The following is a 144179-nucleotide window of genomic DNA, read 5'->3' as shown; positions in this document are numbered from 1 at the left end:
AAGGGTGTGGAAGGGGTATTTTGGTCATTTCACATATAAAATGATGAGGTGTCAATGGCATATCTTGTAAATAGGCCGAACTTGGAGGGCATTTTGGTCTTTTGCAACCGAATCTAAACACTATAAATAGGGGTGGAGGGGTAGAGAGAGAAAGATATATTCACATATATACATATGCACATTCACATGTATCTTTTCGTGCAGAAAGGAATCGGTATTTTCTTTCTTTCTCGGTTTCTCTCCCAAATAGTGTTTCGGTTGAGAAAAGAAAGTTATACGTAGTTGACGTATAATCTTGCGGGTTGTTGTGGAGAATATTTACGGGATCGATGAATAGTGTTTTACCGAATTTAGCGGTATGTCAGTTTTGCATATTGATGAAACTGAGCAACCGAAAATTCGTGTTTACGGGTTTTCGTCTTTTCCCCGTGAATAGTGTTTTTGCAGAATTCCGCGGTTTACGGTATTTCTGGCAGAAGAAATAAACCGCTCTCCGGTTAGTCCTGGTGGATAACCGATAGAGGTATCACACGTGTGATACTCCGAGTCGATTCCTTCCCTGGTGAGGCTCTACTCGCTCGGTCTGCATTCCAACTGTGATTTGGAAACAAGGTATAAATATGTTATATTAATCTATTTAATTTGTAAGTAGATTAAAGTTTTAGAAATCAATCATGGAGTAGATCTGTAAAAGGATTAAATTGGGTTTTGATGCCAAAGGAATACTGAAGGTGGACCGCCTTGGAAAGTTTCCTGACATACCCCGTTTAATCCTGAGCTTAAGTTGGCCGTAGAAATTTTTGTTCTACGGTCATTCCGCAACTTAAGCCTAAACGGGTTTGGTTATAGCACCGCGCGCAAACCCCAACAGTGGTATCAGAGCACAAGGCTCTCCCGCTGATTGATTTTCTAAAAGTTATAACTTATGCAAATTAGATGCATATACCGCATATCAGTTTAATTCTTACATTTGCAGCTTAAATCCAAAACCGATTAGAAATGAGATTTTCTTGGATTGGTTCTACCGACTAAGAAAGTTAAATTAGATTTAAGCTTTCTTTATGCTTTCTTATGAAATGTAAACTTTTACATTTCTTGGATCGGTTTTCCGACCGAGAAAGATAAAATAGGATTTTATGCTTTCTTTATGTTTTCGTTTTCAAAACTTTCAACTGCGTTTGAGTATATCTAAGAATGTGATGAAGCAATAAAGTACCCAAGTAAGAACTGCTAATCTCCACCCGTAAACGACAAGGTTAATGACAAGAAAAGTCTCGACTTTTCGTCTAACCCTCGTTTACGTGTCCTGATAGCTGGCCCAAAGGGGACTTTGTCACGTTACCAAATTACTCTATGCTTTTGAAATGGCAAAATTTAGTGTAAGTTTTTGCCTTTTCGAAAACCTTCGGATAAGTAAAGTTCATCGAAGAATGTGATGAAGCAATAAAGTACCTGAGTAAGAGCTGTCATTTCCACACAAGAAAGAGATGGTTCTGTCTAGGAAAGATTGAGTCTAAGCGGTCCTCGTGACCCCAATCTTTCCTGGGAGCCCCTTTCACGTGTCCTAATGGCTGGCCCAAAAGGAACTTTGTCACGTTACCAAATTGCTTTATGGACCGAAAAGAATATCTGATTTTAAAACATATAAATTGTTTATGTGCTTTAAATGGTATAAATAAGAACTGAGCATAGCTGCAAAATAAAGAATTGGTAACTGATAGATTATATACCCGACTTGGTCCTGTATATAAGTAAATTAGATTTACAGCTTAGAGTAAATTAGATTTACTGCTTTAAAATGAAAATGGGTAAAACTAGATTTACCGTCTTTCCAAGGAACCGTGAAAGAAAACTTTCTTTGAAGAAAAAAATATGAATGTGAGATCACATTTGACATTGTTTCTTTCTGACTTCCTTTCCACGACTGCTTGCTGAAGCATATGAAAGAGGTCTTTTAGGAAAATGTAAATGGGATCATATTCACTATTCTTTCTGTCTGACTTCCTTTCCACGACTGCTTACTGAAGCATATGAAAGAGGTCTCTCAGGAAGATAGGAATTGAATCACAATCGGTATTTTTCTGACAAGCAACTTTCACGTGTCCGTAACGCTGACCAAGGTCAACATTACGAACTGAAAGAAATATATGTGACTCGGTCACATATATAGGTAAATCAGATTTACTGCTATCATATAAAAACGTATAGATTAGATTTACCGTTTTTATAAGAAACCATAAAAACTACCTCTACAAGATAGACGGTAGCTAAAGTCAGTTACAAGAACTGACTGCTTAACAAAGCTAAGCGTATCAAAGAGGTACTGATAAGAACATAAACTAATGGAGATCACATTTCGTATTCAAGACTTCCTTTCCACGACTGCTTAATGAAGCATATGAAAGAGGTCGTTATAAAGATACGAATAGAATCACATTTAGTCATTCTTACATATGCTAAGAAAAGCAAGTAATGGGGATCGCATTCGATATTTTAGACTTCCTTTCCACGACTGCTTAATGAAGCATATGAAAGAGGTCGCTATAAAGATACGAATAGAATCACATTAATCGTTCTTTCTAACATAAGATAAGAAAAGAAATGGAGATCACATTCAGTATTCAAGACTTCTTTTTCATAATTGCTTAATGAAGCATATGAAAGAAGTCGCTATAAAGATACGAATAGAATCACATTAGTCGTTCTTTCTCACATACCCCTTTGGAGATTGCTGGCACTGTTAAGCATAAACACCAACCCATTAAATACTAAGTAGTATGCCCTTCCCACTCTATCCTCCTCAAACCATTGTTCATTGGTTGATGGGTAAACTACTCAGTAGACATCGCCTTTTACCTTTGGTGGTCGAGGGTTATGTCCGACATATCAAACCAAATAGAGTGAGGTTACTTACCGATGATTTCCAAAATAGTTTTGGGCTCGGGGCAAAGTCTTCGTTAAATACACGTGATGTTTTAACGAAACTAAGAATCACAAAGAGTTGTGATTAGCATGTTTGCTTACCTAAGATAACTGATAGCCATGATATGCATACACTGCCTTGGTTATTGGTGAAAACATGGATCTTGGTCCTACTGCAAACGGGAATAGAACAAATTTGCAGTGGGAGTTTTATTATTGGAATAAAACATTACATGAACAAAGCTAAAATCTTTACATTAAACGTTGTAGAAATATGGCTAAAGAAACGTCTTTCTCTTTACACTCTCTATTCGAAAGGTAGACATACGTGAGAAAAAAGAATATATCCTAAATACACCGGTCCCTGCTGAAATAGTAGAGAGCGGCTTTGTCAGTACTCACACGCTTCGTATGACAAGCGATGATGAGAAACTGTAAAAGCTTAACTGTCTGTGGAGCCACGAGTTGGCCACAGAAGTTATCCTGAACTTATTTTCTCCCAGCTATTCGGAGTTCATTGTGAACTCCCATAAGCAAGAGTTGGATAAGAGCTTGCAGGAGCTCCAAGGGATGCTGAGGATCACTGATAAAGACATTGAGAATAGCTCTCATGTCCTCATGATCCAAGAAGGTGGGAGGAAGATCAAGAAAGCAAAAGGGAAAAACGGCGATTAAGTACAAAGGCAAAGGGAAGTTGGTTCCAGGAACGAACTCTCCCAAGATAAATGTTTCTGCTAACTCTGACTGCTATTTTAGCAATAGCAAAGGTCACTGGAAGAGAAACTGCCCGGAGTATCTTGGAGATATGAAGTTTGAGAATGTCTCAAAAGTCTCAGTCTCAAGTATTTATGTTATTGAAATTAATGTTGCGACCTCTTTTAATGATTGGGTACTGGATACTGGATCATGTGCTCATATTTGCATGAATATGCACGCACTAAAAGGAAGTTACGCAATAAGGAAGTACAACTCCGAGTTGGAAACGGAGCATAAGTTGCAGCCGTTACAGTCGGTAGGATAGAATTGTACTTGCCTAGCGGGTTTATTCTGGAACTAGAAAATGTCTATTTTGTTCCTACCATTTCTAGAAATATCATATCAATCTCGTGTTTAGAGATGAATGGTTTCTCGTTTGTTATAAAGGACAATAGATGTTCTATTTATAAAAATGAGACATATTATGGATCATCTTACTTGTTAAATGATCTTTATATGCTAGAAATGGAAAACCACGTGTTTAACATCAATAACAAAAGACTCAAAACGTTTCATGAAAGTATTGACTTACATGAGACATAAGTCTGAATCCTTTGACGAGTTCAAGGAATTTAAGACTAAAGTAGAAAATCAACTGAACAAAAGTATTAAGGCATTACGGTAGGACCGTGATAGCAAATACTTGAGTTATGGTTTTCAAAACGTACTTAAAGGAATGTGAGATAGTCTCACAACTCACACCTCTAGGAACACCGCAATGTTACAGTGTTGCCAAGAAAATGAAACAAACCATGCTGGACATGATTCGTTCCATGATGAGTAACGCCACCCTTCCCAAAATCATTTTGGGGACACGCACTAGATACTGCCGCACTAACGATAAATATGGTTCCATCCAAGTCAGTTGAAAAGACTCCATACGAGTTATGGTTTGGGAAATCCCAAATATGTCTTATCTTAAAAATGGGGTTGCAAAGTATTTGTCAAACGCCAGACGTCTGACAAACTTGGTCCCAAATCTGACAAGTGCTTTTTCGTAGAATATCCTAAGGAAACGAAAGGATATTACTTCTATTACCAGTCCGAGAACAAATTAGTTGTTGCTCGTCATGGTATACTTTTGGAGAACGAGTTTCTTGCAAAAGGAAGTAGTGGGAGTAATGTAATACTTGAAGAAATTCAAGATACATCACACAATACAATATCTGAACTAGATCAGATTAACCCACCTCTTGATTTTTGGGCTGATGAGCATCTGGAAGTACCAAGTCCACAAGTAGCTGTGGATGCGGTTCTAGTCCCGAGCTCAAGTACTTCGATGCAAGTTGAAGTAAAACTGGATCCGCAGACAGTTGTGGATCAAGTTCGACAGCCCGAAGAACAAGTGCTACGTAGGTCAACGAGAACAGTCCATGCACCCGAGAGGTACTTGGGACTTCACGAGGTCTCAGTTTTTGACACTGAAGATCCTTTGACCTATGCGGAAGCAATGGATAGACCCGACTCTGATAAATGGCTGAAGGCCATGAGATCCGAAATACAGTCCATGTATGACAACACGGTCTGGAACCTAGTTGTACCACTTGATGGGGTGAAACCCATAGCTAACAAGTGGGTTTTCAAAGGAAAACAGACATGGATGACAATATGACTATTTACAAAGCACGGCTAGTAGCGAAAAGGTTTCAAACAAATTATGGGAATTGATGAAACTTTTTCACCCGTGACTATGTTTAAGTCAATTCGGATACTCCTAGCAATTGCCGCATTTCATGATGATGAAATATGGCAAATGGATGTCAAAACCGCCTTCTTAAATGAAAAATTTAAGAAGAGGATGTGTACATGACACAGCCTACGGGTTTTGAAGATCCAGAGAATGCTGGGAATGTATGCAAGCTTCTTGAATCCATTTATGGATTGAAGCATGCATCACGGAGTTGGAATCTTCGATTTGGCGAAGAAGTCAAAAAGCTTGACTTCGTCAGATGCGAAGAAGAATATTATGTGTACAGAAAAACTAGTGGGAGTGCCATCGCCTTTCTTAATCTTATATGTAGATGACATACTCTTAATAGGAAACGATATTCCTCTATTGCAATTAGCCAAGTCTTCATGAAAGAAGAGTTTTCTCGATGAAGGACTTGGGCGAGGATGTCTATATACTAGGCATAAAGATCTACCGAGGTAGATCAAAGAGACTTATAGGATTAAGTCAAAGCACGTACATTGACAAAGTGCTGAATCGGTTCAGCATGCAGGATTCTAAGAGAGAATTCCTGCCAATGAATCATGGTGCACTGCTTAGCAAGACTCAGTGTCCTTCGACAACTGATGAGCAAAGCACTATGAGTAGAGTACCATATGCTTCGGCTATTGGCTCTATCATATGCGCCATGTTGTGCACTCGCCCTGATGTCTCGTATGCTTTGAGTATGACGAGTAGATATCAGGCTAATCCAGGCATAAAGCACTGGAATGCTGTAAAGAATATCCTTAAGTTCTTGAGGAGAACTAAGGATATGTTTCTCGTCTACAACGTTATCACCTAATACGAGAGATCGTAAACATCATAAGATGCTTATAATTAATTATAAAAGATATAATTAATATAAAGGTGATGTAAAGATAAGTAGAGTTGACACAGTCAGCAACACAGCTGATCCACTCACAAAATCTCTTCCTCAAGCCAAGCACGAGATGCTTAATGCTTCTATGGGTCTGGAACACATAGAAGATTGGCTGTGTGATTTTCTCAGGATCTACGAGATCTTAGAGAATAAAGAATTTTGTATATAGGTAGGGCCTACGATGATTGGCTCCTAGCTTAAGTGGGAGATTGTTAGTTTGTAATAATCTAGAAGTCAATAATACGATAGTTTATCATAAAGCTTTGTTCATGAATTGAATGTTTATTTATATAGCATTTTGTTGCCTTGAGTATTATTGAATTTATGGATCATTTCGAGTTCATGACTGAAATTGTGAAACTCCATAATATAGATGATATATACTCTTAAAAGGTCACTGACCAAGGTAATTAGCAGGAACACTAATTACCGCGATAAGGTTAGTATGTGGATTAAAAGATGGTTAAGTTTTACAAACCACCTGACACGAGATGTCATTTTAATCACATAGATACATGTTTTAGAAACATGGTATTTGACAGACCCCGAATGAAACATTAAATAGAATTGTGTTCGTGTCATTTATGTTTTCATTCAGTGTCACGTTCTACAGTATGAGGTATTTATCGTTCCCACTGAGAAATATGTATGTGTGATTGTTATCCACCGCTGTCCGTAAAAAGCAGTCATAACGGTAGCTTTTCCATATGTATAGCTTAGCTGAGGAAGTGATAGTTTACCAAGAATACTATTTGTCCCTCGTATCTCTATACGAGCTATAGCATCACTGGGCCCCTTGATAGAGTTAGATTATCTGCTAGCGGTATAATTACAAGAGTAATTATATTTGATAATCTGCTCAAGATCAAGAAAAGATTCAGTTAGCAAGGATGACACACATCTATCTTGAAACTAATCTGATAGCTATGAGACAGAAGAACAGACACAAGTAAATTGTTTACTGGATCGTGATATTGTACAGTACAGCATCATCTGTGTAATTGGATGGTCATGATGTGTTGCCAGATGCCACCCATGACTAACAGAAGTTAAAACAGTTTTAACTCTGTTTACCAACATAACACAGATCCTATTGGGTCACACCATATAGGAGCTACTCGGAGAATCTTACTGATTAATTATAAATTGATTATAATTAATATTAAGATGGTTATAATTAATTATACGTGTTATAATTAAATTATAAATGTTATGTAAAAATAACAAGCAAAAACATTGGTTAATTTATAAACGTGTATGACACGTTGTATAAAAGTTAACCGGTTAATTTATAAATGTGCAGGACACATTGTATAAATTATCGAAACAACAAATAACCGCAAGAAAAATATATATAATTATTCAGAATAATTATACGAATATTATTTGTGTTCGGGCCGAGGGCATTCGAGTCTTTTCAGATTCGTCCTTATCCGCATGACACGTCATCGATCCTATCCAGATGACACGTCATCGATACCGAAACAAATAACCGAAAGAAAAATATATATATAATTGTTCAGAATAATTATACGAATATTATTTGTGTTCGGGCCGAGGGCATTCGGGTCTTTTCAGATTCGTGCTTATCCGCATGACACGTCATTGATCCTATCCAGATGACATGTCATCAATCCTATCCACAAGGGCAAAATGGTCATTTCACACCTATGCCACCTTGCATGTGTAGAAGCATGGAGAAGAATGTGGAAGGGTGTGGAAGGGGTATTTTGGTCATTTCACATATAAAATGATGAGGTGTCAATGGCATATCTTGTAAATAGGCCGAACTTGGAGGGCATTTTGGTCTTTTGCAACCGAATCTAAACACTATAAATAGGGGTGGAGGGGTAGAGAGAGAAAGATATATTCACATATATACATATGCACATTCACATGTATCTTTTCGTGCAGAAAGGAATCGGTATTTTCTTTCTTTCTCGGTTTCTCTCCCAAATAGTGTTTCGGTTGAGAAAAGAAAGTTATACGTAGTTGACGTATAATCTTGCGGGTTGTTGTGGAGAATATTTACGGGATCGATGAATAGTGTTTTACCGAATTTAGCGGTATGTCAGTTTTGCATATTGATGAAACTGAGCAACCGAAAATTCGTGTTTACGGGTTTTCGTCTTTTCCCCGTGAATAGTGTTTTTGCAGAATTCCGCGGTTTACGGTATTTCTGGCAGAAGAAATAAACCGCTCTCCGGTTAGTCCTGGTGGATAACCGATAGAGGTATCACACGTGTGATACTCCGAGTCGATTCCTTCCCTGGTGAGGCTCTACTCGCTCGGTCTGCATTCCAACTGTGATTTGGAAACAAGGTATAAATATGTTATATTAATCTATTTAATTTGTAAGTAGATTAAAGTTTTAGAAATCAATCATGGAGTAGATCTGTAAAAGGATTAAATTGGGTTTTGATGCCAAAGGAATACTGAAGGTGGACCGCCTTGGAAAGTTTCCTGACATACCCCGTTTAATCCTGAGCTTAAGTTGGCCGTAGAAATTTTTGTTCTACGGTCATTCCGCAACTTAAGCCTAAACGGGTTTGGTTATAGCACCGCGCGCAAACCCCAACAGTGGTATCAGAGCACAAGGCTCTCCCGCTGATTGATTTTCTAAAAGTTATAACTTATGCAAATTAGATGCATATACCGCATATCAGTTTAATTCTTACATTTGCAGCTTAAATCCAAAACCGATTAGAAATGAGATTTTCTTGGATTGGTTCTACCGACTAAGAAAGTTAAATTAGATTTAAGCTTTCTTTATGCTTTCTTATGAAATGTAAACTTTTACATTTCTTGGATCGGTTTTCCGACCGAGAAAGATAAAATAGGATTTTATGCTTTCTTTATGTTTTCGTTTTCAAAACTTTCAACTGCGTTTGAGTATATCTAAGAATGTGATGAAGCAATAAAGTACCCAAGTAAGAACTGCTAATCTCCACCCGTAAACGACAAGGTTAATGACAAGAAAAGTCTCGACTTTTCGTCTAACCCTCGTTTACGTGTCCTGATAGCTGGCCCAAAGGGGACTTTGTCACGTTACCAAATTACTCTATGCTTTTGAAATGGCAAAATTTAGTGTAAGTTTTTGCCTTTTCGAAAACCTTCGGATAAGTAAAGTTCATCGAAGAATGTGATGAAGCAATAAAGTACCTGAGTAAGAGCTGTCATTTCCACACAAGAAAGAGATGGTTCTGTCTAGGAAAGATTGAGTCTAAGCGGTCCTCGTGACCCCAATCTTTCCTGGGAGCCCCTTTCACGTGTCCTAATGGCTGGCCCAAAAGGAACTTTGTCACGTTACCAAATTGCTTTATGGACCGAAAAGAATATCTGATTTTAAAACATATAAATTGTTTATGTGCTTTAAATGGTATAAATAAGAACTGAGCATAGCTGCAAAATAAAGAATTGGTAACTGATAGATTATATACCCGACTTGGTCCTGTATATAAGTAAATTAGATTTACAGCTTAGAGTAAATTAGATTTACTGCTTTAAAATGAAAATGGGTAAAACTAGATTTACCGTCTTTCCAAGGAACCGTGAAAGAAAACTTTCTTTGAAGAAAAAAATATGAATGTGAGATCACATTTGACATTGTTTCTTTCTGACTTCCTTTCCACGACTGCTTGCTGAAGCATATGAAAGAGGTCTTTTAGGAAAATGTAAATGGGATCATATTCACTATTCTTTCTGTCTGACTTCCTTTCCACGACTGCTTACTGAAGCATATGAAAGAGGTCTCTCAGGAAGATAGGAATTGAATCACAATCGGTATTTTTCTGACAAGCAACTTTCACGTGTCCGTAACGCTGACCAAGGTCAACATTACGAACTGAAAGAAATATATGTGACTCGGTCACATATATAGGTAAATCAGATTTACTGCTATCATATAAAAACGTATAGATTAGATTTACCGTTTTTATAAGAAACCATAAAAACTACCTCTACAAGATAGACGGTAGCTAAAGTCAGTTACAAGAACTGACTGCTTAACAAAGCTAAGCGTATCAAAGAGGTACTGATAAGAACATAAACTAATGGAGATCACATTTCGTATTCAAGACTTCCTTTCCACGACTGCTTAATGAAGCATATGAAAGAGGTCGTTATAAAGATACGAATAGAATCACATTTAGTCATTCTTACATATGCTAAGAAAAGCAAGTAATGGGGATCGCATTCGATATTTTAGACTTCCTTTCCACGACTGCTTAATGAAGCATATGAAAGAGGTCGCTATAAAGATACGAATAGAATCACATTAATCGTTCTTTCTAACATAAGATAAGAAAAGAAATGGAGATCACATTCAGTATTCAAGACTTCTTTTTCATAATTGCTTAATGAAGCATATGAAAGAAGTCGCTATAAAGATACGAATAGAATCACATTAGTCGTTCTTTCTCACATACCCCTTTGGAGATTGCTGGCACTGTTAAGCATAAACACCAACCCATTAAATACTAAGTAGTATGCCCTTCCCACTCTATCCTCCTCAAACCATTGTTCATTGGTTGATGGGTAAACTACTCAGTAGACATCGCCTTTTACCTTTGGTGGTCGAGGGTTATGTCCGACATATCAAACCAAATAGAGTGAGGTTACTTACCGATGATTTCCAAAATAGTTTTGGGCTCGGGGCAAAGTCTTCGTTAAATACACGTGATGTTTTAACGAAACTAAGAATCACAAAGAGTTGTGATTAGCATGTTTGCTTACCTAAGATAACTGATAGCCATGATATGCATACACTGCCTTGGTTATTGGTGAAAACATGGATCTTGGTCCTACTGCAAACGGGAATAGAACAAATTTGCAGTGGGAGTTTTATTATTGGAATAAAACATTACATGAACAAAGCTAAAATCTTTACATTAAACGTTGTAGAAATATGGCTAAAGAAACGTCTTTCTCTTTACACTCTCTATTCGAAAGGTAGACATACGTGAGAAAAAAGAATATATCCTAAATACACCGGTCCCTGCTGAAATAGTAGAGAGCGGCTTTGTCAGTACTCACACGCTTCGTATGACAAGCGATGATGAGAAACTGTAAAAGCTTAACTGTCTGTGGAGCCACGAGTTGGCCACAGAAGTTATCCTGAACTTATTTTCTCCCAGCTATTCGGAGTTCATTGTGAACTCCCATAAGCAAGAGTTGGATAAGAGCTTGCAGGAGCTCCAAGGGATGCTGAGGATCACTGATAAAGACATTGAGAATAGCTCTCATGTCCTCATGATCCAAGAAGGTGGGAGGAAGATCAAGAAAGCAAAAGGGAAAAACGGCGATTAAGTACAAAGGCAAAGGGAAGTTGGTTCCAGGAACGAACTCTCCCAAGATAAATGTTTCTGCTAACTCTGACTGCTATTTTAGCAATAGCAAAGGTCACTGGAAGAGAAACTGCCCGGAGTATCTTGGAGATATGAAGTTTGAGAATGTCTCAAAAGTCTCAGTCTCAAGTATTTATGTTATTGAAATTAATGTTGCGACCTCTTTTAATGATTGGGTACTGGATACTGGATCATGTGCTCATATTTGCATGAATATGCACGCACTAAAAGGAAGTTACGCAATAAGGAAGTACAACTCCGAGTTGGAAACGGAGCATAAGTTGCAGCCGTTACAGTCGGTAGGATAGAATTGTACTTGCCTAGCGGGTTTATTCTGGAACTAGAAAATGTCTATTTTGTTCCTACCATTTCTAGAAATATCATATCAATCTCGTGTTTAGAGATGAATGGTTTCTCGTTTGTTATAAAGGACAATAGATGTTCTATTTATAAAAATGAGACATATTATGGATCATCTTACTTGTTAAATGATCTTTATATGCTAGAAATGGAAAACCACGTGTTTAACATCAATAACAAAAGACTCAAAACGTTTCATGAAAGTATTGACTTACATGAGACATAAGTCTGAATCCTTTGACGAGTTCAAGGAATTTAAGACTAAAGTAGAAAATCAACTGAACAAAAGTATTAAGGCATTACGGTAGGACCGTGATAGCAAATACTTGAGTTATGGTTTTCAAAACGTACTTAAAGGAATGTGAGATAGTCTCACAACTCACACCTCTAGGAACACCGCAATGTTACAGTGTTGCCAAGAAAATGAAACAAACCATGCTGGACATGATTCGTTCCATGATGAGTAACGCCACCCTTCCCAAAATCATTTTGGGGACACGCACTAGATACTGCCGCACTAACGATAAATATGGTTCCATCCAAGTCAGTTGAAAAGACTCCATACGAGTTATGGTTTGGGAAATCCCAAATATGTCTTATCTTAAAAATGGGGTTGCAAAGTATTTGTCAAACGCCAGACGTCTGACAAACTTGGTCCCAAATCTGACAAGTGCTTTTTCGTAGAATATCCTAAGGAAACGAAAGGATATTACTTCTATTACCAGTCCGAGAACAAATTAGTTGTTGCTCGTCATGGTATACTTTTGGAGAACGAGTTTCTTGCAAAAGGAAGTAGTGGGAGTAATGTAATACTTGAAGAAATTCAAGATACATCACACAATACAATATCTGAACTAGATCAGATTAACCCACCTCTTGATTTTTGGGCTGATGAGCATCTGGAAGTACCAAGTCCACAAGTAGCTGTGGATGCGGTTCTAGTCCCGAGCTCAAGTACTTCGATGCAAGTTGAAGTAAAACTGGATCCGCAGACAGTTGTGGATCAAGTTCGACAGCCCGAAGAACAAGTGCTACGTAGGTCAACGAGAACAGTCCATGCACCCGAGAGGTACTTGGGACTTCACGAGGTCTCAGTTTTTGACACTGAAGATCCTTTGACCTATGCGGAAGCAATGGATAGACCCGACTCTGATAAATGGCTGAAGGCCATGAGATCCGAAATACAGTCCATGTATGACAACACGGTCTGGAACCTAGTTGTACCACTTGATGGGGTGAAACCCATAGCTAACAAGTGGGTTTTCAAAGGAAAACAGACATGGATGACAATATGACTATTTACAAAGCACGGCTAGTAGCGAAAAGGTTTCAAACAAATTATGGGAATTGATGAAACTTTTTCACCCGTGACTATGTTTAAGTCAATTCGGATACTCCTAGCAATTGCCGCATTTCATGATGATGAAATATGGCAAATGGATGTCAAAACCGCCTTCTTAAATGAAAAATTTAAGAAGAGGATGTGTACATGACACAGCCTACGGGTTTTGAAGATCCAGAGAATGCTGGGAATGTATGCAAGCTTCTTGAATCCATTTATGGATTGAAGCATGCATCACGGAGTTGGAATCTTCGATTTGGCGAAGAAGTCAAAAAGCTTGACTTCGTCAGATGCGAAGAAGAATATTATGTGTACAGAAAAACTAGTGGGAGTGCCATCGCCTTTCTTAATCTTATATGTAGATGACATACTCTTAATAGGAAACGATATTCCTCTATTGCAATTAGCCAAGTCTTCATGAAAGAAGAGTTTTCTCGATGAAGGACTTGGGCGAGGATGTCTATATACTAGGCATAAAGATCTACCGAGGTAGATCAAAGAGACTTATAGGATTAAGTCAAAGCACGTACATTGACAAAGTGCTGAATCGGTTCAGCATGCAGGATTCTAAGAGAGAATTCCTGCCAATGAATCATGGTGCACTGCTTAGCAAGACTCAGTGTCCTTCGACAACTGATGAGCAAAGCACTATGAGTAGAGTACCATATGCTTCGGCTATTGGCTCTATCATATGCGCCATGTTGTGCACTCGCCCTGATGTCTCGTATGCTTTGAGTATGACGAGTAGATATCAGGCTAATCCAGGCATAAAGCACTGGAATGCTGTAAAGAATATCCTTAAGTTCTTGAGGAGAACTAAGGATATGTTTCTCGTCTACAACGTTATCACCTAATACGAGAGATCGTAAACATCATAAGATGCTTATAATTAATTATAAAAGATATAATTAATATAAAGGTGATGTAAAGATAAGTAGAGTTGACACAGTCAGCAACACAGCTGATCCACTCACAAAATCTCTTCCTCAAGCCAAGCACGAGATGCTTAATGCTTCTATGGGTCTGGAACACATAGAAGATTGGCTGTGTGATTTTCTCAGGATCTACGAGATCTTAGAGAATAAAGAATTTTGTATATAGGTAGGGCCTACGATGATTGGCTCCTAGCTTAAGTGGGAGATTGTTAGTTTGTAATAATCTAGAAGTCAATAATACGATAGTTTATCATAAAGCTTTGTTCATGAATTGAATGTTTATTTATATAGCATTTTGTTGCCTTGAGTATTATTGAATTTATGGATCATTTCGAGTTCATGACTGAAATTGTGAAACTCCATAATATAGATGATATATACTCTTAAAAGGTCACTGACCAAGGTAATTAGCAGGAACACTAATTACCGCGATAAGGTTAGTATGTGGATTAAAAGATGGTTAAGTTTTACAAACCACCTGACACGAGATGTCATTTTAATCACATAGATACATGTTTTAGAAACATGGTATTTGACAGACCCCGAATGAAACATTAAATAGAATTGTGTTCGTGTCATTTATGTTTTCATTCAGTGTCACGTTCTACAGTATGAGGTATTTATCGTTCCCACTGAGAAATATGTATGTGTGATTGTTATCCACCGCTGTCCGTAAAAAGCAGTCATAACGGTAGCTTTTCCATATGTATAGCTTAGCTGAGGAAGTGATAGTTTACCAAGAATAATATTTGTCCCTCGTATCTCTATACGAGCTATAGCATCACTGGGCCCCTTGATAGAGTTAGATTATCTGCTAGCGGTATAATTACAAGAGTAATTATATTTGATAATCTGCTCAAGATCAAGAAAAGATTCAGTTAGCAAGGATGACACACATCTATCTTGAAACTAATCTGATAGCTATGAGACAGAAGAACAGACACAAGTAAATTGTTTACTGGATCGTGATATTGTACAGTACAGCATCATCTGTGTAATTGGATGGTCATGATGTGTTGCCAGATGCCACCCATGACTAACAGAAGTTAAAACAGTTTTAACTCTGTTTACCAACATAACACAGATCCTATTGGGTCACACCATATAGGAGCTACTCGGAGAATCTTACTGATTAATTATAAATTGATTATAATTAATATTAAGATGGTTATAATTAATTATACGTGTTATAATTAAATTATAAATGTTATGTAAAAATAACAAGCAAAAACATTGGTTAATTTATAAACGTGTATGACACGTTGTATAAAAGTTAACCGGTTAATTTATAAATGTGCAGGACACATTGTATAAATTATCGAAACAACAAATAACCGCAAGAAAAATATATATAATTATTCAGAATAATTATACGAATATTATTTGTGTTCGGGCCGAGGGCATTCGAGTCTTTTCAGATTCGTCCTTATCCGCATGACACGTCATCGATCCTATCCAGATGACACGTCATCGATACCGAAACAAATAACCGAAAGAAAAATATATATATAATTGTTCAGAATAATTATACGAATATTATTTGTGTTCGGGCCGAGGGCATTCGGGTCTTTTCAGATTCGTGCTTATCCGCATGACACGTCATTGATCCTATCCAGATGACATGTCATCAATCCTATCCACAAGGGCAAAATGGTCATTTCACACCTATGCCACCTTGCATGTGTAGAAGCATGGAGAAGAATGTGGAAGGGTGTGGAAGGGGTATTTTGGTCATTTCACATATAAAATGATGAGGTGTCAATGGCATATCTTGTAAATAGGCCGAACTTGGAGGGCATTTTGGTCTTTTGCAACCGAATCTAAACACTATAAATAGGGGTGGAGGGGTAGAGAGAGAAAGATATATTCACATATATACATATGCACATTCACATGTATCTTTTCGTGCAGAAAGGAATCGGTATTTTCTTTCTTTCTCGGTTTCTCTCCCAAATAGTGTTTCGGTTGAGAAAAGAAAGTTATACGTAGTTGACGTATAATCTTGCGGGTTGTTGTGGAGAATATTTACGGGATCGATGAATAGTGTTTTACCGAATTTAGCGGTATGTCAGTTTTGCATATTGATGAAACTGAGCAACCGAAAATTCGTGTTTACGGGTTTTCGTCTTTTCCCCGTGAATAGTGTTTTTGCAGAATTCCGCGGTTTACGGTATTTCTGGCAGAAGAAATAAACCGCTCTCCGGTTAGTCCTGGTGGATAACCGATAGAGGTATCACACGTGTGATACTCCGAGTCGATTCCTTCCCTGGTGAGGCTCTACTCGCTCGGTCTGCATTCCAACTGTGATTTGGAAACAAGGTATAAATATGTTATATTAATCTATTTAATTTGTAAGTAGATTAAAGTTTTAGAAATCAATCATGGAGTAGATCTGTAAAAGGATTAAATTGGGTTTTGATGCCAAAGGAATACTGAAGGTGGACCGCCTTGGAAAGTTTCCTGACATACCCCGTTTAATCCTGAGCTTAAGTTGGCCGTAGAAATTTTTGTTCTACGGTCATTCCGCAACTTAAGCCTAAACGGGTTTGGTTATAGCACCGCGCGCAAACCCCAACAGTGGTATCAGAGCACAAGGCTCTCCCGCTGATTGATTTTCTAAAAGTTATAACTTATGCAAATTAGATGCATATACCGCATATCAGTTTAATTCTTACATTTGCAGCTTAAATCCAAAACCGATTAGAAATGAGATTTTCTTGGATTGGTTCTACCGACTAAGAAAGTTAAATTAGATTTAAGCTTTCTTTATGCTTTCTTATGAAATGTAAACTTTTACATTTCTTGGATCGGTTTTCCGACCGAGAAAGATAAAATAGGATTTTATGCTTTCTTTATGTTTTCGTTTTCAAAACTTTCAACTGCGTTTGAGTATATCTAAGAATGTGATGAAGCAATAAAGTACCCAAGTAAGAACTGCTAATCTCCACCCGTAAACGACAAGGTTAATGACAAGAAAAGTCTCGACTTTTCGTCTAACCCTCGTTTACGTGTCCTGATAGCTGGCCCAAAGGGGACTTTGTCACGTTACCAAATTACTCTATGCTTTTGAAATGGCAAAATTTAGTGTAAGTTTTTGCCTTTTCGAAAACCTTCGGATAAGTAAAGTTCATCGAAGAATGTGATGAAGCAATAAAGTACCTGAGTAAGAGCTGTCATTTCCACACAAGAAAGAGATGGTTCTGTCTAGGAAAGATTGAGTCTAAGCGGTCCTCGTGACCCCAATCTTTCCTGGGAGCCCCTTTCACGTGTCCTAATGGCTGGCCCAAAAGGAACTTTGTCACGTTACCAAATTGCTTTATGGACCGAAAAGAATATCTGATTTTAAAACATATAAATTGTTTATGTGCTTTAAATGGTATAAATAAGAACTGAGCATAGCTGCAAAATAAAGAATTGGTAACTGATAGATTATATACCCGACTTGGTCCTGTATATAAGTAAATTAGATTTACAGCTTAGAGTAAATTAGATTTACTGCTTTAAAATGAAAATGGGTAAAACTAGATTTACCGTCTTTCCAAGGAACCGTGAAAGAAAACTTTCTTTGAAGAAAAAAATATGAATGTGAGATCACATTTGACATTGTTTCTTTCTGACTTCCTTTCCACGACTGCTTGCTGAAGCATATGAAAGAGGTCTTTTAGGAAAATGTAAATGGGATCATATTCACTATTCTTTCTGTCTGACTTCCTTTCCACGACTGCTTACTGAAGCATATGAAAGAGGTCTCTCAGGAAGATAGGAATTGAATCACAATCGGTATTTTTCTGACAAGCAACTTTCACGTGTCCGTAACGCTGACCAAGGTCAACATTACGAACTGAAAGAAATATACGTGACTCGGTCACATATATAGGTAAATCAGATTTACTGCTATCATATAAAAACGTATAGATTAGATTTACCGTTTTTATAAGAAACCATAAAAACTACCTCTACAAGATAGACGGTAGCTAAAGTCAGTTACAAGAACTGACTGCTTAACAAAGCTAAGCGTATCAAAGAGGTACTGATAAGAACATAAACTAATGGAGATCACATTTCGTATTCAAGACTTCCTTTCCACGACTGCTTAATGAAGCATATGAAAGAGGTCGTTATAAAGATACGAATAGAATCACATTTAGTCATTCTTACATATGCTAAGAAAAGCAAGTAATGGGGATCACATTCGATATTTTAGACTTCCTTTCCACGACTGCTTAATGAAGCATATGAAAGAGGTCGCTATAAAGATACGAATAGAATCACATTAATCGTTCTTTCTAACATAAGATAAGAAAAGAAATGGAGATCACATTCAGTATTCAAGACTTCTTTTTCATAATTGCTTAATGAAGCATATGAAAGAAGTCGCTATAAAGATACGAATAGAATCACATTAGTCGTTCTTTCTCACATACCCCTTTGGAGATTGCTGGCACTGTTAAGCATAAACACCAACCCATTAAATACTAAGTAGTATGCCCTTCCCACTCTATCCTCCTCAAACCATTGTTCATTGGTTGATGGGTAAACTACTCAGTAGACATCGCCTTTTACCTTTGGTGGTCGAGGGTTATGTCCGACATATCAAACCAAATAGAGTGAGGTTACTTACCGATGATTTCCAAAACAGTTTTGGGCTCGGGGCAAAGTCTTCGTTAAATACACGTGATGTTTTAACGAAACTAAGAATCACAAAGAGTTGTGATTAGCATGTTTGCTTACCTAAGATAACTGATAGCCATGATATGCATACACTGCCTTGGTTATTGGTGAAAACATGGATCTTGGTCCTACTGCAAACGGGAATAGAACAAATTTGCAGTGGGAGTTTTATTATTGGAATAAAACATTACATGAACAAAGCTAAAATCTTTACATTAAACGTTGTAGAAATATGGCTAAAGAAACGTCTTTCTCTTTACACTCTCTATTCGAAAGGTAGACATACGTGAGAAAAAAGAATATATCCTAAATACACCGGTCCCTGCTGAAATAGTAGAGAGCGGCTTTGTCAGTACTCACACGCTTCGTATGACAAGCGATGATGAGAAACTGTAAAAGCTTAACTGTCTGTGGAGCCACGAGTTGGCCACAGAAGTTATCCTGAACTTATTTTCTCCCAGCTATTCGGAGTTCATTGTGAACTCCCATAAGCAAGAGTTGGATAAGAGCTTGCAGGAGCTCCAAGGGATGCTGAGGATCACTGATAAAGACATTGAGAATAGCTCTCATGTCCTCATGATCCAAGAAGGTGGGAGGAAGATCAAGAAAGCAAAAGGGAAAAACGGCGATTAAGTACAAAGGCAAAGGGAAGTTGGTTCCAGGAACGAACTCTCCCAAGATAAATGTTTCTGCTAACTCTGACTGCTATTTTAGCAATAGCAAAGGTCACTGGAAGAGAAACTGCCCGGAGTATCTTGGAGATATGAAGTTTGAGAATGTCTCAAAAGTCTCAGTCTCAAGTATTTATGTTATTGAAATTAATGTTGCGACCTCTTTTAATGATTGGGTACTGGATACTGGATCATGTGCTCATATTTGCATGAATATGCACGCACTAAAAGGAAGTTACGCAATAAGGAAGTACAACTCCGAGTTGGAAACGGAGCATAAGTTGCAGCCGTTACAGTCGGTAGGATAGAATTGTACTTGCCTAGCGGGTTTATTCTGGAACTAGAAAATGTCTATTTTGTTCCTACCATTTCTAGAAATATCATATCAATCTCGTGTTTAGAGATGAATGGTTTCTCGTTTGTTATAAAGGACAATAGATGTTCTATTTATAAAAATGAGACATATTATGGATCATCTTACTTGTTAAATGATCTTTATATGCTAGAAATGGAAAACCACGTGTTTAACATCAATAACAAAAGACTCAAAACGTTTCATGAAAGTATTGACTTACATGAGACATAAGTCTGAATCCTTTGACGAGTTCAAGGAATTTAAGACTAAAGTAGAAAATCAACTGAACAAAAGTATTAAGGCATTACGGTAGGACCGTGATAGCAAATACTTGAGTTATGGTTTTCAAAACGTACTTAAAGGAATGTGAGATAGTCTCACAACTCACACCTCTAGGAACACCGCAATGTTACAGTGTTGCCAAGAAAATGAAACAAACCATGCTGGACATGATTCGTTCCATGATGAGTAACGCCACCCTTCCCAAAATCATTTTGGGGACACGCACTAGATACTGCCGCACTAACGATAAATATGGTTCCATCCAAGTCAGTTGAAAAGACTCCATACGAGTTATGGTTTGGGAAATCCCAAATATGTCTTATCTTAAAAATGGGGTTGCAAAGTATTTGTCAAACGCCAGACGTCTGACAAACTTGGTCCCAAATCTGACAAGTGCTTTTTCGTAGAATATCCTAAGGAAACGAAAGGATATTACTTCTATTACCAGTCCGAGAACAAATTAGTTGTTGCTCGTCATGGTATACTTTTGGAGAACGAGTTTCTTGCAAAAGGAAGTAGTGGGAGTAATGTAATACTTGAAGAAATTCAAGATACATCACACAATACAATATCTGAACTAGATCAGATTAACCCACCTCTTGATTTTTGGGCTGATGAGCATCTGGAAGTACCAAGTCCACAAGTAGCTGTGGATGCGGTTCTAGTCCCGAGCTCAAGTACTTCGATGCAAGTTGAAGTAAAACTGGATCCGCAGACAGTTGTGGATCAAGTTCGACAGCCCGAAGAACAAGTGCTACGTAGGTCAACGAGAACAGTCCATGCACCCGAGAGGTACTTGGGACTTCACGAGGTCTCAGTTTTTGACACTGAAGATCCTTTGACCTATGCGGAAGCAATGGATAGACCCGACTCTGATAAATGGCTGAAGGCCATGAGATCCGAAATACAGTCCATGTATGACAACACGGTCTGGAACCTAGTTGTACCACTTGATGGGGTGAAACCCATAGCTAACAAGTGGGTTTTCAAAGGAAAACAGACATGGATGACAATATGACTATTTACAAAGCACGGCTAGTAGCGAAAAGGTTTCAAACAAATTATGGGAATTGATGAAACTTTTTCACCCGTGACTATGTTTAAGTCAATTCGGATACTCCTAGCAATTGCCGCATTTCATGATGATGAAATATGGCAAATGGATGTCAAAACCGCCTTCTTAAATGAAAAATTTAAGAAGAGGATGTGTACATGACACAGCCTACGGGTTTTGAAGATCCAGAGAATGCTGGGAATGTATGCAAGCTTCTTGAATCCATTTATGGATTGAAGCATGCATCACGGAGTTGGAATCTTCGATTTGGCGAAGAAGTCAAAAAGCTTGACTTCGTCAGATGCGAAGAAGAATATTATGTGTACAGAAAAACTAGTGGGAGTGCCATCGCCTTTCTTAATCTTATATGTAGATGACATACTCTTAATAGGAAACGATATTCCTCTATTGCAATTAGCCAAGTCTTCATGAAAGAAGAGTTTTCTCGATGAAGGACTTGGGCGAGGATGTCTATATACTAGGCATAAAGATCTACCGAGGTAGATCAAAGAGACTTATAGGATTAAGTCAAAGCACGTACATTGACAAAGTGCTGAATCGGTTCAGCATGCAGGATTCTAAGAGAGAATTCCTGCCAATGAATCATGGTGCACTGCTTAGCAAGACTCAGTGTCCTTCGACAACTGATGAGCAAAGCACTATGAGTAGAGTACCATATGCTTCGGCTATTGGCTCTATCATATGCGCCATGTTGTGCACTCGCCCTGATGTCTCGTATGCTTTGAGTATGACGAGTAGATATCAGGCTAATCCAGGCATAAAGCACTGGAATGCTGTAAAGAATATCCTTAAGTTCTTGAGGAGAACTAAGGATATGTTTCTCGTCTACAACGTTATCACCTAATACGAGAGATCGTAAACATCATAAGATGCTTATAATTAATTATAAAAGATATAATTAATATAAAGGTGATGTAAAGATAAGTAGAGTTGACACAGTCAGCAACACAGCTGATCCACTCACAAAATCTCTTCCTCAAGCCAAGCACGAGATGCTTAATGCTTCTATGGGTCTGGAACACATAGAAGATTGGCTGTGTGATTTTCTCAGGATCTACGAGATCTTAGAGAATAAAGAATTTTGTATATAGGTAGGGCCTACGATGATTGGCTCCTAGCTTAAGTGGGAGATTGTTAGTTTGTAATAATCTAGAAGTCAATAATACGATAGTTTATCATAAAGCTTTGTTCATGAATTGAATGTTTATTTATATAGCATTTTGTTGCCTTGAGTATTATTGAATTTATGGATCATTTCGAGTTCATGACTGAAATTGTGAAACTCCATAATATAGATGATATATACTCTTAAAAGGTCACTGACCAAGGTAATTAGCAGGAACACTAATTACCGCGATAAGGTTAGTATGTGGATTAAAAGATGGTTAAGTTTTACAAACCACCTGACACGAGATGTCATTTTAATCACATAGATACATGTTTTAGAAACATGGTATTTGACAGACCCCGAATGAAACATTAAATAGAATTGTGTTCGTGTCATTTATGTTTTCATTCAGTGTCACGTTCTACAGTATGAGGTATTTATCGTTCCCACTGAGAAATATGTATGTGTGATTGTTATCCACCGCTGTCCGTAAAAAGCAGTCATAACGGTAGCTTTTCCATATGTATAGCTTAGCTGAGGAAGTGATAGTTTACCAAGAATACTATTTGTCCCTCGTATCTCTATACGAGCTATAGCATCACTGGGCCCCTTGATAGAGTTAGATTATCTGCTAGCGGTATAATTACAAGAGTAATTATATTTGATAATCTGCTCAAGATCAAGAAAAGATTCAGTTAGCAAGGATGACACACATCTATCTTGAAACTAATCTGATAGCTATGAGACAGAAGAACAGACACAAGTAAATTGTTTACTGGATCATGATATTGTACAGTACAGCATCATCTGTGTAATTGGATGGTCATGATGTGTTGCCAGATGCCACCCATGACTAACAGAAGTTAAAACAGTTTTAACTCTGTTTACCAACATAACACAGATCCTATTGGGTCACACCATATAGGAGCTACTCGGAGAATCTTACTGATTAATTATAAATTGATTATAATTAATATTAAGATGGTTATAATTAATTATACGTGTTATAATTAAATTATAAATGTTATGTAAAAATAACAAGCAAAAACATTGGTTAATTTATAAACGTGTATGACACGTTGTATAAAAGTTAACCGGTTAATTTATAAATGTGCAGGACACATTGTATAAATTATCGAAACAACAAATAACCGCAAGAAAAATATATATAATTATTCAGAATAATTATACGAATATTATTTGTGTTCGGGCCGAGGGCATTCGAGTCTTTTCAGATTCGTCCTTATCCGCATGACACGTCATCGATCCTATCCAGATGACACGTCATCGATACCGAAACAAATAACCGAAAGAAAAATATATATATAATTGTTCAGAATAATTATACGAATATTATTTGTGTTCGGGCCGAGGGCATTCGGGTCTTTTCAGATTCGTGCTTATCCGCATGACACGTCATTGATCCTATCCAGATGACATGTCATCAATCCTATCCACAAGGGCAAAATGGTCATTTCACACCTATGCCACCTTGCATGTGTAGAAGCATGGAGAAGAATGTGGAAGGGTGTGGAAGGGGTATTTTGGTCATTTCACATATAAAATGATGAGGTGTCAATGGCATATCTTGTAAATAGGCCGAACTTGGAGGGCATTTTGGTCTTTTGCAACCGAATCTAAACACTATAAATAGGGGTGGAGGGGTAGAGAGAGAAAGATATATTCACATATATACATATGCACATTCACATGTATCTTTTCGTGCAGAAAGGAATCGGTATTTTCTTTCTTTCTCGGTTTCTCTCCCAAATAGTGTTTCGGTTGAGAAAAGAAAGTTATACGTAGTTGACGTATAATCTTGCGGGTTGTTGTGGAGAATATTTACGGGATTGATGAATAGTGTTTTACCGAATTTAGCGGTATGTCAGTTTTGCATATTGATGAAACTGAGCAACCGAAAATTCGTGTTTACGGGTTTTCGTCTTTTCCCCGTGAATAGTGTTTTTGCAGAATTCCGCGGTTTACGGTATTTCTGGCAGAAGAAATAAACCGCTCTCCGGTTAGTCCTGGTGGATAACCGATAGAGGTATCACACGTGTGATACTCCGAGTCGATTCCTTCCCTGGTGAGGCTCTACTCGCTCGGTCTGCATTCCAACTGTGATTTGGAAACAAGGTATAAATATGTTATATTAATCTATTTAATTTGTAAGTAGATTAAAGTTTTAGAAATCAATCATGGAGTAGATCTGTAAAAGGATTAAATTGGGTTTTGATGCCAAAGGAATACTGAAGGTGGACCGCCTTGGAAAGTTTCCTGACATACCCCGTTTAATCCTGAGCTTAAGTTGGCCGTAGAAATTTTTGTTCTACGGTCATTCCGCAACTTAAGCCTAAACGGGTTTGGTTATAGCACCGCGCGCAAACCCCAACAATCCAGTCATACAATCCATTACATATCTCGTGTCATACCTCGATATAGGCCGTATCACACTTGTTAACCGAAGATTCGGTTCCTTAATAAAACAAAAAACGCACAGGGGTATGTGCATCCTGTGGATACAAATTGATCAGTCCTGCTTGATTAGAGTGATAATAGCCTAGCGATAGTTCCCTCTGTACGCATATCACAGCCGAGAAGGCACTGAATCCAAACCATACCGGGAACTGAATCGACCGGACCAGGACAGTCACCCATTAGCTGAGAAGGCACTGAATCAAACCAGACTGGGAACTAAATCAACCAGTCTAGGACAACCACCTTGAAACAGACAGAGAAGAAGAAAAAAACCAAAAATAGCACAAAACAACACATAACATCATCATAACAAAAACTGAACATTTATTCCACTATATAGTACGTAACGATGTGTACCACTCGTTCCACCCATTCTTCCATTGCCAAATAGGAGAAGAAGAGCTCAAAAAACATAAGAAAAAGCAAACCGCCTAGAGATGAGCAGCGACCAAATCCATTAGGCGAAAGCACCGAAATCGGTAACCAGATCCACCAGACAGAAGCACTAGCTCAGATGGATAAAAAGATGGATATAGAGAGGTGGAGGAGGAGAGAGGGAGGGGGCGGCTGAGGGGGTTTCGCCGATGGCAATTTTTTGTTAGCTATTTAACTCTCTTAATTGCATCTCGCGTTAAATTAAATAGATTTTTTAAGGGTAAAATAGTCATTTTGTATATTTATTTTCTTACACTCCGTCTACGTCCTGCCCTCTCCCTTCGCTTCTCTCTCATCCTTGCCGCCTCCGCCTCCTTCACCATTGTCGAGCGCCCAAGATGAGACCCCACGACGTCTCTCTCCCTCTCTTGAGCACCCAAACGCGATTTCTTCCCACTCCTAGCAAGCCTCCAGCGCGATTTCTGGCACCTCTCCTCCCTCCATGGTTCCGCGCCTCTGTTGGCTGTGCACGTCGCTGGAAGCCGACTATCGTTGACAAAGCAGGAAAAGCATGATTTTCCAGCGAGGTTTGCGAATCACAGTATTCCTTCTCTCTTATTTTGTTTCTAAATCAAATTTCATTAGACAAAGTTTTCATCTTTCCATCACCCAATTTCAGTACATCCTTGAGAAACAATAATTATTTGGTGTGCTCCTAAATTTCAGCATCAGTTCAACTAATCCTGGAATATTTTCTTCAAAAAACATTCAAATTACCCCCTTGTTCCCTAACAGTTTATTTGGTCTGGATTGAATCAACCTGGAGATGCGAAATTGGATGCATAGCACAGTGTAGGCTGTGCTATGAGTTCGAGTTTTTTCCCTTTTTGCCAATTCTCTAAATCTTTTCATAGATCATGATGGTTTTATGCATATATATTCTAAAATGAGTTTACTACAGGTTTCATATTTTTCCATGACTTTATGCATATTTTTAAGGCTGTTTTGGATTGAAATTAGTTCACTTGTTCTATAGCATATTTTATTGTCATTCTATTTTGTCATTTTTTCTACAATTAAATGATGCAACTTATTCGAGATATTTTTCGACAGATTTGGACTTTGATGTCAACAATCCCAATTGGCCAAGTATCAAAATTTTGCATGATGTCTAGCTTTAGTAAACAGTGATGCAAAGCAAAGGAGCAGTAAAGTAAATATGTAGTACAAAATACAGTTTTTATAATTTTAAAAGTCCAACTTTAAAAATAGCTAATAAATAGCTCCAAAATCCCATAAATGTAAAATTTAGGTTCATTTTGTTTGTTTTCATTTCCTTATTGAACTGTGTAATTGGATTTTTCATTTGGACTTCTGATCAGTCTGTATTGGCTGATCTGTTACAGGGGTCAATTTGATGATTTTGGGTACCAGTAGGTACCACAATTGGTTTTGTTTGGTTTCCATGTAACAGTAGAGAGGAGTGATGACTGGTACGGTGTTATGATTCTACTAGTACGCAACTAGGATGACTGGTACGAGTTTGGCAGTTTGTTGTTTGCTATTTTATTTCTTTCTCATTGAGACTACGTTGTATGTGATCTAATTTGAAGCCTTGTATATTTGCTGTTTTTTCTACATTTCATATGTTGTAATGGATGTTTCTATATTTTTAATATATTATTTGTCTATCATTTTTACTCCCGACATGTATTGCAAATTGCTTATTAATTGCACAGGTGGAGATTCTCTTAGTAACAATATCTCAAGACTTTCTTTCTTTTTAGAAAAATAAAATAAAAAATCAATCAACTTAAGAAAAAAGAATAGAGTCATACTTATGTCGTCATTTTACAAGTGAACATTTTGAAAGAGACCAAACAAAAATTAATGCTATATAAATTTCTCCGAATGGTAAGAACTTGAAAAAAAAAAATGATACATGCAATGTTATTACTATATGAAGGATTTATTTAAAAGAAGGAGAAGCGAACAATCAACATGTGACACATAATATAACAGATATCATTACTATACAAGCATGGTTGCCTTTGATAATTTACAAGTGTTTATTCAATTCAACTTTATTTTATTTTTCTACAAAACTAAAAACTCAGTTCTGCGTCTCTCCTCTCCATTATACAATCACACCCTTCAAATGGCGAATTAAAATTTAAATAACAATACAAGCAACAACGCATTGCAGAATACTCTTCCCCCACCAGCGGCACCTTACCTCACACCAATATGCAAATATGCTATGGAAGCTGCTATCGCAACTCCTGCAGTGGCTTCTCCATAATTGCACCTATACCAGTACATGTACCTGCACTGGTTACCAGTACTCTCAATCAACTTTTGTCTCTCTCTTAAAGCAAATTCCAACCCTAGTTTCTCCAACTCACGTACATTGAACACTTTGTCTCTTGTCTTGACCACCTTATACATGGCCTCGTATTCATCTTTGCCTCCGCCTTCCAAAAACGCCCCTATAATACAGCCTTCATTAACCCAGTACACACCAAACCGGCCATTAGGGAAATCCCCCAAATGAACTACTTCTCCAACATTTTCCCCATAAAATTGCCATGATAAGGTAAAAACCCTTTAATAGAAGAACGGTAAGTAGTCCAGGTCACTAGTTTCATCAGGTGCCATTATTGCTGAGACAGCATGCCTATTAAATTGACAACAATACAATGTGTAAAATATTAGATGAAACAAAAATAAATAAATATATTCTCTGCCTCTGAGCCCCGCACTCCCAGTTCTTCCAACTTCAGGGCGTACATGAAAGAAGATAAGATATCTGATATTATGGTAAAATAAGAAACCACCAACAAATTTGTCTTAAAGAGAAGTTATCCCAATCATGTACTATCGTGCTGAAAAAACTTTTAGCTGTATCAGCTACTTTGTACAGGTTTAGGTCCGTGGCAGCAAAACAAAGAAAGAGAACCCAAAAAAAAAAAGAATTAAGTTGATACGACCTCATCACGAGAGCCAAATTACAAGCCATGTAGAATTATACAATATAAGTAAACAAACTTGCTGCATGGAGAACTGCGACAAATTTTGTAAAATTAAGTTAAGAAGAGTACGTGAGCACCTGTTGCAATTATGAGATAATTGTACGTGATTGTTTCTCCAGCCGCTATTAGTAATTCGTTCTTTTTAGATCTGCTCATTTTACTCTTGTTCCAAGAATCAGTTCAATACCTCAATGCATGAAATGAAGTTTTACCTCAATTTAATATTTGTACCTTTTTCTCAGGTACCATTTGTTAGCCTCTCCTCATTGGTGTCAACACAAGTGTGAACTTGGGTAAGTCTTGAGGGATCTATAATTCAAAGTAAAATAGAATTATCGTTAAAGCAATTGAATTGTCAAAAAAAAAAAAAAAATAGAAGAAACATTTCTTAATCTATTTTATTATAATGATCACATAAACAGAAAGTAAGATGATTACTTTCCGGTAAAGTTGGACTAAATGTTATTAGATATTAAACAGTAAAATATATGAGAAGTCTAGTCAGATTCATATCAGAGTTGTAAGAATTTCCTCTCTTTTTTGTGAAACATGTTAAATTTTCAAGTATGGTGTATGCCCTTGAGAGTCAATTATATCCTTTATTTCAAATAAGGATCTCATATTATAAAGTATGACAGTGAACTAAGGTGAAGTAGGCAAAAGGTGGTGAGATTTAGCTTGCAATATCCAACTAGCTAGATTGCTCTTCGAAAATTTGTTCGTCTGAGAACAAAAAACAAATGCACAGCTAAGAATAGAATGATGTCCAATTGCTTAAATTACAAATTAGAATTAATGAAAAATTATATGCAAATTGACCAGAAAACATCTGACAACTAGTTAGACCAAAGTTAAAAATTCATACAACCAAATCCTAAGGCAGACCAAAATGAAATAAGACCAATTGAAATAAATTATTTAAATAAGCATACAAAATAAATAGTGAAAAAAACTTTCTGACGGATAATGACTGGAATTGCATCCAGTTCAGACCAGTAAAAATACAAGAGAACTGTATAAATCAGTTTTGTAATTGCCAGGTTAAATTATTATCTCATCAGAATAAAATATTATCTTAAATGTAGAGATGCGCATAGTATTATTATTACCAGTATGAGATAATAATTTAGAGAAAATGTATTGTCCCCCGGCCTTCAGTCCCCCGATAATTCCCGCCCACTATTTTTACGCCCCGATAATTCCCGCCCACTATTTTTACGCGGTTTCAACTGACGTTAACGGCAACGGTTTTTCTCACGCGTTTCATCTCCCACACTACCTTAAATAAAAACTTCCTTTACCGCAGCACGATTTTGATTTTACAAATTTCGAATCTCTCTCCCATATTCCCGTTTTCTCTTTTGATCTCTCCCCGTACAAATTTCCTATCGATATACCCCGCCTCCGCTGATCTCAATCGAGCATGGGCACCTTCGATCGGAGCTAGTCGGGCGCTTGGAGGACGATCAGCAGTGCGAGCAAACCTCTCTCAGTTGAGATTCTCCTCTCGCTATCTCTACCTATCTATCTCTTGCCATGGAGGATTATCAGCAGTGCGAGCGAACCCAGAGGAGAAAGGGTCTGAAGCGAAAGCTAGACGAAGAAGATTCTCCTTCTTCCTCCTTTGGTGGAGCCGCCTGCGGATCTGGCAGTAGCGATGGAGGTGGAGGAAGAACAGGGAGAGGAGGAGGAGGAGGAGGAAGAGGAAGAAGGGGAAGAAAAAGAGGAAGACGAGGAAATGGCAGGACAGGAAAGGGAGATCCATTGTGGCCGCTCCCATCAGGCGATCTTGCGTGAGCTCAGAGCTCAAGTCGAGGTGCTTGAGCGGAGTTTCTCCTGTCATGGCGCTGATCGGGCCGCCACTAAGACTGCTAGTCATATACTCGCTGAACTAGCGAAAAATGGTATGACAGTGATTTTCAGCACAATTACACTGAGTTGCAATTTGCAAATTTAGAAAATTTATGAGGTAATTATTTTATATGCTGCTGCTACCACTCGGCCTGTAAGTTTCAGAATTCTTCGCTTCTTGTAGTTCCAATAATTTTATACTCATAAATTCTATTAATGTATTTGTTCTGATGTCATAGTTGAGGGTAATTTGAGGCTAATTATGTGTTTTAAGGTTTAACAGAACCTTCGTTGACAACATATTCACAATTTAAGGTTAAGTAGGGGTGGATATTACACAGCTAGTTGAGGGATAGCATTGTGATTCTATGACAGGATAGTAGGAAGAGGAGCAAGATCTCTCTCGCAGAGCTGAAACTGGGATCACCACTAGACTAGCCGAGAAGGGGCATCATGCCATCACCTTCGACATGCGAGGCAGCTGAGCTTCAGAGATGCATGGTCCCACTCTTCAAGCAGATTGCTCGGTGTCTCAATAGCTTTCATTTTCAGGTTTGTACTTTTGTTAATTTAACTTTTTTTAATACAGTAATTGATGAATGGATTCATACACTGTTAATGGTTGATGTTAGTATGGTATAGTCATGCTTTTTGATTGGTATAGTAGGTGCAGGTATATGTTGATAAGATTTCCTATAGAAATTGAGGAATTGGATGAAAAGCCGACAAATACAAAATATTTACAGAATTTTTTACTTAGGCTTATAGAATTCATACATTAGATTTACAGAATTCTTGACATGTTATTTTAGATGAGATTATCATAAATGCTATCATCACTTGAAAACATGTCAAGAAACATAATCCAAGTACCGACTCATCAGCATTTGTTTCTTCATCTCTCATTTTCTCATCAGTCCAAGAACTTGTGATAATCCAATAGATTTTCGTTTTTGAATGCTATTATTTTTCAATGCGTATTGTCAGGTATTATTTTTCAATGCTTCAGATTGGAAATACCTTTTGCAAACTTCCTGGTGGAAGGTTGAAACCCGGAGAGAATGGTAAAATTACCCATAAGCCCTTCTTTTTAATTCGCTTGTAAATATTTTTTTTAACTAATTAAAAATCATTCTACTGGACAGAAATTGAGGGCTTGAAAAGAAAGCTTTGTAGCAAACTTGCTGTTAACTCTCCTTCTGTTCCTCAAAACTGGCAGGTAATTTCATTTATCAAAATAGTTTAAATTTTTTAAAATTTAGAAAAATTTGAAGGAGTCATGTGTATTTTGTTACAGATTGGAGAGTGTGTTGCTATCTGGTGGAGGCCAAACTTTGACACCATCATTATCACCTCGCCGGCTATGCTTATTTAACACCGCAACTGGAGCTAATCTAAGAGAGCTTAGCTTTCTTACATCCATCGTAGCTGTTCGTTTTAATAAAAAAAAGATATATTTCTAAAAGATTACCACTAGGTACCAGCCTTGTACCAGTACTTACCTGGTGTTGCAGATATTTTTTTCTTCTTAATCTTTGAACCTTTTATTTTCTTTTTCTTAACTGTTATGGGTCAAAAATGGTTGTGCCGACCCAAAACACCAAACCCAATTACTATCAGACATCAATTAAGTGTACATTGACCTCTGGACATACCTACAAACAAGATTGAGTGCTTGTACCTGTAGTTGACACAAGTATGGTATAATGAGTACCCAACTGGAACAAGAGCTACCCTAAATGACCAGCAAATGAAACCAGAACAGAAATGATAGTTGGACTGGCCACCTGAGAATACAAAATTAGACTCAAATTTTACATTTATGGTCTTGGTATTCTCAAATTTTACAAATAAATTAGACTCAAATTTTACATTTATAGCATTTTCTAGCTCTTTATTAGCTATTTTGGAAATTCACATCTTAAGAATACAAATTACTATTTTTCAGCACTTTACCAGTCTGCCCCTGTATTCCAAACACTGTTAGAACTGAGGTGCAATGCCTTCGTCGCTGGCAAGAGGTTCACAATTCCGAGCTTATTAAAGGCTCTTAGAATCGTGAGGTTTGTTTCTTATTTAAAGAGCTCCCTCAAGTCAATTACTCAAAGAATATGGTTTTACTCATTTCATATTATAGATGATTGACCATGATGAACACGTTTAAACAAAAAGACAAATCAAATAATTAGATTAAAATTTTAGGGTTGGAATCGAAAGTGTGACTTGGATACTCTATTTTCTTGTAGCAACAAAATTTTTTCGGTAAGAAAAATTTGTTTGGTGTTCAATATAGTCTATTATGCTTGATGAGAGAAAGCTAAGTAACTAATTACTTTATTGGCAGGTGATTAGAGAATCAGGTGCTAACCAGGCAGGGAAGAAGCGACACTTTGAGTAATATTTGTTGTTTCTTTTGTTTTTTTCTTTATGTAAAATTTTTTGTTCAAGGACCTGACATGATCATCCTTCATTGTATCCTTAATTTCTGCCTTATTTGGCAATGCAGAGTTGTCAAATGTACTGGGCCTGATCATTATGCTATACTTTTACAAGTAGTGTTATGTTAGATTTTTTTCATGTTTGCTTTGATTTGTATATAGTAAGTTAGTAAATGTTATTTATGAAGGTGAATTATATCTACATGATTCTTTAATTGTTAATTAGTTTACATGATTTAGTATTAAAGTTTACCAAATTTGCTCCATTAGTTTACAGGAGCAATGCAATGGTAATTATTTATTATTTTTTTGTTTCTGGAGCAGAGTTTTGTATTCAGTTGATTTATCCATTTAAAAGGTTTGAATGTCACTTGTTTCTGGATGGAATTGTACATGGGATCATCATATTATTATATAATTTTCTTAGATAGATTGTACTTGAATTCATGTATTAGATGCTTGTACTTGAATTTATCCATTACATGCTTGTACTTGAATTCATGTATTAGATTTGCAGTGTTCAAATAAACAGTTTACATTGTTATATAATAAGGTTTATAAAATTTAAAATAATTGGAAGTAGCATCTAGATCTAGAATTAAAAAAAAATGAATTTTTTCTAGTGGTTTACAGTATTCAATGAAACTATCTACAGAGTCATATGATAAGATTTATAGAATTAAAAAAAAATTATAATTGAATTTTTTTTACTAGTTTACAATATTCAATGAAACTGTCTACAGAGTTATGTGATAAGATTTATAGAATTTAAAATAATTGAAAGTAGCGTCTAGATGCAAATTTAAACAAAAAAAATTTGAAATTTTTTTATTGGTTTACAGTATTCAACGAAATTGTCTACAGAGTTATGTGATTATATTTACAGAATTCAGAACAATTGAAAGTATCATTTAGATGTAAATATAAAAAAAAAAAATTGAAAAAAAATTGAAATTTGAATTTTTTTTATCAGTTTATAGGATTCAATGAAACTCTCTACAGAGTTATGTGATAATGTTTACAGGATAATATGTGTATGTTTATAGGATACTATGTGTATGTTCACAAGATAATATGTGTATGTTCACAGGATACTATGTATATGTTCACAGGATAATATATGTATATTCACAGGATAATATGTGTATGTTCACAGGATAATATGTGTATGTTTACAGGATACTATGTGTATCTAGAAGGAGATTTGAAAAAAAAATTTGAAAAAAAAATCGAATTCTTTTCTACATTTTAAAAAAATAAAATAAAATATTGAAAAAATTTAAAAATTGAATTTTTTTTTTTACCGGTTTATAGGATTAAACGAAACTATTTACAGAATTATGTAGTAAGATTTACAAAATTCAAAATAATTAAAAGTAGTATCTAGAAGGAGACAAAAAAATTTTGAAGAAAAAATTCAAAAAAGAATTTTGAAAAAAGTTTTGAAATTCCGAATAAAAATTTTGAAAATAAATTTTGGAAAATAAAAATTACGAATAAAAAGTTCGAATATAAAGTTTTGAAAAAAAATTTTGAAAAAAAAAATTGAAAAAAAAACTCAAATATTTTTTACATATTTTTGTTTACAAAGTTTTAATGTAGTCATGGTTAGTTTTAGTTTTGAAAAGCTGTTAGATCTTCTAGATGTGGTCCTGGTTAAAGGTCTAAAAGTGGTCCCAATCAAAATAGTTAAAGTGGTTAAAGTGGTGGTTAAAGTGGTAGTTAAAGTGGAAGTTATTGGGGACCACACATAATTGAAAGTTTTATGTTGACAGGATTTATTGAATTAGTTTACAGAATTTAGTATTGATGTTTACAGGATTTAGTATTGATGTTTACAGAATTAGTCCGGGGATTTTTGGGGGACTGGAGTTGGGGGACTGTTAGCTGCTTCCAATAATTTATTCTGATGAGATAATCAGTTTTCACTGTCAATTATTCATTCTTAATATATTCATGATTTCTTAATTTGTTAATTGCTTCTATCTTATTGTACACTATTCTGATTGATTACTTGTGTCTACAATCTATTAAATTTTGCATTTCAGACTTTATATATTTCTTACTGTTTTAGAATTTCTAATTAATAACGAATCGTTATATCAATCAAATATAATATTAAATTACCAATTTCACAATAATTCTCGTCAAATTAACTTAGACATCCATATTAATCAGTTCTAAATAATGATATTTGATTTATAAATGTAACTTAGTGAGAAATATATTCAGACAATTCGTATATTATTTTCAATTATAATTCTATATACATATTTTGCATAGTGTCACATTCTCCAGTTTTATTAACCCAATGACCTAATACTGCTATAGTTCTTCTGAAAAGAAAGTGTCCTAAATAGAATGGACAATCGAAAGAATTCACTTCATCCATCTTAACGCACCGTTTGAGTTTAAGTCATATCATTTTGTTATGTAATAGTATGAATAGTGTTTAGCACACCTCCTTAGTGCTCCTTAAGAGACTAAAAGTCTTAAGTTTGTCAAACAGTTTTATTTGAAAAAAATTAAAATTACATAAGTCTTTTTTTATCCACTTTCTTAAGTTTATCTCAATTTTTAAGTCACCATTTTACATGACTTACGCTTTAAGAAAGATAAATACTCAATTTTTTAAATTTCTTTTTCCAAATACCTCTTTTTTAGTGGAGCTTAAAACTTCAGCCTACTCAACTTGTCGAACATCCTTATAAATCTTAAAGAACCATACATTACAGATGTGAGTCAGATTGGTTTGGATTCTAATTCGACGATATGAATTCAAACTCTAAGTCTAAGATATGAATTCAAACTCTAAAATATGCATTATTGCATAGAATGTGGACTCCAATCAGAACAGGAGAAATGAAGAACATGGTCACACATGTTTGTGTTACACGGGTTGGCTTATGTTGAACGCCACAAAAGACCAGAACTCGTATTTTCGAATTTTGTATCCATTGAGGCGGTCAAATGACTTGAAAGTCTTCAATGAACTGGGACCAGCTCTTTTCTTGAAAGAAAACTGAGACGAGCTCTTATTTGATATATTTTTTTGACGATATTTTCTTCCCTTATTAGCAGAACCGAATCACCTGCCTCCTTATTGGCAGAAAAATCCTGTCCTCATATGGATTTAGCTGTCAGATCTGTTTTTAGATCCGCGTTGTGATGAAGCGCTTGATGGAACAGAGAAACTAAAAACTCCTCCGTTGACTCTTTTGTTCCTCTCGAGTCTCGACTCTCTCTCGTGAGTCTCGTCCTCTCCTTCCTCTCCTCTCCATCTCGCTCTTCCTGCCATCACGCTTCGTTCTCTCATTCCTCTCCATCTCGCTCTCCCAGCCAAGTCGCTTCTCGCTCAGACGCACTGCATTCTCCCAGTCGCGATAAGCTTACCTCGCCTTGGCACAGCGCAATCGCTCTCTCCTCGCTCTTCGCTTGATCTCTCAGCTCCTCTCGCTCAGGTGCACGCTCTCTCTCTCTCTCTCTCCCCTCTCTCTCTCTCTGAGTTGTGATGTTGTTTTATTTTGTGTAAATTGGTACTTGTTTATCACTGGGACAATACCAGTTAGAAAATAAGTGGTACTATTTTTATTTTATGATAAAATTTTCATATAATTGTCATGTAATGCAGTTTAGTTTTGTGTTTAGTTCTCTATGTTGAGGTACAATACAATTTAATTTTGATATAATTGTCTTACAATACACTTGAATTAAAAGCTTGTGTAGTGAAACAGCACATTCAATTTGAAATGAAGGAATGGTTGCTGGTAGATATGCAGAAAAAAAAAGACTGGTGGACCAAGGTTCTATGTGCTTGCTGGTGGATACAGCGGCAACGAAACGAATTTGTATTCCAGGGTAAGAGATTGAGGTCAGATGTATTTAGGGAAATTTTTTTGCAGGAGGGAACATTATGGTTTAAATTTTGTTGAGAGGGGCCTGGATGTAAAAACTTTCTATTTCTATGAACCTTGATAGCCATGGTAAAGACATTAAAAAAAAAAAAATTTAAGAGGGAAAAAATATGAACCCGATTTTGAGCTAAAAATCTTTCAGTTTAGTGATCTGACATGGGACGATTTTGGCTAGGATCCTATTTCTTCTGTGATGATAGATGCTCCAAATAATCAGCTTATTAAACCTAAATCAGAAGAAACATATTCCACAGCTTGACATTGGGCGTGAGAAGTTGGTCGGTTCTCATTCATGGGTACTTTTAATTCACAACAAGGTGGATGTTAATTTTTATGTTATATTTAATCAACTTCTGACTTTATTTTTTAATTTCCCATAGGCTATATTTGTCACAGATGCCAGACTCCATGTATGAATGCATTATCTTATTGGTTCAGCCATGTAATAGTACTTAATATTTGATGAATTAGTTATGGTGTTGAACATGTAAATCTGACATAAACCAGCCACTAGGTCTGTCCTCAAGAATATTCCCCTTTAGCTACACTTGAATAATATCTGGATTGACTTAAAAAGTAGTGTTTCTTTACATATACTTCAGACCTAAACTCACATAATTCTTTTTTATGTCAGATCATTTTATTCAGCATTACCACACAAATTTGGACTGAGATTATGATAATAAAAGACTAAGAAGACCCGATTATAACCCTGCCAGCAGATTACTCTCTTCAACATAGGAGGAATAAAAGTACCGAATTTTTTATTAATAGAAATAAAATAAAAAAAATATCGAAAAACGGGATTACTTTTGATTATTTTCGAAATATAGGTATAACGGGCTGTGTAAACCCGTCCCACCGGACGGGTCTAAATATCCCGTCCGGGTTACATCCCTGCTTAATCCGTTAATCCACTTCGCCGTAAAAAAAACAAAAAAACAAAAGAGAAACCCGGACGGGTTTAGAGGGCCCGTCCCGAAAAAAAAAAGAAAAAAGGCGGACAGATTTAGGCGTCCTGTCCAGACGCAAAAAAAAAATAAAATAAAATAACCTGGACGGGTTAAGACATCCCGTCCAGCCACTAATGGGAACTTTCCTTTTAAATCACTCCCTTGCGGTAATTTCTTTTATTTATAATTTTCTGTTGTTATTTCTGTTATCATCACTTGGTATTACGATTTATGTCTGGTTGTTTTTTTTTTTTTGTGGCTGCCTTTTATAGGTGCTTATGAGTTATTGCCATACTACAAAGGAGAGAACACAATTTTTGATGTCTCACCTTCTTATTTAGTTGTTTCTGTCGTGCATCAGCACCTGACAATTCTTCAAAAGTTTGAGGTGCAGGCTCCTCTCGCTCTCATCTCCTTCCTCAATCTTACACTCCTTGCATTTATTCAAAGGACTATATTGAAGAATTAATTAGTTAACAACATAGTATGATTTACGTAACTATTATCTGTTTTTACTTTTTATAAATATCTTTAGCATTGTTGTATGCATGTATTTTACAGAGATGAGCTTACTATACAAATAACCTTGTTGATTTAACTCATGTTCTTGATTGCAGGTGACAGGCTTCTCTGTTTCGGGACGTGTTGTCGACAGTAGTGGTGCTGGTATTGAGAATGCTAAAGTGATATTGGATGGCCAACTAAAAGCTGTAACTGATAGTCGTGGATACTACAAGCTTGATCAGGTATTTTCTGGGCAATGACTAAGAAATTCAAGGAATTGGTTGGCTGGAAACAATAAAACAGAATTAATGGTTAAATTGTTGCTTTCATGTTCTTTTTTGTTTAGCTTGGAATAACCATATAATGACAAGTCATTTTGTACGAACCATCACTTCAAACCATTTTAATAATATGAAGTTCTTATTTCTCGTGAATTTTTGTAAGTTCTCTTTGTCAACTTTATGCAATACATTACATTTATGGACTGGCACCATTTAATTTGCCTTGTTAGAATTTCATGGTACCGCATTACATTAGTACTTCAAGCTCAGTTAAGGCTTAGCAGTCATGTATATAAATCCGGACGGGTTTTATTTTCCCGTCCGGCCTTTGCTTTCCAAGTGATGATAACAGAAATAACAATAGAAAATTATAAATAAAAGAAATTACCGCAAGGGAGTGATTTAAAAGCAAAGTTCCCGGCTGGACGGGATGTCTTAACCTGTCCAGGTTATTATTTTTTTTTTTTTCCGGAACGGGCCCTCTAAACCCGTCCGGGTTTCTCTTTTGTTTTTTGTTTTTTTTACGGCGAAGTGGATTAACGGATCAAGCAGGGATGTAACCCGGACGGGATATTTAGACCCGTCCGGTGGGACGGGATATTTAGACCCGTCCGGTGGGACGGGTTTACACAGCCCGTTATACTTATATTTCGAAAATAATCAAAAGTAATCCCGTTTCTCGATATTTTTTTTATTTTATTTCTATTAATAAAAAATTCGGAATAAAAGTATGAATAAAGCAATGCTACATAGATATTGTATCGGATGCTGCAACTAATGGAGGCACGGGGTCTAATTGAACATATCTAAAGCATGAATTACATATGTATGAATTTGTGTGTTGTTTGTGTACTTGGATGTATGAAGGGACAGTGCACATAGGTGGAAAAAAAAAAAATAATAATACGATTTTTATATTGTAATTAGAGGGGTAATTGTTTAACTCGTTGCATTTTTTTTTGTAATTAATTTGATTAACCAAAGTAACAAGATGAACTATTTGAACTTTTTTTTTTTTTTTTTGTAAATTAAACCTTCAAATCTCTTTGTTCTTCTTTATATGAAATTCTAACCAAACCCTAATCAGGGTTTGAATTCTGAACCTTCAACCAGACTCAAAACTTGGTACTAGAGTTCTGTACCAATATATATATATTTTTTAACTTTATACTCTTGCTGATTTTACAAAGGAAAAAAAAATGAAAAAAAAAAAGAAACTAGCTAAATCTAGAACGCATCCTGCTTTAAACCTCCCATCATATAATTAATTATTGGACTTCTCAAAAATAATAATGGGTCCACTAAAACTTCAATTTTGATAATGATAAGCAAGTTTGCAGCCTTTTCAAATGCTACCTAGTCTGCTTAAGGGTTTACATCGTTAGTGAATTAATTTTAGCATTTATATTTGTACACAACCCGATTTGTACGAGTCACATGCCGTGTGTTGTTAAATGTGCATATCAAAAGATGAAGGGGGGGAGGTGATCAGAATTCCGATTCAGTGCAATATCTAAGTCTGTAGAATGATCAGATACGAAGTCCTACAAGTGTAATGTGATAGCTTAAGCTAGTATAGTGTCATATATGGTTGGTATCATGTTTGCACATTTTATCATTCTAGTTTTTGGTCGTATCATATAATCTTTTGTTTGTTATCTTCTTGCCAAGTGTTCAAATGGGGTAAACATGTTCATACTCATAGCGCCACAGTTGAAAGATAACACCTATATATCTACAATTAATATATCTGATCAACACAGATCAAGCCAATAAATTGGTTCACTAGCTACCCGTTATGTTACTAACAACATCAATATTAAAGATGGCCTTAAAGAAAACATTAATAATGTAACAAGTAATTTTCAGGGACCCAATTTATATCCTTTTGCAAATAAAAGTAGAATACAGGTTTAAAAAAAAAAACAAGGAATTACATCTAGTCTTGACTTGTGCATAGCTTGTCCTCGTCAGAATTTGTAACTACCAAGCTGTGCTTATGTTCATGCATATTGGACATGTTTGAAATTTGCATGTACATAATGAGAATCTAACTAGAAAGATATGTGCCACCAAGACATGAACTATGACCATGGGTACTAAAATAGCAAATAGGGATCCAATGAAGTACTGTATATATGATAAATTATACCAAACAATATAAATGACAAAGAGAATCTTTTCAAAGCACATTCCAATCGACAACCACATGACATAATTTAAATATAATATGTTTCTTCAAATGCAAAAAAAATTGGTTAATTTGCCAATTGCATGGAGTCTGTGTTTGAGGCTAATTTGCCATAATAGAGAACAACTAAAACTCAATTCAGGCTTCATTGCACTATTTTTATTGAAAGCTACCCGCGATCAAAATTTGCTTAATTTAGCCAAAAGTGAAAGTGTTATACTCAGTCACAAAGTTGGATAGTTATCTAGTATGCTACATAATTACGTATATCAAACCCACAAACAGAGAAAATGAAACACAAGCATTTCTACCAGGAGCAAACACCCACAAGCATAGAAAACAAAACACAAGCATTTCTACCAGGAGCAAACACGAGCAATAACAAATCAAAATAGTTCATATATCACACACTAGTTCACATATCACATTAGGAAAAAGCACTAGCACAAACACAGACTTACAATAGGAAGATAACAAAATGTAGAAAATATATAATATCTATTTAGAAGTCGGGAAAAAAGTCATCACCAGTTATCCCAAGATCCAAGAGAGTAGAGTGAGAGAGGCAGCCTAGGTCAACCCATGCATCCTGGTTGTTAAAAACCGAGTCGGTGGTGAGCCTGCAGTGGGCACCTGTAGTCAAATTTAAGCAATGTATTGCAACAACACCACCTATTCCATTACCTGCAAACCAGCAAAAAATTTGTCTCGAGCCTGCGACTTTGACAGAAAAAGATTGAAGTTGGTCGATAAACCAAAGGTGCCCCTCGTCCAACTCTGTTATCTCTACCCAATAAAATCTGTCTCCAATTATCTCCATCCTATAGAGAGGTATTGATATTAAGCCCCCCACCACCAACCCCGTCAGAGGATCGGTGAAATGCTGTGGATGGCCGACCATCACAAGTTTTCCTTCAACCTCAAGAGGCTCGTAGAGGGTGGAATGCTTGAGGCTCTCACCTGTTAAAATATGCCAGCTAAGATCGGTAAGCTTGAAAACGAGACACTGCCGTAACAGGGGTCCACCTAAAACTGAAACTGATGTGTAAAAAAAGTACACAGAGCTGCCACATAATAACATCTTCATACTTAGTCTGCCAATTAGCTGCCCTGCTTTAAAGACATAAGGATGCTCCTCCCAGTATGTGTATGCACCACCAGGTCCGGGTCGGGCCATGTATACCCTCACAATGGTCTCCGTGAAACTACCACAAATAACAACTCCAGGAGTGCAAGTGCCCTCGGTTGTACTTGTGGTGCAGAATGCAGCACACATGTCTAGATCATAAAGGCCCGGCAAATCTATGCGGGCCCCAGTAATGGGATTCAATAAAAACATTGAATATTTCGGGTATCCCCTTCCCCTGCCAGATAACAACAGGTCTCGCCCACACAAGAGCAACCATCCATCTTTGGAGTACAATAAACGGTTGCTAGATTGTAGACCTGAATTGGCTATCAAAAAGCTCTGCCGTGCTGCAATGTTCCCGAAAAGGTGATTACCTTGGCTTGTCCCAGGGTCAGCCATGTAAAACCAAGGAAGATCATTGTGGAGAGAAGGTACAAGGGGGAGCACCGGAAAGGCGGGAGTGCTCAATTTCCATTCCACAAAGACAGCTGCCATGGCACAACCCTCATCATATTCCCTCGCCCATTTCATCTTCTGCTCAATTGACGGAAGAGGCTGATCTAGATCTAGATCTGGACGACGTTTGTGGGGGCGCGAAGATCTTGAAACTTTTTTTATCTGTTAATTATGAGGAAACCAACCAGTCTCACAATCAGGCTAACACATAAAAATTGCTACATAATTCACAGATAGTTCAGTTCAGTACTGAGAGGAGAGTAGAATGCTTACAACTATGAGGCTAGAATAATTGATGGTGCTAGGCAGTTTTACTTTTACATCACATGAACAACCCTGACTTTGTAGCAGTTGTTGCTTCCTCTTTAGAATAGTCCGGGTAAATGCTTCGGAAAATATCCCATTAGTACGTCGACACTGAGTAATCACTGCCATGATGGTCCGTACCACATCTTGTGTTGGTCTCCTGAAGCCAGCTGTGCTAAATTGAAAGGTACAAAAGACGAAATCTTATTTACCAGAACCTAAATAGATATTGTCAGGTTTACCAGAACTGAGAAATGAAATGAAAATTACTTTTTTCCTTGTTGCACGAAGAGCATATGACAATTGGGGTCAACATCAGCGAATATATCTGAATCATCAACGAATAATCCAATTGGCGCCTTGGAATTGGATCCATTGAACAGCATAGGGCGGGAGTGGGACCCAGAGTACACCAAGACTTGGGATCCCTCCTCTCCAAGTGCTTTCAGAGCTTCGGCTGTAAGGTCATGCAGATGCGGGGTTGGAGCGGCCGCCGCCTGAGCCGACGAAGCCTCGCCGCAAGAGAAGCCATGCATGGGCGAATCCACATCCATCGTCGAGATTGAAATAAGGTGCAACCCTAACCCTATAAACTATTGGCCCCGTTCGGCAACATAAATTCGGCAACATGAATTAAGGAGCGAAGGATTAGGAACTGCGCTGAGGAGTTCGCGTTCGGCAAAATATAAAGATTAAGATTGTAACATATATTTGAATAAAAAGTACATCAGAAATATAAGGACCGAAGGAGCAGCAGGAATTAAGATAAGGTTCTGGAACTGAAAATGAAAGAGATAAAACCAGTATTGGGCTTCGGCCTACGAGGCTCTGGAAGAAAGGGCCCAGCATAACAGAAATATTTCTTTACATGTTTAAAGACTAGATAGAGAGTGCTCATCTAACTTCGTATTTTTTACGAAAGGTACATGCAGTGGCCTCAGTTAACAAAATTAAAGTTTAGGTGCTTTGTTTAAAAACTAGTTGAAGGACCTATATATCTTGAATTTGTTGTAATTGCTGAAAATTCTCAAATTATTTTAATATATATATAGAGAGAGAGTTGGGTTACGGTGCTTCGTGAAGTAAAGCGAGTATTTTACTTCACATCTATATCTTTAATTTTAAAGTTCAAAACTTTGATCCGAACCGTTCAAGTTGATTTCTATATTAACTTGTGCTTGGAGACCAAATTTTACATTTTTTGAAAAATTTGTACTATTTCTTTAAAAATTTTGAAAATCGCTATTTTTGACCATCAAAAGCAATGATTTCAAAAATTCAAAGCAAATAGTAGAAAATTTCAAAAAATGTAAAATTTGGTCTCCAATCACAATTTAGTATGGAGATCAACTTGAACGGTTTGGATTGACATTTTGAACTTTAAATTCACAAAATATGAGTGTGAAGCAAAATAATCGCTTTACTTCGTGAAGCACCGTAGCCCAACTCTCTCTCTCTCTATATATATACAACAAGTTACCACAACCATTTTCTATATTTTCAAAGTCCAAATCATCGATCCAAAACGTTCAACATGATCTCCACAATAAAATGTGCTTCCATATCAAATTTTACATTTTTTGGAATTTTTTTACTATTTATTAAGAAGGGTACAAAATTCAATGGTCTGAATTTGACTAGTTTTTGTATCCATCTTAATAAATAGTAAAAAAATTCCAAAAAATGTAAAATTTGGTCTCCAAGCACATTTTATTGTGAAGATCACATCTAACGGTTTGGATCGACGATTTGGACTCTGAAAATGTAGAAAATAGTTGTGGTAACTTGTTGTAACTCAAAAATTGTTGTAACTTGATCCCTCCTCTCTCTCTCTCTCTCTCTCTCTATATATATATATATATTAAGCCACTTTGAAAATCGCTGATCCAACGGTGACTTAACTAAACAGTAAAATCAGAAGGCACCGTTAGATCAGCGATTTTCAAAGTGGCTTAACAAATAGTAAAAAAAATTCAAAAAATGTAAAATTTGGTCCCCCAAACACATTTTAATATAGAGATCACATCTAACAGTTTGGATCGATCATTTAGACTTTAAAAATCCAAAAACAACTTGGTTGCATGGGAGCTGTGGTACAACTTTTTGATATTAGCAAGCTACATTTATGCCTACTATTTAACTAGCACTTAGTAGGAAAAAAAAAAGGTTACTACTGTATAATACATTATACAAAACAAAAACAAAAAAAAAGCTTCGATGTAATTAGGATGCAATTAGGGCATAAAGGTAATTTTTCATTTAGTTGCGCGTTATACATACTATCATTGAATTGCTTGAAATAGTAGGCAGAAAGAAGAGTCTGGATTTCTTGGCATAACCTCACCGTTTGAGTTTTAATTCATATTGTTCGATCATAATTCAGATCAATCCATCTCAAAATTGTAATGCATGATATTCCTTTAGGATCTGTTATTTGTTACGGAATTACTCGGATGAGATTTGACGATGTTGAAAACCCACGCATACAGATACACACAAAATTAATTATAAAAATGTATTGAAATGAGTGTTCGTGTGTACCGTGAAATTAGTTGTGAAAAATCTTGATATATTTTAAAAATACGTATTTCTATTTAAATTTCACACCTATTTAAAATAAGAAAAAAGTATGTAAAATAATTAAATCTACAATGTATTGTAAATCTTCTCATATGTTTAGATTTAAATTATTTTAAATAAAATGAGATGTAAGTAATTATCTCATCATACATTTAAAACTTTGTATGGTAGGTCAGGAGTTTCTTGTCATATCGCGCATAGGGGTGGTAACGAGCTGGCTCGGTCTGAGCTAGGTTCTAGCTCAGCTTGTTAATTATGGATCAAGCTACAGCTGAGCAAGCTGGATCTAGCTAGGGCATCCGAGCTAAAACCTAAGATTGAAATCGTGACAAGCCAACCCAAGTTGGCTCGTTGGGTCTAGCTGGATTTTGTTTTAAAAAGAAAATAAATTATACAAACGTTTTGAATCGAGCTGAACCGAACTAGACCAAGCTAGACAGTATAAAATGCACACAAAGTCATACAGATTCATAAATTGATGCCTTCGCGAGCTAGCGAGCAAGCTAGGCCCCAGCTTGAACTCGTTAATTCTTGACCGAACTAGTGGCGAGCTGGCTCGTTAACAGTCGATCCAATAATGAGCGAGCGAGTCAGATGCGAGTCACGATTGAGCCATGAGCTACGAGTTTTTTTGCCACCCCTAATCGTGCATAAGTTTTTTTTATGATAGGTCAAGTTTTTGTTACTCCAAAATAACACAGGTTTGAAAACTTTCTGAAAAGAAAGATGAAAAATAGTAGCGATAAAATAGGCCATCCGAAATTCCGAACGGTTTCGGAAAAAATACTGTACTTACTACTGTTGACAGACTTCTTGCTTCAACTAACTATTGATTTGGCAACAAGAGTGTAGACGAGACCATCTCTTAACTAACACTTTTGTCTCTTTAGAAAGGAACTTACATCATTGTTAAAAATCAAGAATTTGTGCTGCCCGACAACCAGATCGGTTTATTTTTTTCGGTTTATTTTTTATTTTTTTGGTTGAAAGATCGGTTTATTTATTGTTTTGTGAGTAATAGAAGCATCATGTGTTGTGTTGGGGAATTATAAACCTCAAATAATTACGTCTTAGTTAGAGATCAAACAATTACATCTCATTTAAAAATTAAATACTTATCTTTTGAAGAAGGAAAAATAATTGTCCATCTTAACCTAAGGACTGTCCTATGCCAAAACTGACTCATAAAACATAATCTTAAGTGCGGAATATAATGCCTGATTCCGTAACATTGATCATGAAATTCTCAAGTCTGAAGAGTTGTCTCTGTGAGCACGAGACAAGTCTTCAACAACAAGAAGCCCCTCTTGCTTTTAAGTCGTACGGTCTTGGACTAAGTCTTCCAAGACAGCAAGATGTAACCCTTGAGAAATCATAACATTCCTAATGAATTTCTCTTATCAGTTCCTTTATAGTGGAAGAAAGAAGAAGGCTCTCATAATATGTCTAAAATAACTGTTAATTAGATATATGAGTTGTGTTGTTACACACGTTGTATCTTGTGCCTTGGAGACCCGTTCTTATATAGAGATAAAAATTTGTCTTCCCAGAAAGACAGTTTTTTTCTGAATTGCAAATCTCACAATCTATCCATCAATGATTGTATCTTTGCCTAAATTGTTCTGCACATTTATATATTACATCCTATTGAATACATAAATTGTCTAGCATCTTAATTCTATATTAAATCACTTAATTGTAATAATCATATATAACAATATACAATTCATAATTATATTATATATATCCTCAACGTCAGATATATGATCCAATATCACGAAGATGTCTGACAACGTCCAAGGTCCAAGATTACATTCAAGCCATAACTCCAATTCAAATTTAAGTATATACCGAATGTTTTTTCTCTATTTCAGTGTTTTGACATTGCATATAATGATTGCACTAACAACATACAAATTTAGAATGACAGTTATATTTGGTTGTGAAGTAAGAGATGAAGTAAAGTCCTTATGCTTAAGGAGTCAAACGAGAAGTAAAATAGAAGAATTAAGATGAAATAAGAGGTGAGTTAATCCGGAGTAAGTTACTCTATACTTACTCTATATATATAAGCCCACTATTATAGACAAGAGTTCATTTTCTAATATCTAACTCTTTCATATAAATTAATTTAATGCATAGTATAAAATATTAAATAAGGTGTAAAATATGAGAAGTAAAATAAAATAAATAATTTAATTCTCATTAAACTTTACTCCAAAATCAAGCATGACCGAAACATGTAGCCGTGCACAACCATCCATCAAAAATTCAAAATCGACAACAAGTCAACAACTATTTCATTTCTGCCCCGGAATAATTTTACGACGCTACGGTTCTTTCTCGCCTCACCGCTGCAAGCCTTTTTTTCAAATATTCGTGGGCTACTGGGCTCTCATCAAGTGACAATATTGTTGCACTTTGCCCAAAAAAAAAAAACAATATTGTTGCTCTTGTTGTCTCAATTAAAGCTTATGCTATTTGGGCCTTCTACTTTTCGATCAGTCTAATGTTTTTTTTTTTTTTAATCACTGCCCGTAGGCACACGACACAACACTTCAAATACACTCTCTATTTCCTGCAGACGCAGAATCCGAACCTATGTTCTCCTACTGGAGAACGAATGCCTTGAACCACTGCACTACGCGACGGTGTTACGTTTTGCTTTCTCGGCGGCAGGAATGTCAATAGCACATTTTTATCTGTTTTTCCGATCCGTATCGGACTTGAAAATAAGAATGAGAGTAAAATATTTTTTTGTTACTTATTTGCTACGGGTAATATTTTTTTTCGTTATCTTACTCGTTATCGTATAAGATAATTTTTTAAAATAAAATTATTTGTATATATATTATATAAAGATGATACATGATACAATAAAGTTTGAGCAAAGCTAAGGTGTGATGTGCTCACCAAGAGGGTTTGGTGAGCACGACTTCAAAAGTATATCGAATTGGCTTCAAACGACGAATCCAAACTGTTGAAATCCATGTAATTCACGAGTGATGCATGTACATGCAAAATTTTGAAAGTTTGTAAGTACATCTTCACATGGAGATCGTGTTAAACGGTTCACATCGATCGTTAAGACTCTCAAACTGAAAATTTATCCATAACGCGGACTAATATGCACTATGTATAGTACCATAGCCTCACTCTATTTTTATTTATTTTTTTTACTTTTTTGCATTTTCACTCTAATTTCGTAGTATGTGAATATCCAAGCTGGGGAATTTTTTATATGTAGAAATTATTAGATTCAGATGTACGGAAATAAAAACAGTGTCTCTTTTTCAAAAAAATATAGAAAGATCGGGTTTATTGAGTGCGATTCAAATATTATGAATCAGACTTAATGATTCAGCTCCAAGTTTTTTTTTTTAGTTTGGATCCGGACCGTCTGATTAGAGGAGATAAAGTCCTGGTCCACAGATGATCACAGAAAAAACATAATATTTGAGTATGAATTATTGAGTCCAATCCGTAATATTTGAATTGAATTTAATAAATGCAATTTTTATATATTTTTTGAAAACAAGAAACTTTTTCTATTTTTATATATAAAAAATTTGGTCCGTGCAGAAAAAAAATTACATATTTTTATTCTTCTGAGTTGGCAGACCGGATGAGCGGACGCGTGCTATAATAAATCAACGACAAATTGGTCAAAGATGGGTGCGTATCCTCTGAGATATCTCAACTTTTGCGTGACCGACGTGTCCGGTGCCTATTCGGGGTGATGTAGGAGTCAGTATTATATGTGCTTTGAGATTCGTGCAGAGAGTGTTTAAACGGTTGGGATTTCCCAAAAAGTCACGCAAAGTTTGAGATATCTCAGAGGATACGAATTCGTCAAAGATCGGCATAGCTGGAATCTCAGACTTTGGACCTAGGATACTTACCTAAATAAAAGGGTTAAGAAAAGGTTGTCAAACAAATTATTGCTGTGTTAGCTGATCTGATGATCTCCATGCTGCTGATTAAATTATCTTTTTTCATAGCGGCGCAGGTGGGGCTGTGCAGAGTAGTTGGATTCGAGCGACCTAGTTTTCACTCTATCTCGGCTCGGAAGCAGGAATTCTGCTCGAATCTGATTTTAATTATGAGTTTTTGTTTAAAACCTTTCGAGAGGCTGACTGTGAAATTGTGAGAGAGAATCAAACTTTCAATTTTTAAATAATTAATAATTTTAGAACTCTTTTCTAATTAACCGTGCATGTTTTGAAATCAAGTATATACAAAATTTACATACTAAACTAAAAACAAATCAACATAATTCATTAATTCTACACCAAATATCCATACAGAAAAAACTTAATTCGAATAATAAATATCACAAAAGTCTTCTAATTCACGCAAATTAAGTTTACAAGTTCAGGTTCTCGTTAAAAGTGAAAACGGAATAGATAATATCTGATCCGTATTTAAAATTTGATACGGATATTCATGAAGATAAATATACATTTTTAAATTTTAATTATTTGTATCTGAAAGCAGATATACAGTTTAATATATATTAAAAAATAGTAGATTAATATTACAAACTTTGGTATTTTTTAATAAATAATAGTACTAAAAAATTGTTTTTTTTTTATAAATTTCAATAATTTTATTTAATTTAAGCAAGTTCAACATTCATATCCGACTACATTAGTATTTTTATCCGTTTTATATCCGATCCATATATGTATCTGTTTAATATCTGATATATGTACTCGATAAATAAAAAAAGATACGGATATAGCTTGACCACTATCCGTTATGTTTTCGCTCCTAATTCTTACTCACCAAATTCAGAACCTTTCATGTTTTAATGCACTCCAATTTTAATGAAGTCCAGTTCAAGTTAGTAAACGTTTTGATGCAACTCCAGAAATAGCAAGAACAACGCTATTCCCAAGTTATTGCTATTCCATCATTTGAATGAGTTAGTAAGAACAACGCTAACTCCATAAATAACTCTTTTTGCGATCCAAATACAGAATAAAGAAGAAAAATAGTATACTAATTCAAAAACAATACTAACTTCATATTATTCTTGACGATCGAAACACACTCTAATAAATGAAAAAGCCTAAATTTACAAAAACAAATTCGATTACTGACTTTAGTTATGATCCTTCCACCTAATAACTTAAATCGAGTACATTAAAATTTAGAACTATTCCTAAGCTCAAGTACTTTTTAATGTAATTCTCCTGCGAAGCAAGCCAGCTACCCAACTGCACGATAGTACGATATACTTGGTCCTGTTTTTTTATTGACCGTTGTCACACTTAAAATCAGTATCGGCTCCTTTTTCTCTGCTTTCAATAAATTGTTTATTTGTTTCAATATTTTTGGAATCAGCATCAGCTCCATTCCCCAAATGATGCAAGGATATACGAATTAGCATCCTCTGAGATATCTCATATTTTACGTGTTTTTTTGGAAAATCTCAACCGTTCAAATATGTTATGCACGAATCTCAAAGCACAACTAATACTGCCCCCAGCTATTCCCGAATAGACACCGGACAGTTCGGTCACGCAAAATATGAGATATCTTACGCATAGACGTTCACGGGACCGAAAAAAAACTTGTAAGCAAAGCCTGACTTTACAGCTCAAACTAATTGCTGCGGTTTAGTGCTTTCATTTCCCGGAACATTTTGGTTGAGACTTGAGAACAAAATAAACAGCTAATCCTAGAAGTTTACCTCGGGCTAAGGTTAAAGATTTTTTTTTCAAATCAAAACTTCTCGTCTCGTTCTCGTCCATCTACGACGAGAAAGGACGATGATTTTTGAATTTTTTTATTAGTGGTCTCTGTCAAGTCTCGTCTATCGAGGAGAGCACCAAGGCATGGACCTACGAGTACGAGTCCAAGAGCAGACAACTGCTCTTAGGTTGGGTTCCGCTCCTTTGCTGGTAGTACGGATATTGGACCAGACAGATTTGGATTGTCCGTTGAAATCAAACGGTGTGCAGAGCACAGAGCAGCAAACAGACGGACGGAATAGGTAGAAAATAAGGAATAAAAACCCAACAGTATTGATCTAGATTATTTGTTTAGAAACTAAAAATTAAATTAAACTGCCTCTTGACAAAAATTTCAAAGGCCTTCTAACTTCGAGAGAGGTTCTTTAAAATAGTAGGCAAATGATAACCTTGATTCAGAAACTAAGACAAACGGGGCCTTTATTATAGAATTTTTTTCATAAACCATAATTGAAAAATGGATTCTTAGGGAACCAATATGATTACAACTTTTTTTTCAAAAACCATAAGAACCGTGGGAACCTCACGTCTGGCATTTTTTTTTTTTCCAGACCGTGTGCTTCTCACGGTCTTGCCAAATTTTTTTTTTTTTTTTTAAAAAAAACAGATTTTTTTTTCAGACCGTGGGGTTCCCACGGTCTCAATTTTTTTTTTTTTTTTTTTTTTTTTATAAAACAGAATTTTTTTTAATTTTTTAATTTTTTGTATTAAAATATTAGAAATGTTGAATATGTTTCTTTGAAAATAGATGAAATACAATATAATTTGATTTATTAGAAATACTGCAATAAATAACTCGGATCAATATTTTTCAGGTCGGATTTTTCGCGGCTGTAAGAAAAATTAATATATTTATTTATGTGTTATTAGAAAAAAAATAAAAATGCTTAGATTTTGAGTTATTGATCCCGGTTCAAAAGTTATTTCTAGGTAATCTATAAAATATTGTGATCTTTCTAGTAAATTTAATTTATGAAAAGTTGTATATATTTTTGAAAATAATAATAACTTTTAAGTTATTTAATAATTGTTATTCAAAAAGAATTCTCAAAATAGATATAACTTTTTATAAATTAAATGTCCTAGAGGGATCACAATATTTTCTGGATTACCTAGAAGTGACTTTTGAACCGAGATCAATAACTCAGAATCTAAGCATTTTTATTTTTTTTCTAATAACACATAAATAAATATATTAATTTTTCTTACAGCCGCAAAAAATCCGACCTGAAAAATATTGATCCGGGTTATTTATTGCAGTATTTCTAATAAATCAAATTATATTGTATTTCATCTATTTTCAAAAAAACATATTCAACATTTCTAATATTTTAATACAAAAAATTAAAAAAAATTCTGTTTTATAAAAAAAAAAAAAAAAAAAAAATTGAGACCGTGGGAACCCCACGGTCTGAAAAAAAATCTGTTTTTTTAAAAAAAAAAATTTGGCAAGACCGTGAGAAGCACACGGTCTGAAAAAAAAAATGCCAGACCGTGACGTTCCCACGGTTCTTATGGTTTTTGAAAAAAAAGTTGTAATCATATTGGTTCCCTAAGAATCCATTTTTCAATTATGGTTTATGAAAAAAATTCTTTATTATATCTAAACAACTCCAACTCTTGATTTTCGAGATTAAAGTTTTTTTTTGATGATTAAAGTGGACAGCGTACTCTTTTTTCTATAGATGTCAGGAGACTCAGACACTATACATCCCACTTGCCAGTTGCCATCCTTCATCGGTACATGTGTACGGTATACACCAAGTCCAGCGAGTAGTCTAGTGCGCCTGAAGCGTTACAGTGTTCACTGAAAAGAGCTGGTCTAATAGCGAAAGCCTAGTCCTTTGCTCCGAGGCTTCACGTGGCCTGTTGTCTCATTTTCCCACTTCTCCCTCTCAAATTTCTCCCCTCTTTCTTTTCTCTCCTTTTGCTTTCTTCTCGGAATCTGTTCTCCTCCCCCCTTCAAGCGATAGAGGATAGAGAGACACTGGAAGCGTGGATTCGACTAGATTTTACACCGCATTGTAAATGTAAGTCTCTCGTGCCTTCGAGTTGTTTCTTCCCTTTTTTCTGTTAATTTTTCTACACTTAGCTTCTGGATTTTGTTCTTAGGGTCCACATTGCGGGTTTTGAAAAGAAAAGAAGAGGTTTTTCTGGAATTTAGTGTAAAAAACCACTATTTTCTCATTTTACACTTAATGTCGCAGTATTTTCAATATATTTTGAATTAGGCTTTTTTTGTTTTGTTTTGTTTTGTTTTGTTTTGTTTTGTTTTGAGGTTCTCATTCTGTCTTCTCACAGGTAAAGAAGATATCTTACTGAATTTGCTGCGGAATTTGGTCTACAGTTCTTCTGTCTCTTCTAATTTTGTAATTTTAGAAAAATGGGGTTTATATCGAGAAAAATATTCCCTTCCTGCGGGAACTTGTGTGTATGTTGCCCAGCTCTCAGACCAAGTTCTAGGCGGCCAGTGAAGCGGTACAAGAAATTGCTGGCGGAGATCTTCCCCAAGACAGAAGTAACGAATTTTTACTTTCCTTTTTCTTTCCTTCTTTAATTTGTTGGGATTATTTGCGCTTCATCAGTTTTAGTGGGGTCTTTGTGTTAGGTCCAAGAAAACTCTGTTCACCATTAGCATGTTTGATGAAATGTTGAATAAAAGTGCTGATTTGAAGGCGGTAATCATTCTAATTGAATGAAAGTGCTGATGTTGTTTTTTCAACACCATTAGCATGTTTGATGAAATGTGAATAAAACTGCTGATTTGGCAGCAGTAATCATTCCAATTGAACGAAAGTGCTGATGTTATTTTTTCACCCCTGTCGGAGTGCACAACCTTTTTAATTGACTGTTGATAATTGATCGATAATTACCTTTGCCATAACAAGTTGTTCAGAATTTTATTTAAATCCTAGCAGCTGCTTACATACACGCATATCCTGCACTCTACCAAGATGGTGAATTTCACATTTCTCCGTCTTCTCAAGTTTCAGAAAAATATTGTGACACATATGACCTCAGATTCTATATGTGGTTTCTTGAAAGTAGCTCATATTTGAGATGCCATTTTTTTTTTTACAGGATGGAACTGTTAATGAAAGGAAGATCATGAAATTATGTGAATATGCGGCCAAGAATCCACCTCGCATCCCTAAGGTCCCATTGTGGTTCATAATTTAAGATGTTTTCTTATTTTACTCTTCCCTTTGGAAATAAGCTTACACATTTGTTTTTTGTTATTGTTTACAGATTGTGAAGTTTCTCGAGCAAAAGAGTCAGAAGGAGCTTCGTGTAGAGCATGTCAGTTTTATTAAAATTATAACAGAAGCATATGGCAAGTTGCTTTTCGTTTGCAAGGAACAAATGTAAGTTGGTGTACCTATTGCTCTTTCTGTTAATTTCTTCTCTTATGATGTGTCAACATTTCCATGCTGTAACCCAATATCTGGACACGACTAATGTTTTTGTTTTAGGAAGAACATTCAAATAAATAAAAGTCAAATTCACCAGATTACTAGAACAAATTAATCTTGGTATCATACTGATAAGCAAAGCCTGGCTTCTGCTGGTGTCTTTATCAGATACACAGTCATATAATATGATAGTAAGAAACTATGGCTTGATCCGTGCTATTTTTCTTTGGCGGGTACAGGGCTTACTTTGCAATTAGCCTTGTTAAGGTTGTTAATGAGCTTCTTGAAAGCAAAAACCAGGAGATTCAAATTTTTGGCTGCCAAACTCTGACGAGATTCATATACAGTCAGGTGATACTTCATTTTTAAAATTTAAGATTCCAAAATCTGAAAATGTAGGAGGCTAATTCAATGTAGTTAAGATTGACTGCATAGGCAAGCTTGTCTAGTGCATGATTGTAGACCTATTTTCCGTTTGTCATGTTTATTTTCATGTTTTTATTTGTACAACAGGCCGATAATACATATGCGCGCAATATAGAGAGCTTGGTTTCTAAACTATGTTTACTCTGTAATGATCCAAGAGGAGACCATAATCTAATTTGTGCCTCTAGTCTGCAATGCTTGTCGGCCTTGGTAATATTGTATCCTTTTCAAATCAAACCAAAAGTTATCTATGTATCCTTACAACATGATGTTTATGTGCTGAATGCCTAATTGCAGATCTGGTTCATGACTAAGTACTCCTACATGTTTTCTGATTTTGATGAGGTAAAGATAAGAATTCTGTTTCTTTGTTTGTGTGTTCTTTTACAATGGTTAAGCTCACACCTAAAAACCAACAACAACCAAGTTGGGGTAGGCTAGAAATGAAACCCAGCCGGAGTCGCATTCAGGAGGGTTTCATTTCCATAAAGAGGCTGTATTTTAGTCTGGCTCACCATGCCTATCACAACCCTTTTGGCTCACACCTGTGTTATATAATCATAATAATAATTATTATTGTTTGTGTGTTCCAGATTATAAATTCGGTTTTGAAACATTACCGATCAGACGAGGCTTTGAATGACGAAGAAGACAGAAGCACGCCCCACCATAACTGGGTTAATGAAATAGTTAGGTGTGAAGGACGAGCTGGTGGAACTGTTTCAAGTGACATCAGCCCTAGACACACAGTTGTGACACTTAGGCCAAATACAAGGGATGCTTTAACCAGGTCTGACAACAATGTATTGGATCTATATATATTCTGGTAATATAAAGGTTGTTTGCATGGTGTACCCACTTTGGTTCGTAAATCACAAACTTCCCTTCATATTTCTCATTATACAACCTAATGCTCTGTATCTTTTGGTAAGCGTAACTGGTACCAATCTTTACTCCATTGTAAATCTTATTTTCTGGATTTAGTGTTTGGTTTATGTACTTGTTACGAGAATAGAAAGGAACCAAAAGTTAGGGGTTATTAGCAAATGACACCAAATTACTAGGTGCTAATTGCAAATGCAAGATTTGCGTTATGTCACTTGCAAACTGAGTGACATGTTTAGGATTTAGTTTGTAGAAGCCTAATTAAAAATTCACAGCATAATCTACCCTTGGATGCTGATTTTAATTGCGAACAGGGAACATCCTGAGTCACCTGAAGTGTGGGCCCGTGAGTGTGTGCAGAAACTTGGTGAAATGGCGAAAGAAAGCACCACTACCATGCGCCGTGTCCTGGAGCCAATGCTGATCTACTTTGATGTTGAGAAACAATGGGGCCCCCGGCATGGTCTGGCCTTGCTCGTCTTGTCTGACATGTCTTTCACAGAGAAAAGCTTTGGTATTTCCTTTTTAATTACCTTATTGTTATTATAATGATATTTACTCCATGTATTTTCATAGTCACACCCACTATGGACCCACTATGGATTCCTCTAACTTTTATATTACTATCAGGCATTGAGAGATTATTACTGTCTACTGTGATTCGCCACCTGGACCACAAAAATGTGGTGAATAACCCTCAAATGAAGGCCGACATCATCCAATCAGCAACCTCACTTGTTTGTCAGTTGAGGTCAAGGGGTGTGGTTGCTGAGATTGGAGTTGTCAGTGACTTGTGCCGTCATCTAAGGAAATGCCTAGAGGCAATTGGTCAGAATGGATCCGGGATTGAAGAGTCCAATTGGAACGAGTCCCTTCAGAACTCGGTTGAGGATTGCCTTTTGGAGATTGTTAAAGGAGTATGTCATTTTCATCCTTCTAGATTTTTCTCATATCTTCCCCTAGACATACATACAACCACCTGGGGTTTTGTACTATATTGAATGTCAATGTTTTGAGCTACACAGTTCCTATTCCTCTTTTACACTTTGTCACCATTGGAACCGTTTCATGCAAATGAGAAACCGCGGGCTCAAAATGGAATGGATGGTCAAGTGGAAGCTTGAAAGATATTAAGAAAATTTATTTTTTTAAGATAAAAAGTAAACGCCTTGATGTGCATGCGAGGTCTTTTATCTGAATTCAAATGCCTTTTAATTTTGGTAGATGACAGATGTGCGACCACTATTTGACATGATTGCTATAACACTTGAGAAGCTTCCTGAGTCTGCAGCCGTCTCTAGGGCAACAATTGGGAGTTTGTTGATTCTTTCTCACATCATTTCCTTGACATCTATCGCCTCGCAGAATCTGACGGTATTTCATCATTTCCCTTAACTTCTATCAGTCAAAAGCTGTTGCATGAGGTTATTTTTGTTCAAGGTTGTTTAAAATTTAGTTTCAGACTTTCAGTTAATGTTTAAGAAAGCTTTACAATTTTGGCTATGTTTCATATGGCTCATAACCAGTACTAACTGCCATTGTACTGCTGTTGCATGTTTTACCATGAGACTCCAAGAACACCAGTTCAGTTGCCAAATGAGCCTCAATTAAGCTGTAGAAATAACCCAAATTAAATTGGTGTCAGCCAGCATGGACCAAATTTTGGCAGCTGACAGTTACTGGTGCTAGAATCAAGTGTCGACAATTGGTTTCATTTTATTGCATATGCCATCTCAAAATTTTCCTGGGTGAAATCTCTGAACTTAACAGGTATATTGAAAAATATTTTCATGTACTTGAGAGGTTTTTTTTTATAGGTCTTTCCAGAGGCACTATTGCTCCAACTTTTGAAGGCCATGACTCATCCTGACCCGGAATCCCGCTTTGGCGCTCATTTATTATTCTCTTCTGTCCTTGTTAAAACACCAAGCCATCCAAGAAGCGACTCTGAATTCTTGTATGAGACTAAGAAGTGGCAGTCTCGCACAACATCAGTCTTTGCTTCGGCCACTGCTCTGCTTGAGAAGCTGAGGAGAGAGAAGGAAAGTTTGAGTGGAGATAACAAGAGTGGAAATAGCTCAAAAGAGAGCGTGCGTGAAAAAGAACCGAAGTCAAGCTGGGGGCCACCAAAGAGCTCGGTGTTTTTCACCAAGTTGGGTTTTTCGGTTTTTGATCGCGTCCCTGTTTTGTCTAGTACAAATGAGATGGTACGGGAATATATAGAAATTGGTTTTTCTCTAATTTAATTGATCCTTCTTACATGTTTGATGATTTCTGCTGATTCCATTCAAGCAGGATAGTAGCACAGTCATGTTGACTGAAGATCAGACGACCGAGTTGTTATCTGCTATCTGGGTTCAAGCACATCAAGCTGATAATTTGCCGTTTAATTATGAAGCAATTGGTCATACTTTTAGCCTAACTCTTCTTGCATCCTGTGCTAAGGTAAAAAGCATATCCTAATTCATATTTTTGTGAAAATGTAAATCCAGCATTTTTTTTAATTTTCGACGTCTTATTATGATAATGTTGCAGAATTTAAATAATGGAAATGCTGTTCGGGTTTTCCAACTGCCATTGTCTCTTAGAAATGTTGCTCTAACACCAAGTGGTATGTCTGATTATCTCTATCTTACATTCTTGGTGCCACCTTCAATTCTTCCATATTAACTTTGGAGCTGTTTTTGCCTTTGCAGAACTCCCTCCAGCTTGTCAGAGGTCTCTTTATACAATGTCAATGAGCATGCTTGCTTTTGCGGGAAAATTATATAATATTACCAAGCTAACTGATTCACTCAAGCGATTCACTTGTTCAAATGTAAGCCCCCCATCTCCCCCTAACAAAATTAATAGAAAAGAGAGAAGGGGAAAAAGAAATCCACATAATGTACGATGAAGTAGAAGCTATACATTGCATTTTCTGACAAGTACCCTGTACTTGTTAGCAGATCGACCCTTATCTAAGGATTGGTGAGGATTTGCTTCTGTACGTGAGGCTTCAATCAGATCTAAACAACTTTGGCTCAGACACTGACCATGACATGGCTAGATGCACACTCAACGAAGTGAGAGATGCGGGTTTTTCTGACCAGCAATTGCTAGATATCATTGCACAAGCTCTCTCAAACTTAACCAATGTAAGTCCAATGTAAGTTTTAGTACAGTTGATTGTTCACGTCTGTAACTTGAGAGATAAATGGTAGCTTATTATTTGGTTGTCTCAGTTGAAGAAGGATGTGTTGGTAAAGCTTCTCAGTGAGAAATTTGTGCCAGAGGACCTGCCTTTGTTTGGATCAGCTACAGTTCTTGACTGGGTCAATGCCCATGCCTTCTCTGAGGAATCACTCTCTCTAGATGAGGTGTTACTCTTTAACCTTAATCTTATGTAGGCTTTTCTTTTCAATTTTGTTCTATTTCTTGCTTAACTGATATCTACATCAGAAAAGTGGCATTTGACTTGTATTTTGTCTGGCATATAAGGAATGTTCAAGGACTTCGTCAGTGGATGATGGAATAGCCAATGAATCGCCTGCCACTAATTTCTCGAGTTTAGTCCCCAAAATGACTCCACAGCCATCTCTTCCCAATGTAATAAGTGTTGGTCAGTTGCTTGAGTCGGTATGTGATTCTCTCTGCCTAGTGTGCTCTTTTTCTATCATTAATCTAGTACTCTAAACAATGATGAATTACAGTAAGTACGTATAGTATCTCCAACCTGTAACCATTTTTAATTTTTTTTTACCGAATTATTTGTTGTGTTCTTCTGTTCGATCAATCAGGTGCTACATGTAGCTGGACAGGTGGCGGTTTCATCAGTGTCTACCTCCCCTCTTCCATATGGCACTATGGCTAGCCAATGCGAGGCACTAGGCTTGGGCTCAAGAAAGAAACTCTCAAGCTGGTTGGTCAATAATGGCTATGACTCCGCTGAAGATAGCGCCACATTGGACCTCCATGGGGGCCCTCATATTCCTATTCAAAAGGTTTTGTGTCATGCTTTGCTATATTTTAATATGATTACTCTCCTGTCAGTTGGCCAGTCTCATAATATTCTAGTTTTCTTCTCATTCTTGCTTGTTGGCCATTCATTTTCAGGTCAACTCTTGCTCATCTGAAATTGAACTTGCTAAGCCAACAGAGCCATGGCTGACCCTCAAACTCCCCCCTTCCAGTCCCTTTGACAACTTTCTGAAAGCAGCTGGTTGTTAGCTTAGTAGATTTTTAGGAATCATCTCAAGATATGGGTACTGCTATGTCTTATAATGTTGTTGTGTTTTGATGTATCTTTATAATGACTTGAGTAGTTGTGTCTATAGAGCTTTTGTGGTGTATCTTTTAGTTGTAACAAGATGTTAATTGCACTTTTTAATTGAAGTTATACATTGTCCCTTTAAGAAGCATAGTACTGTATGTATAGCTTCTTGATTATTCATGTGTCAACAACTTTTGCATAACGTGCAAATTGATTATTCTTATTGTTGGGCGTACGGAACAAATTGATTATTGTTCAGTATCAAATCATAACCTGAGCAGAACGTGCAACTATGTTATTAAAAAAAGTGCGTATTTTTGCGAAGCTGAGAAAAATATACTTCGATGGTTTGCCCGGAAATTAATTTGATACGAACAAAACCCAAAGAATTCAACGCACGAGAACATTAATATTAATTATAAACATTTCAATATATGACAATAGTCAGAACTTGTGACATTATATTATAATTAAATCTATATTATCAGCGCAACCATAATTCTCTTTTATGGTAACATCTACATGGACAAATCACTTGGCAACTCGAATTTGCCAGCCCAACATATGCACAAACCTATCTCACCCACTGAAAAACCCATCCATATAACCACCGTAACCACTAGATTTCAAAACCTTCTTCACTAATAGCATGACAATGGCAACAGTCAATCCAATGGCGGCCCAAGTGTACAAACGATCATCTCTGGGCTTCTGTACAGCAGATTGGCCCCGTGTGACAGTTACCTCGGCACGAAAACCAACACGGAGCCTTCCAGCACCTGCGTCCACACGGACTTCGTGCACATTTCCAGCAACTTCCCTGTCTGGCTCTGGGATGAGGTTTTGTTGCGCACGGCCTGGGTTCAGCTCAACCTCATTATCAGCATTTCCATTCACTGCCTCGTTTTGGTCAGTAACTGAGGGAGCAGTGATTTGCGGGGTTGCTGCTTCTGAGCTGCTTATAGCAGTTAGAGGCGCCACTGGAGGAGCCTTAGCAAGCATGCACTGATGGATCTGTGTAATGTAAGACAAAAATTAAGAAAATCAAAATGGTACAAAGAGAAATACCAATTGGATAACCTACAAACTATAAAACATGCCATAGTACTTAAAAAGCAATACAATTTTTTACAAGTTTCAATACTTGCAACTAAGCGCGACATTTCAGTTACCCGTAGACCAATGTTAGTGTTTGCTTAACTTTTTAATTTATATCAACTTCTAGTTACTTGTTCAGGCTTTCCTTTTTCTGTATCAACCACCTTCGAATTAATAAAAAGATTCTGATATCAGCAGAGAATAAAATTGAGTGTGCTTTGGTCTTAGTGAACTCGTATATGCTTCGGACCATTTCACTCTATAAATTGGGACAGTTCAATGATCTTCTGTTTCCAGAAATGCAAAATTGAATCAGGTAGACGGATTTTTGTCCCCACTTCTACGTAACCTACCTTTATAGCACCCAGGCTTCCTCAGTTCCATTAGGATCAATCCATTTTGTACAAAGATAGATCATTTTTTCTTCTGAAACTTCACAATTCCAGAAAAATTATTGAAAATGAAACAGCTCCAAAGAATCCAAGCAGCTGGTGGAACCATAAAAGTGGTACTTACATGGGGGGGGGGGGTTGTGGCACCTCTATATTTTAGAATGCAAACCAAACAAATATAGCAAACAATGAATGGTGACAAACCTCGTCTATGAGACTCTGACGCTCAGGGGATCCAAATTTAGGTGGGTTATCCCGAGATTTGATGGCAAGTGCATGTCTGTCTTCCTTTTTGTAGTCTAGCGACCCCAATGCACCTCCCGGGTTAGTTGGCATAAATGCTATGAGTGCTACCAATGCGGTGCGTACTGTAATAGAAAAAAGAAGTAACATTTGTTAATCCCACCCGTTCAGTGTTTAAAAGAAAAGGCAAAAGAGAATGCTTTAGGTAACAGATCTGCCCTTATTACTTTAAAGATAGCAACAAAAGAAAGTGTTGAGAGACAACAAATAAGATTATAAATAAAATATTGAAGTGCAAGATGTAATAGGAAAGACTAACTGCAACTCTAAAAGACTAGACTATAAAAGAAAAAGTAGGTCTGTCCTTCCATCTAAATCACTGGACAAAAATTTAATTGATTGCCCAATGATATATTTTCTATTACAAGGTGAAAAGATTTTCTATTGCATCACGCTCGTATAGGTTACACATTTAACATCGGTGTAGACTATGAAAAGTGGTGCTAGGAGGTTAAAACAAATTTGATTTAAAAGAAAGGCCAAAAATCAATAAAATAATAAATAGCCAGGGATTTAGCTCAGCAACTAGTTGTCTGTCTCTTGTTATGTCATCAAACAGAAATATTAACTCACTGCTGAATAAAAAAAATCTATTATCAGGACACACCGACACAGGGTTCTTATTGCAGCACACTGGTGTAGTTTACAAAATCAAAATAATGGTAGGCTATGAAGAGTAGTGTTAGGCATCAAGTATTTAATGCATATAATACGAACATTTACACGGGTCAGTTTTTGTAAGGTTACTATCTAAAATTGTTAAATACTTCGGTGAAAATACTTCAACTAGCTTCAAATTATAAATGTCAAAACCAGTTATTGACAATAGAGTACCAGATCTGCCCTTATTACTTTAAATTATAGCAACAAAAGAAAAATATTGAGAGAAAGCAAATAAGATTCTAAATAAATATTGAGTTGTGAGATGTATAGTGGAAAAGACTAACGGCAACTCTGAAAGACTAGACTACAAAAGAAAATAATTACAAAATCAATAGATGCAAATATATTTATAAGTAGGTCTGTCCTTCCATCTCAATCACTGGAGAAAAATTTAAGTGATTGCCCAATGATATATTCTCTATTACAAGGTGGAAAGGTCTTCTATTGCCTCACGCTCGTATAGCTTACACATGTAACATGGGTGTTGACTATGAAAAGTGATGCTAGGAGCTTAAAAAAAATTATTAAAATAAAAGGTCAAGAATCAACAAAATTATAAATAGCTAGGAATCTAGATCAACTAGTTGTCTGTCTCTTCTAATGTCATCAAACAGAAATATTGACTTCACTGCTGAATAAAAAATCTATTATCAGGAGATAAGGTTCCTTATTGCAGCACACTTGTGTTGTTCACAAAATCAAAATGGTGGTAAGCTATGAATAGTAGTGCTTGGAATCAAATTTTGAAGGCATCTAATACTTGACCTAACATTTACACGAGTCAATTTTTGTAAGGATACTTTCTAACAGAGTTAGTAAAAATGGCCATCTATGAACTCATTTGCAATGCATTAGTAATACGAACGGCATCTTGTGATGAAAACACTTGAACTAGCTTCAAATTATAAATCTCAAAATCAATTATTGACAATATAGTACTAAATAACAAAAAAGTAAACAAAAAGAAGACAATTCCAACAAAACAAACAGCCCAAATGCCATCATACCCAATAACATTGTCTTTAATCATGAACAAACAAACAACATGAGAAAAAAGCAAACAGTAAACATTGCCATAAAAGCAAAGATAAAAAATTTAAGTGCTCACCGCTCCATGATGGCTGCCAATGCTCAGGGTGATAATTGGATATACTTAAACATATCTTTGTTTGTGTCTCAAAACGACCACTTGGCTGTTAAGAACAAACAACAGGAGATGCAATTAGTTATTGTGAATTAGGTGGTGTTCAGGAAGGTACTAATGAAGCAAAATAACTGAGAGGAGAATTTAAATACCGTAAGCATCATAAAAGAAGGTGGCTTAAACGGGTACTCCGCAGGTAATTGGATCCTTCCATGGTATATACCTCCCTCAAATTCCGTGCCTCGAGGACCCAGTATTGCAAATTGCCACTCAAATATATCCTCCTATAACAGGAATAAAGAGGTAAGCTGCATACTCAGTTAATAACAGTTAATAAATACAGGGTCAGAATTTTTTATTTTCTATTCAAATAGGAAATAATCAACATTTACAAGCACCTTAGATACTGCAAGGTGATGTAAGATCACAGCTAATCTGAATTTTAAGAAGTCCTGAAAGCTTGTTTTCATGGTGACAATCCAAAATACAAAATCAGCTACCACAACAAGAATAACAGATAAAGAAGAAGAAAGTGGACAGAGGTGATTTGAGTGGACAGCAAAATATGAGCTGACTTTTTTTTCGATGTTTCATCCTATGGTCAGATCTAACTTGCTTTAATTGAACCAAGTCCACACAAACAGCAAATTACTTCATAAAATGCAAGAACAATAATTCAAAAGCCCTTATAAAGGGGAAAAAAACAAAGCAAAATTACTAATTTTCTACCCACGATTACACCTAATGGTAATAGATGGATTCTGAGGCAAGTCCAGATTCAAAAATAGGGGTATGTTCCATGATCATACAAAAAAAAATTGAAAGATCAAGTCATAGCTATTCTTAATCTAATAAGAGTGTGCTACTTTTAATTTAAAACAATTATATTTAAGTGTGACTATTAGAGTAAAATTCTAAAAATATTAGCTTAACAGATTCCAAATTAACTACCATTAAAGTTGCAGTTAAAAAATAAACAATACATAACGCGCTAGATTCGTACTTCCTATCGGATTTGCTGTGATTTGAAATCGCCGAGAAAGAATAAAGTCAAATTAAAAACAGATCTAAATTAAAGAACAACAATAATCACCTCAAGGGGCATACTCATGAAGTCATCGGATGGATTAGACTGCATCTCTTTGACCTCTTGAAGGATCCGCTTCACCGCAGGGTTATTCCTGTTGTACCTCGTCGCCGCCGACGCCATGTTTCAATTAGAAGGATCCGCCGATGCTGCCGAAGGAATCACCGCTGTTAATTTGATCGGAGTAATATAAGAGGGAATGAGAATCAGACTCGAGAGATTTCGAAAACGTGTCTAGCCGTCTAGGTCAGGGAGGGGGATGGGGCTGGTGCGAATAGCTCTCCAGTTCTTCTATCGCAATTCTCTAACTTTAAAAAGAAACGAGTGCTGTGTGACTTCGTTGAACTTTCCTTTGCCTCGGCAAAATATCGGGATTCTCCGTTTTGAGGAAAACTGGACAGGTATCTACAGTGTATTTATTTGTATGGACCTGGAGTACCTTTATTGCAGTAATTATATGAAGTAGAGACTTCATTACGAATTTCGTTGCAAGACATGGTGTACAAGGTACGGAGTTATTAGGTTTAGGTGCAGCTATCACAGTAATTGCGTTTACTGCGGATGAGATGTCTTGAGGCGATGACTTTGACGTGTTTAAAGTGACGTGGCATTAATATATTGGTGCTGGAATTCTTTCTCGTGATGAGTTGATGGATTTTATTGAGGACGATTTTTTGTTATTTCCCGGAAACGGTAGAAATTCGAATCTTAGCACAAATCTATGAGGTCCGATTCATTCGGCCGACATTTTTATTAGAATAATTATTTTAATCCCCAATTATCATACTCCAGTATCTGCATTGTACCTCCATCTCTTAAACAGATTTTAACTTCTCATAAACTAACTTAACTAACTAGTTTAATTAAATTTATTCACAACACTGTGATCTTCCAAGTTTAATTAAATTCATAGATATAAATACTTGGAAGATAATAAATTAATACTTGCAAATTAAGATATTAATACTTGCATGTCAAACTTGATATAACTATATAGAGGGACTACTCAAACTACATGGGTCAAACTATATGGGAGAAGAATCATACACGTTTTTAAAGGTGTGGTTTTTTTTTTTCAATATCTTCTACATTTCTCACGTTCTATGAGGAATTAATTTTACGAATCTAAAACCATGAACGTATTCTACGCAATTTTATCTTTCGAATGAGATCCATAATGACGTACTTTCGGATTCATCGTCACACAAGTATTTATATCTCATTGTGCAAGTATTTATACCTCATCGTGCAAGTATTTATACCTATACTTGTAAGTATTTTATCCCTAATCGTGGACCCCGCATCTCCGCATCACATTTCCCTAATCGTCCCTGCGTCAACCTTTCTCTAACAAAAATAGTTGACCACATAGGTATAAATGCTTGTAATACTTGATATTAATACTTTTAAATGTCAGCAGTGTCATATGTGAAAAATACTAGGTATAAATACTTGTGTGATGACGAGCTCGAAAGTATGTCATCATGGATCTCATTTGAAAGATAAAATTGCGTAGAAGACGTTCGTGGTTTTAGATTCGCAAAATTTCTTATAGATCATGAGAAATGTGGATGAGATTGAACAAATAAAATTGGGGGGATAATGGGGGGATGAGAGTGCGGGTACTCATATCACGTCCCTTTTTATTAATATCCAACATAAAATAGAAATTAATAATTATGTTCACAATTTTTATGTTTTTTTTTAAATATCCAACCCAGCCACTAGATGGCTGGTTTTCAATTTTTAACCGGTCACCTTGAATAAAAATTGAAAACCGATCATCTAGTAGTCGGTTCTCATTCTTTTTTTAAGACAATATGAAAAGAAAGATGTTGAAATCTAAGATAAAAAAAATAAATTTTTTTTAATATTTGTAAGATTGCTTCTTTTGATGTATAATTAGAATAATTATAATCAAAAGCTCAAATAGTGTTTATCACGTCATAGCGGAATGACTAAGAAAACGACGCTATGCCCATATAGCGCCGCTATAGTGCGAAATAGCGCTGCTATAGTGCAAAATAGCGTCATAGATTTTATGGTCCGAAAACACTATAGCGGCTCTATAGTGTGCTATTTAGAACCTTAATTATAATGTATAATTAGCATTATTATACTAAAATACGCTAAATTACGCAAAAAAAGATGATATCTTCACTTAGAAAGACGAAAAACGACGACAAAATTTCAAACGACTACAAAAAAACTGAAAGATTCGAAGGGTATGAATGACCAAAAGATTTGATTTCTCTCAAATGCACATACCATTAACACAGTTAAGAAACCCATTTCATACACTTATATGTTTATTAGGTATTTCGTAAAATCGACTGGTTTGGTATTATCTGAATCTGGCAAGATTGAACCCAGGATGATCTAATAATGCTGAAAATAATTGAAAAGCTAATGAAAATTTTATTTTTACAAGAAGGTATGATCTAAGCATTTTTGAATTTTCTGTAAAACAAATTGTTGAACTACTATTGAACAACATGTACTAATACACTTCAAAGGGTGTGAATTTGCTGTAAATGTGATGCATTTTTTTTTCACTTTGACCATTAAAAAAAAAATTTGAGAACCGGCCACAGAGAAAAAATTCTCTGTTTTTTTTGGGTTCTATTTCTACCTTGCAATGATTAAAGAAGAGAGGACTGGAGTGGACATGAAACTTGTTGCCTCGGCATGGATGCAGATTAAGTTGTTATTTGAATTTAAAGGTGTTAGTTCTAATGGAATTGACTCTTTGTCACATAGCATGAATGGTGCGGTTTTCACCCCTCAGCCATGGTTTCTATAATAATCTACACTTGAATACATACTGGGATATCTCCTTTAAATCCGACAGGGATGCAAGCATAAATAATTTAATTTGAGGGGTTATTGTGTAAAGTTTAGGTTCTTTATAATTTTCTCTTGTCAAAGGGGCTTAAGTGTAAAGATATGGAATTTTTAACTAGGGGCTCGGCTGAATTAGATCAGAAAATTGGTTCGGCCATTGAGTTTTGACCAGATTTAAGTTCAATCAAGGCCCATTTCCAATTTATTAAAAATAATCCACAAATACCCTCGTTTTTTATTTAAAAAAAAAATTCTCAAACACATATCATATGGATGGATGATTAGTTGAGTAATTTTTTTTATCAATTTCTTTTTTAAATGATGAATATCACTGTATATAATTATGACTAAATGACGTAACATAATATAAATATTGTATTAGTTCGAGTAAAAAAAATAAATGATACTCTCCATTTTTTGTAATATTAATACTCAAGTTTAGAATGTTTACATTGTAAAATAAAATTTTCTAATGAATAATTAGTGGACCACATAATCAGAAACAACTTCAACCGAAGTTTTGAGGTCCTAAACAATATATATATATATTTTTTGCAATTGTGATTATTCTAATATTTGAAATCTTACGCATAGGACACCATGCCCTCTATCTATTTGCGACCTTTCTGAATTGTTGTTAAACGCTTAAACCAGAGTTTTCTACCAACATTTGTTGCCATGTAAAGTTTGAAACAATACATCGATGTTTTATTACAAAAGCATCGATAATAGACCGATGCTTTACACCATGGCTAATTCCAGCACAAGTGCATTGATGTTTCGTTGCAAGTGTATTGACGAAGCGCTGATGCTTTATAAATCTCAGCGGTTGTCTATTTCTTTATAACATATTCTAAATATGAATACCAAAATACTAAATTAAATTTCAATGAAAACATTTACATGATTAACATCTTAACGGAAAAAATTAAAATATAACAAAAATAACTCTAGATCCGACACTTTGTACATTTACATTAAATTTTTTGTTTTGTCACTAGTCAAGGTTATATATTGTGAGATTGATATTAATCATTAAAAAATTAATTGATAAATAATTTTATTTCTCAATTAATTATTCATCAACATGCTATCTATATGTAATTTGTTTGAGAATTAAAAAAAAAAAACAATCATCTAGATCTGGGCAATTCACCGGGGAGTGAAGAACCCAAAATCTGGCAGGTTAGAGCACTTCTAAAAATAAAAAGGAGGATATTTCTGACCCTAGTGAAGTATCTATAATATGAACTATTGAGGCAGAGTGAAGTATCTATAATCGATCCACAATGATAGATCTTAGTAGTTTAACAACAATAGCATTAGTCTAGGTTATTCAGGTTTAATTGGGTAACATGTGTACTTATAAAATAAAATAAAAGGTACATGGTGATTTTACAGTTTACTCTGGTAAATTGATAGGTGGAGATGCTAATTGTTGTAAACCAAGTTCAGGGAGCCTCTAGGGTTTTGGATGAATTTCTTCTAATTATCTCAATACATATTTATGGTACTCATGTCTACACGCATACGGCCTTCTGTCACTGCCGCATGTGATATAGACCACCCCGCAAAGCAGAGCGCCATACCGGTACTATTATTCCCTGCGGATGCTTGGGTTCGGTTTTATGCGTATTTAAAAGGTTCTCCGATTCTATGGCCGGCTTGTGGGGACAATTCAGATTATCACATGGTATAATGTAATTAAATAACTCACACCAATCTAATTAATTATATTTTCATATTACTCACTAAGTAATAACCCTAAACCCTATTTATCACAAGTAATAAATAAATTCCTAATTATACTTCGATATGTTATATAATCTATATCCTACTAAGGGAGACCACTGGGTTCGAACCCTAGCCTTTGAACCGCTGCCAAGTCTCATTAGCCGAAGTATTTATAGTACTTACTTGTATTCCCTCTCCCACCGAGGTACAATGACTTAACACATGTAGGTATGTGGAGGATATTGGTCAATTTGTAGACAAAACTATGTATGCAAGGATATATTTATATTTCAATAGCATTCTAAGTATAACGAAATCTCAAATAGACATAAAAGAAAAATAAATATTATAGTAAAGAGTAATTAAAATTCATTACATTCATCCCTAGAGAGGAGGAGCTTAGCTACTCAAAGCCATAACAAAATAAAAGAAGTAATAAAAGAAAGACATAACCTAGAACCTAGAACACATCTTCCTTGGATGACTCCTTCTTCTTCCGCCTTGGACTTCGAGTGCCTCTTCTTCTTTCAACTCCAGAAATTACACGCAATGTTCTGCTCTAAACTATGGACTTACACAATTAAAACATGCACACTAATTCATATTACAAGAGGGGTTTATATAGACTTCCTAAGGTGTGTGGAGTTGTGGAGATCATGGGAGAACATGGGTGTCAAATATAGCATCCATGCCATATTTAGAGGCTCTAAACATAGATTATTCCCAAAATAGAGTTCGAAAAATAGACTTCAAAGTATAGCAAGGCCTGCCACATCTGAAAATTCGTTCTTCTAGAAGGATACTGTCCAACGGCTGAGATTTCAAGATCGAAACTAGACAGTCCACGGATCCAATCCGTGTGCCCTTGCGGCATAGGCCTTTATACCGCATGAGGTATAGCTGAGGAAATTTTTTATTCATAGAAATTGAAAAAAAGGTAGAGAGAGAAATAGAAAGAGTGCAGGGTTTGTGATATTGATAGAAAGATCGGTACAGATTTTACTGATCCTAACAATCAAAACACTTAGGATACGCATAATTTCTACCCATCCTAACTTATCTTGGATCTTCTGTGACACCGTCTTCAAAACAGGAATAGCAACAGATCAATTCTTGATCTTCTCAGGCATCGTCTTCACAGAAGATCCAAGATAAGTTAGGATGGGTAGAAATTTTACCTATCCTAAGTGTTTTGATTGTTAGGATCGGTAAAATCTGTACTGATCTTTCTATCAATATCACAAAACCTGCACTCTTTCTATTTCCCTCTCTACCTTTTTTTCAATTTCTATGAATAAAAAATTTCCTATAGCTGAGGCCGTAAGGCTCTATACTTAGCCGAATTTTAGTGAATTTCGTCATGTTGCATGTTGTGCACTTCGTGTGAGGTGTTTGCATACTCCATGTATCAATATCACAAAACCTGCACTCTTTCTATTTCCCTCTCTACCTTTTTTTCAATTTCTATGAATAAAAAATTTCCTATAGCTGAGGCCGTAAGGCTCTATACTTAGCCGAATTTTAGTGAATTTCGTCATGTTGCATGTTGTGCACTTCGTGTGAGGTGTTTGCATACTCCATGTGATACCTTATTTTGATGCTTCCTTCAGAATCGATCTAAATATGACATTTTTGCTCTGTTTTTGGCCTAAATTCGCAACTTTATTCAAACCTGCCAAAATAGCCTAAAAACACGTTTACGGTGAATAATTCAAGAAAATGGGTACTTTGCATATGCTTTTTCGTCATTTTCCGTGGTAAAAAGTAGTGATTTTCGCTATATATTTTGGCGTTATCATGAGCATTTGTGGATTTTTTAAAGTGACGAATCGGTTCTAATTATAGCAAAGTTAGATTTTTTTAATTATGAAAAATATTATGGTCCATCAAGCCATCATATCCGAGCACGACCCCAACTAATTTAACTGAAAAAACTTTTCAATTTTGTCTAATTTATGTTTTCACCGCTCATATCCAAGTTTTTAAAATTCTATTTATAACCTTTTATAATACTACTCGCAAGCATTTAAACTTCTATCTGTACGTATTTAAATCCTAAATATGGGTAGTTTTAACTCCTAACTATTTTTGTTTGAAAATGAAAGATTCCATTCACCCGTTCTTTTTTATTTTTTTCTCTGACCATTCTTGTTCATTTTCGACGATGCGTGATGAATTTTGCAGATCTAAAAATACGAACGTTTATACTCGATTTTCTCTTTCAATGAGATCCATGAATAAATACGTTTGAGTTGATTTCAAGTTGTTTTTTTTAAGTAAAACCGCGAGCACTTTATATTTTCAAGCTTTTAAATCTTAGTCTGCAATCAGTTAAACCTCTGATGTCTACTATAAAAACTACTACGTTCAAGTGTTTAAACCTCTTAAACCTCTTATGTTCATCATATAGTATCACTCGTTTAAACCTCTGTTTACAATCATTTAAAGTAGTTGTGTCAAACATTTAAATAGTTTCCATGTCAGGTTTAAAAGATTGTAGACTGAAATTTAAAAAATTGAGAATTTAAAGTGCTAATTAATTATACTTTAAAAATTAATAAAAATAATGACTTGAAAATAACTCAAAAGTATTTATTCATGGATCTCATTTGAAAGAGAAAATTGAGTAGAAAATGTTTGTATATTTAGATTTGCAAAATTTATCACGGATCGTCAAAAAAATGAATGAGAATGATTAGAGGAAAAAAATGGGTGGAAGAAACATTTTCTTTTCTTGCTTGAAGACAAAAGTAGTTAAAAGTTAAAACCACTCAGATTTAAGATTTAAATCTTAGAGATAGAAGTTCAAATACTTGCGAGTAGTATTGTAAAAAGTTATAAATAAAATTTTAAAAGTTTAAATATGAGTACTGAAAATTAAAGTTAAATATTAAGTACTTAAAAGACGTATTTTGAAATTTTAATTGAGAGACATTTATCATGCTCCTTATTTAAATTATACATTTGAATTAAATACATGCCAAATACAGAAGAAATATAAATTAATGTGATTAAATTATATATCGTGTTGTAGATACGGAACAAATGAAAAAAAATGTAGACTAAATTTAGATTAAACAAGTTAAGACATCTTCACATGTATAATTTTTGCCACAACAAATTGGCCAATAGGGGTGTTCAAACTATTATTTTGGTTGAAACAAAACTAAAATAATCAAATAATTTTTTTTTCGGTTTTCAAAAATTAGAACTGAACCGAACCAATTAAACTTATAATCTGATTAAGAACCGAACCGAATAAACCGAAGTAAATTTTGGTTTGTTCAGTTCAAACCAAAGTAAATTTATTGGTGCCATTATTAACAAAAATTACACGTGTTTATACACAAGTTCTTCAATTCCATACAAAATATGTAGATGTTCTAAAATATTTAAACTAAAATGAAATAAAAGAAGCAATGATTACACCAAACAAAATATAAACCATGAATCAATATAATTCGGTCGGTTCGGTTTAGTCAGTTTTGAAAGTCTAAATCAAACCGATCCATTTAAACCGAAACAATCCAAAAATTCAACCGAACTGATCCATTTAAATCAAAAAATTGGACCATTTAAACTGAAATTTTTTAATTCAATTAAAAACCGAACAAACCGAACCATTTGAACACCTCTTCTGGCCAGGATCTATACTTTAGCCTGGACATGGTGGGACTCATCAACGCTTCCCGTGCACATTAAGGTTCGGATCAGGGGTGTACAAAAATACTGTCGACCCACCCGACCCGTCTGACCCGTCCGATCTGACCCATATTTTAACGGGTTGAGATGTTACTGGGTCGGGTACGAGTTGGATTTTGACAAACCCGTTACTTTGGGTCGGGTCATGGGTTTGCTCTTAATAACCTGTTTATACCTGGACCCGGCCTCAAATATTCTGGTATTTGCCGCTAGACATGCTCCCTTACCAGAACCGTAAATTTGCAAACACGTGCTTAACCGATTCTGATTGAATCATGCCAAGTCTTTCATCAATGATACTTTTTCTTATTTTGTGGATTATCATTTTGTCAGGTTGAGGATTGGAATTTGATATTTTCATTTTGTTGTAACTGTCTTGTACCAGTAAACTTTAGTACTAGTGCATAACATCTCTTTTTTTTTTCTGGGTAATGAAAGTATAGGGGAAATGAAATCATATAGTGATGTAAGATAATGTAAGCATCCAATACAACAAAGCTTATAAAATCAAAAGACAACAAAAATTGCATATTATAGTTTGCAGATAAACATGTGCTTAACCGATTCTGATTGTTCTTCTCGATAGTATTTTTGTACACCCCTATCTATTAGACTATTACTGACTTACTGTGTTCTTTATGCCTATGCCATAGGAACCTCAGGAACCTCATTCTAGTTTGATCAATTTTTCTAATTACCCACTTTGGCAACTTAAAAGTTTGCATCATGTAGATTGGTAGAGCTGTCAATGTTCATCATGTATAGCTAAAAATTAATTTTTTTAACTTGGATTATACTTTGCTTTAATAACCTGTTTAACCCGTCTAACCTGCATAACCCGTAATAATCCGTACATAAAAAAATAGATGAGTTGGGTTGGGTTATGGGTGTGTCAAGTAAAGAATTTTTTTAACCTAGTGTAATCAGGTTGGATTCAAATTTATCATCGACCCGCCCGTTGTACACCCCTAGTTCGGATACACGTAAAAGTTACAAAAGTTTAATGGATAAAATTTTCAATTTTCAATTTACGCAAGACAAGCACAGCAAAAAGAAATTTAGCTCTTTTCTCGACCAGCGAAAGGAAAACCTAGCCGCATCCTTTCTTTTCGTTTCGTCCCTCACTTCTTCTAAGTTTCACTTTCAATCAATGGTTTAAATAGCAATTATAGCGGTATAGTGGTATAGCGGAACAGTTAAAAAAAATAAGCGCTTGCACTAAGTAGTTAGCTATAGCGTCGATAACTAGCTATATATCGCCCATAGCGCCATAGCTTTTAGGGTCTGAAAAAGCTATAGCTAGCTATTTAGAACACTGCTTTCAATACAATAATATTTTCCTTTTCTCGTCTCTACTGACTCAGGCATAAAAGAGAATAAAAGAGAGAGAAGGGTGTGAAGCCGATGTGAGTGCGGTATCATCAGAGCTCAGAACATGAAGTCCTCTATATCGGTTAGAATGTGACGATAAGTAGATCCAGTCATCGGAGTGTGGTGGTTTGAAAGGGAATGAATACGGTTGTGAAGATAAATAAAAAATAAGATAATAGAGTAATTAAGAGTGTATATGAATAAAATTTGAATAATACAATAATTTAGATTTAAAAATAAGAATGATCTGACTTATTGTGAATATATTTTTTATCAATAAAATCGTTAGCAAACATTTAAAGTCACTAACTCAAACACTATGTTTCGTTGTTTTAATGAAATTAGATTTCAGACTTTTTAACCCAAAAAAAATAAAAATTAAACCATTAACTTTGAAAGAAAAATTCATTTTATAAGTAATTTATATACTCTAAATTTCCTAGATCATTGCACATGTGTCCTATAGACCACCAAATAAGTGTTATTGGAGTGTCCTATAAACCACCACCCTTAATAGGGATGAACACTGATTAAAAATACTGCAATTCTTTGTGTTACAATTATAGCTTCAAACATGTTTCTCCAGCAGTGGTTTGCTCCTGGGCGGAATTATAAATTTTTAACAGAGATGACTGAAAATTAAAATTCATTTTTAAGATAATAGAGTAATTAAGAGTGTATATAAATAAAATTTGAATAATACAATAATTTAGATTTAAAAATAAGAATTATCTGACTTATTGTGAATATATTTTTTATCAATAAAATCGTTAGCAGACATTTAAAGTCACTAACTCAAACACTATGTTTCGTTGTTTTAATGAAATTAGATTTCAGACTTTTTAACCCAAAAAAAATAAAAATTAAACCATTAACTTTGAAAGAAAAATTCATTTTATAAGTAATTTATAAACTCCAAATTTCCTAGATCATTGCACATGTGTCCTATAGACCACCAAATAAGTGTTATTGGAGTGTCCTATAAACCACCATCCTTATTAGGGATGGACATTGATTAAAAACATTGCAATTCTTTGTGTTACAATTATAGCTTCAAACATGTTTCTCCAGCTGTGGTTTGTTCCTGGGCGGAATTAGAAAATTTTAACAGAGATGACTAAAAATTAAAATTCATTTTTTAAGATAATATAGTAATTAAGAGTGTATATAAATAAAATTTGAATAATATAATAATTTAGATCTAAAAATAAGAATTATCTGACTTATTGTTAATATATTTTTTTATCAATAAAATCGTTAGTAGACATTTAAAGCTACTAACTCAAACACTATGTTTCGTTGTTTTAATGAAACTAGATTTCGGACTTTTTAACCCAAAAATAAATAAATAAAACCATTAACTTTAAAAGAAAAAATCATTTTATAAGGAATTTAGACACTCTAAATTTCCCTGGATCATTGCACACGTGTCCTATAGGCCACCTAATAAGTGTTATTGGGGTGTTTTATAAACCACCATCCTTATCAGGGATGTGTTATAATTATAACTTCAAACATGTTTCTCCAGCTGTGGTTTGCTCCTGGGCGGAATTAGAAAATTTTAATAAAAGTGATCGGTTGCAAACCGAGTTAGTTGTGGTCTGGTTGCAATGTCATTTATGTCTATCTGCAATGTCATTTCTGTAGCTGGTGATATTTGGCGTTTTGTCAACACTTTCGAATTCGTATCCCCTCAGGTTACCTGACTGAGTAGAATTGAATCGGACAGTCCGAAAATGAATTGACACGCATCTCAAAGCACAAATAATCCTGCCCCACTGTCATCCCAAATTCTGACCGGCTGAGAGTAAATCTGAGCCGTCCGTTTCAATTGTGTTGAGTCAGGTACCTGGGAGGATACTGATCCAACACTTTCGGTGGCATTTATGTATCGAACGTGCCAGAAACGAGAGGGGAAAACTTGGAGCAGATTGAGGCGCTGTTTGGTGATGAAAATAGGGGATGGGAAACATAGACAAGTTAAGCACACTTTGTGAATATCAAAATGTGCCGTGCGTTTTGCATTTGAATATAGATTCTGTTTGTTGTTTATACATTTGTTTACTGCACTGATGAAGAAACAACTAAAGTCTAGAGAGAAGAACACACCACATTTATGAAAATCTCTGGAAAGGAGGAGAGGGAGCCACACATTACATCGGATGAAAAATGCCTGAGGCAATTATTGTAACACATGTTTAATTGTAAGAGCATAATTGTTATTTTAGTTTTTTCTTTACATTAATCAGTGTTTTTAATTAATTTAATTGAGAAACGATATAGTTATATCTAGATAAAAAACAACTATTTTTAAAGTTTTGATAAGAAAATATCTAATTGAAAAAGTTACGATGAAGATATATCTAAATCTCTTTTAAATAAAGTTATAATCAGATTCGTGGAGTATTAATTGTTTTTAGCACAAGTAAAGATTCGCTTGGAGACTCGATCTGAACCGTTCGATTTCCCGCGATCCAGAACGAATATTCCGCCACGTCGGACGAAGGACGAAGGCCACCTTCCCGGAATTCACATCCCCTCAGGTTACCGGACTGAGTACAATTGAATCAGACGGCCAAAAATTGTTCTATTTAACTTGGCACGAATCTCAAAGCACAAATAATCCTGCCCCCTTTTCATCCCGAATCCTGACCAGATGAGAGTAAATCTAAGCCGTCCGTTTCAATTGTGTTGAGTCAGGTACCGGGGAGGATACGGATCCACCTCCCCGTGTAGCTTTCATGACACCTCTCTCCACTTCTAGAACTCGTGATGTAAAGCGACCAAACAACAGTGAAAGAAAGCCCACTGAATGACTCCGGTAAAACCCCTCTGCAGCTACAACCCTTAAAGCGGGATGATTTATTTTCCTAATCAGGCCGAGGTATGGTTTTTCTCGATCGAGTAATAAATTATTCAGGCCGAATGAATTTTTTTTGAGTTAGATTTTCTGATTTTGTCGATACTGATGTATTCTTAACTTTTTCAAGGTCCTGACTGGAAAACCCTTTTTCCGGGAAAGAAAATTGTCGCTTTTTGCATAGATAAGTTGGGACAATGGTTTCTTCATCTAAGGCATCTGATTCCTCTTCCCATCGATTCAAGGTGAAAAAGTTATTCAGTTAATGGATCCATGGCCTATAGAGTAGCAGTGCTTGATTTTGCAATGTTGTTTTTGGTTATTTTGAAGGGAGAACAGGAAAAAGAGGGCAAGTCATCCCTAACATGGAGTTTAAATCGACTGAAAAAGCAAATCCAATCTTCTAGGTTGATTTCAATCAAGGTAATTTTCTTAATCTTTTTGGAAATGAAATAAAGTAATAATTTACAGACAAATTGTGATAACAAAGAGTATTGAAAATAAGTGAGAGCTTGATTTGTACTTTGTAGCTGTGTGTATTCCGTGTGAAGTTAGAATAGTTAAAAGTGCGAGGCTATGGTAATATGCATATTACGGATCAACCTATGGTATGGATTCATCTCTGTATTTTCGAAGTTCAAAACTGTCGATCTGAACCGTTAAACATGATCTCCTTGTAAAAATGTACTAGCAGAACAAATTTTACATTTTTTAGAAATAGAGATATGAGTCCATAGTGTGGGCAGCTGTGTAATATGCACATTGCCATAGCCTCACTCTAGTTAGAATACAATTTATACAGTAGTCATTTCTAAGAGTTTGGATTTTGTTTAATCTGAGTTTCCATAAAAATATAATGTATGAGAATAACAAGCTGCTTTGCACACTTGTGAAAACAGGAAAAGATTGAGCGAAACAGAAAAATCTTACAACAGCACACAAGCCAGCTGTTTGATCAGGCCGTGGCGGTTGTGGCCGAGAACAATAGTTCTTCTGAAAACATGCTTTCTAATAGAATGGTGAATTCTTTGTATAATTTCTGTGCATGGGATTCTGTCAATGGGCCGTGTGACAAGGATGGGCATAGTCAAGAGGAGAGCTTCTCTGCTGGGACTCTTGTGCTAGAGAACAGTGGCCAAAAGACAGTTGTACAGTTTGTTAAGCTTCCCTTTGTGGAGAGGATCCCACCTTATACGACTTGGATTTTCCTGGACAAGTACGTTATCACTTGCCGTTTTATTCTGCCTATCTTTTCTTTTAACTTTTAGAGAGAGTCAGGTAAAAAATGAATAGGGAACTTTTGCAAAAGAAACCAAATTATTGTGGGAAAAAAGCCCGTAGGAGCCCTTCTTGTTGCATTGCAAAAACGTTCATTTTCACAAGGAGAAATAAAACAAAATTGGCCTTCAGCATTGTTACTTTGAAACTTTGACAATTAACTTTCTGGATGTTTTATTTTAAATATGAACGATCAATTTATTTTGAGAAAGTATTGCTATCTAGATACAACTGTTCACCAATATTGTAATTCTTATGGTGTTGAGATCCACTAATGGCTGTTTAGATTGAAATTTTTTCTATATAGAAGGTGTTTTTTTGGCGATTATGATAAAAGGAGGGCCTTTTAATCTTGCAATTCTCTAATGAGGTCCTTTTGTCATTTCTGATTAATATGCATACCCTTAAATGCAGAATAATTGAATGTATTAAAATCAACTCAAATGAATCAAATTTCCGTATTAAGAAGCTTCAAATAACTGAAATAACTGAAACAACACAATACTGCAACTACTTACAGAAGCAACAGTACCGAGTTGCAACCTCGTATAAATTATGGAGTTATGATTTATACAATAACTCTGTGACACTATTCTTTTTTAGAGAAATTAAACTGGACTTTCGTGCTTATTTACTACATGAAATGTAACGCAGCACAGGAACCAGAGAATGGCAGATGATCAGTCGGTAGTTGGATGTAGAAGGATTTATTATGATCCAGTTGGCAATGAAGCATTAATTTGTAGTGACAGTGATGAAGAGTTTGTTGAAGCTGAGGAGGAGAAGCATGATTTCTCTGAGGGAGAAGACCAGCTTATATGGTGAATTAGTTATTTTAGTTGGTGCCCTAAAATTTTTATGCTTTGCCTTAGGGTTTTCTAGTCTTTTGCAAATAATCTGCCTCTATTTTTGAGGTATGTGCAAATATAGCTTGAAGCCGTTACCTTGGTGTGATGGTTTACACATATACCATTCAATTTTGATAAATTTTAACCAAATTCTAAGTTACCTCTCCAAGTACCAACTTTAAAGTAAAATCAAGCGAAGTAATGTTGCATTTCAAGATTACGAATTACCTTTTAATAATAGATTTGGTCCAGTTACCCTGAAAAAGGTTCATTGCAGTGCTGTCAATTTTTACTTGGTTTAGTTGTCTTGATTCTTATTTGCAAATGGCCCAATAAATACTAGTTGTTTAATTGCAAATACTATAAATGTTGGTGTTAATTACAGATCGAAGTTAATTGTTACGTTGAATTGCAAATAACATTGTGGACTCCCAATTCTATAATCAATTTGACTCTATTAATCAATTTATAAAATGCTTTCTGATAAATCTGAGAACTACTAATGAAATTTCCATTTACAAATAGACTCATTGATATTTCCTTTGCCGTGAAAGATTGGGTGCAAATTGAAATTTCTTCAAGCAGAACTTTTCTTTTCCAACCAATGTAACTTGTGTCTTTCCTTTAAATTATAGGAAGGCATTTCAAGAGCATGGTCTAAATCATGAAGTTGTGAACATTCTCAGCCAATTTATCAATGCATCCCCCGCGGAAATTGAGGTTTTTTTAGTAAACTTGTGAAATGCTTATTCCATTACAATACTTGAATCTTTTGAAGAAAAGATCCATTTTTTTTATATCACAGGAAAGGTATGAAAAACTTGTTGAGAAAAATGAAACAAGTGCAAGCAGCCATGTGGCTTTTGATGAGGAGATATTTCAGAACAGGGCTTTTCTTGAAAAGAGTCTTGATACAGCCTTGGACTCTTTAGATAATCTCTTCTGCCGCCGCTGTTTGGTATACTTGTTATACTTGGAAACAATCTTGCCAACTAGATATGCTCTTTAGACATTCTCTAGTAGCCTAGTAGGTTCGGTTTTTAATGAAACAATTGTTCCTTTTTCAGATCTTTGATTGTCGGCTCCATGGCTGTTCTCAGAATTTAGTAAGCCCGGTAAGTTTGGATCTGATGTCGCTATATAGTTCAAAATCAGTATTCGATCAACAGTGCTGAAACACGTTATGGCATTTATTTGGCCACCTTGTGGTCCTGTTTATTTTACTTTCGTTTTCTGATAAAGATTCTTAATAATAATTATAAGAGAGTGAAGATGCATTCTCTTTAGATGTGTATGTGCCTCTTCCCTTTCTGGGTAGAGGTTGTATGGTGGTGAATTTGAGCACCAATAAAATTGGTCTGCCCAATTTATTCTTATTATTTATTCTTCTTTGAGTCATTGGTGTTTTATTTTATCTAATTATGTTGGCAGAATGAAAAGCTGCAATCTGTTTTTGAGCTTGACGAACTTCGCAAACCATGCAGTGTTCAATGCTTTAAGGTAATAAAGGTAGTTCATTATCCGCCTTGTACCAATATTCATAATATAAGAAAATTTCAACTTCTTTTTCCTAATTTAAATTCCCTCCTAAATATCAGAACTCGGTCTCTGGTTTTTACACAGCGGAGAGAACCTCCTTATACTCTTATGAAGGAATCCAAGTCTAGGAAAGAAGTAGGCAATGGATCCTCTGAATCTGAAGATTCTAATCCAGGCAAAGATTGCACAACTCCACTAGCAGAAAGCAGTTCCAAGCCAGAAGAGATTACCCCGGATATTCCCATAAAGAGTTTAATAAAGGGCAAGATTTCAAAGCATGAAAGTGAATTTCCAAGAGATGTAGAGGAAAGTACTGTGATAGAAGAATCTAGAAGAGAATCAAAGAATAATAGCGGTGTTTATTGGAGTACCCTGGAAAAAGATCTCTACTTGAAGGGGATTGAAATATTTGGGAGGAACAGGTAATTCTTGAATGAGCAATTAGGCTGAATACATAATTTGAATTTTAACTAATATTCAGTCATTAATAAGTCTTTTAAGTATTGTAATCTAACTAGCACATTGTTTACATTTGTTATTAATTTTGTAAGTTCTAATGATTTTTAGAAGCTTTTTTTAGTATCTAACCATAGCACCCTCTCTTTTATCTTTCTGAATCTTATGTTAATTAGCCTCTTTCTGTTTTTAGTTGCCTAATTGCTAGAAACTTGCTTTCTGGTATGAAGACATGCATGGAGGTGTCAAGTTACATGTTCAGCAATGGTTCTTCTATGCCAAGTCAACCTCTCTTGACAACATCAAATTTTGATGATTTTGGAACATCTGACCAAGATTACATGGTACAAAAACATTATATGTAACTTGTATAGAAAATCAACATTTATAAATTTTTCTTTCGAAATTATTCCCAAGTGTTTTATCAAATCTAATATACTTGCTGCATTCCTGATCATTTTTTTTTTTGGGTTATCTATGCTGTTGCTGGAAGGCAAATTCTGTGATCATCAGTAATGTTCCCTTATTCTTTTCTGCTGATGGAAATGGTTCATGTTATTTGAAACTGCACAGAGAAAGTTTGATGTTGTTTGCAAATATGCTAAATAGTTTGGTCTGGTCAGCTAACCAAAAAATAGGAACTTCTACATTCTTAACTCTTTCTTAAGTCTTAACACTTGACACAAAACTGTAGGAGCTAGACTTGCCGTTAAGAGCTCGGATCTGCCGCAAAAGAGGGAAAACACGCAAACTAAAGTACACATGGAAATCGGCTGGCCATCCTGCAATCAGGAAAAGGATAGGGGATGGGAAGCAGCAACCATGCAAGCAGTACTCACCATGTGGGTGCCAGCAGTCATGTGGGAAACTGTGCCCCTGTATTCTCAATTCCACCTGCTGTGAAAAATATTGCGGGTACGCTATTCACCTATGTACCTTAAGGTTTGGAAGTCTATGATTTCTGTAAGTACAGCCTACCATTTTGGGTTTTTGCAAATAGCACCACCCATTGAAAAGATATGACAATAAATGATAGTTCTACTTACATTTAATTTATGGTACATCCATTTATTATGGGGCTCCATTTAATTTATGGTACATGCCAGTCTTACTATGATGGAATCAGTTAAAATTGGGGTTCCATTTTTAGGGGCGAGATTGCTATCTTTTTTCCCATCAGACCAACCTATTGGTAGGGGTATTATTGGAAACATCTACAAAAGTTTGTGAGTGTTTATAGAAAACATGTGAAACATTAGACCTTACATACAAATGTTGCAACTATGTAAACTACAAATTTCAAATAAATATTTCATAACAAATGTGTCTACTACATTAGAATATCACAATTTTTTTACATATTTATGTATGCAGGTGTTCAAAGAGCTGTAAGAATAAGTTTAGAGGATGCCATTGTGCCAAGAGCCAATGTAGGAGTAGACAATGTCCCTGTTTTGCGGCTGGCCGTGAATGCGACCCTGATGTTTGCCGAAATTGCTGGGTCAGGTAATTAATCCTTTATAAACATCACTTAGTCTCTGTTTTTATTTTTTTTATTTTTTATTAGTGCAGTGGCACGACTCTCGTCAGGTTTAGTTCTCAAGAATAGCATCTAAAGTATGCTGGGGGTGTATGTACCGAGACCCTTTAATCGAGAGAGAGAGAGAGAGAGAGAGCTAAGATGCACTTGGGATACTTGCAATTTGGAGGTGTAACAAGAGTTTCCTTGCAGTTGTGGAGATGGTACTTTGGGTGAGCCGGCAACAAGAGGTGATGGCTATCAGTGTGGTAACATGAAGCTCCTTTTGAAACAACAGCAGAGAGTAAGAGGCCTAGTAGAGAATATTTTATTTTTGGACTATCTGATATTCTGAATTGAAGAACTTATTAATTAGCTATTGACAAACTTATGATTAGTTATTATAATTCATCAACATTACAGATTTTGTTGGGACGGTCAGATGTTGCTGGGTGGGGAGCTTTTATAAAGGTAAGTCCATTGGCCAGCATTTGAGAAAGATAATCTTGTTTTATTTTTTATTTTTTATTGCTGATTCGTATTATTATATTGTCATGTAGAATCCTGTGAACAAAAATGATTATCTTGGAGAGTACACGGGGGAGTTGATTTCTCACAAAGAGGCAGATAAAAGAGGGAAGATCTATGACCGTGCGAACTCATCATTCCTTTTTGATTTGAATGATCAGGTTGGGTCTAAATTCTCTCTCTCTCTCTACTATTCTCCTTTCTGAAATTAAAGAAGTGCCAAAAGTTTTAAAGTTGCTGTAAATTTTGTGAACATATTAATTTCCATTTTACAGTATGTATTGGATGCTTATCGTAAGGGCGACAAGCTTAAGTTTGCAAACCACTCTTCAAATCCCAATTGTTATGCCAAGGTAGTTTTCTTTGTTCTTTTGCTTTTATTTTGAAAGCTTGTGTAGTCGTGAGGGGGGCTCAAACTCTCAACCTTTTTCTCTTAGCCAACTGTGCTACAACCCTATCTCTTCTTTGTTCCTTTCTTGAGCTTTATCAGAAGCACCCTTGCAAATGTTGGAGTTTTTGCATTTAGGCCTGTTCTTTTGTTAAGCTCTACACAGGTTGCCACTAAAATAAACAAACTATTTTAGGTTCTTGCACATAGCAACTTCTAAGTTTTTTTTTTTTTTAAATAAATAAATTCCAACTGTTGCCCATTATTTGTGGTATTGATTTGACCCCTGAACTATTCATTGTATAGGTGATGTTAGTAGCCGGGGATCATAGGGTGGGGATATATGCAAAAGAGCACATAGAAGCCAGCCAGGAGCTGTTTTATGACTATCGTTATGGGCCTGACCAGGCCCCTCCATGGGCCCGCAAGCCTGAAGGGTCAAAGAGAGATGATCCAACAGTTTCTCATAATAGAGCCCATAAAGTAGCACGATAATTCCATAGCTTTGGGACGGTAAAACATGAGTGATAAGACAGTGAGTAATTATGTATAGATGGTGTGTACAGGTAGAGTAATTGTGTATTTGGCTATGCTAATAATGCTGTAGAAAAAGCAATTGCATATCAAGTTTAAATCTTAAAATGGGTGTATAAAAAATATAAAAGTGCATGTAGACAAGGCTTGGGGGATGAGTTATGTTATTGTCCAAAGTAAAAAGCTTCCACGTTCGTATATTCAGTTGTGTATTTATTATGGTGCCTAGCCATGAGTTAGCTTGGTTATAATTATAAATAAGTTTGATCAAGTAGCTTATATATACAATGTTCTTGTAAGATTTTTCCTCTCAATATTGTCATCTTATTACTAGATGTGATATCAGACGGTTTTCCCCTCAATGCCAGCAACATTTTATTACAAGATGTGATCTCAAAACGCACTTTTTGTTTGATATTTCTGTGCGAAATTAGCATGATATTAACTTGCAGGTTATTAGGTCCAATATTGTAGAAGGCAGAGGAGGGATCCGGTGACAAGGCACCTCAGTTCCGAATTGTTTCAACAAATCCGGACCGTTCATCTAAATTATTTTGGATTGCTAATTTAGTTAATTTAGCAAGATCGCCAACTTCTAGACTTCAGTGACAAAATAACTCCATATAAAAGAAATGAACATTCCAATTAGCTCAAAAGCAATCAATAGTTACATTTGGAGAAAAAATGTTAAACCTACTCGGGTATACTTCAGAAAAAATCACCTCTTTGCAAGTGATCTTTGTCTGGAAACAATATAATAATACAGTAACTCATTCCATGTATCTGGAACTCCAGGAAGGCACCAATGGCTACAGTCTTGAATGCCTGATGGCTGGGCCCCATTGGCAGGTTTTCTACCATAAATTGATGGATGCCCATCAATTCTTAGTCCAGATAAATAAGTAATGTTTAAAACTGTTACAGGAGTTATCATTTGGTCTATGACTCGCTGTACAATCAAGTTCATCTCTGGAACTGGAACTTGTTTCCCGGAACTGAAATTCAATGGCTGTTTACTCTCTTTGCAATGTCCTCCAGTATTCCATTCACCGCCACTGCACAATCAGGCAGGTGTATGATAATTTGAACTATTATCTATTTTGAACAGGCCAAAATTAAACAATCACAAAAAAGTAGAAAAAAGTCCAGAGGTTATGGCAAAAAAATAAAATATACTGCTGATTGTTTGTTATTCACAAAATATAAATGCAAACCAGCATAATGCTGGTAATAATGCTAAATGTTATAGAAGTTAAATATATACCTATTTAAAACAATAAAAAACTGTATAAAGAAGAGCTAATGGTAATATGTGTCTAACATAAATTAAAAGAGAGAGAGAGAGAGACCTAGGCAGCCTCTGCCAGGCTTTCAAAAAAGAGAGAGAGAGAGAAAGAGAGAGGATTTACCTGAAATGAGATGGCGAAGAGCTTCTGAAGAAAACTTGGGTTTTGGCAGGGTTGACATATCGGTCAATCCACCATGCCCATGTCTTGAGAGACTTATGAAAAGCAGTGGAGACGTCCAGGTGAGGATGGAGCAGGTTTCCTTCCTGATAGTAGTTCACCCTGTGTAGAAAATATGAAGCAATATTTTGCACATATTAAGGTTGAAAATCGAGAAAAAAAAATATTTCTCATCAATCAATTCGAACCAATAGATACCTCAGCTGTGCAATTCAGCCTCAATTAGCCAATTTAGGCTCAGTAAATCCACGCTCATGAATATTAGAGTAACTTAAGCTGCATTTTACTGAATTAATCCAAAATTGCAATGAGTTTCCTTTCAATTGTACAATTTTAAACAAGGAAAGCAACATAAATAAACAGGATAATAAAACAAAAAAAAGAATAGGAAAAATTTTGGTCAACAAGTAATTGTAAAACATGAGCCACATTACATACAATACAAAAGTTCTATCAGAAACCTGAGTATGTAGTTAGTTTGCACAGTTGGGGAAATGGTTCAAGTATATTTAAAATGATATACTGAATTGCTGATTTTACCCTGATTTTGTCTTGTGGTGGGACCACCAATGTGCAGTGTTAAAAACAAGTATGTCAGCTCCTCTCCATTTTGATGCACCTTTATCAACTGTATCAATTCTCAAAGTCTTTACACGCTTCGTACCAACTCTTCCTTTACTTTCATGTACCAAGAAATGGGTCACATAGTACTCAACACTACAATTATAATCCTAAAAAAATAATAAAAAGAAAAGAAAAGGTGAACTTATAAAACTAGAGTTAACTATTATAAGAGCAACTACAGCAATGGTCCTCCAAGTTTTACATCATTTTATTTTATGTTTGTAAAAATAATTTTCATCAAAATAGTTGCATATCTTCAATTTCTTGATATTTCCACTCCAAAGAGAATGCCTGCTTGCAATTATTAACCAGTGAGGCATTAACATTGCTAATTCGAGGATTAAAACCATATATCTTCCAAATTACAGAGACTGCAGTGGAAAAAGCAAGAAATTAAAGGACTTCCTCTTATTAAAACTCAAATTGAGGATTTAAAATGTCTACAATGATAAGTTGCTTCCATACCACAAATTTAAAGTTGTACTGCCCCTTTTCTTTAGTAATCCTTCGGCCGCGAGCTTCATATATCCGCTTTGGATCCAATACAGCTTGCTGAAGGATGCACATCATCGATTCCCACTGATTTCTATTGATTGAATCTCCAATAAATACTAGTCTCTTCCCTTTAATCAACTCGAGCATTTTCAGAGGGTTAAACCTATGCATCAAAATTTCTCGCTTTTGAGTTATAATCAAAAGTTATCATGCACCAAACTTGAAAAGTTTCCTCTAAGAATAAGTTCTGCATTTTTCTTTTGATATACTCAACTCTGCATTTCCTGAACAACTTGGGATACAAATGGTTTGAATTATGTTTTATTGTTTTTATAGTGACAGATGGGATACCTCGCATCTTGTATGGTTTACAAGATATATTGGGATATTATTGTACCCATCATATTTTTTAAAGTACTTCCAGCTTATTGTTTCATTCAATTAGCAAGTAAATATGCAACTTGTAAAAAAATTTCACACATTTATTTAAGAAATTAGGTAGGCATGAGAGTTTGAATTGGTCTAAATTCTGCCAAATTTTCACTTTCAACCTAGCAACAAATATAGTTCAAAAAACTATTTAATGCATCTAGTAACTTCTCATGAGAGAAATATTACTACCTTATATAGCTCAAAGAACAATCTGAAACTTCTAGAAACTTTTCAGGAGAGTAATATCACTACCTTGGAATGTCACAATGGTTAGGCTTCCACCTCCATTTCATATAGTCTCCATCAGTTTTTCCATTAGCCTCACAGCTAAAACCTTCATCTACGAATGAGCATGATTTGCTACCATAAAGTGGATAGCTCTCATCAAAAACCCATCTACCATTATAAATATTACATTCTTGCTCAACTTCCCTTTTGTTCTTATTTAAAACTAAGTTCCCTTTTTTCTCATTATTCTCTCCCCCAATCTTTGAAGTATTTGAATATTGATTTCTTTGCAAAATGTTGGAACCTTTTTCCAAATTAGGACTGCCCAAATTAGCAGGATTACTTTGATTCACTGATTCAATCACTTCTAGAGAAGAAACATTTCCTCTCATCTCTTTCTCACCATTTCTCAAATCAAGCACTTCACCTGACAAATTACCATTTTCTTCCACATGGATGTTGGCAAACACTACATCTTTTGCTGGCAATGTCAAATTGAAGGTCTGTTGAGAAAGATTTGTAGCTTCCCAGAAGAAGGTTTCTCCAAGGGAGGCTTCTTTAGTCTTATTACAAGGACTAAACTGGAAATGAGTTTTTCTGGGAAGCAAGGGGGCAATGTTGAGCAAGCAATAGTAGAAGAGTAAGCAAAATAGGAAAGATGAAGAGACTGCGAAGCAAAGGAGCCTTCTGGATTTAAGAGACAAGCTTCTTTGTGTCTCCATCCAAAGAGGGAGAGAGAGATGGGGGCGAGGGGGAAGAAGAAAAATGAATCCTGTGTCTTGTGTGAGTGTGAGGGGGTGGGTTTCCCACTTTCCCTTGTTCCCAGAAATGTTCTCATTCAAAGAGTATGATTATATATTTTTTTAGACATGTAATAAAACAAAGATTCTCTTACGTTACATCTGAGACGGTGGGGCCGTCAGAATTAATGAATTTTCAATGAAGTATAGAACAGAGATTTGCGAGATGCTTATATCGGACCATGGTAACGAATCATGACCGTCAGATGGGCGAGAGCTTTTAATGGAGATGGACCCGATCCGGAGGCAATAAGAGCCGTCTGATCTACTGCACAAAAATTATACGATAGGACTCAGGAGAGGCCGAGAGGTGGTTTTAACTTTTAACTGAATTCAGATCCTCCCCGGTATCGTAATAGGGTACCTATTAATTTTTTTATAATTACTGGATCTGAACCGTTAGTTTTAACTTGGCACGAATCTTAAAGTCCAATAATACTGTCTCTGCACTAGTCTGAATCTCAAAACGGCTGAGAGTTAATCTCAAACTGTAAAGTGAAGGGAATCTTTTAGAGTAATGGAGAGGATACTTTGTCCGTTTTAACTTTGTATATTGGGTGAAAAATGATCTTTTGATATGCTAGAAAATGAATTAATGGAAAAAAAAAAAAATTTCAGAGCAATTCTGTTTCGCTTGATTTGTCAGAAAATGAATAAAAATAAAAATTAGATCGTTTTCATATACATTATTATTTTTTAAAATTTTGGCAAAATATATCATAAAGATTCATTTTTTTTAGATTATTTATGTTTTCTACGTATCAAACGGATTAAAAAATAAAAAAATTAAGTCGCTAGTGCTAGGGAGTAAGGAAAAACAGTAATCGCGAGTTCGCGACGCATGTTAATCTTGTCGTTGTGCTTGTTGAACAAATTAACAAATTTTAAATTGAAGTTGGCATCGGTTGTTAACCAACCAACGACTTGCTGTATACCATGCTTTAAATTGATCTATATAATTAGATCCAATATCATTTTTGTAACAAATAACCTAATTTTTTACATAAATAATCTATGACATTTCTATTTCCTTTGAACTTAATTGTTGAACCAATATTGATTTTAGGAGAACCAACAAAAAAAAAATCAAAATAGTAATAGTAATATTATTAATAATAATAAATTTTCGATAAAGGGAAGAATTAAGCTGACCTACTAATAACAGGATTTTGTTTGGACTTTGAATACCCAAAAAAAGTATCTCATGATAAAGGTCATGTTTGGTTGTGGAGTAAAGTTAAACCGGATTAAATTTCTTACTCCAAGCTAAACCGGAGTAAGTTAATCATGTTTGGTGGAGTAAGCTAAACCACCTCTCTAGGTGGTGTAAGTTACTCCGGTTTAGCTCAAATCTTACTCCATCTTAAACCGCCTATGTTACTCCTCATTTGACTCCTTAAGCGTAGAATAAAGGATTTACTTCACCTCTTACTCCACAACCAAACATGGCCAAAGTATTTAATTTCAACGGCTAACAAATAAGTTATTTAAATTATCCAGCAGGCCTCGTGTGCTTTTAATTACACAACCGTTCGTTATCAAATCTAGCTATTGTTTTGTCAAATTATCCAAACTTTAAAAAAGTTATCTTAATTATTTGGCGTTACTCCTGTCTAAAGTGAACATTTAAGTACACGTGACAGAAACAAAACAAAGTGACTTGCTCTTTTCAATAGCATGAACAAAATGCAAAGGAAATTCTTAATTAGACAATCCTAGCATAATGCTTTGAAAAACTGAAAAATGAAAATACAACAACATTCAAACAAGTTCCTTTCCACCTAAAACACAAATTTGATTTTTCCCTAGTACAACCACATAGAATTAACTTACAACCGTAAAACAACCAAGACATCTTCAACTAGCTCTCCAATGGTGTGAAGGTCGCCTCAGCAAGGCGATGTGTCTTCCTACCAAAACCGAAACCAACAAGATGATTGAGATAAACCTTTCCATCTTTCACCGTTGCTGATGTGGGAATTCGATGGATGGGACCCACATACCGACCGACAACTTTTGCAGTCGTCCAGTCATCTGAACTCTCCACAAGCCGGCTAGGTGTACCAGCAACAATCAATTTTTCGTTTGACATCAACTCCAACCCATCACCCCTCTCGAGCGAGCCTTCAACCTTAACCAAAGCAATTTCTTCAGTTCTCGTGTTGATTTTGAAGAGAGAACCGGTCGATGTGTGGATGACTAGGAGATAGCCATTCGGGTGGTAGACGATCCCATTTAAACCTAGAAGGTTATTAAGAAGACCTCTTTTTGTAACAAAAATGTCACCTTTTATCACTGACAGTAGTTCTCCATCTGAGCTAACTTTCCAAATTTTGTTAGACCTTGCATCGGTGATGTATGCATTTCCTTCTTCGTCTGTCGCCACGTCATCCGCTAGTGATGGCTTCTCTCCTGTAGCATTTTGATATAAGATCAGGTTATCTACCCATTGCACAATTGAACCTAACTGTTTAAATTTATTTTAATATTTGTTGAATTATCCATAATTAACAATGCTAACCTACTGCCATCAAACATTTTAAAAAAGAAAAATTACAAGCTTTATCCTCAACTACTTTTGACCAGCTATATAAAAAGAAGAAGAAGATAACTGTAACATCAGTATATTAATAATCAAAAGTGTGTAACATGCAATAATTAAATATGTATTTTGAAAGTACAAATCATTATCAAGTATGAAAATTCAAAAGAAGAAGTATAGATTATACCAGAACTAATAATAGTATATTGTATAACAGCGGAGTGTACATTAGAACTTAGCCAATTATGTATTCTGAAGTATTTGAAATGCATCTAAAAAATTAAAAAAGTATCGGCAACTGTTAAAAACTTAAAATACGATTTGACTTGGTGAAAAGTACTTGATGATTATTATATAATATATCTTCTGTATTATTGTTGCACAAAAGAAAGTTGATCCACTTTTAAGTGCTAAGACATCCATTTCAATCGATCAAGTGTTCAAATCACGAGTGCGTATCCTCTGAGATATCTCATATTTTGCGTTACCGACGTGTCCGGAGGCTATTCAGGATTTGAACTTTGAGATTCGTGCATAACGTATTTGAACGGTTGAGAATTTCCAAAAAAGTCACGCAAAATATGAGATATCTCAGAGGATGCGAATTCTCAAATCACGGCTCTCGTCTGAATAAGTAAATGTGCCAACCAAAAGAGTACAAGCTACAGACCTGGACGAGTAAGATGAGTAAGAAACAGCTGGTCCCACGAACCAATCCGGTACGCACCGATGGCACCGTACCGGCCCCGGATCCCATCAGAGTATACAACCAGGGCCCGCCTTCTGACCTGATCAATATTAATACCAACCGAGAAGTTACCGGCAACAGCTAGGTCCTGTACCACCAGCCTCTCCTCTCCTCCAGTCGGCGCCACCTCAGCAAGGCCTCCGCCGGAGAAGGTGGAGACCAGGAACTTCTTTGACAGCGGGTCCCACTTGGCGCACTCGTGGGACCAATAGCGGCTCTGGTAGGAGATGGATTTGGAGGATTGTTCGAGGGAGAGGATGAGGGAGATGGGAATAGCGGAGAGGATGAAGAGGACGAGAGCGAAGGTGCCCCAGCGGCAAAAGCAAGAGCAGCAACGAGCCCGAGCCATGGCAAATCGAAGGTTTGAATTCAATGTTGGGATCGAGGTGATTTGAGATAGGTGGGTCAGAGCACCCGCTGAGAAAAACAGGAGGACTTAAAGTGAGATTTCTTATTCGGTGTTAGCAAGAATCTAGGTGAGATTTTGATCGGGTTGGTTATTTGGAATTCGTATCCTCTACATTAACTTAAAAATGAATTTTTGAGTTAATCTATCTGGAACGTCCGATCAGCTTCAAGATTCGTGCGAATTAGATCCGCACTAATATTGAAGACCCGTATGTTTTATGCGGAGGCCGGAGTTTACCATCGGACGGTTGATATGTATTGACTCAAAAGAAACTCTTAATGCAGAGGATGCGGACTCGATTATTTGGGTAATAGGGTCTCTTCGTCTATTAAAAAATGATCAAGCTGTTTGGTAACATTGAGAAAGGGAACGGAGTAGTTAGTGGTTACTCTTGGGTCTGCCAGAAATTTAATGAGAGGGAGATCCGAGGAATTCGTATCCTTTGAGTTAAATTTTGAGTTTAGATCTTGACCGTACGATTTAAAACCGCGCAATGTTAAAGGACTCTGTGCACTGTGTGTGTGGGGACTGAATTGATGTGGATTTTAATCGAACAGTCTGAAAATTAACTCAAACAGTACGTTAATACTTTATACAATGCATGCATATTCGGAAGGGAGAGGAACACCATAAATAGTGACAGAGGCGACATATAACAGGGTTGGACATTCATCCAATTCTGAATTTTAAAATTTCTTATTTGAACTATATGTAGTTTGATTGTTGGAGTAGTACCAGGGTGTTTCTAAGTTCATCAAATTGATGTGTTTGGATGAATCAAGGAATAGCTCGGAATAGCAACTATTTTTGGGTTCGGAATAGCTGCTAACTCAATATTTCATAGGAATAGCGGAATAGTAGCTAACTCGAGCTATTACTTTGTTGAAAATAGCGTTTTTTTTTATCCAAACGTGCTGTATTGGGTTCGAAATTGCTGCGTTTTTTTTTAATCCAAATTGCGAACTCAATTCTAAAATCTATCGGATCGACTTTAAACGACGAATTCAATTTGTTAAAATTCTTCTACCTTACAAGTGATGCGTCTGCATGTGAAATTTTAAAATTTTGAATTAATTTAGTATAAAGTAAAGTGGTCAAAATTAGAAGGTTTATAAATTAATTTTAATGCATTCATTTTTTGAACGGCTTTTCACATGTAGACACATCACTCATAAGATAGAAATATTTCAACGGTTTGGATTCGTCGTTTGAAACCAATCCGATATATTTTAAAGTTGAATTCACAAAAAAGCTCGGTGAACTTAAGAACACCCTAGTTCTACTCTTGATTTTGCCCTACTTTAAGATTAAATTGTGTCATACTTTGGAATGTCTGAATTTTCAACTACAGTCCAATTTTATCTGTATTTTTTTACAGTCCAATCTAAATATGTGTCGTACCATGACTGGTCACGTCGTGACTTACGTGCCATATACAGATTCAGAAAGACAGTCACATCACATGAGCCGCGTTTGTCATGTTTGTTCACATTTAATTATTTTTTTCATAATTGAAGTTAGTTTATTCAAGATTCAAGATTTATCATTCGATCAAGATCTAACGGTCACAATTACGCGTGACTCGCATCGTGATCAGATCTTTCGCACGACGTACCGTGTTATTTGAAAAAAAAAAAAAACACGTGTTGTGACCATGTGAGAACCGTTTGAATTTTTTTTAATAAAACTCAACTTGTGACTCGGACTAGAAAAAAAAATGATACAAGACATGTAGACCCAATATATATGGGTCATAAGAAAGCCCAATTACGGTCAATCACAGGCTTATATGAGTCAATTTTGTAACATCATTAATTAGCCGTTTAATAAAATTGAGCATCAAAATCATGTCACGTGCATTGTAATTAGATTATAGTAAAAAATCATGTACTTGCTGCTGTAACAGCTGTGTGTAATCTTTTCATGCATTTTCCTTAGGGATCACAATCTGCTGTTATTCTCGTGCATGAACAGTGTTCCTGCTATCCTTGCTTTTCCAAATCCAGTCATTAAATTGTTTCGAGATGTGTGCACACAAAAGTTTTGAAAAAAGTTGCTTTGAGATTCGTTCCCAAAAAAATTGAATGGTTGGATTCGGAAAAGCAGGGATAGCAAGGTTAATGTTCACGGAAAGAGAATAACAGCGGATTTCATTCCTTGCCTTAGTAGGTTGAAATTAATTGTTTCCTATCTAAATCAAAAGCCAAAAATTTGTCTATTGCATTAGTAATTTTGTTTTTTTGAAGTAGAAATGTGGAGGTTAAGCCTCTCTATTCCATTGATATTGCATTACTAATTTGGAAAATTAAACGAAGTTATGGGGTGCAAACGGATTGGATAGTGGCCATATATTTGTATCTGGTTTTATTTTTCGGATACGGATAGTATATTAGACGGATACGATCTAACATAAGAATCAATACTCACTTTGGCATATACTTAAAATCAACATAACAACCTTCTGATGAATGGTTTATTCTTTCTGTCCTTTTGAGAACATGATATTGAAGAATTAACTATGAAAAAGCATCATTGCATTATTCAAAAAAAGAAAAAATATATATAAAAAAGCACCAACAAATTATAAATTCTTTTATTTAATGTTTGAATGATGATAGAGCATAGAAGCCTATCAGGCCTTAATTTCCATGGCCTTCTTTTGAGCCTTGGAGCACACAAACAAACCGTAAACATCTCTCTATTTTTTCTACATATTTTTGGAGCCAGTCTGAGGGGCGGACTAGAAAATTGAAATTGAAGGGCTTAATAAATTAATGTAGTATAACTTTATTTTGTAAGGAGAATTAAAGGTATAAATACTTATAGCGATTTAATCTCTATTATTAATAGATTGCATGTTCGTGAAATGGACTTCAAATTTACGAAAAGAAATGATTTTGACCAAATTTCTGTTCCTTAAATTTATCAAATCCAATAGCATAGAGAAAAAAGAATGTCTAATTGCAATTCACAATATATCCCATGATTTAGGGAATATATTGGTTTCATATACCTTTTATTTGAATCAGAGAATTTCAAATGGTCCCAAATATAATGTTATTGCCTTCTAAATGTTTAAACCTTCTCAAAATGTCAACAAATTTTATGTAAAAAAAAAAAAAAGGTTTTCTTAGGTCATGATGTTTGTTTGTGAATGAGAAACTTAGCTTCATACATGTCATCTTTATTGCTTCTTTATAGAAGTTTCAACAGTTTAATGAAAATAATTTAAAAGATTCGCATTCCAACCTTCTAAATTGTTGTTTTAACACTCAAGTTTGTGGCAGGAAGATAAATGGGGTCTGAGGAAAACATGGTAACGGTGAGGAGCGGCAAAGTGAGGTAGGCATTAGAGCGAAACTACAATATGGTCTAAGGAACTCGTTACCAGGAACCAGTAACGGTTTGTCCAAAGGAAGAACAAAAGAAAAGAAAAGGAATGATGCTGGTAAAAATATCTTGTACGATCAGCCGATCAGATCATATCAGATTGGACAGCAACAGAATGTCCCTAAAGGCAAAATCCTGAAAAAACAATAGGAACAACACCGTATCAGAGATTATAACACCCACAAGAGACCAAAAAGCTGCAAAACAACATGAATTATATATTTTCTTAAAAAAAAAATCTTTTGTTTAACAGTTTCTGAATGATCCAACAAAACCTCAAAATCCGTGCATGCCTATTTGACATCCCACTATAAAATCTCAAAACAAAGGTATACCTCTTATGAAATTTAAGATTTTTAGTTGTTCTGTACATGAGAAATTGCCAAAGAATAACATTTAGATAGAGAATCAAGGATCCCTCAGAAAAGCCTAGTTTCCACATGTGTGAAATCTTACTTCCTCGACCTCAAAATTATATTATTATGAGGGAGCCGCTGAGAATTCATAATTTTAATACTTAAGATTACTAAATCGTTCATCACGGGGATCCATTTAACAACAAAAATAGTTCCACACAAAAAAAAAATCAAATCAAATCTCCATTAAAATAACAATTTCTGAGTGTACTCTAAAATTTCAACAAATCATATATTTTCCTTCTTAAAAAAAAAGCAACACAAATGTGCTAGTAAAATACAATTATCCTTACTTCCTCTCTGACTGTAATAATTAGGAAGAGAATTTCTTTGCAAGGGCACAAATGACGTTCCAAAAAATGAATAAGAATGACACTGAAATTGTTCTTTCACTAAAAAATACACAAAAAGCACTTTAGTTTACATACCTGACAACAAACTCACCGAAACTGACCAAATCCACCATTTCCACCACCACTCATGCCACCATATCCACCTCCACGACCACCCTGATATCCACCAGCAGCCCCACCACCACCATATCCACCTCCACCACGACCAAAGCCGCCACCACCACCACCACCATATCCACCTCCACCGCCACCACCACCGCCACCACCACCATATCCTCCTCCACCACGACCAAAGCCACCACCGCCACCATATCCACCTCCACCGCGACTAAAACTGCCGCCACCACCTCCAGCAATGCCAGCAGCCTCCTGGCGCTCCCGTATTTGTTCATTCTCCTCCTCCTTCATCTTCTGAACAATCTGCAGTATCTTTGGGTTGGAGAAGCGCTCATTGACAAACTTCTTCTCCTCACGTTGTATCTCATCGATGGGACATGGGTACGGGTTCTCAGGAGGCCTCTTCCCCCGCAATTTGCATATTGCCTTTAACTCTTTGTATGCCTTCATCTTCGCCTTCTTTTCAGCTACGAATTCCATCTGCATACAGATTAATATGTTTCTTTTCTTATCTTGGCAAACTACACCTAAAATTTAGATGTCGAGCTAGAACAATGAAGATGAATAAGTCTTCTTCAAAATCTCTTTTTCTATCACTGGTAAGTAGTAACAGAAGACTCATTCGAACCATTTTTATTTGTTAACTTCTCACCAAATATCATACAGCAACAAAACACATGATGTGTGTGCAGTACTGCATTAATTGTTTGGGAATCAAAATAATGACCTAATCATCATTTGGGGAAAAAAATGACCTAATCATCACAATTACAGTAAAATGTTGGGAATAATCTGGCAAAATCATAATTGGATCAATTACCTCAGCAACTGCCACGGCTTCTTGTTCACCAACACCTTGTTTTGTCAGTTGTAATACACGCCATGCAAATATACGTGCAGCAGGCGGGTCAAATTCACTTAATCTGTTCAAATATAGAAATGATAAGAGCATTGCAAAATTGAAAATTGTAAACTAACTAGCAGTTAGTTGCATGAAACAAAAGGAGAAAGGAGAAAGGAAGAGTAGAGGAAATTAATTACCTAATAGCATCATGATACCCAGAATATGTGTTGTACTTGAGAAATAACCTGACATAATCATCCTCTTCCAATTTTATCTTCTTTATCTTTGCATCAGGTCTAGGAAATGTCACTGGTGGTGCTCTGTTAACAAATTTGGATCAAAACCCTAAATTCATTAAAAGTCACAAGAGAAGAGAAGAGAAGAGAAGTTGGGGCTCTTCTTTATCTTTGCATCAGGTCTAGGAAATGTCACTGGTGGTGCTCTGTTAACAAATTTGGATCAAAACCCTAAATTCATTAAAAGTCACAAGAGAAGAGAAGAGAAGAGAAGTTGGGGCAGGGCAGGGCATTACTTTTCCATGGCTTTGAGCCAGGGTGGCGTCGCCATGGCATATCCCTTCACCAGCTTTCTCACCCTTATCAGCAGATCTCCTCTCATCAACGACATTTTCTTTTTTCGTCGGAAACCTTTCAAGACACCGCAAATCTCTTATTAGCTTTTCAGGGTTTAGAAAATGTTTGGGCCCAAGCCCAAATTTTATTTATTGGGCCAGGTAACTTTTTAGAATGCCTATTCGGCCACACGTTTATTTATTGGGCTGCTTAAACTTTATTAATTATTGATGGTTCACAGATTCAATGTTATAAAATGCAGTTTTGTTCATGCATGCGGTTGGTCACTGCATATGCGGATTTTAAACTATATATGAATTTATTTCCACTCAAAACATGCAAATATTCCCATTAAAAATAACTTGTGTCACATGTCAGAGGAAAGAATTACATCAAATTCCAGCATATTAAAAATCATTTTAAAACCAAATTTCAACTCAATCATATCCATATGAATATTAATGCTCAGATAAATTCACACATAGATCTCCACATAAATTTGAACGTAAATTCAGTTTAAAATACAACCAAAATGTCAAATTAACCAACTACAAGACAAACATCAAGTAACCAGATGCAAACAATTATTTAAGTGACACTCAGTGAATCAGTGATAGAATCGCATGATGTCAGGGGCAAATATGAAATAATTGCATGATTAAAAATTAATATGCTTGTTTAAACTTTAGATTAATGGTCAATACAAGGGTTATTTAGACTTGATTAACCCAAACTTCCCGCCTATATACTGTAAAGGTCAGACAGACGAGAATGCAAATTAAAAGGAAAAAAAAAAGATGAAATATTAAGCCTCAGTTACAAAATAACTAAACCAAACAATCCAAATCTAGTGACAGAATCGCTAAACCAATTCAATTCAGTGAAATACCTGGAGAAAAGACGGTGATGCGCTGGGAGGAGAGAGGCGACGGCGGACAGTGGAGAGGAGCCGCTTGAGAGGCACCGGAGGAGGGAGAGGCGCCGGAGGAGATAGAGGCGATCGGCACCGGAGGAGGGAGGCGCACGGGAGAAGAGAGAGGCGATCGATTTTGGAGAAGAGACGGCTTGATTTTGGTTAGGTTAGGTCTGAATGAGAGGAGCGATAATTTGAGTTGGCCTTACCCTTACGAATTGATCACATCGAGAGTGCTAAGTCTTGTTCCATTGGTATAAATTTGGCCTTACGAATTGATGACTGAGTTCAGTGTTTGTTGCGAATTAGTTCGTATGCAAGTTAATTAAATTTATATTTTATTGTGGAGAACTAAATTGCTTAGATTTAATTTCAAACTTGTTACTTAAGTCCTGACTTAAATTATTTTGTATTTGATTAGAGTATGTTACTTGAGTTATTACTCAAGGTTTTACATTTCAATTTATTTAATCTACAATTCAATTACATATTTTACAAGTTACATAATTACAGACTTAGTGCAGTGGCACCAGTCCTCGTCTCTTTTCTAAGAGGACGTTTGTTCAATTTATAAAAATAACAATTAAAAATGCTGAGATATACTGAAGCAGTGAAGCCCTTTAATAAAAAAATAAAAAATAAATTTTACAAGTTACACAAATTTTTTTAAAATTTATAGTTTAAGAAAATTATAAAATAAATTTCAGAAAAATTTAAAACAATTATAGAAGTACAGTAACAACATACAAATTCTACTTCAAACTATAAAAACTTGTTCAAGGACAGTCTGAAAACTTAATGTAGTATTTTATTGCGGTATTCATATCACCTAAAGTATTTCAAATTTTGAGTTTTGATCTGGACCTTTAGATCTTCTTTGGCACGAATATTAAAGGCTCATCGTGCATTCCACCTCGAACTGAAATGGTCCGGATTCTGATCGTACGGTCTGAATCAAAACTAAAATTTTGAGTTACTTCAGAGGAGAGTGACTTTTTATTGCGGGCATAATTGGTCCCACAATTTATAACTCAATCTCCAGTTAACAAATTAGAGATTTTCTTTCAATTGCTAGCAAACATGGTTCACATATAGACAAACATGTACAATCAGTACATAAATAGTTTTAAAAGACTGAAACTAATTATAGTGGAAATCCAGTATTTTAATTGATATATCTTATGGTACCAGCATCTGGTACCATACAAACCTTATTGAAATAGTTACCAGTCATTTATTTTTTTTAAGTTTTGTAACTGAAAACCTTCAGAGAGTACCCATTATTGAATAAAGCAATCAAATAAAAGAAAAATCAGAAATAACACCAAAGAACTTTACCATTTCGTACCAGTAGGGCAATAACTGGTACAGGTTTTCACACAGCTTAGCTGGGGCTTAGTCGGAAATAAGCAAAGTGGTAATTATCAATTTCTATACCACCAGAAACTATGCAGGTAGAATTAATTAGCGGGATTTTTTTTCCTCATTTCCTATTACGGCCCAACAAGAAATTCAATTTTCGTGCTCGATTTATTTTGATTGTTATTCTTAAGTAGGCCCGAAATTCTATTGAAACTCGGTCACCGTATCTCTTGGGACTTGGGGTCCGTATCCTTCCAGGTACCTGACTCAACAAAATTGAAACGGACGGTCCAGATTTAATATCAGCCGGTGACTGTTCGGGATAACAGAGGGGCAGTATTATTTGTGCTTTGATATTCGTGCCAAGTTAAAAATTCCAATCTTCGACCGTCTAATTTGATTGTACTCAGTCAGGTAACCTGAGGAAATGTGAATTCATATCTCTTGCACCATTTAAATTTCTGATATTATAAATTTTATTATTTCTTCTCATCAATAATTTCAATAAAATTAACCTACAAGTTCATACTTTTTATGCAATACTTGAAGATGACAAATGATATATATTGGATTGCTCCAATAGAACATTTATTCAGTCTAACTTTTGTATCCTTCAAACAATTCAAATTTTAAAAGCCACAAAGTATGGGAAGTCGTTCTAGTCGCTTCTGTATGGTAAAAAAGACGTTCAAAAGGCAAAAAAGGGGAACTTAAGATATTAAGAAAAAGTAAATAGAAAATACTTTAACAGACGGATAAACACACTTTTCTTGTTTGGTTAAAAGTAGGGGTGTCAATGGGTACGATACGGGTAGGGTAGAACTATTTTCACACCCATACTCACTAAGAATTGATCTTACCCATACCCTACCCATACCCATTAAGAAATTGCCTTACCCTACCCTACCCATACCCGTTAAGATTAGCGGGTAACGAAACGGTAGTGGGCGAATAACGAATAATACAAATATAATAATTTTTTTTTAAATAAACTATCAAAATTTATCATGTTATACATATGCAATCACAATTACTAATATAAAATTAAAATATAAATATGCAATTCTGAAAAAATTCAAATTCAATTCCTTAACTAAATAATAAAACATTCAAATAAAAAAGTAAAATATTTAGCATAATATTCTTTGTATGATATAATTTATTTTATATAATTACCCATTACCCAATGGGTACGAAATAACATTTACCCGTACCCATACCCGTTTATCTAATGAAAAAAAATCCTTATCCATACCCATACCCGTTTATCTAACGAAATTTTTTTTTTACCCATACCCATCTTATCGAATACGATATGGGTAGGGTAAACGGGTAAACGGGTGTCATTGACACCCCTAGTTAAAAGACGTTAGCAGAATTTCTTGTTTTTATTTAACTAATCCTCTACAATCCTACAAATATAAATAGAAAATACTTAAACGGACGTATAACATACTTTAAAAGACGTTAGCGCAATATCTTGTTTTTATTTACCTAATCCTCTACAAGCCTACAAATATTAATTATAGAAAGTACTTTTTATAAAAATTACAAGTATTAAGAATCAATGCTTATGCGTTGCTCTCCTCAATTCATTATGTCAGAGGTGGAGGGAAGAAGGGTGGATAGAGGTCAATTGTTCCCACTTTTTTTTTTTAATATTTTTTAGTATTTATGTATAATTTTCTATATAATATAGATTAAAATGGTTTGGAATTATAAAATTCATCCCCATTATCTGTAGTTATATGATTGACCCTTATACATATTTGATCCTATAGTTCGAAAGTCTGATTCCGCCCCTGCATTATGCAATATGTTTTTATTTTATTTTATTTAGCCTACGGGCTATTTGGCAACAACAACAACAAAAATCTTTTATTTATTTATTTTGAATTTGATCTATTATAGATTTTGCTTTCACATCTGAAAGTACAGTTCCATTTGTTTCAAAAAGACTATTATAATTTGATAATGTTGTATGTCACATTCCTAAACATAATTGGAAATTCAATTAAAAAACATCATCATCATGTTATCCTAGCTGGAATGTACTTCGTTATAGGTAATTTCCTTCCATGTACCGATAAAAAACACACTGTTGAATACGATATGGATGTCTCTTTTTTGTCATTTTCTTTTCTTTTGAATGATTGAGCTAGGTTAAATTAACCTGTGTAAAGTTACTCGTTTAGTTTTTTGTACTGAGACATCCATATGACCATATAGTTTTTTGTACTGAGACATCGTTTAGTTTTTCTGTTGAATATGTAAATTAACAGATAAAACTTACAAATTACTCCGTTAATTTTTGTGCGGAAGCAGATTTTGTGAGCGTAGCAGTATTACTGATTCTGCAAGGAATCACAAGCCGAAGCCGGAAGCCCTGCGTTTTCCACGACTTAAGGCCTTCAAGTATTAACAGAATGTTTCTTGGTGCTCTCTATTTTTTCTCTCTTTAATTGGCTGTCACTATTCACACGTTTTTCAGAGAGATATTAAGAGACAGAAGGATACGGTTTATATAAAACCAATGTACCTCTTCATAACGGGTCATGTTTTGGATTCAGGTTTCCCATAACGAGCGTACCATTTAATAAATCCAACATCTCCCACTCACACAAAATGGGATACCCGCTATAAACTAAGATAAATTATAACTTTGAATGTATATGTATCGTTCATAAATTAGATTAACATATATCCTCGCACGGTTTAAATTCACATCAGAAGTCTTTTTTATAATTTAAAATCATGTTTGATTGTGAGGTGAGAGACAGAGTAAATTTCTTACTCCACACTTAAATTATCTAATGATATGTAAAATATGATAAGTAAAATAAAATTATGTCAAAGTTAAATTATTTATTTAGACGGATTAAATTACTTTACATTTACTCTACTTGTTGGACTCACTATATAAAGATTCATTTTTTTTATTCTTTTTTTTAGACAGATTAATTTAAACTATAACTTGTAAAAGATAGAATAAGTAACTGTGACTTAATCCTCATATTTATGATTACTCCATTTGCATTACAAAGGAAAATATCTGTAAAAGAAGGATAGAAAGGTGAAAAACCTAATTAAGCTAAAGATGAATAATAAAAAAACATACTAGATAAAAAGTTATAAGAGATAAAAAAAGGAAAAGAGAAAGAATGTTAGGTCCATCATGGGATTGCTCAAACAGTTACAACAGCATGCCACTTGAAGAGCTTCTTTATGTCGACACCGTGTTGCTAACACTGGAAACTAGCTAGTGCTCTAACACACAAAACATAAAACAGAAATAAACAAAAATAAAAAGAACAACACAAGATATTTGTCATGTTGCAACTGTTAAAAGAAATATTATACTTTTTGAAAAAAAAATATACATCCATATTTTGAATGAGGAGGGTTCAAATGCCTCCATCATGCCTCCATATTTCTCCATCATTTTCAAAGTTCAAACAGTCGATCCGAACCGCTCAACCTAACCTCCATACTAAAATATGTTTGGAGATCAAATTTTATATTTTTAGGAATTTTTTTACTATTTTTTTAGATAGGTACAAAAATATTGTTTTTAGATGGTTCAGATTTACTGATTTTGTACCTATCTAAAAAAATAGTAAAAAAATTCCTAAAAATATAAAATTTGGTCTCCAAACATATTTTAGTATGGAGGTTAGGTTGAGCGGTTCGGATCGACTTTTTGAACTTTGAAAATAATGGAGAGAGATGGAGGCACAAAAACATGGAGGCATTTGAACCCTCCTCATTTTGAATATAATCGTGCAAAATGATCTTTATTTCTCAATGGTTGTAAATTGTGATATCAAAATTAAATCCTTATGCACTAGTACTAAAATTCTTCATGTCACTTCAAGAAATAAGGGGTTTGATTTCTGTCAAACATATAGTCTCATATATGGAATCAACAGCGTTTCGATGGATATCAGATCAAATTCGGTCTGAAGTTTGATTAGAACCGTCCAATCAACTTCAATATCCGCGTAGTTAACTTAAAGATTCGTATTGATCAAATACACATAAATCTTAGAGTTGATTGAATGACTCCGATCGGACATCAAATTGAATTTGATTTGAAAATAGATCCCAAATTGGTCATTCTCCTCTGAAAGACCAACAAAAGATAGCGTTCAACCGCATTTAAATCACGTCTCTATTTATTTTGAGCATGGACATTTGTCAAAGTCTTATTTTTTTTATTGTTCTCACAAACCATTTGAATGCACCTATCCTTTTTTTTTCATTAATAAGTCTCGGTATACCTCAGCATCTTTTAGATTGATTTCAATGTATTTATCTTTTTATTATTATTATTATTATTATTATTATTATTATTATTATTATTAAAATGTCCCAATACATCCAACATATTTTAAATGATATCTTTTAGAATTAAACATGCAACCTCTTTGTACTGCACTAAGTTCACGGTTCTTCAATGTATCTTAATAACCTTATCCTTCTTGCATTATACTTAGTGGAGGAATCATACTATTGTGCATGTCATCAAACTGATCAAACAATGAGATTGCACTTGAAGGACTGAATATTGATTCTTTCTTTTTTTTTGAAAGAAGAAAATTATTAATTTCATTTAAAGAGATAAGAATTATTAATTGCACAAGTTTATTTTGTTTGTTTTCTTTTTGGTGATGAAATGTGATTTAAATTTTTTTGAATTGATTAATAATTGATTGGTCATATCTTCATTTTTATATCATATAAGGAATGTTATTTGTTATTTAATAATCTCATTTAAGCAAACATGATTCTATTATCTATTTTAGGTGCACAAATGCATATAAATCTAAAAAAAGAAGAGGATGACCCTCATAACAAAAACAAGAGTCATAATATGATAAGAGAAGATATCATAATATGACAACAACAAATAATACAACTTAGTTTGATAAAAAAAAATCTTGATTTCTTGTCAAGTGATATCACATTATTAGACCTATTATTTCGACTTGTTTCCATACAAAAATCTATGTTTTGAATCAACAAATAGTGCCTTTTACATTTGAATATCCCTAGAATGTGGTACTGCTATGTTTTGGTTCTTACTTTGCAGGAATCAAGCGAAATCGGGTAAAATCAAGCAAATGGCAGACTTCAGGAAGATCTGATGCGAGTCGCATCCACCTGATGCGAGTCGCATCAAAGCCCAAGGCGACCTGCGATGCGACCCTCACTCCTCACTTGAAGACCAGATGATGTGAGTCGCATCCACCTGATACGAGTCGCATCAACTGTTGCCGCCCAATTCAAATTCAACCCGATAAGCCCCAAGTCAGATCCGTTGCCTATATAAGCAGGTCCTATGCCAGAATTTCGAGAGCTTTTTCCCCTTTTACATTCCAGAACACTTAGAGAGCAGAGATCAAGAGAGAAGAACGAGATTGGAGCTTGCTTGAAGAAGAAGAGAAGAGAAGATTGCAAGATCCTCTCCAATCCACCTTGGATCTTCGAGCTTCATCATGATCTGCCTATTCTCTCTCTCTTTTATGCTTTCTTTCACCATGCTTGAGTAGATCTTTAGTTCCTAGGGTTAGGATGTAGTCTCTAAGCTTTGTCTTTGAGTTGCATGTTGTTTTGATCTAAGTTTGAACTTGTGTGATTCTTTGTTTGAGTATTCATTGATTGCTTGATTTTGATTGCTTGATTGATTCTTGATTGTCTACTGTTAGATGTCTATAGCATCTCTTCTAATAATTTGGCCTTGATGTTTCTTGCAATTGTGATTTAGCATTTGAAGTAGATCTAAGATCAATAGTAGCCGAGAGGTGAACTTTCCATTATCGAAAGGTTGTGGATACTTCTAGCAAACCAGACAATCAATTTAGGTTAGATACCAGTAGGTGAGAGCTACAGGTTGAAGCCTCGCACAAGAAATCAACTTAGATAGGAACACATGTCAGCTCTGCTCGAGGGCCATGCGACCCGCATCAGAGATGATGCGAGTCGCATCATACGGGTCGCATCAGAGATGATGCGAGTCGCGTGATAGGTCCAGAGAAGGCAAAGTTTGGGATGAAACCTGAAACCCTGGGAGCGCCTTTTATCATTGTTCAAAACCAAAACCTTTAATTGCTTTCATTTACTGTTAATTGAATTGTCACTTGAAATCAGGAAATTAAAACGAATTCAAACCAAACTTTTCACACTTCTAGTACCTAACTGGGATTTGTAGGAATTTAGAATAGAAAAGAACCGTCCCTGTGGATCGATACCTGATTTTACTATACGAGCAAGACTATGCACTTGCAGTCTTAATCGAGAGTAACTCAAAGTTTTAAAAGGTACAATTAATCATTGTACTGAAACTTTGTAGCATACTTTTGTAAGCGAACATCAAGCAACATAACAAAAAAAAATGTTATGTATCAGTAAAAAAAAAGCTCATAAATTTGTCATTAAAAAATGAGTTTTATATTTGTATGTTAATATGTTGGTCTATTTTTTATTGTTGAATAATTAATTTTTCATTAGTCTTTTTTTTATGAAAATATGTCATTTTTTATGAGATTTTTTTTGTTCTATTATAATATATCTCTGTTGCAATACACACACAATATTAGTAATTATTTTAAACACAAAACATATTCATTGTATTTTTTTTCTAAAAAAAATAACAAAAGCAATATACTTTAGAAATAAAAAATGGACTAGAAATAGACAATTACTCTCCCTAAACTAGATCACCTCCGCCTATGTGTGCTCTAGAGATTCCCTTTTTGATATGATATTTTTTTCTTTCCTTTCAAAAATTTCAAATCATAAAGAAAATTAATAGACTGATCAAATTTATTCTCAAATATTTATCTTTCTTTTCAAAAACAGAGTTTTCTTTTGGTGCCGTCAACATTAATTATCTAAAAATATATTGTATTTCAAATTTAGAATCTGAAATTGAAAAAAAGCTTTGTAAAACATTATTACTTTTTACATATCAAACCTCATCAGCACACGTAAATCAAAGTGAATCAGATTTAGTAAGAGAGGAGAAAATTATAAGCAAAAAATAGACTCAAATAGGTTAATTAGGTTATAAAGATTTTAACATAGCAGTTTTGACTACCATCGGACATCGAATCGAATTTGATTTGAAAATAGACTCAAATAGGTTATTTTCTTAGTGGGTATGGATATGATGTAAGCAAGATCAATTCTTAGTGGATATGGATATGAAAATAGTTCTACCCTACCCGTATCGTACCCATTGACATTCCTAATTGTGATAAGATTTATGTGCTCCAAAATCCATCTATGCTCCAGCACAGCTTAGAAAACCGGCTGATTCCTCGTACCGCTGTTAGAAATCTTATGAGATCGATACCCACTAATCATCACCCCTAAGAATGACCACCAAACGGTCATTTTTCTCTATGCGTTCAACTGCATTTAAAATCACATCTCTATTTATTTTAAGCATGGACATTTGCCAAAATCTTAATTTTTTTTATTGTTCTCACAAACTATTTGCATGCGCCAATTAGTCTCAGTACATCTCAACATCTTTTAGATTAGTTTCAATGTGTCTATATATAATTTTTTTATTAAAATGTTCTGATACATCCAACATATTTTAAATAATATTTTTGAGAATTGAACATGCGACCTCTTCGTAGAAACAGAGTTTGTACCACAGCACTAAGTTTACGATTCTTCAATATGTCCATCTTGATATTAATAACATTTTCCTTCTTGCATTATACTTAGTGAAGGAATCACATTATTGTGCATCCTCATCAAATTGATGAAACAATGAGATTGCACTTGAAGGACTGAATATTGATTTTTTTTTTTTTTTTTTGAAAGAAGGTAATATGACTTTTATTCTTGTTTTCCAGTATTTCTTTTGGCTTAATAAATTGTTATCTGGAAATTGTTAAGTAACTTCTATGATTAATATATTTTACACTCTAAAGTAATCAGAAAAAGGGTTGGATCCATTTAACAATGGATATTTTGACTTTTAATTAGGATTATTCCTTGAACTTCGCTAAAAAATAATATTTATTTAAGGATAAATTGAGAGAGAAATATATTTAAGAATAATCTTTATCTCTTCTCAAAAATCTTTGAAGAGAGAGAAAGAGAAGAGAGAGGAGGGATTTCAGAAATCTGAAATCGGAACTGAAATTGCAGTAGATTTGGACTCTCTTTGATGAGAAGACTGAGTGCAATCTTAATTATACTAAATTGGGATGCATGGTTTGAGATATCAGTTTTGAGACTTTTTACTATTATTGTAATAAATCTCTCACCTCAACGGGACAGTAACCTTGCTTGTTCTAACTGCAAGTAAACAAGGAGAAGACAGCAAATCTCAGAAAGTACAAAGAGGAAATAATTAGTAGTCTGAAATCATCGAATTTCTCTTGGCTTCGCATCAATCTTCTTTAATGCTTATTATTGTTATCAAGAATTTGACCGTGATCTTTTTTTTTCCAAAACTGGACGTAACTTGACCGTGATAACATGCATGTAAATACAAATTTTGGTTCCCCTCTATGCCTCTTATATCCTGTTTGGATGGAGAGTAGAGGAAGGAATGAGAGGTGAAGAATAGAAGGGAATGGAATAGAATAAAAAGGAAGATTAATATATTTAATCTCTTTGTGTTTTGAATTATTAATGAGAGAAAATAAATTTAATTTTTTTTTCTGTCTTATTTCTTGTTTGGTTGATTAAAATTTAGAAGGTTAATAAGAAATTAGGTGGTTGTTGTAGATTTGTGCCAAAATACTTGTATGAGAATTATATTTGTAAGATGTAAAATTGGATATTTGTGTTATTTTTTTCAAAAATATTTACAAGATTAAACATTTCATCTCTGATATCCTTCACGGTTTCACTTCCGACATAATTTTGTCAATCAAACACGATTCGACGAAAAGTTTTATTTTTTTTTCCATTCCATTCCCTCCCATCCTAATCTACTCTCCATCCAAACAAGGTGTTAATCGATTATTTATCATAGAATTGCTGGCTTGACATAGTAACATGAGTTTTATCTCTTTACGCATCAGAAGTGTGGGTTTTACTTTCGAAAAAGGCATATGAAAGATGCTGGGTTATAAAAAAAAATGAATTTTACAAGAATTTGTAAGAGTATCCATGAAGATAAAAATGTTTAATTGTATCGGATACAAATTAATGCTTATTGTGTTGGTGTTTTTGCGAATATTCTTATCGGTAATTAAAAATAATAATTTATGTTGACTTACTTTCGCTCGCATATAGTCATTTCTTATCTTCGCCGATTAAATATTTTTTTAGTGAAGTGGAAGCATACTTTTTGGTAGCCAACACAAATTATTTATATATATCGGAGCATTTAGACATTCAATTTTTCTGTATAGAACTTGTTCGTCAATGCTCATGGAAAATGACAACATATTGATTCGTCCCAATTTAAACAGCAAACTTAAAAAAAAAAAAAAATCAGGACTCGTAAATAAAGAGATGATTTATGTAGTTGTAATAAAAATTGAACATGTATTATATTCTATGTTAAATTTATGTTCTAAGAATATATAAGCCTTTTGATTCGTTACAATCCCATCATGACTTGGCATGGGTACGTTTGGATGAGAACTAGAATAGTTAGAATAGCGAAATTTGAGAATAGTAAATAAAAATAGAGAAAAAATAGTGATTTTTAAATTAGTGTGAAAATAGTGCTATTCCGATTAGTAAAAATATTGTTTTGATTGTACATTTGGAATAGTGAATAGTTGTAACTAATAAATAACAATGTTAACAATGTGCTAATTAAGAAAAAAATATAAGCAAGTGGGGTCTTAAATGAATTATCATAACGTGGAGATAACATAAAGTAGTATTAATTTTGTCATTTCGAGAGTGTGTTGATGAAAAAGAAAAAAAAATTTCTCTCTTTATATTTTCGAATAGTAACTATTCCAATATTTACAAGGAATAGAGAATAGCAGTTATTCTAACTATTCTGAATAACAAAAATATTGTTTGAATGCACATTGTTATTCCGAATAGTCGTTATTCTATAATAGCCTCTATTCTGGACATCCAAAGAAGTAGCGCGCACCTGTACATGTTATTTTTGTCTGTATCGAAAAAAAAAACCCTCCGATGTGAATATTAATGCGTGTGTGTGTGTGTGTATAGAGGTGAGCTACGGTGAGTTGCGAAGTAAAACGCGTTTCTACTTCACGTCGTATTTTCATTTTGAAACTCCAAACGACCGATTCAAACCGTTAGATGTGATCTCCATATTGAAATGTGCTTGGAGACCAAATTTTACATTTTTTGAAAATTTTTACTATTTATTAAGCAATTTTGAAAACTGCTGTTTTCCTGTAAACAGTAAAAAACAGTAAAAATTTCTGGACCATCAGATCAGCAATTTTCAAAATTGCTTAATAAATAGTAAAAAAATTCCAAAAAATGTAAAATTTGGTCTCCAAGCACATTTCAATATGGAGATCATGTTGAGCGGTTCGGATCGGTCGTTTGGACTTTCAAATCGCAAAATATGAGCGTGAAGTAAAATAGTCGCTTTACTTTGCAACTCACCGTAGCCCATCTCATATAGATATATATATATATATATAGAGAGAGAGAGAGAGAGAGAGAGTGGCTAATATCAAAACGTTTGTTCCTGGACTCAGGAACAAACGGTTCGGTTCTCCAATTTGCAAAGTCCAAATGACCGATCCGAACTGTTAGATGTTTAATCCATATTGAAATGTGCTTGGAGACCAAATTTTACATTTTTTGAAATTTTTTTGCTATTTATTAAGATGGTTTGAAATCGCTGTTTTTCAGTGGTGCAGAATTTTAATAAAAACAGCGATTTTCAAACCATCTTAATAAATAGCAAAAAAATTCCAAAAAATGTAAAATTTGGTCTCCAAGCACATTTCAATATGGATTAAACATCTAACAGTTCGTATCGGTCGTTTGGACTTTAAAAATCGGAAAATGACTCGGTTGCACGGGAGGAAACGTTTTGATATTAGCCTATCTCTCTCTCTCTCTCTCTCTATATATATATATATATATATATATATGATGTATCAGATCGACCGGTTAACACCATGTTTGGATGGAGAGTAGAGGAAGGAATAGGAGGTTAAGAATAGAAGGGAATGGAATGGAATAGAAAGGAAGATTAACATATTTAACCTCTTCGTATTTGGATGATTAATAAGAGAAAATAAATGTAACTTTCCTTTCCGTCTTATTTTTTGTTTGGTTAATTAAAATTTAGGAGGTTAATGAGAAATTCGGTGACTGTTGTAGGTTTAAGGAAAAAATATTGTATGAGAATTATATATGTAAAATATAGAGTTAGGTATCTGTGTTATTTTTTCTAAAAATATTTGTAACAAAATTTCTTTCCATCCGTTACACCCCAATTTGGAAGGGAAACCGATTCTATTAATTATAATGATACAAGGTTAAACCTTTCACCTCCTATACCCTTCACCTCCGACATAATTTTAACAACCAAACACGATTCAACGGAAAGTTTTTGTTTCTTTCCATTCCTTCCCTTCCTCTACTCTCCATCCAAACAAGGTGTTACAGGGATTTTTATGTAACTATAACCCATCTAATTTTTTAATATTAAATGGTTCCAATAATAAAATAGAAACCTTTATGAAAATGGGATCTTCAAACCGTTGATATGTATACATGAAAATTTATATATTCTTGCTGATGTGAAATATTATTTTGTTTATTTAATTATGACATACACAATTTCTTTGACGTGGCCAGACTTCCGTAGATCGTTGACGAATAACAGGTCATAAAATTTAGTGATATCATAAGAAATTATCAACAAGAAAAGGGGAAAAACTATCAATACCTCAACAGTTCAACTGTTCAAGAGATTCAGACTTTGAGAATACACTGTCATACACATCGGTCTCGTAATGCCACAAAATATATATAGAGTCAAGAAACAGAATAATAAACATAGCGAAGTGCTATATATATATAAGCAAGTTGCACCATTTTAACCATGTTGTATATATATATGATCCACACAAATAACAGTAATAAGAGGACCACAATATTGAGTTATTCCTTAAACACGAGAGGAAAAAAAAAACATAAAACAACCCACCACATACAATTGACAAATTAAAAAGGTTCAGAAAATAGAAAATATATAGGTTAAACAAATCTCACTTGAATAATATTGGGTTGTTGATTAAGATTGAAGTTCCTCTCTGGCCAGCTCTTCCATCTTGCATCCACTCACCATGATCGCCTCTCTCTCACAACAGCAGCAAGTCCTCAGAGGCAAGCCTCCTTGCACCGGCGCCCCCTCACCCGGCAAGTGCACATGTGCATGCACCGATGGTAACTTCTTAGCAACAATCACAGAGTTGATCACCTCATCTTGCGGGTGATAAATCGACTCCACCTCAAACCCCTTTAGCTCATCTGACCCCACCACTGGGTACAAGAACCCCCTCGCACCGTGTGCACTGCGCACCACCAAAACCGACCCAACAGCCATGTACCTATTCAGGTGCTCTATAACTCTTGCCTTCTCTTCTTGGTCTATCCCAACCAGTGCGGCCAAGAAAACCACATCGTATGATGACAGCACATGTGCCAGGGACATGACATCAGCAGTGCGAAACTCAACTCGAGATGCCATGTCAGCATCGGATTTTAACAGTTTACGGGCACGGATTGTAGCAGATGACTCTCGATCATACCCGTGAAACCGTGTGGTCGTCATATGGTAGGTAGCCAGAACGAGCAAGCTAAGAGGTAACGGGCCCGACCCGATAAAGGCGACACGCATTGGCATGCCATTAACATGCTGTGAAAGGAGTTCAAACTCCAACTGACTAAGTTTGAGGTAATTGGTATAGTAAGGAAAAAGCGAGAGATGCTCTAACGGGTTTTCGTACGAGGCTAAGATATCAGAGTAGTGATTCTCTAACAAACCCTCTCCATTGCTGCATAAGTCAATCAGTTTCAAGCGCATTTCTTGCGCTTCCATGTCGAGTTTCGAGACATCAATCTCGGATGGAGGGATGCATGCTGTGACTAGTTTGGTAAAGAGCGAGTTGACTTGAGGTGAGGGAAGGAGAGAAGGAAGGGTGGAAAGAGAGTCATAGAGAGAGGAGATGTTCTGAAGTAAAGCTTGTTGGTCTTGGTTGAGAGAGGCCATGGATATCAGTAGTGCGTATTGTTAGATGGGAGGTGTGTGTTGAGAGAACTGAGGTGAGATTTAATGTATGTTGATGAGGTGCATTGGAGAGAGGGGAGGGGAAGGTGTATATATAACGGATGGCATTGAAATGTGGGCTGGAGAGGCTTGTGGATGGAGTGTGGACGGTGGATACCGGATATGATAAAATAGTAAAAAGGGAAAGCGATGGTGCTGGTTTAAATGCTAGTCTAATTGAGGGAGAGAATGAATATTGACTCTAATTTGGTCAATATAGTGCAATTAGTTTTACATAGGGTCTTCAAAATTACAAGTACACCGAAACATTTTCCATGATAATTATTGGCATTTCTATATAATATCATGGGAATCGTAGAGAGACGAAGTGGTGATCAATTGATTCTAACACTAATATAATTAGTTTGTTTATTAATTAGTCAAGTCGAATCGAATTTTACCTTCACATGCATTAGATCATGACCAAACTGTTAGTTAATTACTAGCATTTTATTGACCATAACATAAAAGACATGAAAGAAATCAAGTATGTCAAGGAAATTTGTAAGATCAGTATATCATGTTATCTTAAATCTAATTTAATAAATATATATTTGAAATTAAGTATCATATATAAACTTAATTATATGTTATATATCTAAATTTATGTTCTTTGAGAGAAAGATAGAGATCTAATCTTTTTAACTTTCAATTAATGTTCATAAAAGCTTTTCTTATAATTTGAATTTTAAACTTATGACCTCCTGTCACTAGATTAAAAATTAGTTCTTAAATATTATACTATTGACTTAAAATTTAATTATCTAAACAAATTATAATCGAGCGAGTTTCAAGCTAAATTCAAGTTATAATTTAATTACTTAAGCGAACCCCGAGTGACGTAATAAACTTGTGCCTTCCTACTAATTAAAATATATGATTATGTAGTTTTATTTAATATTTTTCACCCAATTACTTCTATTTCTAGGACATGCATTAGTAAAAGATTGAGCTCAATTATCTACAAAAAAATTCTCTCATGTTTTTCCCCCTTTTTTTTCTTGTAATTAAGGGAAGTCCTGCAAATTGTTCTACTTTAGTTTAATATGTTGTTCGTACAATAATTTTTTACGTCTATTTGACTAATTTGCAAAAACATACAATTATTGAATTTTACGATTTCTTCTACTTTAAGATTATGTAGGTTCAAGAAGAATTGAAATTACAATGTAAAATGCTTGGACAGAAGAAATCATGAAGATATTTGTCAAGAATGCAAATTATAATACTTTGTACTTGATAAAGTAAGTTTGAAGCTGTGTTAATAGAGGTAAAACGTTAGTAACGTTTTAAACCTGTTAGAAACACTGAAGTAACAGCTTGATCAAACTCAGAAACAACATGAAACGTTATAACGTTTTACAAAAATGTTATAACGTTTTAAAGATGTGACAGAACGGTAAAATCCAGTTGTACAAAAGTCCTAAAACGTTATAACGTTTTAATTAATTCTGAGCTTCAAAAATTCTTGTTTTTGATCAAGATTTTACAGAGCAAAACGTTATGTAACGTTTTATAAACGTTGTAACATTTTGGATCGTTTAAGCTGAGCTGTCAGACAATTTGAAAACCTAAAATCGCAAAGGGAAAACGTTTTAGCTCAATTAAGCTCATTTTTGAGCTGACTCTATAAATAGGGCATTGGGTTTTCTTCCCAAAAAATAAAATCTAGCCATCCCTAATTGCAAAAGAGGCGATTTTCTGTGAGCTCGGTTCCACCATTGTTGATTGAGCTTAAAACTTCAATATGTCTCAAACAACCTCAAATCTACTTCACTAATCTCAAGTTAGATTATGTTAGAGTGATCTATTGAGTGTTTCTCTTATTCATCTAGACTTTGAGACTTCGTTATCACCTCGAGTAGCTCGTGTGACTTCCCTTGGTTGTAAGGGCTCGCCGGTGCTCATCTCAAGTAGCTTGTGCGACTTTCCTTGGTTGTAAGGGCTCGCCGGCTCTCATCTTTTGTTGGCTGTGTGACTTCCCTTGGTTGTAAGGGCTCGCCGGTTCACAAGTTGTAATCCTTTCGTATTGGGTAATAGAAAGGCGCACCACTTGAGGTTGCGAAGCCCCGGAGACGTAGGCCTTTGTTTTGCCGAACTCCGTTAACATCCCGCGTGTCAAATTTTTCTAAACTCATATATTTACTTTTAATCGCATTTATTTTCAGTTTTTGAGCTAATTAGCGGTGTCCCTTAGCGATAACATAATATTCCAAGGTTTAATTAATGTTGTAAATCAGGTGGACTGAGGTAAATTATTGTATATATATTTGGTGCAATGTCGTGTTGAATTATTGTATATAATTAAACAGGTGGACTGAGGTAAATTAATAAATTAAATTATCTACGGACTTGCTCTAGGAAGGAGAAAAACATTAAAAAAAAAAAAAAAAAAACTTAATATGTGGACCGTTGGTAGCGTAGACGACCAGATTTTTATTTTAGTCACAAAATTACCCTCTAAATATGGATATGAATCTGCTGTTTTTCCGAATCTAACCGTTCAAAATTTTATATTCACATATCTCTATAAAAAAACTTTTTTATGCACAAATCTCAACAAATTTGAACTGTTAGATTCGAAAAAGCAGCCGAGTTCATTCCTCTAAATATATAGCACAGATCTCTCCGTGTGAACGGTCCCATATTCTTCTGAATTTAATTTTAGTTTTTAGAAGATGTCTCGTCAATATTTCAAAATTAAAATGCTTCATCATCATTCTTATTTAAAAAAAATCAGAATAAATTAATATTAGTCCGTACTATGAATTTATACTTTTATTTTTAAATTTTAAACAGTTGAACTACTAAATATGATATATATATATATATAAATTATATAAAATTATTTGTTTAGAATCTAAACGCGTCAAATATATATATGTGGCGTGCATGCATGGCAACTACCTTGCAAAGATAACAAATACAAAACAATAATTAGAAGAGGATCCTGGCATATACCTTTTTAAATTATAATTTAGTATTTGACATCTTATTTCTGAAAAAAAAAATATCATTTTGATGTCACCTGATGTTACTTTTTATACTTTACATGTACATACACGCCGACGTTTAGATTTCAGTCTCTGTTAAGAAAGCGACAGTGTATTTTTTTTTTCTTTTGGAAATTACAAATGAATTTGTATCCAAGGGGAAAATACCAAAAAAAAAGTGTGTGTGTGAGAGAGAGAGAGAGAGAAATACGGCATGAATTGTGTTGCACTGGATCTGAATTCGAGAGAGAGAAATACGGCATTGATTGTATATTAGTTAACAAATAAACAGTAATGTATATTAGTTAATATTTCAAATGGTATATAAAAAGTAACATTTGGAGAATGCTCATAGGATTCAGAGGTTTAATTTATAATCCGCATAAGATTTACAATGCGTAAGCACGATCGATACTGGCAGAGACAGAACTAGATTTACAAATTATGAGAGTCAGTCATATAAAATTTTCATGCTGCAAATGGGGTCAATACTACTGTATCTATAACATTTTATCATATACTATATAAAAAATCGTGTATAAATACAAAAAAAAAAAATCAAAATAAATGAGAATCAATTAACCACATTCTTTGAATGTATCTCTGCCTCTAGATACTGCTATTTGCTAATGATGGATTACAATAACAAAAATTCTTATAAGAATTACCGAGAATCGAATCCGGATCAATCCATTAATATATACATATTAAAAATATAAAAACTAATTCAAATATAATTAATATATGTAAGTAGTCTTTCTTGATTTGAATTGTATATAAATTAATAACCTGACAAAAAATCTGTGTCTGGTTCATTGATGGCCATCTTCATGCCACTCAGAGGTACTAAGAATCAATCACTTTTAAATTTTAATATTGGGAATATTTATGTTCACATCTACATATTCGTACTAGAAAGGGAATTTAAAAAAATTAAAGCATTGACTGGTATAATTTAGCTATTCTCTTAAGAAAGCTTATTATACAACTTTAATTTTTATAAACAAATCAAGATTCAAATACAGTAATTTTTATTGATCCACGTATTAGAATGTGGAATATTTCTGTTCACATCTACATATTATTTTATTAGAATTTGCTGATTAACTCATATCTTTAATTTCTCTGATTAACCTGGTAAAGATTTTAACAGAGTAGTTTTTTCTTCATTCAGCGCACGAACCATATGCATTGTTGTTTTGATTCTATAGTCTATGCGCTGTATGAAGTCAAAACTGCTCTGTTAAAAACTTTACCTGATTAACCCCTCTATTTATTTTGTTGATTGGTATTTTTTTGCTTATAATTTTCTCCTCTTTTACTAAACCTGACTCACTTTGATTTACATGTGCTGAGGAGGTTTGATGTTTGATCTGTTAAAAAGTACTAATATTTTACAAAGCTTTTTTTCAATTTCAGATTCTAAATTTGAAATACAATATTTTTTAGATAATTAATGCTGACTGCACAAAAAGAAAACTCTATTTTTGAATAGAAAGATAAGTATATGGGGATTGAGTAAAGGTTAGAGGTCAAGTTATCCAATTATGTAATCTCTGTTATTATAAGAAATGATTTATCTCATCTGAATTTCGAATCCATAATCTTTCACATAAGAGGTCATATACCTTTATTACTAGATCAACAGATAGTTTTCCTAGTTTTTATAAGTATCTAGGATAAACTGGCTATTAATTTTTTGAACAATTATATTACTCCCCCCCATTCTATCCCCCCACCATCCCCCCACTCTATCTCTCTCCAAATTAGTTTTATCTTATTTCAATCTCGTTCACATTTCTCACGATATATGAGAAATTTTGCGAATCTAAAACCACGAACGTTTTCTACGTAATTTTTTCTTTCAAATGAGATCCATGATGACATACTTTCGGACAAGTCGTTACAAAAATATTTATCCCTCATCGTGCAAGTATTTATACCTATACAGACATATGAAAGTATTACTATCAATTATTATAAGTATTTATACTGATATATGAAAGTATTAATATCAAGTATTATAAGTATTTATACTGACATATGAAAGTATTAATATCATGTATTATAAGTATTTATACTGACATATGAAAGTATTAATATCAAGTATTATAAGTATTATATGCAAAAAAATACTTTCAAGTATAGATATAAATACTTGCACAATGAGAGATAAATACTTCTGTAACAACTTGCTCGGAAATATGTCATCATGGATCTCATTTGAAAGAGAAAATTATGTAGAAAGCGTTCGTGGTTTTAGATTCGCAAAATTTCTCATAGATTGTGAGAAATGTGGACGAGATTGAAATGAGATTAGAAAACCCACCTCTAAAAACGTGCATGGTCCCCCATGTGATTTGAGATTCCCCCCACCTTCCATGAAAAAAACTTGCATGGTCCCCTAAATACTTTCGTGCTTAGAGATAAATACTTTCGTTCTTAGAGATAAATACTTCTGTACGTAAGTATTAATACCTTATGAAAAAAAAATGACAGCTGGAATTTTTTGGCATTTTGTGCGGGGTTAATTGCGGGGTGGGAGGTGGGGGGTTAATTATCAGCCTCCTAATTTTTTTTATGATTTGAATTTTTTGAATGGAAAGAAAATAGTACTTGATACTTGATAAGGCCATGTATAAAAGCCTCATAAAAGTCTCATAAAAGTCTGCCTAGAAGCCCACTTAGCAAGTCCCGGAAACAACCTATCCGGCCTGCCAACTAAAAAGAGAAAAGGTCTAGTGAATTCTAAACCGACTAAAAGAACCAATCCGGCCTGCTACCCAGAACTTATAAAAGGCCCGAAACTAGGGAACCGACAGAAATGCCTTATAAATACCTCCAAGGTTCCCTGAGATCTGGGACCGCGAAAACAGAGGAAACACGTACATAAATGATAGAGTAAACGTACCCACAGAATCTAGATTTGTTCTAAGAAAGACATACAGTAATCATTGACCTGACACGTGAGGACTAAGCACCCCCGCTTATGACTCACTAATCATACCTACGCACTAATCCCGGAAAAAGTTAGGACATATCAGTACCATATTTTTTTTTGAAAACTTAGTAGAAGCTACCAAGGTTCGTGAGGGGGAATCAAACTCTCTACCTTTGGGTATAACAACTCTAGGATATTTTCCTAGCCAATTGTACTACCTCCCCTTTCTCCATATCAGTACCATATCAAAAAGCATATCTCTAGCAAACAGAAACGGAGTCAGGATTGTCTAAGGAGAGTAATTGTCTATTCCTAGTCCAAAAGAAATTCTTAAAATGCATCTTAAATCTGTTATGTTTTTTTACAGAAGAAAAAACTACAAAAATATCTGTGTTTAAAATAATTATATAATTATGTCTTATCCTAAAATTTTTATTCCATCCTATGAATTTATAAATATTTAGCTTCTAGCTGTGATATACGAACTCTAAATTTGCCTCCATTGCTGAAGTACCTTTTTTTTTTTAACAAAAGCGAAATTTGAGTTGCTCAACTTGCATCACTATTGTCCAATTCTGATTCGTCAGTTGCTCTTATTTTGAAGCGAATACTTGAACACTATGTTCTCATGATTCTGTTTTCGCAAAGTGACGAAAGGATATTACTTTGAACAATAATTAAGAAAGCTACAGACATAAATAAATAGTGGTTAGAGTGAGTCTATGGTACTATGCATATTACGGGTTGTTACTGTGCTACGGCTCTATATTCGAGTTTTCAAATCCTAACGGTCGATCCGAACCGTTCATCTTGTTCTCCATATTAATATGTGTTTGGAGACCAAATTTTACATTTTTTGAAATTTTTTTACTATATTTTTAGATATTTAGAAAATGACTTGATCTGAAAATTCTGGACCATCCAAAAATAGTGATTTTCAATTAATCTAAAAAAATAGTAAAAAAATTTCAAAAAATGTAAAATTTGGTCTCCAAACACATATTAATATGGAGAACGAGATGAACGGTTCGGATCGACCGTTAGGATTTGAAAACTCAAATATAGAGCCGTAGCACGGTGCCAAATCGTAATATGCATAGTACCATAGACTCACTCTAGTGGTTATATATATTAATTATTCAAGAGTGAGGCTATGGTACTATATATGCATAGCGTATACCGATTCGTACTATAATTTTACATCTTTGTTTTCAAAGTTTAAACAATTAATGTGAATCATTTAACATGATCTCTATATAAAAATGTACTTGGAGAACAAATTTTATTTTATTTTCATTTATTTTACTATTTTTTTAGATGGTAGAAAATCACTTGACCTCCACTTTTTTTTTTTAAAAAAATTGTATTTATATATGATTTTCTATATAATTTAAAGTAAAATATCATGAATTTTATATAATAATTAAAGACAAAAAATAATTAACAAAATAAAGAGAACACATAAAAGATGGCAATCTCTTTATTCATATAACTTTCATATGTACAATACAAGATTATAAAGTCTCTATTAATTTAGACGCTACAAATTGTAAATGAAAAGTTATCCAGAATTAATTCCAATAGCAGTGGGAAAATTAACTCCAATAGTAATGGTGATTAATTAATTAATTCCAATAGCAGTGGGGAAATTAACTCCAATAGTAGTTACAAAATAGTTGGACATCCGCATTTGTATTTCTAACAATGCATACTATAAAATTAATTCTTCATTTTCAGTATAAAAATTTTATATGATTAATATACATTCCCATTTGACCCTGAAATTTAAAGGTCTAACTATGCCCTGTATATAGAAATCATGTTTAACAATTTCAATTGATCGTTTAAATTTTAAAAACAAAAATTTGAAGTCAAAGAACGGATCGACCTATTCATATAGTACCGTAGCCTCACTCATTATTCAGCAAAAACAAGCAAAGGTTTTCTTGATGATGTTTTTCCTCAGAAATTTTTTTCTTCCTCTATTCTCTTCAAAAGTCTTTTACATCTTATCTGCAACCAAATACTACAACAACAAAAAAAAACCCTACAAAAAGATATATTTGTTAGCATAGTATCATTTTCTTAGACCCGAGTTCACCCATTTTAAGTTAGAAAGTTAGTTTCTTCTTTTTTCTTTAGGGAAATGAGAATTATGGATCAAAGAATTCGATCACATAGCGTATACGATTTATGTTTTTGGTGTATTAAAAATTTGTTCATGCGCTATGATAATAAGTTCCTTGGCATTTTTTTTGGGATATTTTTGTCAAAATAAATATAAACTCTCTATAAAATTGTAATGCTAAAAAGTGTAAACAGATATGGGACGCTACATAGATAGTAGAAGTCTGGACACTATGAAGAGAAAGAAATTGGATGATTTTTGCTCAGCAATTCAAACCAGTGTTGTAAAAAAATATTGTTATTAGGTCGATTAATTGGCCGATTAGTCGTTGGCGGTGATTAAATTGTTATGAATTTTTTTTCCGACTAATCGATTTATTATTTCCAATTATGACTGATTATTTCTTATTAATCGCTTGACGATACTCTATCCGTCCGACAACCGCATACTGTTATTTACAACACTGATCCAAACTGATGCATCTATTCATAAACAATACGGTAGTGGATGTACAAAAGTGGAAGAGATTTGAGTAGGTTTGTAAAAGAATAAAAGTAGACAGGAATGTGCATGAGTTCAATGTTAGATCAGGTCTTCAACTTTTTACTGCGGTTATAACATGACATAGATAGAGTGATATAAATTTTATTGTAAATAACTTTTATATTATTTATAAAAAACCTTCAAAAAAAAGAGAGTAAACTATATACAAATTTTACTTTGTACATTGGGCATCAAAATCCGTATTACAAATTGTACAGCACACACATATAAATATTTATGCTAACATCTAGAATATTGAAAGGTTTTCTCTCACCGATTGTTAACAACTCCCAAAAAGTTAGAAGGTTAGCTTGTACAAAAAGTTGGCTTTTTTTTTTCGAGAAAAAGGAAAACATAAAGATTAATTAACCTTCCAAATTACAATATTCATAAGAAATATCATTCAAATTTGAAATCAGCAATCTCTAGTATTAGTTTTTGCTACAAAATCAGAAGCTAATTCTTAAGTTGATAAAGTACTAAATATTATTAATCACTTAGAGTTAAAACCACTCAGTTATTTAATATTTACAAGAGATTTCTCGTCCGAATTTCAAACATGTGATCTTCCACACAAAAAATATTGTCTTTATTACTAGACCAAAAATTAGTTCTCCAATTTTTCTTTGGTTTAATCTATACGATTTAAACCATTAAACCAGATGGTCGGATCATACTCTATTATCCTTCTGAAAAGAATTACATATACGAATGCAGATGACTAAGGTTGTGCTCCAGAGGAGAGGAAGAGGCCTTCATTAAAGGAACAGAAGAGGAGCTGAAGAGTGACCGGACCACAAGGTGCCTGGGCTCCTTCACTTGCTCCAAAAGAGAAAAATCGAAGAGAAAGCAGAAAGGAGCGGAAGGGAACTGACACTGTTCGAAGGTAACAATGTTGTGTATTTTGCTAAAATTTGTTACTCCCAAATCAAAGTATACGAAATACTGTACGGAGATGAGCGACGCGCTGATCACATTTCTCCTTGTTTCTTCTCCTTCCTCCCTGCACACTGTTTTTAAAGCACAGCCTAAGTGTAAAGAAGTGGGCCTTAACATGGGAGTACGACATGACATAAACATAAATATTAGAGGTGTCGACATTTCATGTCATATATGCACGCATCTGGAATACATTACCTGAAATAGAATCTTGTCACTTTAATAAGAAAAAAGATCCAAATTAAATAATATGCTGCCTGTCCCAAAACATCTCCCAAATAGACTTTATTTCTTATGACAATAATTTTATAATTAAAATAACTATTTCATCAATATCCTTTCTTTTACAAGATATTTTCTCAAAATTAAATGATGAGAAATTGAGAATCACATCGAATTTATTAAGAAGTAATCTCCGTATGAAGTTATATGAAAGACTTCGACTCGTCTCATACTTATAAAAAGACAATAAAGATACATATAGTCAGTGGCGCAGCTAGAATTTGAGTCAGGAGTGGACATAATGTTTTGGGTTACCGAGTTACCAAATTAGTGGACAAAATTAACTTATATACTTAATCATTTTAATGAATCTCACCAAATTCTAAATCAGATGTACATAGAAAGTAAGAAAGACATTAGTACTCAACAATTTTAGTCAATTATCTATTGCAATTTGCAATTTAATTCATTCGATTGGATTGTAGTATTGAATTGTCAAATAACATGGATAGGTAATCTAGTTTTCAAGAGTAGACAAGCCAACATATATATTCTATTTTCAATTTTAAAATTTCAGGGATAGACAATTGCCTGCCTATTCCTGTTACATGATGGCTCTGGCACTGCATATAGTGGGCTCTTGAATGAATTCATTGTACTTGTAACAAGGTAATGATTTAATAACAGTTGTATGGATTCCATCACAAAATTCGGGATTGAATTATAGCACAAGTTTGAGTTAGACCTTAATACAAGTTCAGCTTCTCTTGTTTTTAAATTTTCAACTAATTTCAAATTACTAGTCATTCAAAGATAGACAAGTTTCAAGAATCTGTCTTTAATTTAGTAACAAAGGTACATGGCTCTTATGTGGAAGGTTAATGGATTCAAAAATCACAAAGTGAAAAAATCTTTTATAATATACACAAGAATTTAAAAGTGTTTTGAGTGAATTGACCTCCAACTCATAATTTCAAAAAAATAATAATAATAATAATACACAAGTCTCGAAGATAGGCATCAAAGATTTATGTTATTCATAGAACCTACTGGCCTGGGACTGTACAATATTTACCACTGTTTTTAAAGATTTTGATTTTATCATGCCAGAATTTTGTGCAACAGGATTTGTGTTTATGACTTTATCTTAATCAGTGGTTAATACTATTTCTAGCTAGGCCACTTCAGGTTAGGCAAGGGTATTCTCTGCGGAGCTGTGCAGAGATTTTAATTTGGTCCGTTCGTCTCGGATCAAATGAACCATATCAGATCTTACAAATTTTGAGAATATTTTATTTCTTCCTTTTAATTCGGGCAAAATCTGATCTGATCCGTCCGATCCGAAATAAACGGACCAAATTAAAAACTCCGCACAGCTCCGCAGAGATACACTTCCTTCAGGTTAGAGGCTGCCAGGATATATAGATGGTAAACATTCGCCATTTCATGTGACTTTGCACACTATTGACAAAACACTAAAACGGCCTTCCAGTCACCGATTGGACAACCCTGGCCCCGCAAAAAGGCCATTTAGATGCCACCAGTCCACCACTCTACTTTACCTTTCCATTTGTACCTTCTTTTTAGATCGTGCATTGACTCTTCTTCGTGTGCTGCTTCGTTTCTCCTCCTCCCATCCCATCTTTGCTTTCTTTTCATCTTTTGTCCCAGAAAGCAACGGTAGATTTTGTTGTGACATTGCATGAGCACACAATAGAAAGATAAAAATTATGATGCAGTGTTTTAGATATAAAGTGCTTTTGGAAAAGGAATAAATTCTCTCTTTTGAGAAAATGAATAGGTCAAAGGAATTCATATCAACTTGAGCTGCACAAAAAGTTCGTAGTTTGTGATTTGATTTGAGTTTGATTTGAAAAAAGTGCGTAATTATTTTGATTCAAAATTAGTTTGTTTTGAAATAAATTAAATCAGTTCAATTCGAATCTTATTCAAATCAAACTCAAATTAGGTATAATTTGTTCGAAATTGATTTGCGAACTATTTAGATTTGAATCTCAAATAATAATGCAACTAATGAATTCACTTATCAATCTTTAATAATGCAGGAATCAAATTTACATCATAGCTCAAAATTGTTAATATAATAAAATAAGTTCTATTTGGCTAGGTCCATACCGTGATTTTAATCAATCCAACAGTGTAAAAGGAAACCGTGTAAATTTTGTTCCGTGTGAAGAAAACTAATGCATAAACTACCGGTATAACTAGGGCTGCCAAATAAATTTGTAGTTCGAAATTCGATTAAATTCGATTCGAAAAATCTGTAGTTCGCAATTTGATTCGAAATTAATTAGTTCGTTTTGAAACAAATTAAATCAGTTCGGTTTGAATCTTATTCAAACTCAAACTGAAGTAAGTTCGATTTGGTTCGATTCATTTGATTATCACCTGAATTAACTCAAATTTTGAGTTTAGATCCGGACTGTCCGATTTGCTTTAGCACAAATATCTCCATGCATTTCACTTCTGGTCGAACAGCCCGGATCTAAATTCAAATTTGAGTTATTTCAGAGAATCCGGATTCGTCACGGTGGCCCAATAAACCTGCTATTCAGCTATATTTCAACCTTTTTATCTCGTGGATACAGCCATGTAGAAATTACAAAATTATAGATCTTGATGAATCCGTTATTGGACAACTTCAATGAAAAAATCGCAAATGCACTATTGTACAATGCAAGTAGAAAACGACATATTCCAAACAAATTGCTAGTAAGACATCTATTGCTATAGGTTTCTGTAGCCGATGTGGACGGTAAGAAGTACAATTGCGCACGTAAATATTCTTTTCACATTTTCAAATTTATAAACGAAAAAAGAGCCTTCGAATTGTCAGATAAGAGTTACCAAAATTGGAGTAGAACTGGGGTGTTCCTAAGTTCATCAAGCTCTTCTTGTGAACTTAACTTTAAAACCTATCGGATTGACTTTAAACGATGAATTCAAACCGTTAAAATTCTTTTATCTTACGAGTGATACATATACATGCACAAAATTTAAAATTAATTTTGTATAGAGTCAAGTGGTGAAAAAACATCCAGAAAAAGAATGCATTAAAATTAATTTATAAACTTTTTAATTTTGACCACTTAATTTTATACTAATTTAATTCAAAATTTTAAATTTTCATATGTAGATGCATCACTCATAAGGTAGAAGAATTTCAACGGTTTGAATTCGTCGTTTGAAACCAATTCGATAAGTTTTAAACCTGAGTTCACAAATAAGCTTGGTGAACTTGGGAACACCCTAGTTCTACTCATCAAAATTGAGGCTTAAGTTCCATAATCTAATCATAGGAGAAGGACGAGTACGATATTGACCATTGAATCGATACTTAATTGTTCCTTTATTCCTGAAAAGCGTGATTCAATATCAATCAATAAAAAAAAATGTATAATACAGACTTGAATTTAATGAAAGACGTAAACACTTATTTTGAAGATGTCCGAGTCAGCTTATGAGCAGCTTATTTCTGAGAACATCCAGGATTCCTTTGGTATAGGCATGGTGCTGCATCTTCTATTAAGCTGGCACTTTTGCTTTTACCAATTACCATGCTTTCAATCAACTTGATCTGCAATAATAAGAATCAAAGTAAAAAACCATATCTCTATGCAGATTGTTTTATATGTATAAATTATTACAATGACACAAATGACATAAAGGGGAGGAGCAATTTGGTTTCCAGTTAGATAAAGTCTTTTTTAATCATGAGATCAGGGTCACAGACAATGCATTAGCCAATGCGTTAGACATGGTTCTCCAATCAGATACTATTTGGACATCAATTCAACAAGTTTCTTGAAATCTTCCGTATTTAGTGAACTGCAATCATATAATCTTCCATTTTTAGGTTAAATTTGTTCAGTTATAGGTTTGTCTGGAAATACTTCTGTTACCCCATTATTTTGCAGAGAGGCTTACATGTTTCAGAACTACAAGCATGAGAAAAAATCCCTAATGTCATTCACAGATGGGAACATTTACCAAAGTAAAGATCTTGGTGTACAGAGTGATTCACCAAACTCTGAGCTTTCATGGGCAGCACCGCCGCCACTAGCTGACAAAGCCTTGTTCTCACTATTGACAGCTGTTGTAGAGTTCTGTGAATCATCCTTGTTACTGGATCTATCACTATCAGAATTGGCTTCACAATACTTTTGGAGCCACCTGTCAGTCTCCCATAGCACATGCATTATGCTCTCCCTCGCTGAATAGCCATGACTCTCATAAGGGAGAATTACTAAGCGACAGAGTGCACCATGGCCTTTCAATGCAGTAAAGAACCTATCAGACTGTCAAGCAAAAAACAGAAAAGGTGATTATTATTTTTTCTTGTATTGCAACAGTTATCCCAGGATTAGTACATGTTCAAGCGAACCAGTAAAGGCAAGGATCAAGTGCCATCTGGTACAGGGTGCGATTCAAAGTAGAGGTACCAGCTATTGTAGCAAAATACACGTAGTAAATGTATTATTTTCAATTTGATATGAGAATACCAGTAACTGTTGCAATCCGTTGTAATTATGTAAAACCCGTACAGGGCCACATTTGTTTTATCTTATTTCTTCTTTGAGCTAATTTGAAACTTATCATTTCAATTAATATTATTTTTATTTTAACGGCTTTTCATGAATTCCTCCTGTTTATTTGAGAAATCTTTGAATTGAACTTAAAAATGTGTTCACATAATTTTTTCAAGCTCTTGGTGGTTATTTTTGTTACACTTGATAGTGTGGCAATGTCTTGTGTTTTAAGGTAAAGTTCGCTTAGGCATCTACACTGAGAGATTATCTGCTATACTATTGCATTTAAAAAATTTATAGGTATGACTGCTTTATGAGAAAAACCCTCAAGATTGTCTGTGTGAGCTTCTGCAGCATGTAGAATCATTTTGACCAGTCAATTATATAGACCTGTAGCTTATAAGTTATAACCCCTATTCTTAGGAAGTGGGGGGCGTCCTACAAGCATCGGACCAAAATCTGTCCAATGCCTAGTCAAAGCCATCCGATTCAAGTCAATATGCATGCAAATTTGATCCGCACGACTTTTAAGCGGTGCGCACAGATCTTGATGTGTATCAGATGGCTCCAACTGGACATCTGACGGATTTTGGTCCAATGCCCATCGGACGCCCCATTCTTCCCCTATTCTTATTGTCATTTGTGCAAACCCAATATTTTATTATACTTTTTTTGTCTTGTATTTGACACTCCCTTTTAAACCCATTGTTGTTATCGGTAAATTCATCCAACACTTTATAATCATTTGCACTTCTATGAAATGTGACAAACATTGAAATTTGTATAACAATGTTCTTTCTGGTATTTTTGCATGAGGTATTCACCCCTATTAAAAGCACAAAAAATATTAGCTTTGGTTTAAGCTCCTTAATTAAAAAGGAAGCTGTGCAAGAAATGAGTTAAAAAAGGCCATGCCACATTAAAAATTACATAATTATTAAAAAAAATATTGGTACTAAAACCATATTACTTTTGGTATGAATTAATTGGCTACTTTGATTTTTCTTGCATGGATGTTGCTTACAATGTGTGGGGCGACAGAACCAGAGAGGGGCACTTGCCTCCCCACCCCCCCCAAAAAAAAAAAAAAGTTTCAAAAACATGTTTCTATTTCTATGCTTTTCTCATAAACAAGTACAAAAATATACTTAAGATTCAAAAAATATAAAACTATGCCTCACCATGAAATTGTTTCCCAAAAAATGCTCTTCTATTTCTATGCTTTTCTCAGAAAAATTATAAAATTGTGTCCCACCTTGATAAATATCTTGGCTCCGCGCATGCATATATGCATGGCAGGACAAGTCCATCCTAGCTTGGATTCAGTCTGGGGTGTGACAAATAATTACTGATACAGCCCATGAATATCCAGGTTGGATTAATTGGGATTGTTATGGATATGACTTGGATATTAAGAATTGTAAAAGCAGATTTACTGAAGATAAGTTTTTATATACCTGCATTGTAAGTGTTCCAGAATTGTTGTCTTCTTCACCGTGTATCAGAAGAATAGGTTTCTTTATTTTGTTGGCTGACATAAAAGGGCTCATTTCAACGTAAATACCAGTCGCCTCCCAAAGTGTTCTGTCTTCATTCTACATTCAATATTAACTTCAATACTTAAAAAGGTTGTTCAACAGTTAAAAGTAGTCAAACAACACCTGCCATCATGCATACAACTAGTGTGTGTGTGGGAGATGTACCTGAAAACCAAAAGGAGTTAGGGTCCTGTTGTAAGCACCAGAGCGAGCAACCCCACAACAGAAAAGATGTGGAGCATGTGCTAACAGATTAGCAGTCATAAAAGCCCCATATGAGTGGCCGCCTACTGCAATCTTACTAGGATGCGCTACCTACAAAAAGAATAAGAAGTCGATAAATTTTAAAGCATAGACAATGTTACATAGTAAAAAGGAAAAGAAAATTGTAGGGACCTACCCCTCTTTTCACGACCTCCTCAACTGCCGCCTCTGCACTGGCAACTAATTGTTCTACATACCTAGTCAAATAGAATTGAAAACGAGAAATGTTAAAGTAGATACCAGAGGCAGAACAAAAATTAAATGAAGTTAGTATATTTAAAAGTGATTGGCAATTAGCCTTTCAACACTAAAGATGTTACCTATCATTGGCCTCTTCATCACCTTCACCGATTATAGGTATTGTTGGACCAGATAAAATTGCAAACCTGAGAAGAGCACACAAGTAAATCACTTTTCCTAAAGAAATCTAAATTTCTTTTGAGAAAGACAGAAATCTAAATTTCCTTTTGAGAACAACAGAAATCTAAATCAATATAAAGACAGAGAAACTCATTACCGTCGAGCCAACCACAGAAGCGGTGATGTGGCACCTATACCAGCAAACTCATTAGGAGAGCCACGTACCTGTCCAGCTGCATCTTTGCTCTTAAATTCACCCGGGTAAGACCACACCAGGCAGGGTAGGGGCCCATCTACTGATGGGTCATAACCCGGTGGCAGGTAGAGAGTGGCTGTAAGCTGTACACCATCCTTCCTCTTGTACCTTATCATCTCCTTCTGTAGAGATTGCAATTGTGGATATGGATGTGGAAAGTTTGTTATCTGCACTCTTTTCTTCTCTGGCCAAATTTGAAGGAAATACTGGGTGTTCTCGGTTTTGGATTCTTTTGAAGTCAGAATTTTTAACTGGTTGAGATGTAGAGTGCTGTCAGTTTGGTCAGACATCAATGCAACTACAGATTCAAAATATTTCTCCTTGTCACTTTCCCATATGCGCTCCTTGCTTCCTGTCTCACTGCAAAAACCAAAATAAATGAAGAGAAGAAGAATTACCACCTTTGTTTCTACTTTGCATCCCATTATCCCATCAGAAAAATAAATGTCGTCTCCAATAGACATGCCCAAACAAAAGAATCTTGTAAAGCCCAAAGTCTTTGACGAAACTATACAACAAGGATTATTCAAAATGCATCAAATGACAGAAAGGAAGAGGACCATACATATCAAAGAGATCAAGAAATGGAATATTCCCCTCTGGTGTTGCGCCCATGCCATTAAGGAGAAGGTATGTGTGGTCATCTCCATCCTTCTTGATCTTGGCAATTACATAGGTCCCAGCTGCAGTTCTGCGCATCATGGGGGAGCCTGGATCAGAGTACACGTCCTCTGATGACCTGTCAAACAGAATCCGAGGGTCTACACCTTTCTGATCAGGGGCCACGACCCATGTTCTTGTTTTACGGGTTTTATACCACGATTCATACACCAAAGCTAGAGACTCGTCACACCATGAGATTCCTCTGTAGCAGAAACCATTGTATTGATAATCATGAATCTTCTAATATTAGGTCTAGTTTACAAATGCTTCAAAGAAGTAAATCATACCCATATCGAAGATCAAGCTTATGTAAAATTTCAAGTTGTTCGCCATTGAGGGGTTCAGCCGGCTCCGTATAAATAAGGTCACGTGGAGAAACTTCAACTTTTGCATCACCTCCATCTTGTGTCTCTACCCTAACAAACAAAACATGAAAATAGATGAGAACCAACATAGTACATAAGAAAACTATAACTAGTGTCTTGAGACTTACCAATATAAGGTTGAAGGTTTGTCAGGCCTCCAGTTGATCGAGCGCTTCCCCTTTCGCACACTACTGGTTGTAATTGGAATATCCTCAGCAAGGGGCAGATCACAAAGTTCTCTTACAACTTTGCCCTCAGTTGTCCACAACTCAACTTTCTTTGGGAACCTTCCACAGGGAACAATAAATGAGTACGGTCTATGCATCGATGTGACCATGACGTATTTCTCATCTGGTGAAGGGTCGATTGATGTATACACAGCCAGTGGCCCAATCGGCTTGATGGTCCCATCTAGAGAAGCCAAGACTAGTTGCGAGGTTGCATAATAGTCGAACAAATCAGCATCATACTCGTCCTTGAGGAGGTCTTGGAAGGTGCGCACTTGGATCACGTTCTGTTGTTCGTTTGATTGGATTTTAGGGCCAGGCGGGACTAGTGGCTTTTTCGGTGGCTTACCACGGGATAACGGGATGGTGCACACTAGTAGAGTAGAATCATTGACCCATACAAAGCTGTCAAGAGAAAAGACTCGAAGAGTTGTAAGCATTTAGAAACACAAATAGGAACAAACAAATTATAATGGCATGGCTTCTATCCCAATTTTTGTTATTTTTCTCTGAAAACAAAACCAAACATAAGTTCTGTTGGACAGTAATTTCTCTGTGTATACTATTCATTCTGTGTAAGCAAGATTTTTCATACAGAACATCAGCACCTGGTACAGTAGTACTACCTCAGATCAAATATGAAGCACCCACATGGCCACATCCTTCCTTGGTCCAAATAAAAGGTGTAAAGAAGCTACAGAAGATGACCATTACCTTTCAAAAACTGAATTTAGGTACACATCGGGTGAATTAAAAAGAGGCCGTGCTTTTCCAGATTCTACATCCGCAACCCACACAGTTAGCTTGCTACTAGTGTTGTCCTCCTATTCACAAGACACCAAACTGAGTATAGGCAATATAAAGAAAACAAAATCAAAACATGTAATGTGCATGTTCAATTTAAGAAGCCTGTACTACCTCATCAAATCGAACGGCGAATGATAAATGCCGACCATCTCTTGACCTAAATTTAAACAATGAAGAAATGGCATCAGTGATGTTATTTGGTTTGATTGATATTGGTTCACTAGAATTTTTCAAGTTGAATGGTTTTTTGGAGACATCATGGAGATATTTAGCAGAGTACACTTATAGCCAACCATTGCTTGCAATAACAAGGAAAATGAGAAAAAATAATGTACCAAGTAACAAAATTGATCTTTGCTCCTTCTGGGTAGCCATAGATCAATTTTTCAGGCCCAAGACTGCCATCGTCCAACAAAGCATGAATGCCTATTCCAGTATAGAAAGACCTACACAAAGTACAAACATCCCATCATCTAAAATGCATAGCTAACAAACTGAAACAAACGAATTCCTACATTACTAAATGTTTTCAGCACAGGAATCCTACTAAGGCTCTCTTTAATACGGTTGCAAACGAAAAATAATGGCTTTTGTGAGAGAATCATAGCTAGGAATCTAGATAAAGCCCAAGTCAGGATGTAGCTTCTTTGCTATCTTATAGTTTGTAATTAAGAACTGAATTATTATAATATTACCAGGATCGGAGCCAGACTTTCAAGTTATGGAGGTCAAATGTGAATGGGGGTTAATCATATAAAATTTTCTTGCTGCGAATGGGGGGTCAATTTATAGTACCTATAGCATGTTACTCTAAACTATAGAGAAAATAAGGTACAAGTACAAAGATTTTGAAAAAAAAAATGGAGGTCAATTGACCCCCATTCCTTTGAGGTGGCTCCGCCACTGAATGTTACAGTGAATGGGAAATGTTCCTCTGACAAGGCTTTCTCTCACTAAAATTGAACTTCTTTGTGATTAAACCTGAAATTAGCAACTACATATAAAAAAAAATCAACAAAAATAGTTACCCAAATTGCTAAAATCCATTTCCTTTTTAACCAAAATATGCCCTACCAAAGCATTAGCCTGCCTTAATCTAAGCAAACAATAGTAAGTCTTTGATTATCTTAACAAACAAGAGATTGAATGAACATGGTTATCACTAACATTCGACTCCTAGCATTAGAGTTGCCGTCAATTCGTACACCAGCAAGCTTTTCTTCTGGCTTTGCAAGGTCTGACAAAGGAGGTAGAGCTCTACGCTTCAAAAATAAAATCTTATCTCTCTGAGGAGAAAATGACAATACGGGGAGAGGCGGTGCATCAACTATATCTCTAATCTCCTTCGGTGGAAGCCGGTATCCAGCCCCACTAGAAAAATTATCTGCACATCAGGAGCAATTTTTATTACAGTCCTCATTTTTTTTAAAGGGATGCACGTAACTTGTTACTATTACTTAAGAAGCAAAAATTTATTGGATTCCTTTACTTCCACTGGCAATCAAGGTTTATCAAAATTCGATAATGGCAATTCACAGGGATTTAAGGTAAACAATTTAAAGAGGAGAATACGAACACGAATGGACACAAAATTATGAAACCAATAAACGAAATCACTCAAGATAAATTTTATAGTTAAGAAATGACGACCTTCATCTTCTTGAACGGGAGAAGAGGTGGAGGTGTTAGCACCAGAATCGGCTACACTGTTCTCGGCCGCAGAAGAACAAAGGGGCACTAGCGTGGCTAGCCTGGATGATTTCATGGTCCTTCTCTGAGCAAATCTCTTGCGATGGAGTCGAAGAGGAGAGGCGAGAGAGAATTGTGAAGAATAGAGGTGGAGGGTGTGACGAGAAGAGAGGGAAAGGGAAAGAGAAGAGAAGCAATGAGAAACTCTAGACAGAAAGGACATTGCTTGATCGGTTAGTACACTAGATATTTGTTTCCTTAGCTTTACGGATTGACTGTTTATTTAATTTTTTCTATATCTGTTATTTAATAATCTGTCGCCATCGTTTAGGTTTTTCCTCCAATCGGAGCCATCGAGTGTTGTGTTAGTGCAAGATTGTTGATACCGACACAACATATTTTGACAAAACTTTTTCGGACTGAGAGCATCTAGATCCCTACTACTCAATTGAAAATTAAAATATCTAAGTTTTTAACTCTTACATATTTAAAATTAATTTTAAAATTTCTATTAAATCACGTTAACAATAAATTAAAAAAATATTAAGTCAATTATTTAATTAGTATGAAATTTATAAACAGTTTCTTAATAAGAAACTCTCACACGTCTCTGAAACTAGATTAGAAAGTTTTAGAAATGTAGATGCTTTGAGGCTGCGGTAATATGCATATGAATTTCAATTTTCAAACGGTTTATCCAAACAGTTAAACATTATATTCATATAAAATATATATAGAAATTATCTTTTTTTTTTCTTTTTTTTTAGATTTCTTTTACTACTATCTATATCTTCATAGTTCAAAATGTATAAATTAAGTTATTTTCTACCTATTCGAAAAAATAGTAAAAAGGTTAAAAAAAATATAGAATTTGATTTCAAGCATATTTTTATATGAAAATTATGTTTGATAGTTTGGATTGATTGTATGTAATTTGAAAATAGAAATAATGTGTTATAAACACAGGTCGATTTATTATATGCATACTACCATAGTCTCACTTAAAACTTTTTATGCAATAAACAATTTTATTCTTTAAGAGTTTTCAAATATCTTCATTTTTTATGTTTTTATTATGCTTTCATTTTAAATAATTAAAAAAATTTAAGACTTCAGTATCAAGATAACGACGTTAAATATGATTAATATTATTTTTCTATGCACGCTATGTTTTATTGTTATAAGAGTTTGTAAAAATATATTGAAGTTAATATTTTATTAATAATTATTTTTTCAATATAGAGATTCACATAAAAATAAAATCGAAAAGTATAATTTTTTATTTACGTATGGTAAAAATCAATATAGATCATATCTAGCGGTCTATATTTTAAAATAAACAACTTAGAATTTATACAATAATCATATACTCTACTTATTTTTATATCATTACGATGCTTTGTATTACAAATTAATTCGGCAACATACGAATTTGAAATTAGTCCAGTAGTTTTTTTTTTACAGAAACTAAACAATAACATTCAACATAAAAAAAAAAGCTACGATAAACTAAACTATTTTTAAACCAGCATTATAAAACTCTCCCAAAACCAGTGTTTTAATATTCAATTTTATATGCGGTATGCGACTGCATATGCGGATTTTTTATGAGAATTCACACACACACACACACACACACATATATATATATATAAACAAGTATACGGTAATATGTGGTATATATCACTGTTAATATACTCTAGACTAGTATTTTTTTTATCACTGTTAATATACTCTAAACAGGTAATATGCTCTAAACTGCATATCCATACTGAATAAATATTTTCAATTTAGATTGCAATCAAATATAAATATTGGACCGAATATTACTGCACTGCCTAAAAAGTTAACCTGAACTATTTTACTTTAATCAACAACAACAATATTACATGTGCGATACAAAAATCACCAATAAGAAAAAGAATAATATAATATTAATGAAATTAGTTAATCAAACAATTGTGTCCATGTAGTCTATTTGTGCCATAAGATCACTGATAAATTAAAAATATATATATATCATAACCAAGTAAGAAATTGGAGATACATGTCTTGAGTATTTAATTAAATGTATTTACAATAAACCAAAAATACTGATAATAAAATGTTCTATCAATTGAGTGATATAACTAAAAGATGGAAGTTAATTACATGTTAAAAAAAAAAAACTTGGACTGGGACATACTAGTTCAAATTTGATTGGAGAATGTGCTAAACAGAACGAATAGAAGTGTGTCTTTTTTAATTATTATAAGTTAATTATTTATTTCTTCAGGTATAAAAATAACAAATTTAGAAAACAATATATATTCACCTTGTTTGGATGGAGAGCAGAGGAAGGGAGGGAATGGAAAGAAAATAAAACTTTTTGTTCAATCGTATTTGGTTGACAAAATTATGTTGAAGGTGAAGGATACAGAAGGTGAAAGGTTTAATATTATATTATTGTAATAAATGGAATTGGTTTTCCTTCCAATTTAGAATGTAACTAATGAAAAGAAATTTGGGTGCAAATATTTTTAAAAAAATATCACAAATGTTCAATTTTATATCTTACATATATAATTCTCATACAAGTTTTTTTGTTACAATCCTACAACAGCCACCGAATTTCTCATTAACCTTCTAAATTTTAATCGACCAAACAAGAAATAAGATGAAAGAAAAACTAAATTTATTTTTCCTCATCAATCATTCAAACACAAAAAGATTAAATATGTTAATCTTCATTTTTATTTCATTCCATTCCCCTCTATTCTTCACCTCCCCTTCCTTTCTCTACTCTTCATCCAAACAGGATGTAAGGTTCCCATTTTTTTTTAGGAAAAGAGTGCAAAGAAATACAATTAGCTTCCATTAACTCTCAACTGAAGAAATGAAATTCTGTACCTATTTAAATATAGAGGTCTGTTTTGAGATTTGTACAAAGTCAAAACTTTACTATTCAGATCTAATTGTACTCAATCAGGTACTTAAATATAGAGGTCCGTTATGAGATCTGTACAAAGTCAAAGCTTACTATTCAGATCTAATTGTACTCAATCCGGTACTGTACTCGAACTGAATTCCTTTTTTACACCCTTAGGCGGCTAGGCTACCTTCTTCTTTACAGCGGTGAAAAAAAAAAAAAAACTGTCCTTATTTTGGGGCACGCCGCTGTATATTCTAGTCAAAACCTCTCTAAGGTACGTGCTTCTGTGTCTGCACCCTTTTTGTTGCAAGCATTCTAAAAGAAATTGATACGAAAATATAATCTGAACTGCTTGTCTTTGCTAAGAAATATTTCCCTAATTTCTTTGCACTCTTTTCAGGCATGTGTTGGCGGACACATGAGATTGGGAACGTATTTGAGATATGGGCTAAAATGAACTATCGGTTACTGTATGCGTGGAAAAAAAAAATTCAGTTAAACCCTAAACCCTAAACTGAATTTTTTTCCTTCCCACGCGAACACGCCCTTCTCTTTTCCTTCCGTAGCTGCTCGGAAAGGGAGCCGCTTCGTTTGGATAACAGAAACTGTACAAAGTTTCTACATTTTTCTGAGACATGTTGATCTGAATTTCTGAAACACCAATCTTTAGTTTTCGTTTTTGAGGTGTAAAATATATTATTTTTTGAGTGAGGCTATGGTACGATGTATAACGCGGATTGGTCCATACTACATATCAATATATTTTTTTTTAAATCTTAAAGTTCGATCCGAACAATATGGTCTCCATATAAATATGTAATTGTAAACTAAATTTTATAATTTTTATAATTTTTATAATTTTTTTTTAGATTGGAAGAAAATCACTGTAGTGTTTTTGAATGGTCCATAATTTTTAGATCGAGTGATTTTCTACCTATCTAAAAAAGAATATAAAAAAATTTATAAAAAATGTAAAATTTAATTTACATGTATATTCATATGGAGACCATGTTGTACACAGCGCAGACCAATATATGCTATGCATAGTACCATAGCCCCACTCTTATTTTTTTATTTTATTTTGACAGAGATTGCACAACACATCAAAATAGTTACATTGTTTGGTTCTTCTTTTAAATCGTAATGTGAAAAATGGTACTCAACATTTTAAAAATCGACCGTACATATCAAAGGAGTTTTCTGTTTTTCTATTAAGTGGGCCATGGGTGTAATCAAGATAAATCTAAAGCCATTCAAAATGTGGTTAAGTCACTCTATGATTTTAAATTTTTAGTTATGTATACTAAAATTTAATTGAATTTTAATTTTTTGAAATAATTTATATAGTTCAGCCCCCGTCACAAATTATCACATGTCTACTTGTATTTTAGTGGTAAGAGTTTATGTTGTGTTTGGAGAGAACTTGGATTCAATTCCCGTTAGTCACAATTTGTGCATTTTAATTTTTAGCCTCCTCTATTATAATTTTCTAGTTCCGCCCCAGGGTGTAATATTTTGGATTTGTAAAAACCCTTGCTGATTGATATTGACTGGTACTGAATCACAACCTGAAAAAATTATGGGATGAGACTTTATACAATCCAATCATTAAATGTGAGGACGTAATGTAAAGGAGACCCTGATCCTGATGCAGCAAGTAATGCTTTTTACTCTACAACTATACAGCTAACTAGCATTTATTAAGATAATGGTACGGTGCTCTCTAATTTCCCTACCTTGTTTGGATGGAGAGTAGAGGAAGGAATGAGAAGTAAATAATAGAAGGGAATGAAATGGAATAGAAAGGAAGATTAATATATTTAACTTCTTCGTGTTTGGATGATTAATGAGAGAAAATAAATTTAACTTACTTTTCCGTCTTATTTCTTGTTTGGTTGATTAAAATTTAAGATGTTAATGAGAAACTTGGTGACTGTTGTAGATTTGAGGAATAAATATTGTATTACAATTATATATGTAAGATATATGCTTAGGCATTTGTATTATTTTTTTAAAATATTTGTAGCAAAATCTCTTTCATCTATTACACTCCAATTTGAAAGGGAATCCGATTCTATTAATTATAATGATAAAAGGTTAAACATTTCACCTCTTGTACCCTTCACCTCCGATATAATTTTATCAACCAAACACGATTCAATAGAAAGTTTTTGTTCCTTTCCATTCCCTCTCTTCCTATACTCTCCATCCAAACAAGGTGTTAGGAAATTCACATGGTCAAATTATATCAGAACTAATTAACACCGGTCCCCAAATTTTAATAAGAACATGAGCCTAATTATAACAGCTAAGATATGGCTTCAGTAAAACAGCTTTGAGCCTTTCTCATTATCTAAACCAAGACTATGACTATGGTACAGGCAACTGACAGGTACCACTGGAGCTAATAACTGGTATCAGCTGTAGAGCTACCTTTATCAAATAATTCTGAGAAACAAAAACCAAGGAACTAGAGATCTACTACCCTTGCCCCCCCACCCCCTGGTCCATCCTCCCGGGTTGCATAAAAAATAGACCCTTCCTGATCATGAACCTATGACTGAAACATTTCAACACCATGACTGTAACATCTATTAAAGTAGTGCAGGATGAAAAGAACAAAGAATTAACCTTGCATAAGAAAATTATGTTTTGGGTCCGAATACTTGAAAATTTCTAAATTTTAAGACAGATCAATGAACAGTGTTTTATATTTTCTTTTCTTTTTGTCACAATCCTGGATTAACTTCAAAAATCAACTATCATGCATCTTTTTACTTTATAAAGTGGTACTGGTACAGTTTAACACTTCAACCCCGTCTTCAACCATCCAGAGCACCACAACAACGAGTGAAAAATCAGAATTTATTTTCAAGGCCAATGAGGAGAGAATCATGCAAGCCCAACACATCCTATACCACCCATTAATCACAAAGTAGAGGTATTCAACTGAAATATGGGTGCATCACAAAATCTATTAAATCTGTATAACTCAAAACAAACTAAAACCCTCTGATTCTTGCGTCTCCTCATCTGGCCTCTCATAATATTGACTTTCTTCACTGCTTTCCTCTCTTTTATACTCATTTTCATAACCCGATTGAGATTGATTGCTTTCTTCAGTTTGCACGAAATTAACCAAATAACCCACCCCATTGACCACATCGTATACCATCAGCCCCACCCTTGCCCCAATCCAGCTCCCAATATGGCTCCCCATAAGGTACCCAATCCTACCCCCAACCCTCTGCTCCCCGTGGAAACCCCCCATATATGTCCCCAAAAGTGTCCCGGTGCCTCTCAAAAACCCTTCAGTCATGGAACCCCCGAAGTACATAGCCTCAAAAAAGTCCCAACCTGATGAAATAAGTGGGCCCAGGATACGTTTTGCCTGACGGGATGCCAGCTTGGCAGACTTGGCACCAACCTTCTGTGCCAGTTTTGCTGCATCAGCTGGTGAACGGCCCTCAGATATAGCTTCAGCTAGGGCCTGTTCGATTGCCTGCTGGCGCACACGTTCTACATGAGACGATCGAAGGTTGTAAACATAGAGTTTAACGCCTTCTTTGGCAGCACAAGCAAGGGATCCGGAGCCCATGTCAAAACAGTTTAAGAAGGTGAACTGGCCACTCTTTGAGGAAGCCTCTTCACCTACCATTTCTCTGAATTTCTCAGCTGGATAAAGTACCAAATAAATCAAGTTAGATATGTATCTGGCTGACGCATATAACATTAAACTCTAGGAATTAACGGTCTTGTGCAGGGATGCAGGACACTCAAGAAGGCACTAAGAAGAAAAAGCTGAAGACAAATCAAACAAAATGATAACATCCGAGAAGAACAAAGGCCGGTCACTGACTAGAATGTACTGGCATGCCAGACCAGTCTTCGCAAAATTAAATAAAAATAAAAATAAAAGAGGAAGCTAATTACAAATCAAACAATATAATAACAATTAAATCTCTCATTGCTACCATAACAAAGTTCGGTTACTGACTGGAATGTACCCGCAACACGACTGATTTGGTACCTAGAAATTTTTATGAAATTCTATGTAAGAAATTGGGATTTTTGCCTTTCTTGACGGTAATTTTGGTTGCTGTAATGCTATCCAACGACATAAGCATTTAATCCAAATACGTGATAATTTGATTGAAGAAATGATACAAATTCTAAGTATACAGTTACACTTAATATACAACTCGCTCCTAACACCCTATACAACACCCATAACTCTCCTCTTAAATTTGCAACACCATCGATTAATCCCGGATTCACTCAAACGACTTAATATTTCCGTTTATAACATATTACACATTTTAAGTAGCAGCGATTTCGAATTGGGCTATTTCAAAACTAACTTGATCTTTCAAAAAGGCAAACTTAGAAAATAGTAATCTTCAATATTGATAATTGAATTAGCAATTATCAAATTTGCAAGCTTGATTAAGCTCATAGCCACTCGATTTGAACTGTTAGTTATAACTTCTAACCACAGGATGGAAATTTGAACCCCTAAATTCGAAACATAAATCACAGTTGAGAGAATATCTACCTGTCATGCTAAGAGCGATGAGACCAATGACAAAAATGAAAAGCTGAATGCGCCTTTCCTGTAGATCCAGCATTCTTTCTGACTGAGAAACCCTAACCTTAGTTAATTGCTCAGGTGTTAGCAATAAACTTCACCTTTTCCTTGCTAATTTCTGATGGAATCGCAGACTAAGGAAAAGATACGCACTGTTAGTAAAAATGAAATTAATTTGGTTTCGAGTAACACACTCTTCTAAGTCTTCGTCTCTTCTGGCGTCGTATTCCGCGGTGAACAATTGCAGAGAAGACTTTTCTGGCAAAAATTTAACGGATTACACTGATTCGTGGGACCATCCTGTATGTTTTCCACCTGTCAGTGTCATTGTTATTAGATTCTTCACCCATTTTAACACGGATTCCAACACTCCAATCTAGAACAAACTTTAATATTGAACTACACCTGGCGTACATTATTCTATTTCACTGACAATTCAATTATGTAACAATTAATGACCTGTGGATGCTTCACGGCAGTAGCAGCTCTTCAGCAAAGGAAAGAATTCCAGTTTACAGGGAGGGGTGAGGTATCATCAAAGCAAATCCTACAGAATACAGATGCAAGATCGGACTGCAGACAGTAATAAGAGGTGTAGCGAGTCCCTGACATCAAAACCTGTAGACTTCAATTTTGTGGTGTTCCATGTCCAGCGCCTCGATAATGAACAGTTTCTTTCTTTTGTGGGTCTATCAAAGACTCGTTACACGATGTGGGTTTTCCCGTAGCACAAAACGAAACAGTGGCCACTTGGGAACTTGAACTTTTCTTCCTGTCCGGATTTTTATGACGTACGGTTGATTTTGTGTTTCAAATATGCTCAGTATATTTTTTTTTAAATTTAAACTGCACAATATAATTTTTATATTGAAATATATTTAGAAAATAAATTTTATATTATTTAAAGAAATTATTCATTTCTGTAAATAGATACAAAATCACTGTTTTGGATGGTCTAAAATTTTTCGAAACAATTATTTTGTATCTATCTAAAAAAATTAGTAAAAGAATATTTTAAAAAAATAAAAAAATTTAGTCTCCAAACACATTTCAATACGAAAATTATGTTAAGCAGTTCAAATCAATTATTCAAATTTTAAAAACAAAAAATAAAAATGTGAAACATGATTAAAACACAAAATCAACAGTGCATTTTAACTCGGCTCTTTTAGTAATTACTATCAAAATTTTGTCTTCAAAATATTCATCATCTACGTACAAACACTAACATTAACCACTCATAAGTTGCACTAGACGTATATTTAAACAACTTGAAAATTTTCCAAAAATATTTTTCTTAGTACTAGACGAAACTTATTAGATTAAAAAGTCTACAACCAAAAGAGTTAAAAAGAAAAAAAAAAAATACTCCGCTTTTACTGCACTTCCCTCGCATCTTTATACTCTTGACCAAATTTATTTATATTTTGCAGTATGTTCAAACATTTTTGTACCAATTCAGAAAATTTTAACCCCGCTTGAAATTTAAGAATGAATTATATCAATTCTCAAATCAAATAATTTGCAAATATAAAAAATTTCTAAGAAAAATGTGGAAGTCTAACCTCGAGATTATTAAACGACACCAACAGGCAACAGCGTTTTTAGTTTTCGTAGATTAATGAAGAAATGAAAAGCGAGGAGAAAATTCAACTCAAAACCCAGCTCAAAACCAATGTATTTTTTTAAATGATAGGCAACTATTACGATCATGAAAATTAAAATAAAATATAATATTTTTTAATTTATTTTTACTGAATTGGATTTTTTTTTTAATTTTGTTTGATGAAGAGAGTTCAAATATCATCATTTTATGTGCCTTCATAGTGAAAAATTTTAAATTTTATATGTCAAAATAAAATTGTTAGATTTGATCTACATGTACTTAAAAATTTATCATTTTGTGGATTTTATTTTATATAAATTATTAAATTAAAAAATCAACGTCAAAAAATTATGTACGTGTATTTTTATAAGCTTCTAATAATAATTAAAATAAAATCAAAATGTTGTATTCTCTTACACGTGAATAGAAAAATAATGTAAGTTATATATATATCGATCTTATTTTAATATTTTAATTTAAAATTTTATATAATTATTTTTTTAAATAGAAATATAACGAAGACACGAAAACTAAAAAAATCGGAACCTCTCTTATTGGGTAAATCACCGAATGGGCCTGGAATATGGCCCAGTTGAGAGCCCAAAATCCCATAAATGCCTACGACTATAAGACGAGAGCATCAGAATTCCGAACGCTCCATATACAGCGGCAGCGACAGTGTTGGTCAACGATCAACCGATGGACGACGACCTGAGCCCGACAGCCACGTGGCAGGCCAAGCACCATGTGCTGTACCAGCGAGCGACGCGTCACCCTTTCATCCTTTCGATTCGGGACGGGACTGCTGATGTCTCCTCTTTCAAGCGTTGGCTGGTAATCTATTTCTTCATAAACCCTTTCCGTATTTCATTTGATATCAAATTAAGAAACTACTCTTTGTTGTTATTTTTGTGAGGTTAGATTTTTCAACTTAGAATTTTGGCGTAAATCGATTATACCTAAAATTGGTCAGATCGGTTGTTTAGTGTATATTTACATTTATTGGGAAAAAAAAAGGCAGATATTTGATTAAAAAAAAGGCTGTATTGAAGATTACCGCACCTGGTACAAGAAAGTTAGATTTTTTTTTTTTTTCAGGTTTTCAGTTGCAATTGTAGATTGCTGCATTATATAGCCATTATATAGCCAAATCGAGTCATTCGCTAAGAATAAATCATACAAAATGAGCAATATATGAAATGTTGTAATATTACTGTCTGAATTATCTAAAATTGGAATGAAGAATTCTAACGATCTATCAATGTGTGTTTCTTTAACCCAAATCATTAAAATGTAAGCAACCTTCTTATTCTTCTTTTAATATATTTATGCTCTCTACAGGACAAGCGTTTAGCATTACTCAAATCGACCTTAATTGCTTGGATCACTTGAGCTTCTCTAATTGAATTAATTTTGACCATTTATGTTTATGTGAAATTACAGGGCCAAGACTATGTTTTTGTGAGGGAATTTGTACCCTTTTTATCAAATGTGTTACTAAAATCTTGGAAAGAATCAGAGAATAACTCAGATATGGAGATAATTTTAGGCGGGGTTGCAGCTCTAAGTGATGAGCTGTCTTGGTTCAAGAACGAAGCTTCAAAATGGGGTGTTGATCTATGTGGCATAACCCCACTAACTGCAAATACAGAATACTGCAGGTGCTTTGACTATATAGATTTTTTTGTATTTT

The 144179-nt window shown here is 34.8% G+C and overlaps 11 protein-coding genes and 1 long non-coding RNA gene across 22 annotated transcripts in view; 4 read left to right on the top strand and 8 right to left on the bottom strand.

Annotated features, from left to right (window-relative positions):
- Positions 1–35764: 35764 nt before the first annotated feature.
- Positions 35765–38449, top strand: LOC144555691 (uncharacterized). 3 transcript variants are annotated; one of them, XR_013512083.1, is made up of 4 exons: positions 35765–36048; positions 36343–37253; positions 37727–37842; positions 38072–38411. It is a non-coding gene; the product is annotated as an uncharacterized LOC144555691 (long non-coding RNA). The 3 variants fall into 3 exon arrangements; XR_013512082.1 differs by having other exon boundaries at positions 36305–37253; XR_013512081.1 differs by lacking the exon at positions 35765–36048 and having other exon boundaries at positions 36069–37253; positions 38072–38449.
- Positions 38450–40812: 2363 nt separating this feature from the next.
- LOC144556133 (uncharacterized) lies at positions 40813–43005 on the bottom strand. 2 transcript variants are annotated; one of them, XM_078304623.1, is made up of 3 exons: positions 42592–43005; positions 42289–42496; positions 40813–42177 (listed from the first exon to the last, which is right to left on the bottom strand). In XM_078304623.1, the coding sequence occupies exons 1-3, from the start codon at positions 42873–42875 to the stop codon at positions 40933–40935; spliced, it is 1737 nt and encodes a 578-aa protein (XP_078160749.1). In that variant the 5' UTR covers positions 42876–43005; the 3' UTR covers positions 40813–40932. The 2 variants fall into 2 exon arrangements, with proteins under 2 accessions (XP_078160749.1, XP_078160750.1); XM_078304624.1 differs by having other exon boundaries at positions 42289–42491; positions 42592–42728.
- Positions 43006–52490: 9485 nt separating this feature from the next.
- LOC144555966 (protein SEMI-ROLLED LEAF 2) lies at positions 52491–59812 on the top strand. 2 transcript variants are annotated; one of them, XM_078304428.1, is made up of 20 exons: positions 52491–52690; positions 52962–53178; positions 53742–53816; positions 53910–54025; positions 54313–54424; positions 54587–54709; positions 54797–54844; positions 55093–55289; positions 55699–55898; positions 56015–56301; positions 56609–56758; positions 57202–57591; positions 57680–57829; positions 57920–57995; positions 58081–58202; positions 58333–58521; positions 58609–58743; positions 58865–59002; positions 59164–59367; positions 59480–59812. In XM_078304428.1, exons 2-20 carry the CDS (start codon positions 53044–53046, stop codon positions 59591–59593), a joined length of 2961 nt encoding a protein of 986 aa, XP_078160554.1. In that variant the 5' UTR covers positions 52491–52690; positions 52962–53043; the 3' UTR covers positions 59594–59812. The 2 variants fall into 2 exon arrangements, with proteins under 2 accessions (XP_078160554.1, XP_078160555.1); XM_078304429.1 differs by having other exon boundaries at positions 52637–52690; positions 53040–53178.
- A 213-nt stretch (positions 59813–60025) lies between these two features.
- UBC32 (ubiquitin-conjugating enzyme 32) lies at positions 60026–64672 on the bottom strand. Its single transcript, XM_078304430.1, has 5 exons — positions 64330–64672; positions 63389–63520; positions 63201–63285; positions 61331–61494; positions 60026–60650 (listed from the first exon to the last, which is right to left on the bottom strand). The coding sequence occupies exons 1-5, from the start codon at positions 64444–64446 to the stop codon at positions 60216–60218; spliced, it is 933 nt and encodes a 310-aa protein (XP_078160556.1). The 5' UTR covers positions 64447–64672; the 3' UTR covers positions 60026–60215.
- A 12049-nt stretch (positions 64673–76721) lies between these two features.
- Positions 76722–84202, top strand: SWN (SET domain-containing protein). Of its 4 annotated transcripts, none has more exons than XM_078304424.1 (18): positions 76722–76858; positions 76965–77079; positions 77165–77257; positions 77734–78050; positions 78772–78933; positions 79596–79680; positions 79766–79918; positions 80028–80075; positions 80392–80460; positions 80584–80921; positions 81149–81299; positions 81650–81870; positions 82330–82461; positions 82688–82778; positions 82898–82945; positions 83035–83163; positions 83278–83355; positions 83697–84202. In XM_078304424.1, the coding sequence occupies exons 2-18, from the start codon at positions 77032–77034 to the stop codon at positions 83883–83885; spliced, it is 2352 nt and encodes a 783-aa protein (XP_078160550.1). In that variant the 5' UTR covers positions 76722–76858; positions 76965–77031; the 3' UTR covers positions 83886–84202. The 4 variants fall into 4 exon arrangements, with proteins under 4 accessions (XP_078160550.1, XP_078160549.1, XP_078160551.1 ...); XM_078304423.1 differs by having other exon boundaries at positions 76725–76858; positions 80392–80469; XM_078304425.1 differs by lacking the exon at positions 82898–82945 and having other exon boundaries at positions 76725–76858; positions 80392–80469.
- Positions 84203–84548: 346 nt separating this feature from the next.
- On the bottom strand, positions 84549–87999 carry TBL6 (TRICHOME BIREFRINGENCE-LIKE 6). The gene is made up of 5 exons (XM_078304422.1): positions 87194–87999; positions 86480–86672; positions 85931–86121; positions 85334–85492; positions 84549–84979 (listed from the first exon to the last, which is right to left on the bottom strand). The coding sequence occupies exons 1-5, from the start codon at positions 87889–87891 to the stop codon at positions 84643–84645; spliced, it is 1578 nt and encodes a 525-aa protein (XP_078160548.1). The 5' UTR covers positions 87892–87999; the 3' UTR covers positions 84549–84642.
- A 1636-nt stretch (positions 88000–89635) lies between these two features.
- On the bottom strand, positions 89636–91764 carry LOC144556043 (Calcium-dependent phosphotriesterase superfamily protein). Its single transcript, XM_078304526.1, has 2 exons — positions 91182–91764; positions 89636–90381 (listed from the first exon to the last, which is right to left on the bottom strand). Exons 1-2 carry the CDS (start codon positions 91606–91608, stop codon positions 89831–89833), a joined length of 978 nt encoding a protein of 325 aa, XP_078160652.1. The 5' UTR covers positions 91609–91764; the 3' UTR covers positions 89636–89830.
- Positions 91765–94708: 2944 nt separating this feature from the next.
- Positions 94709–98386, bottom strand: LOC144556156 (uncharacterized). 3 transcript variants are annotated; one of them, XM_078304650.1, is made up of 7 exons: positions 98250–98386; positions 97321–97435; positions 96986–97108; positions 96765–96867; positions 96082–96424; positions 95903–96021; positions 94709–95193 (listed from the first exon to the last, which is right to left on the bottom strand). In XM_078304650.1, exons 2-6 carry the CDS (start codon positions 97413–97415, stop codon positions 95915–95917), a joined length of 771 nt encoding a protein of 256 aa, XP_078160776.1. In that variant the 5' UTR covers positions 97416–97435; positions 98250–98386; the 3' UTR covers positions 94709–95193; positions 95903–95914. The 3 variants fall into 3 exon arrangements, with proteins under 3 accessions (XP_078160776.1, XP_078160777.1, XP_078160778.1); XM_078304651.1 differs by having other exon boundaries at positions 95903–96066; positions 96145–96424; positions 98250–98382; XM_078304652.1 differs by having other exon boundaries at positions 96127–96424; positions 98250–98377.
- A 13260-nt stretch (positions 98387–111646) lies between these two features.
- LOC144555419 (nicotianamine synthase 9-like) lies at positions 111647–112919 on the bottom strand. The gene has a single exon (XM_078303739.1). It carries the CDS (start codon positions 112837–112839, stop codon positions 111862–111864), a length of 978 nt encoding a protein of 325 aa, XP_078159865.1. The 5' UTR covers positions 112840–112919; the 3' UTR covers positions 111647–111861.
- A 13026-nt stretch (positions 112920–125945) lies between these two features.
- LOC144555962 (Prolyl oligopeptidase family protein) lies at positions 125946–133651 on the bottom strand. 2 transcript variants are annotated; one of them, XM_078304420.1, is made up of 15 exons: positions 133343–133651; positions 132860–133076; positions 132028–132138; positions 131804–131849; positions 131600–131709; positions 130787–131290; positions 130581–130709; positions 130196–130495; positions 129532–129990; positions 129335–129400; positions 129151–129211; positions 128916–129065; positions 128670–128807; positions 126674–126981; positions 125946–126260 (listed from the first exon to the last, which is right to left on the bottom strand). In XM_078304420.1, coding segments are annotated over exons 1-15 (2862 nt in total). In that variant the 5' UTR covers positions 133605–133651; the 3' UTR covers positions 125946–126259. The 2 variants fall into 2 exon arrangements, with proteins under 2 accessions (XP_078160546.1, XP_078160547.1); XM_078304421.1 differs by having other exon boundaries at positions 126708–126981.
- A 5538-nt stretch (positions 133652–139189) lies between these two features.
- On the bottom strand, positions 139190–141072 carry LOC144555959 (uncharacterized). The gene is made up of 2 exons (XM_078304417.1): positions 140848–141072; positions 139190–139967 (listed from the first exon to the last, which is right to left on the bottom strand). The coding sequence occupies exons 1-2, from the start codon at positions 140918–140920 to the stop codon at positions 139285–139287; spliced, it is 756 nt and encodes a 251-aa protein (XP_078160543.1). The 5' UTR covers positions 140921–141072; the 3' UTR covers positions 139190–139284.
- Positions 141073–143075: 2003 nt separating this feature from the next.
- LOC144555960 (heme oxygenase-like, multi-helical) overlaps positions 143076–144179 on the top strand; it is a 2154-nt gene continuing 1050 nt past the window's right edge. The window contains exons 1-2 of the mRNA XM_078304418.1: positions 143076–143320; positions 143930–144147. Coding sequence (XP_078160544.1) covers positions 143186–143320; positions 143930–144147 — 353 coding nt within the window. The 5' untranslated portion in view covers positions 143076–143185. The remainder of the gene's footprint in view (positions 143321–143929; positions 144148–144179) is intronic.

Source organism: Carex rostrata, chromosome 6, assembly GCF_964058835.1.
Source record: "Carex rostrata chromosome 6, lpCarRost1.2, whole genome shotgun sequence".
NCBI classification, from domain to species: domain Eukaryota; kingdom Viridiplantae; phylum Streptophyta; class Magnoliopsida; order Poales; family Cyperaceae; genus Carex; species Carex rostrata.
The sequence above is the reverse complement of the archived record's forward strand: the minus strand, read 5'-3'. Positions and strand labels throughout refer to the sequence as shown.

What these genes read in the sequence shown, in the direction of transcription:
- LOC144556133 (XM_078304623.1), bottom strand. Translation starts at nt 42,875, where the DNA reads ATGGATGTGGATTCGCCCATGCATGGCTTCTCTTGCGGCGAGGCTTCG. An exon ending in TTCGTGCAACAAGGAAAAAA is followed by an intron (nt 42,497 to 42,591) that starts GTAATTTTCATT and finishes CTTTCAATTTAG; the next exon opens with CACAGCTGGCTTCAGGAGAC. An exon ending in ATTATTCTAGCCTCATAGTT is followed by an intron (nt 42,178 to 42,288) that starts GTAAGCATTCTA and finishes CATAATTAACAG; the next exon opens with ATAAAAAAAGTTTCAAGATC.
- LOC144555966 (XM_078304428.1), top strand. Translation starts at nt 53,044, where the DNA reads ATGGGGTTTATATCGAGAAAAATATTCCCTTCCTGCGGGAACTTGTGT. An exon ending in TGTCTAGTACAAATGAGATG is followed by an intron (nt 57,592 to 57,679) that starts GTACGGGAATAT and finishes CCATTCAAGCAG; the next exon opens with GATAGTAGCACAGTCATGTT. An exon ending in TTCTTGCATCCTGTGCTAAG is followed by an intron (nt 57,830 to 57,919) that starts GTAAAAAGCATA and finishes ATAATGTTGCAG; the next exon opens with AATTTAAATAATGGAAATGC.
- UBC32 (XM_078304430.1), bottom strand. Translation starts at nt 64,446, where the DNA reads ATGGCGTCGGCGGCGACGAGGTACAACAGGAATAACCCTGCGGTGAAG. An exon ending in CTTCTTTTATGATGCTTACG is followed by an intron (nt 63,286 to 63,388) that starts GTATTTAAATTC and finishes TGTTCTTAACAG; the next exon opens with CCAAGTGGTCGTTTTGAGAC. An exon ending in GTCAGAGTCTCATAGACGAG is followed by an intron (nt 60,651 to 61,330) that starts GTTTGTCACCAT and finishes TACATTACACAG; the next exon opens with ATCCATCAGTGCATGCTTGC.
- SWN (XM_078304423.1), top strand. Translation starts at nt 77,032, where the DNA reads ATGGTTTCTTCATCTAAGGCATCTGATTCCTCTTCCCATCGATTCAAG. An exon ending in AATGCTTTAAGGTAATAAAG is followed by an intron (nt 80,470 to 80,583) that starts GTAGTTCATTAT and finishes GTTTTTACACAG; the next exon opens with CGGAGAGAACCTCCTTATAC. An exon ending in TTTTTGATTTGAATGATCAG is followed by an intron (nt 83,164 to 83,277) that starts GTTGGGTCTAAA and finishes TCCATTTTACAG; the next exon opens with TATGTATTGGATGCTTATCG.
- TBL6 (XM_078304422.1), bottom strand. Translation starts at nt 87,891, where the DNA reads ATGGAGACACAAAGAAGCTTGTCTCTTAAATCCAGAAGGCTCCTTTGC. An exon ending in AACCATTGTGACATTCCAAG is followed by an intron (nt 86,673 to 87,193) that starts GTAGTGATATTA and finishes TTTGATGCATAG; the next exon opens with GTTTAACCCTCTGAAAATGC. An exon ending in TCTTCGCCATCTCATTTCAG is followed by an intron (nt 84,980 to 85,333) that starts GTAAATCCTCTC and finishes CTGATTGTGCAG; the next exon opens with TGGCGGTGAATGGAATACTG.
- LOC144556043 (XM_078304526.1), bottom strand. Translation starts at nt 91,608, where the DNA reads ATGGCTCGGGCTCGTTGCTGCTCTTGCTTTTGCCGCTGGGGCACCTTC. An exon ending in TACTCATCTTACTCGTCCAG is followed by an intron (nt 90,382 to 91,181) that starts GTCTGTAGCTTG and finishes AAAATGCTACAG; the next exon opens with GAGAGAAGCCATCACTAGCG.
- LOC144556156 (XM_078304650.1), bottom strand. Translation starts at nt 97,415, where the DNA reads ATGTCGTTGATGAGAGGAGATCTGCTGATAAGGGTGAGAAAGCTGGTG. An exon ending in TGGCTCAAAGCCATGGAAAA is followed by an intron (nt 97,109 to 97,320) that starts GTAATGCCCTGC and finishes ATTTGTTAACAG; the next exon opens with AGCACCACCAGTGACATTTC. An exon ending in ATATGGTGGTGGTGGCGGTG is followed by an intron (nt 96,022 to 96,081) that starts GTGGTGGCGGTG and finishes GTCGTGGTGGAG; the next exon opens with GTGGATATGGTGGTGGTGGG.
- LOC144555419 (XM_078303739.1), bottom strand. Translation starts at nt 112,839, where the DNA reads ATGGCCTCTCTCAACCAAGACCAACAAGCTTTACTTCAGAACATCTCC.
- LOC144555962 (XM_078304420.1), bottom strand. Translation starts at nt 133,604, where the DNA reads ATGTCCTTTCTGTCTAGAGTTTCTCATTGCTTCTCTTCTCTTTCCCTT. An exon ending in TTTCTTGATCTCTTTGATAT is followed by an intron (nt 129,991 to 130,195) that starts GTATGGTCCTCT and finishes TGGTTTTTGCAG; the next exon opens with TGAGACAGGAAGCAAGGAGC. An exon ending in AGGAGGTCGTGAAAAGAGGG is followed by an intron (nt 129,066 to 129,150) that starts GTAGGTCCCTAC and finishes TTCTTTTTGTAG; the next exon opens with GTAGCGCATCCTAGTAAGAT.
- LOC144555959 (XM_078304417.1), bottom strand. Translation starts at nt 140,920, where the DNA reads ATGCTGGATCTACAGGAAAGGCGCATTCAGCTTTTCATTTTTGTCATT. An exon ending in CATCGCTCTTAGCATGACAG is followed by an intron (nt 139,968 to 140,847) that starts GTAGATATTCTC and finishes TACTTTATCCAG; the next exon opens with CTGAGAAATTCAGAGAAATG.